Source organism: Rosa chinensis, chromosome 6, assembly GCF_002994745.2.
Source record: "Rosa chinensis cultivar Old Blush chromosome 6, RchiOBHm-V2, whole genome shotgun sequence".
Lineage (NCBI taxonomy): Eukaryota > Viridiplantae > Streptophyta > Magnoliopsida > Rosales > Rosaceae > Rosa > Rosa chinensis.
Genome location: NC_037093.1, coordinates 8,258,204 through 8,400,560, shown reverse-complemented (window position 1 = coordinate 8,400,560; position 142,357 = coordinate 8,258,204). Strand labels below are relative to the sequence as shown.

Below are 142,357 nucleotides of genomic sequence, written 5' to 3'. Positions count from 1 at the left end.
ACGGTTTATCTCTAACTCTGCCGGCAAAATTCAGCCTTTCTCTCGGCTGCTGAAGCTGCAAGGAAAAAATGAATTTATTTGGGAGCCTAAACACCAAGAGGCCTTTGATACGATCAACGCCTATCTCGCGAGCCTGCCAGTACTTGTCCCTCCCAGGCCTGGATTCCCATTAAAGCTTTATATCTTGGCGGCTGAGGCTTCCATTGGCAGCCTGCTCGCTCAGGAAGATGCAAACGGCGTTGAGCATGCTATCTTTTACCTCAGCAGAACACTCATGGATTGCGAAACGAGGTACACTCTAATGGAAAACCTATGCCTCATGCTATACTTCTCAGCGTGCAAGTTACAGCATTACATGTTATCATTTACTACTTGCATCATCGCTCAGACTAATCTAGTCAAATATATGCTCTCGCGGCCTATCCTAAGAGGTTGCATTGGCAAGTGGGTGCTCGCTTTGTCGAAATTTTCCCTACAGTACGTTCCACAGAAAGCAGTCAAAGGGCAAGCCATCGCGGACTTCTTGGCTCATCTCCCTCTGCTGGACGTACCAGCGGTGTGAGATTTAGAGTTGCCACTGAAACAATAGATCGACCATACTTAGCATGCTTACCTGAATACGTCGTGTTGTATCAAGCCACAATCTCACTCCAACCCTGGGTGCTATATTTTGACGGTTCGAGAACGGAAACACTGGCAGGGGCAGGGATAGTCTTGGAAAACCCAACCGGAGATCGCTTTTCTTATTCTTTCCAGTTAGACTTCCGGTGTACTAACAACCATGCTACATATGAGGCCTTCATTATAGGTCTAGAGGTATTACTGGAGCTAGGAGTCTGAGACATCCAGGTCCACGGAGACTCTTTACTCGTTATTAATCAGCTTCGCGAAAAGTTCAGGTGCAGGAGCTACTTGCTCGCCTCATATTTGGATCGCGCACTTGAGCTCCTCGTCCAATTTGATGTCGTGGACCTCGAGCATATTCCTCGCGAGCGTAATTTTGCCTATAACGAACTCGCCCAATTAGCTACTGGCATAACTTTAAAATATGGGGTTCGTGAGAGAATTTTAAAAGTTGAACGCCGCACGCTGCCTTTGTGGCTCGTGCGGTCTGACCTACTAGAGGAACCTGTAGTGGTAGCTTTGGACCCTATCGACGTGGACTGGCGGGTCCCCTTGATTGCATACCTCAAGCAGCCCAGATCACCATGCCGATAAGAAGATCCGTTTCCTCACGCTGAATTACTTTCTCAGGAACGATGAGTTGAGACGACGCGGAGAGGATGGCATAGATTTCAGGTGTGTGTATGGTCGGGAAGCGAAGCGCCTGATGCGAGAAGCACACACAGGGGTGTGTAGGGTCTATCAAGCGGGACTAAATATGCGTTGGCTAATCAGGAGACATGGTTATTAATTTATTATTGGCCTAGCATGCTAAAGGACTGCATTAAGTTCGCGAAGGGTTTCCAGGATTGCCAGGCACACGGACCAGTCCAGCAAGTTCCCAACATCCCTATGCAGCCTATTATTAAACCTTGGCCGGCACGCTGCTGGGCTTTGGATTTGATTGGCATGATTCATCCTCATTCTTCTCTTCAGCATAAGTTTATTCTCGTCGCCACCGACTTCTTTACTAAGTGGGTAGAGGCTGAGCCTTTAAAGGAGGCTTATGGTGCCATTATTTGGTAGTTTATCTTTAATCACATTATTTGCCGGTTTGGCATCCCCGAGGTGTTGGTGTTCGACAGGGGGGCAGCATTCATGGGATGTGAAGTGGAATAGCTCATTGCTAACTTGGACATACAGTTCATTCATAGCACTCCCTATTATGCTCAATCCAACGGCTAAGTAGAGGCCAGTGACAAGATTGTCATTACCTTGCTGAAGAAGATGTTGGCAGAAAACCTTCGCCAGTGGCATGAGACACTATATGAAACTCTCTAGGCCTATCGCACTTCCAAGCGTAGTCCTACCGCCATGACACCCTATGCTCTCATGTTCGGTCATGATGCGGTCTTACCTTTGGAGATTAACGTTCAGTCTCTACGGGTTCAGGACCAACACCATCTGATTGGCAAAGATTATGTCCAGGCCATGTGGCAGGAGCATGAGGATCTTAGCGAGAGGCGATTGGCGGCTTTAGACAGTTTAGTGATGGAGAAACAATGTGTCACTCACTCCTATGATAAGAGGACGCGCGGCTGCAGCTACAAGGAAGGGGAACTCGTTTGGAAGGCAGTTCTGCCGCTAGGTGAAAAGTTGGCCAGCCGTGGCAAATGGACCCCGCGATGGGAAGGACGCTTTGTCATTCACAAGATTTTGGAAAAAGGGGCCTTTCATCTCAAAGATTTGGACGGCGATGTTCACCGGAATCCTATCAATGGTCGGTTTCTAAAGAAATATTATCCAAGTATTTGGGAATTTGAAGATCCACCTAACACCCCGGCCGTTGGGACAGGGGGGCAACCATAGTCTTTCTCTGTTCGCGTCCTCATTATCGCCTGGGCCTACTTCGAGGCCCCACTTTAATGTACTCGCTCCACCTAGCAAGACTATGGGGGGAATACGTTATCAACACAAGGCTTTGTTTTTGCGGCCTTTGAAAGTTTTAAAGTTTTAAAGTTTTTCAATTTTTCTTTTTTCTTTTTTGACAATGCGTGTTAGAAGAATATGTAACAAGGCCTATACCAAAGACTTTATAATATATAGTAGAAGATTGAAAAGTGGCAAAATATTATTGTATTCATAAAGTGGTTTTGCGGCCAAAAGCAATACAGTACATTTGCAAGATTACAATTGCATAATTACAAGCTCTAAAAATGCAAACTTTCAAGTCTTCTGGATCTTCTTTCAAGAGGGGCTCAGCGATGGGCCTTTGTCTCTTCACCATTCCTTCTTGAACCTTGGCAGCTGCTATCATTTGTACTCGAAGGATGGGAAGGGAAGTGCCCGCGTTCATCCCAACCCTTCCAGTTGTCCATCCTTCAGGCCAAAAGCCTAATTACAGATGGACATCAGAGATTTGTGGAGCCAAGTTGCCCCATTTATCTCAGGGACAAAACAGAAGTTTGATCCGTTAAGCCCAGGAGGTAGGGAGCCGAAGAAGAGCTATTGACAGAAGGGGGTCTCCCACCATTCTCCTGCATGCTCCGCGCAAGGGAACCTTAAGAGGATGAATCCCCAGAAGGTGGTATCCCAAGCTAGGAGCTCCTCGTGTTCTTCAACCTATCCGAAGCCTTGGATGTTCCATCCGGGCTTTCAGAAACCAAAGACACGAGGTTGCCTGAGATTAAGCCATAAGGCCTACCCCGGGCTTGTGATTTCGCCATAAAGCCTAAGACCTAAAGGCTAGAGGTGACATCGTGGGGAGAAGATTTCTGAAAAAGAAGGAAGAGAAGCAAGGCTTGCAAGGCCATTTCTGGGTAAGCCATGGTTGTGATTGTTCTCATCCCCAAAGTATAGATATATATAGGGCCAATCTGAGTGGCCTCAGCCCTTGGATGGACAGTTGGAGTAGCGATCAACGCCATCAATGAAATTAAATGCGATGATCTCGGAAATGAAAGAGGATTAAAGTGCGTGGGAACAGAACGGTCTTCAAGGAGATAACCGCTCAATTTCGAGATTATCTGTTCTGAACTGTTTTAATTCGTAATTAAGGCGGGTTTAAAGATATTGATGGTTACGAGGACACAAACGCAACTTGGTCCAGTAAGTGGACTAAGCAAATAAATAATAATATTATTATATTAAATTATAAAAGATGGTTGGGCCTACTGCTAGAGGCCTAAAGCCCCTGGGCCGCGTAAGTTAAGAGAAGTAGATGATCGTCAAGGGTGAAAACCAGCTTGGATGGCATCGTGCTTGGCTTGTTGGGCCGCTCCGCGGGCCTGATCTAGATCCTGAGACAGTGCCTCAGAAGTGGCTAGGGGTTGCTACAGGTGGGCTTCTTCATGAGCAATTCTAGCCCTCACAGTGGCCAATTGGGCCTGAAGATCGCTGATCTGAGACTCGAGATGCTTTTTCTCGAGCTCCAAATATCTAAGAGAGACAGCCTGCTTACCTAAGGACTCTCACAGAGCGTCCATCTGTTGGGCAAGGGCTTGGTAATGGGCCTGGGCCTGTCTGGCTCGCGCTTCCGCGGCTGCTTTGCTCCTGCACCACTTAGGGAGGTCACCTAGCAGTTTGTCCGTGGCGCTGAATTGAGCTTCGGAGATGGCACGTTCGCGGTGAAGTACTCTGGGATATTCTAAAGCCTGCGCAGGCACGCCAGGCGCTAGTAAGTCATGACCCATTAGTTGGTGAAGGCCTTCCCTTGCATCCTCCACAATGCCAGGAGGGGCTACTTCAAGGACGCGAGCCAACCGCTCTGATCTAGAAGGCTCGCCAGGAGGCACTGGTAGCGGAATAGGACCAGCGATGACAGGGGCCTCATGAGGCTCCGCGACAGGAGCTACCACCTCAGGTACCGGTTGAGGACCCACATCATGAACCTGGGGGGTAGGGGAGGCGGGATTGCTATCAACTTCATCCACCGGGTCTATATCAGTATGACCCTCGCCAGTGTTCTCCTCAACAGTTATTGCTACCTCCTCGATTTGGGCAAGGCTCTGACCCTGAGGAAAGAATTTCAAAAAAAGTTAAGAAAGTCAAAGCTGGACAAATCAGGACGAGTGGTAAATTTAGGATAATAGGTACCTCATCTGCATGAGGCATTTGGGAAGCGTTGAGAGCATCTTGGGCTCCGACTGCGGGGACTGGCATGTCCATTACCGCCGGTTCTTGGTCACCCATAGCAACATAAGGTTCAGAGTCGGGCACTACTTGCTCAAGGGTGTCAGTCCTTGGTGATTCATCTTTGGGAGCGTCAGGAGGGGGCATCCTTTCCTCAGCTTCAGGCGAACTATCGTAGAATATCTGAGCTTGAGGTGGAGAAAGGTTTGGAATTATGGGCCTTTGGGCCTGTGAAGAGGCCCCTTCTTCCCCGACATTAGAGTGACCTTCTCCACTTTGCCATGAAGGGCCTGTAGTCCTGTGATGAACCTGTAAACATGGATTATTAGAAGGTAAGAAGAAAACAAGGCAATAACTTCATCACTCATTAAGTTTTCAATGTACCGGTCGATAGGCCATTGGTTCATCGTCTTCCCAGGGGTCGCTCCGAGGGTCAGAATGACTGCGTTTGCGGGCTAGAGCGGCAGCAACCTAGAAAGAATAGAAAGTCAGGTTTGATACCATGAAAGGGTGTCAGAACTGAAAGTAAAGGCAAATTGGATAAACATCTTACCTCTTCAAGATCTTCATCATCAGAAGAGTCTGCGACGTCAGGCTCCACCACTAAAGCTTTTTGCTTCGCTGACTGACCTGTGGCAGCAGAGGAAGTGTCGGCCTGTTGACCGCCAGTTAGTGGTGCACCCCTGATTCTCAGATCGGTCCGCTGAAACAAAGTATGGGTTAGGATAGTGAAGGCAAAGAGGTTGAGGCTTATTAAAATGGGAAAAAAGTTACCTCTTGTGTTGGCTCACGGATGATAATCCCGACTTGAGCAGGACACAAGGAGGCTAGCACGGGTCGCGGAGCTTGCTCAGGTCGCGGTGGTTGTGTTCAGTGGCCAGGGAAGCGAGCGAATATTTCAGAATTGGTCGCGTGGGGGTAGCCTATGTGGCGAAAGATTATCGCGAAAAGTTCATCATCCGGCAGGTCCCAACAGTTTACAGAACCCTGGGTCCACCAGCGGTTATATTCTTTGGCGACTCCATCGATAGGACGAAGTTCATCAGCCCAATTGGGGAGGTTGATCAAGGAAAGCATGCTTTGGGCTGGAGGAGGACCGGTTGCGGGGACAATTCGTAGCCATGAAGTAGAGGTGGCAAACGGGCCACTAAGCACGAGCACGGCACGGGCCCGGCACGTTTAAAAGCGGCCCGGCACGGCCCAAGCCCGTTAGTGACCCGGCACGACCCGAGCACGTTAGAATAATGGGTCGGGCTGGGCCTAAGAATATTGGCCCATTGGCCCGGCCCGGCCCGAGCCCGTAATGGGCCCGGCACGGCCCGAGCACGATATATTGTGGGCCGGCCCGTTACAAACACAAAATTTTATTTTGTTTTTAAAAATATTAAAAAACTACAATGATGAGATTTGAATATGAGACATTTTTATTTAAAATCTCATGACAATTTCACCAATGCTCTCTTTTATATTGTCAAATTAATGAAACAAAACATTATATCCTTGTTTTGACATAAGTAATTTTTTTCTAAATATTAAATATATGTTTATAAAGACTAATCTCATAATAATACAACTATAGAATGAAGGAAAGAATAATAGATACTAAATCTTCATTATATTAATAAAGATTAATCTCACAATAATATACTAAAAACAATATATTTTAAGTTTTTTTTTCCCTTTCTTATGGTGGAATATAAAAAATTATTAGAAATCTAATCTTAAAAAGCTAAGATTAAGAAAAACGTTAAAGAACTTAATTTATTTTAATTTTCTAAATATTTAAATAAAATTAATTTTTATTTGTTTAAATTAAGATTTTAAAATCGTGCTTTATAGTGGGTAGGCACGAGCACGGCCCGTTATTAACCCGGCACGAGCACGGCCCGGTACGATATGGGCTCGGGCCATGGGCCGGGCCGGGCTTAATGTTTATGTAAATGGGCCGGCACGAGCCCGGCACAATAATAAATGGGCCGGCCCAAGCACGGCACGAAGCACAACTTTACCACCTCTACCATGAAGTGTTGTAATTCCAGGCATCATATAGAGGAAAAGGCACCAATTGGGCCAACCCAAGTTGGCGGGCAAAGTGATTAGGGGCGTAGAGCTCGTAACTAATGTCGTCAGCCGCGAGCCTGATGTCTGAGCAGGAGATCACGCGGCGGAAAGCCAAACGCACGCGGTCACTATAACCCGCGTCCCCGGGTAGGAATCCATGTTCGAGAGGAGGCGGGAATCTTCTGTTGAGAACCAGATCCAACTCTGGCATCTCATCCAGGAGGTATAGATACAAAAAGCACTCAGAGTAGGGACGGGAGGTATACCTTTCCTCGTGGCAGAGCCACTGGCCCAGAAGCGAGTCAGCTTGTGGGAATTTCAGAATATCTGAGCGGCTGAAGTGAAGGAAGTAGACTTGAAGCCAGAAGTCTAGAATCCAAAAAGGGCCAGAAATGTTAACCTCGAAAGGATGCATGGTGACCTGGTAAAGAGCACGGTACATCGAGCCCAATACAGGTTGCCCAAGGCCGACGCGACGGCCGTTGTAAAGGGCAATAGCCAGAGAAGCCCAAGGGCCAGTGGGTTTGTTAGAGGAAGTGCAGAAAATGAACTTGATGAGCCAATACTCCAGAAAATCAATGCCACCAGTTGCATTGCGCTCCTTGCAGTATTGTGACGGCTATTGAGGATAGGATAAGCTGTGGAGACCACGGCCGGTTTGAACCATTCGCAAAGGGAATCGGACGGTGTCGAATTGGCCATGCACATAAGGTTCATCGTCGATTGGCAGCCTTGTGATAGTGAGGATGTCCAGCAATGTTATACCCATCTGCCCAAACCTGAAGTCGAAGGTGTAATTGGTGGCGGTGTTCCAGAAGCAAAAGATGGCAACCAGCAGCGAGCAATTGCGGTCGCTGGGGAATCGAAAGCATAAATCGATGGCGTGGGTGATGCCTGCCTCATCCCAGCAGGCCAGATCTCTCTCTCTAACCTCTTGATACCAGGCTACTTCTTCTGGGCTAATCGTAGGGCAAAACCCTATTTTGGCTTTGTATTGGTGCTGGCCCCAGCTGCTGAAATCTCTAGTAGTCTTTCGGAGGACTGGAATGGGGTGATGGATAGGCAGGCTGTACAGTGCCATGGCATCCTCTAGGATGGCTTCTCGTTGAGTAGGACCCAATCCGGCCTGAGAATTGGGGAAATGGAGTAACAGAGGTCTCTAGATGATGGTTCGAGCGAAGCATCGCGCGCAAATGCCAGTTCCCCAGGTATGGGCGGCTTCTTCGTTGATTTCTTCCTCCTGATCAATGACTATTTTCTTTTGTAGAGCCATTTCTGGGTTTTAGAGAAGGAAAAAGTGTGGAGAGAGATATTGTTCTGGGTTTAGCAAAGAGACTGAAAGAGTTTCTGATGTGACAGATTTTTGCGACAGGGTTTAAATAGAGGATTTTTTAAGGGAAACGATGCGACGAAAAGACATTTAGCAGATGGGCGGACACAAACCCGCATTTATGGCCTCGTTTCTATCACAAGTGGTGTCGCTTAAGTCCTCTTTGATCAGTTACATATTCGCGGGCCTGATCTCGAGGCCTGGGGAGCAATGTTTAAGCCCAAAAGAATTTTCGGCAAGATCCCTTAAGGGGGTTCAACGTACCGGGCCGATACCTGCGGCCCAAAATTAAGTCTATTTGGGTTTGGGTTACAGCTTCGCCCATACCGAATTCCATAAGGAAAACGAGCCCTTATAGGAATCAAGTAGCATAGACCAATTAGGAATCTTCAGTCGATAATCCTTCTATGGCAAGGAACAGTCGAAACCCTAAGGTATAAATACTGGGGTTTAGGACAGAAAGAACACACAACTCTCTAATCAATCTCAACGATTATCAAAGTCTCTCCAGAGCAAACCTACCTTCAACCTAGTTGAAAACCAGGGAAGCAAGGGTAACACCCTCGCAACCCAGCGAAGCTAAAGTCACGCTTTATCAAACCCGTACTTTCTCCTACTTCCCGGTGATTGCTCTGCTTAACCTACAACGTTAAGTATCGACTCGGTGACCCAAGAGATCACACCACAAGTCCTTATCCGTAAGGCAAGAAGTCCTTTTCCGAAAGGCATAGAAAAGAACCTGGTGACGAGGTTGGTGCTCTCCTCGTCCACAGCGTTTGATTCAAAAGTCAGGTCAAGGGACGCCCCGACGCATTCAAAAAGAGACTGTTTGCACGCCAGACTGGTTTTGGAGCCAAACAGAGTCTATATAAAATTATCAATTACACAAATTGATATTTATGGCTAAGTATGTCATACTTAAATTTCAATGCTAGGAATATTGTACAAATATAAATGTGTCAATTGTTGTTCCTTTATTAACATTTTGCTAATGTCTTTAATTATCTATAATTTGAGCATATGGAATTGGTTCTACTCTTGTTATGTGAGGTAATATTAATTTATTGAGTATATCATAGTTTTATTGGTATTATCCTAACCTTTGCAGGAATTGAAATTCATCTCTTTATGCAAAGCACACATGGTCTCATCTATGTGATCGACGCACCATATCTGATATACATGGTGCATGTAGATGAGGTGAATAAAGAGTTGGAAGCACAAATAAAAAGGTTGCATTGGAAGCTTGTTTAGCCACGGAAGAGTGCAACAGGGCAAACTTCAAAGTATGATGAGGTGAAGAAAAAAATGGTCGCCTCGGATGAGAAAGTTGCCAACTTCAAGACCATGACCAACGAGTTGGAAGCACAATTAAAAAGGTTAGATGCTTGTTTAGCCACGGAAGAGAGCAACAGGGCAAAGATTGCTGAGGCTATCGATTCCATCGAGACACAAGTCACCACCGAGAGAGATGGATTAGTCTCCGACTTGGCGCAAGTATCTTCGATGGAGGGAGCGACCCAAGCAACTAACCAGTTTGTAGCTCAAAAGCAGTCGAATTTGGATGACCTAAAGATTAGTTTTCAGAATAATTCCAACAACTTCCCTATAATTTTTGTATTATAGGGAAGCAAAAGTCAAAGGTTTAACCTATTTTTCTTCTCCAACTCCAACAGATTCTCTATTTTACAGCAATCTCTAAAATATTCATAATTATTCCTTAAAATTTTAGAGATTGCTGTAAATTTAGGGAATTTGGTTTTCTCTTTCCTCACTATTTCTAAAATGGGGATAGTTATAGAGAATCTGTTGGAGCAAAAGAGGCTTATATTTTCCTAAAATAGAGAAAAATCAAAATATGGAGAAATTGTTGGAGTTGCTCTAAAGTTTGCATGATGCAGTTGGCTTAGTACGTTAAGCTATTGTTACTATTTTGGTGAGATAACCAACAGTGTCTACATGAACTCCATTTACTAATTACTTTGGCTAGCCGGGGTTAGTGAAACTCCATTTATGTTGGTATGCGTTCCAACTTCCACCTCTTTCAAATTTCAATGCAATGAAAAAATAGCCTTTGGATTTAAGAAGTCACCTCACATGAGCAAAAGAAGCTTTTAATATTCCGATTCCCTCAAAAAAAAAAAAAAGCTTTTAATATAAGTAGTCAAACAGATGGTTGTGCTTCTAATTATTGACAAGCCTGAATATAAGAGCAAGTCCACCCGTTGAGGTTGACTGGTCAAGACTATTCACTGTTTTTGCCTTTCATTTCCACATTTTTTTCTTGACCAGTCAGATACTGTTCACAAAAAGTCACTCTGGGTCACTTTCTAGGTCAATTTCTTGACCTGCCAACTAACATTTGATGACTTTTTTGAACAGTATCTGACTGGTCAAGAAAAAGGGTGGAAATGAAAGGCAAAAAACAGTAAATAGTCTTGACTAGCCAACTTCAATGGGTGGACTTGCTCTAAGAAGACACTGCTTGCAAACAAAAAGTTTACCTTGTAACTTTTTTCACTATCAAACTCATGGAACTGTCTAAGGTAATTCTATCTACACTTTGTTTCTACAGAAACTACAACTTTTCTTTAATTCAAAAAACCTCAACAAGAAACGTTAAAGGATTGAAACACATATATGAATCCCTGAATATAGTAGTGTAGATAAAGTGCAGAAAAGAAAGGTAAACACAATCACACAGCAATCAAGAGACACCAGAATTGTTTGCGCAGTAAAAACCTCTAAATGAGGAAAACAACTGCGGGGCCTTAACTCTCTAAAGCCCTAGCGAAAACTGATTCACTTAATGGAAAGATACTAGTTCTCTTACAAACAACCAATAACACTGACCTCGGCTATACTTACTAGACTCATTCTAGAAGGTTATGCGATCACGTCTTCGTAAATCTTCTCCACTGATGAATTGCTCTCACTGGTAGGATTGACAGGTACTGACCTCGACCTTCAATCTTCTTTGCACATCAACAACTCCAACTGACCTTGAGAGTACTTGACATGTTGTATATGATTGATAAATGAAAAAGTGTTTGACTCAACAATCTACTTTAACATGGAACAAGTAGATTACTAATATGATTTGAAGCACATCGCTATTCAAAGATGAATGAAGCCTTTCTCTAAATCACGATGGATGCATACAATCTTTTTCCCGTCAAAGGCCAGCTAAAAGAACACATTTTATTGTTGTTTATAATATGCAGACTCCCCCTAAAACCTTGGACAATAAAGACACCAAAACCTAATTGACTCCTTATATAGAAGGGACATTTCCTAAAAAGAAATTCTACAAATAAACATGATTTTATCCCTAATAACAAAGATAGACTTAACTGATCAAATCATGTAGAATAAATATCCTCTTACAACTTAATGACTGACAGCAATAATGCACATAAGATCTCCGAACTAAAGAAATCGAACCCAGAACAACTCACACATTCTGACCTAACCAGGATTGCAACACATGCATCAATCCCAGTATGCATAAAGACACAAAACGTATGAGATGCATATGCAATTACCTGTGAAGTACCTTGAGGTGTCAGCTAAAGCATTGAGTGCATTGAGTTTTTCTTTTCATTCAACTAGGTCTTCACTCCAATGATTGGCACACTTCTAACTTAGACCTAAGAGGCTAAGACTCTAGGTTTTGTATTAGGAATGCCAATATACAAAAAAATCTATACTAACAGACTAAGATTTTCATAAAAATTTTCATTCCGGTGTTTGGAAACAATTTGAAAGTTGTTAGTAAAGTTGGGGTATGAAAGGATTCATTTTCCCCCACATTTTCTCTTGTTCCTATTTATTTGAATCAATTTTCACATCAACCTCTTCCTTAGGTATTCTATCATTGCGAGTTAACCATATTTCTTAGGTTGAAAATCTCTAACTTATTTCTATATGCATATACCTATCTATTAGGTAACAATTGAGAATGAACAACCATCAAATTAATATGACAATATACAAAAGAAAAAGTTCAAAGAAAAGAAAATTATCTTGTTTCTAGATCTAGGTATGACAATACATGTAGAACAAGTTTATCTAAGAAAATTCAGGGCTCAACGATGATAAAAGAAAAGATTTGAAAGACTAAATCTCATAAATAACGTACCTTATTAGTAGATATCATACTTTCGAAAGCCAACAATTAGAAAGAGAATGTGGAATATGATCACGAATTCATAGGTGATACACAAGTTCACAACAACACATTTGAACTTCTTTCTTATAGTCTATAGGAACTGAATTAGTATCTGTATAGCTTGAAATCTTGGTGTTATATATATAAAAGTTGTCCTCAATGAAAATTTGAAATCAATGCATGCACGAATTAAGCCATAAATCACATGGTTTCAAAATACTATAATTATACATCAACATTCTACAAGGAAGGTTGCCCGGCCAACCTCTCAAACAAAAAAGAAAAAAGAACAAAAAAGGAAGGTTACCCAATGGTAAATCAGGCATATAAGAAAACATGAAAAAATATTAATTACACATCAACGGTCTACAAGGAAGCTTGTCTACATAGATTGGGTGTAGATTGATAAAAAATATATATGAGTTTTTCCTAATACCTCTTTAGAAAATTGGGTTTATATATAATTTTCTAAAAAAAAATGATTTGGGAATGAAAAACTATATTTTATTTTTGCACTCCTAATTTTCATGAGTCGGGGTTTAACAAATAAGTCGAGTTTTAACAAGCTCGAGTTACTCATAAAAAATATGAGCTACTCACGAGCTTGACGAGCAGAACATATCCTAGTTCAATCGCGGCTCGTTTATGTGTCAGGTTTAATATTGAGTTCAAGTTCAGATCATTTATCTTATAAACACAAGACTAAAAATAAGCAAAAAAAACTATATTTTATTTTTGCACTCCTAATTTTCATGAGTCGGGGTTTAACAAACAAGTCGAGTTTTAAAAAGCTCGAGCTACTCATGAAAAATATGAGCTACTCAGGAGCTTGACGAGCGGAACATATCGTAGTTCAATCTCGGCTCGTTTATGTGTCAGGTTTAATATTGAGTTCAAATTCGGATCATTTATCTTATGAACACGAGACTAAAAATAAGCCGCATACAAGTCGAACACGAGTTGTATCAAGTACATTTACAAACTTAAAAACTTTCCCCGTAAATAAAGCCCAACACTCAATTTAACCTTTTTTTTTTTTCTTCTTCTTCTTAATTTTCTCAAGCAAGGTTTTCCGCGCACCTCCAGAACACAGTCAACCTTGCTGAGTCTACAACTCTACAAGAAAGTGAGGAAAAGGCTCCCTCACACCTCCAGAACAGGAGAGCAAGGTCAACAGCAACTTCGCCATGGTAATCAAAGCCCAACACTCTATAACTCTCCTTGCTCTTCTCTACAATTTATTCTATGCAGATTGTCGGATCCCATAAAAGTAACTCTTAACTCTACCTCTTCTTTGAACAAGCTTATAATTGCTTCTGTTTTGTTTGGTGACGATCGTCCAGACCCAGACACAGTGCGCTCACTCCTTGGCTTTCATTTCCTGTGACCCCACTGTCGTTCCCAACCCTGACACTCCCTGCAAAAGGTTCTTCTTCCTCTTTAATATTGCCATGCCAAGAGTTCTTTTCAATAAATCATCATCCTATGCTTTGCTAATGCTTGAGAAGTTGAGATTGAATGATTGTTTCTCACTTTTCTTTTACTTTTCTTCTATAAATACATGAATGAAGTTGCCCAACTATTGCTATTGCTCTGAGATTTTCGCTATCCTTATTCATGAAAATGTAGATTCCTTCTGGCAAGTATTTATGTTTGAAGCAACTAGCTAAGTCAACTCAGTCAAATTTAGCTTGTTCTTCAAATCCTTAGATCTAGGTGCATTTATTAGCTTTACACATCGTACCTGTACATTCCCAGAGCCAACAACCTCAATGAAAGATGGAATTCAGATTTTTTTCTCATTGAACAAAATCTTCAAATTAATTGTTAAGGTGAAAAGCTCTGCGAGGATTCTCTACTCATACATCATCAAAGTATGAGCACCTGAGTTTGACTCATACCTCGTGTTACTAATTTGTACAATGGTTTCATATAGTGTAGATGTCAGCATCCAGGACCAAAAGGGAATTGGTTTTGTTTGTCCTGTAAGGACATCTTCTGTTGTACTAGTGTGAATGGACATTTTAGGCAGCATTATGAGAAGACAAAGCATTGTCTTTGTGTCAACTGCAGGTAACCGTTGCAATATTTTCTACAAATTGCAGGCTCAAGTCTTTTCTTTTTCTTTAGTGATTTATTATAATTATGTCTTCTGGTTTTGCCCACCTTTTGAAACAGCACAAAATCAATTTACTGTTGCTCCTGTAGTAAAACTCTAGATGCGCAAGTGATCCAACAATTATGGATCAAGGTGAGCTTTTCCCTTCATTTTCGCTTTATGTATTGTCCACTTTCCAGTCACACTCTTACGTTTTGCATTTTTAGGGTCGATCCACTTCATCCAAGCTAGAGAGCATTGATGTAATGATTGTTGATGTTATTGATCTCTTGTCTAAACCGTTTCCTAGCATCAATGTTCATCCACAGTTGGATGCTCAGTCATTTGTAGGCCAGGATAAACTTGCATTGGCTAAGGAGGGACTGCAGAAGATCTTTGATAACGGGTTAATAGCTGTAGGTGATCCCAAAGTGCAAGAAAAGTTTCTCCTTTACTCAGCCACATTGCTATCAGCCGAGTCATGCCCCTCAGAATTGAAGGTTAACCTCTCATCATTCAGATGCAATCTTCCGGAGGAAACCTCTACTTTCATCAAAGCTCAAGATGAGTTGAAGGTGGCTTCAGACTTATCAGCCTCAATCACTCAGAAGAAGTTTGTAGTGCGGCAACAAACTTCAAAGTATGATGAGGTGAAGAAAGAAATTGTTGCCTCGGACGAGAAAGTTTCTAACTTCAAGGCCATGATCAAAGAATTGAAAGCACAAATCAAAAGGTTGGAAGCTTGTTTAGCCACGGAAAAGAGCAACAGAGCAAAGAATAATGAGGCTATTGATTCCATCGAGAAACAAGTCACCACCGCGAGAGATGGGTTGGTCTCGGACTTGGCACAAGTGTCTTCCATGGAAGGATCGACCCAAGCAGCTAAAGAGTTAGTAGCTCGAAAACAGTCGGACTGGGATAACTTAAAGCTTAGTTTTACCAAGTTTGCATGATGCACTTGGCCTAATTGAGCTGTCGTTTCTATTCTTGTGGGATAGCCACAAGTGTGTGCATGAACTCCATTTACTAATCACTTAGATTGTTTGGGTTTCGTGTAACTCCATTTATTATTGTGTGTTCCAACTTTCATCTCTTTCAAAGTTCAATGCAACAACAAAAAAGTCTACAGAATCTAAGTAGTCACCTTTCGTTATTAAGAGGCTTTTAATATAGGCAGTCAAAGCGTTAAACTGATGGTTGTGCACTTGTGCTTCTGAGTTCTGATTATTGACAAGCTTGAATATAAGACACTGCTTGCAAACAAAACTTTTTTCTCTATCAAACAAAGGTCAATTGTGATTCTCTATAATTTGGCCACTTATTTAAAGAGAGATTTCCCTCAAACCTCCAGAACAGCATGGTCATTGCAACTTGGCCATGGTAATCAAAGCCGACTCTTAACTCTGTTTCTTCTCTTAAGGTTACCTGTCTACAATTTACTTTCTGCAGATTGCAATAAGTAATTTGGGTTTTGTTTTGTACAGAGCAAGACACAGTGCGATCATCACCTGGCTTTAGTGTCCTGTGATCTCACTGGCGTTCCCAACCCTGACACTCCTTGCAAAAGGTTCATCTTCGTCCAGCTTTTATTATTGTCCTCTGAAATTTATATACTGCCATTCCATGAGTTATTTTCACTAATCTTCATCCTCTGCTTTTTTAATGCTCGAGCCTTGAGATTGAATAATTGTTTGGTATCTCCAAAAGCAAGATATCCAATTGATCGTAGGACTTCTATTTCGTAGAAATGATTGCTTTCCTATAAAATCCATCCTCTAAGAATATTGTCTGTTCAGAGTTTGTTTTTCATTTTGTTTTCCTCTCAAAACGCATGAATGAAGTTTCCCAACTGTTACTACTGCATGAGATTTTTGCCATCCCTTTCATGAAAAAGTAGATTCCTTCTTGGAAGTATTTATGCTTGCAAAGCAACTAGTTAGGTTTGCAAATCTTGTATGTATATTAGAGCCATCAATTTGAAAACAGTTTTGATGAAAGAAGGAATTTAGATTTTTCTCATTGAACATAATCTTTTGATTGTTTTAGTAAAAAGCTCTAGGACGATTCTCTACTTTTACATCATCAAAGTATGAGTACCTGAGTTTGAAGAATACCCCGTATTACTAATTTGCACAACAATTTTCCTATATTGTAGATGTCAGTATCCCAGGGCAAATTGGAATTGGTTTTGTTTGTCATGTAGGGACGTTATCTGTAGTTTTAACAATCATCATAGTGAGCATTATCAGCAGACAAAGCATTGTCTTTGTGTCAACTGCAGGTAACCATTACATTGTTTTCTACAAAATTACAGGCTCAAGTCTTTCTTTTTCTGCTGTGATTTATTACGAATATGTCTTCTGGTTTTGCTCACCTTTTAAAACAGTTCCCAAGCAATTTGGTGTTGCTCTTGCCGTGAATATCTAGATGCTCAAGTGATCCCTCAATCTTTTCATTAGTCTTAAAATGTTAGGCCTTTTCTGCTAATATATATAACATATATATGTGTGTGTGTGTGTGGCTTTTTGTGAAATTAGAAAGCATTTTGGGCAAATTCAATAGTTTTGATAAGTTTCTGTTGATAATTGCAGATGGCCAGGTATTTTGTCTTGTTTCATTTTCTTTTAATTATGCAAATAGAGTGCCAACTTGCACCGGCTCCCTCTCTTAGATTTTAAATTGTTTGCTACATTAGGTTCTTGGCATAGATGCTGGAATAATCTTTATGAATCAGTAGCCAAAAGGGTGTCCTATTAATAAAGAAGCTATACTAATCCTTGCTATCCTGAATTTTCTTGCCTTGATTGATTCACTAAATGGAATAGTACGTAAGATCAATTATTCTAGTTAATATGGCATTATCTGTTCTGTGAATGAAAGCTTTGAAGTGGCATTGATTTTATTATTTTTGTAAGTTTCTGCCATTATATCATCTCATTAAAGTGGTGATTTCCTCAGGTAACTATCAGTGTTGATACTGAGCGTGGCAAGCTAAGTCCACAGGAACAAAAGACAGTTGATGCAATTTTTGAAGCAAGGTTAGTGTAGTACTTTTGTTATTTCTGGTGATGTTAAGTTGTTGTTTATCTAACCATTTCTTCTTGTTTCATCACAGCAAGCTCCCTCTATCAATTTTACTTCTTGGTGTTGGAGATAGGCCCTGGTACATGTTGAAAGAGCTAGTGATGACAACATTCATACTCGGGCATTGATAATTTCCATGTTAAGTGTTTAGCAATTGAATAGGTTTTTGTTTCTGTTACTCATGAATAGGGATTTATCAATCACACAAATACTAAAGACAAGCATTTGCCTCACACAAACTCATCAGTGTTATTTTCCCTATAACTTCATTTATGGCTGACATTGAAGTTTCTTGTAGATCAATTTCTTGGCTGAGAGAGTTAGCAAAGGATCAACTTTCCGATCATGACATCAAAATATTTGTTGATATCTTCCTTGTTATTTGAATTGGCAGTTTTGTTGTACTCTGCTACTGCTGCCTAATGGAGGCTTTTGGTGATTCTTTTGGAAACTTATAATGTGGTTTTACTCCTGATTTTGTGTGGCTTTTGACTTTGCTATGTATTTAGGTATTATATCTTTCACTCTCTATCTGGATTTTGTCTGTCGACATGCAATATCTATCAAATACTAATTCTTCCTTTTTGATTACAGATGGAGTACGAAGATCAATCTTTCTGGTCAAATTGGGGTTGCATTTGCTGAGTCACCAAATAAGGCCCTTCATCTTAATTGCAGAGCTAATATTGTGCTGCATGGTTGACTAAAGGTAAATTCAAGGTAGTGTAGGAAATCTTTTAATTTACTTTTCACTTTTGGTTTGTATGTGTGTCCCCTCTCACAGAGAGTTCCCAATGAGAAGACTTATATATCCAAATGAAACAGATCATTCTTAGTATGAGAACGAAATGTGAGAGTTCTACACCTTTTAAAACCTTGGATGTACTATATACATTATCTTTTAACATTGTCATTTCCCAATCAAATAGCATTTTAGCATTGTCATATCTTTATCTATATAACTTGGAACTTTCATTGCTATTGATTAATTTTAGCTAGCTTGATAAGCTGCAGTACTAATCAGTAAGATTTACGAAAATGCAGATTAGAGCTATTAGGATGGATTTTCATTTCCATTTGTTTCAGTGAATGCTTGAATATTTCTGTTATAGAAGGCTTGCAACAACACTAGAGTAATTGGTACGTGCAGTAGATCAAGGAAAATCCCTGCAAAGTGGAGGGTGGTTCTATTGGAACCCAGCAAAAATCTTAGCACGCGCAGCACTAAAAAAGTTATAATATAATTTCAATTTTGCCCTTATTTACACCCAGCAAACATAATATAAGCCCAGCAAATTTTCACAATACAAACCCTAATGTTTTTCTTCTTGGATACAATCAAACAGGGGTACAACTGAAAAAATATAGGATAATTTTTTAGTGCCGGGTGCATTTAGATATTTGCAGGGTTTGAATAACAACACCTAAAGTTTATCTTGGAGTAGAGGAAGATAACTACCTTGTAACTTTACCTTGTATATCTTGTAAATATTCGTACAAGCTTCATTCTTTTTGTAACATTCATGAGACAAATAAAATGTAACATTCCTTTTTGTATAAGCCTCGTTCCTTTTTGTATAGCTTTTATCCACAAAAAAGTAATGCATGCCATAATTTTTTTATTCATAAATAATACATTTGCGACAGCATTTTTGCCATCACAATGCACCACCGCAGGAACCAATGGTGACATCACCAACAATATTGGCGTAATTTTCGTCACTTGGCTGTCACAATTAGTCTTTTCACTCTTTCACAACGGCAAATTGGCTTTCTGCGACGGCACAATGCCTTGGTCATCGGATTTTTTTTTTTCCTTTTTTTTTTTTTTTCTGTAGTGACTCTCTGTGTCTGGCTGAGAATAAACGGTGCAAAGCGGTGGATCGGCTAAACAACAGATAGGAGCAAAATTGGAAGTTCAAAAGTTTCCCAAATATGAACAGTAAATTCCTCCTTGCTTTATTGGATTCCTTGCTTTTTGATCTGAAAAGCTTGCTGATTGCTTGCGTATTTGGATTTTGATTTCTTTCTTGCTTTCTTCTTCTGATTTTTGTCTTCTCTCTCTCTCACTGAGAACAAAAGGGTGCAAAGCGGTGGATAGAAAAAACAGCAGATAGGGGTAAAACTGGAGGTTCAAAAATTTCCCAAAGATGAACAGTAAGTCGTCCTCGCTAAGTTTTCCAAAGATGAACAGTAAAGTCGTCGTCGCTAAGTTTCCCTAAGGTAAAGTCGTCCTCGCTTTATTAATAGAGAAGAGATAAGGCGCTGGTGCTTGGAAACACATACTTTGCAACCAGTCGACTCAGGCAGACCTTCCTCAATGGCAAGCAAAGCTGATCGCTCTTTCTCTTCCCCTATGGTACTTACTCGGCCTACGCTTAGTTGATCATGCATGTATATCTAATTTGGTTTTGTTCTCTGTTTCTAATTTGCTATTTTGTTTTTTGTTAGGTCAACTTTCAAACATGGTGCGATCACCTGGCTTGGCTATCCTCTGATATCACTGACATTCCCTACCCTAATACTCCCTGCAGGAGGTTACTTATTTCTTGTCTTGGCCTCTGAATTTATCATTTTTAATTGTCTCCTTCCATGAATGAGTTATTTTCTTGACTTGTTTGAGAGAGTAAGTAATTGTTTGGCAAGAAAAAAAAATCTGTGTTAAAGATGTCAAGCTCTCTCTCTCTCTCTGGGTTTGGCCACGGTCCGGCTTTGGATCTCCCACCGGCGGCTTCGACGGCTTGTGGGTGGTCAACAGCTGGGCACGGTGGCTCTACTCAACATGGCTGCATGTCATCACTAGTGGAGATCGGGCTGCTGGTCTGGGTGCCCCTGAGGATTCTTTCGGGGGTCCGGGCCTGGGCCTGGTTTCTGGGTTAAGTTCTGGGTGCCCTGAGGAATTCTTCAGGGTCTTGGAATTGGGCCTGTGCTGTATTGGTAAGACCCACTTATTTCTGGGCTCGTGTTTGGGATTAGGAGGCTATTGTAGAAAACTTGGGCTCCAGGTCCTTTTTGGATTGGGGACGAAGATGTATGGGTACTTTATATATTGGGGGGTTTGACTGCGTTCGGAGCCTCTTTGGTAGCGTCAGGATATTTAACCAAATATTCGCTCTAGGGTTGTATTATGTTAAATTGCTATATAGTCTTTTACGGTAGGGTTTTCTTTCATTGCTCATTTTTGTCCTAGGGTCTCCCAGTGGGTCATTTTGTAATGTTTCTCTCATTTACATTTAATGGATTGACGCTCCTTTTTTTTTGGCTCCAAAAGAAGTTAAATTTTATTAAATGAAAGAGAGATCAACGTCAAAAGAGGGGACATGAGACCAAAACCTTATAAGGAATAAAAATGCAGAGAACACTTTGGTTAAAAGAAAAAAGAAGTAATTGTTTGGCGGCGAACAGCAAAGATATGATGCAAAAAAGAAATGTAGTATTCCCACTTCTATTCATTTAAATACCTCCTTTTGTTTGCAGTCAATTAAGCATAGAAGATTTATCAAAGCTTCTTTCTTTGGAATTTCTACCATCTTGGACTCGGTCTGTGCATAAAATGGGAATCGTGTATGAAACTAGCTTGTGTTTCTAACGTGTGGAACAATTTTCATGCTAGATGCGGGCACCCAAATGAAAACTGGTTTTGTTTATGCTGTAAGACTGTCCTTTGTGGTCGTTATGACAACATGCACATGATTCAACATTACGAGGAGACAAATCATTCTCTTGTAATCAGCTGCAGGTACTACTTGCTGCTTCAAATCCTTCACAGCCTGTTTACATTTCTAGATTGACTTGTTATAAATTTATCTTATGGTTCTGTTTCCCCGTTTAAAACAGCAATCTATTAGTTTGGTGTTACTCCTGCCATTCTTTTATAGATCATAAAGTGATTCCACAACTGAAGGCTGCACTGTTATTGTCAAATGCCTCCAAGGTGATCGAGGATATTTTTTTTTTACGTTTACTTTTTATTTGTCATCATTATTACTGATCATGCACGTTCCAATCTTTCATTTCATCATCAAATTTAGGATCGTTCGTCATCAACCAAGCTAGAGAACCTCGATGGTCTAATTGCTGATGTAGATAATCTCATCTCTACATTTTCTGGCTTTGATCTTCATCAACTGGATACTCACTTCTGTGATGAACTTGCAATGGCCAAGGAGGGACTCCAAAAGATATTTGACTGTGACTTGGAAGCTTTAGCTGATCCCAAAGTCCAAGAGGAGTTCCTTACTCATTCAGCCACACTTATTTCTGATGATTCTTGCCCAATAGACTTGAAGGTTAAACTTTTATCTTTCCAATCTAATCTCTCAGAGGAAATGTCTGCTTTCGTGGAAGCTCAACATGAGTTGAATAAAGTGTCAGACCTATCAGCTTCACTTGCTGGGCAAAAGTTTGTGCTTGAATCGACCACTTCAAAGTATGCCGAAGTGAAAGCACTATTTCTTGCAGCAGACAAGAAACATGCCAAACTTACTGCCAAGATCAATGCTGCGCCGAAGGCTGGAATTGAATTGTTTGAAGATTTAGCCATTGTTCGGATGCGAAGGGCTGAGTTTGAAGAGAAATTGGGTACCATTGAGGGAGTAATTACCACTGCTAGAGATAGATTTGTCTCAGACTCTTCGAAGCTTTCTACAATAAAGGGATTGACCAATGCAGCTGCCCTTTTAGTCACTCGACGAAAGTCAGCCTGGAATAGCTTAAGGATTACTTACTCAAATTGTGCATCACTTGGTCTGCATGATGAGGAAACTTATTTGGTGGGTTTCTAGATGACCACCACGTTTTTCTTCTTTTATTACCTATTGTGGGCTATGCCTATAGCTAGCCATGTTGCAGATTTTGATTTTTCATTGCATATTTACTGCATTCTGGTATGAAGATTGCATTGGTCAAGAGACAAAGCATTCAATGCTTGTCTGATAGTTGTGTTGTAAGACTCCCTATATAAGGGATCAAGTAGTACGTTGTAATGTATCCCAATTAACTAATTGAAGGAGTTCATCACAGTGTTACCTGGATCGCGGATCGTTGCGGTACGGGTACGTGGTACGGGTACGCGGTACGCCAGTATCTATGGTACGCTGTACGCTAGGATATATTAACTAAAGTTTTAATTAAAAATAAATTATATATGATAAATATAATTCCTAATCATAATCCTAATAGTATATTTGAAAATATACTTTTTTACTTAAATAACCCTCATACATATACTATGAAAACCCTATTAGTTTGAAAGGGTAAACAAGTAAAATTAGATACTAAAGATAATTATTTTTTTCGTTTAATATTAGAGGTAATTAGACATTAGGAGAGAAATCTTGTAGATATTATCTTCCTCTTCTTTTATCAGAAATTAGCTATTGGTAATTTGCTTTTAACTTTAACAAACCTCTTCACAAAAATGAAAAGAGGATAAACAAAACAATAAAAAAAAAAAAGGAATATCAGCGTCATCCGAGCCGCAGAGTTGCAGAATGGAGCTCTGATCAAGAACACCGCCGATGTAGGTCTGATCATAATTCGATGCTTTCATAATTCTATGGTTTCCTTTGAAATCTTTTGGGGATTCTTTTCAGCAAATCATAATTCGATGCTTTCATAGTTTTATATTCTGAAATCTGAATTATGCTTTCGTAGATCTAGAATCTAGATCGCAAAGATGGAGGTTTGATCAAGATTCAAGAACACCGCCGATGAACTGACGAAGATGGAGGTCTTCAAGAATCAAACTTGACTGCGCAATCCGTCGCGACGGCGCAGTACTCCGCGCCTATGTGCGTTGGATTCTAGGCTTCGAGAGGATCGATTCAGTGACTGAAACACAGACCAGATGCGCTGAGACAATGGGATCGCTGGAGTTACCGATCTGGATAGCGATCGTACCGCGTTGCGGGTCGGGCGATCGGGATCGCGGGTCACCGCCAAACCGAGCGATCCCGGCATCTCTGGTTCATCAATAAGATGGCAGTAGCTAGTCTTCCATTTTCTCTCTTCCTTTGCTTTGTTTTTCTTTCTTATTTTCTTTAAGTGTGAGGGAGAGTGGTGTGATTTGTTTGTAAACCTATCACCCATTGTAGTTGGTGTTAGCTTGAAAGCTTAAATACCACAGGAACTTGCATGCCCAACCAGTAACTATTATTTTTGTTATTTTAGGCCACTTAGCCTAATCTTGCATTTACCTCTGTTTCCTTCATCTCCTTGTCTCTGATCCTTCTGTCATGAAATGGCATAGGAAGGCAAAGCCCTTGAACAGGGCTAGCTGACCCGTTGTTTCTCCAACAAAACTTCGTGGCATGCATGTGAATCTGAATATTTATGGTAATTCCAACATCCAAATGATAAAACAGTGAAAGCTGTCTCATCTTTGGGACATGGATTGGATCGGATCAATCTAGTTCTCTCAGTTGTTAGGTACCGTTTTCTGTGTGCTTGTTACCTCTCTGCATGGTTTACATAGAAGAACAGTATACGCACAAGGGAGAGAAGCTCCAAAACGAATAATTGAAAAAGATTAATATTCACATACAAATATCTCTAAACTTATAATTTGTTATATTAGAGTTTATTACAATCACTAATAGTGATAAAGCCTAAACTCTATTGTGTTTGTTTTTTTTTTTGAAAAGGGAAATTTCATTGAACCAGCGATAGAAATCGCTTATAGGGGCATCCCAACTGGAAAGTGTACTACACCAACCAGTTGTCCTTTTACAATAAGGCATTGCTCATGAACACTAATAGAAGAAGTAACAATAAAACTAGAAGAAAAACTAGCATGAACCGAAAGCAAATCCTCAGTCTCCTCAAGATAATTACCAACAATAAAACTATTGTCACGACCTTGAGATTTGTAGATCCAACCGTCAGAACCTGCTACTAGAGCATGAAAAGAATTGGCAGACCACCCAAAACTAGACTCATCCCAGCATAAGGAACACTGCTCGCCAAGGCACTCAATTGTGGTACTCACAGCGTGATTATACTGGGAATTCTCATAGAATGTAGAATTAAGTTGGCTACCTGATGTTAAAATCAACACACCCGAACAAGAGAAAGCATCAAAACTGAACAAAATATACAGAAGGCCTCTTGGATCCCACATCCAAGCCCTTAAGGAGATTTGGCCCAACAGGATAGTGGTTTGGATCCCACATAGGCCCAAACATCTAAAAGCCTGGCTTGTTGTGGACACCCAGAGTCGGGTGGACTGTCATCCTTCCTCCAACCCCAGCGTCATCTGCACCCAGCACCGCCACCAAAAAAAATTCCAGCAGCTCTCTTCAGGACAGAGCCAAATAGATCCCAACGGTAACAACCATGTCCAAGTGGATCTGGACACCCAGCCATAATCACCTGTCTTCATAGTCGTCGCCACCGCAACCTGCAGTTCAAGACCCGTCACAACCCAACGCAGCTCCCACAGCCACCATAGGAGGAGCCAAAGGCCGCCCAAACATCGATGCCGGAGACGGCCACGCCTAGGCCATGGCCAGAAGCCACCCAGCCCAATAATCACGATCAACCATCCCCACAAGGACTCCCCGCGTTGGAGCAATCTCGACTAAAAACCGGTAGGCGCGGTCGCAGGAGTCGCCTCTGTGCTCGGTCGATGATACAACCGCTGGTTGGAAGGCTTGGAAGGTTTCCATCGTTGTCGTCTGTCGTTGGCGGCGCTAGGGTAGCGAGAGCTTTCACTCTCAAGGGTTTTCATTCTTTTAGAGAGGTTTTTCTTTATCCAATTTTGATGCTTTGGGTCAAGAATAACTCTATTGTGTTTGTTATTCTTAAGGTTTGGAGTGCTATTATCACAAAAAGGAAGACATGTATTATTGAAGACATTTTCTATTGAAACCTTAAAGCACTTGTACTGTCATTCCCGATTTTTAAACATAATTAACAATTAAGATAAATCTCGCAATTATATCAGACGTGATAGTTCAGCCATCAATACGAAATACCCAAAAAAAATTTCCTTATAAACCAAGTGCTCAGTGATGCCCTGAACACACAATATCAATATAGACTCACTCTGTAGAATCATATACTATATTACACAAGTTTACAAATTAAATTTCAATAACAAAGTAATAAGTAAATTCTCCTCACTACATAGCGGAAATCTTAATAACAGCTAAGCCACAAAATTAGCTTCCTACATGTACAGCTGTAAATACAATATCTCAGCTTCAACCATGATTACCCTGACCTGCATGATTAACCCCTACACCATCAAATAGTGCACCGGATTGCAACAACAAACAGTAAGCTTTTGAAACTTGTATGAGTAAATTCAAATACATCAATCAAAACAACTCACACAAATCTCGAGAAAACCATCATTTCAACTTAAGGAAAACACATCACACCTCTATTCCTTTCAAACTCAACATCATTTCCTCAAAATGAAATACACATGTCACTCCGTGACAAAATCATTTTATTTGATAACTCAACAAGTTAAATATGAAACCCAAATCCCTCATGGACAATAGAAAAAATAATATTCGCGAGACTCTTTTTTAAAATACGTACTCATGAGTCTCAAGTAACTTCGTATCGTCACCCCCATGAAATGCAATAGCAGACATACTAGAGCTCTAATTGAATCGTAACCAATAACCCGGCCAAAGGCTTTATTCCCTATAACATGTCTTGGTCACCATCTATGACCTCCGGTACAAAGACCAAAACATTTAAAGAAGTCAAGCATGACTCAAAATGTTACTTAAATCTAATAAAAGAAATCCTCTTTCTTGATCACCATTTGTGACCGCTGGTATAAAGACCAATACTTTTCAAAACGGTATAAATCATAATTTCCACAATATATTGCTTTACCGAAAAGTTGCATCTCAAAACGAGAATATGAATAAAATCATGCATATTGCTTCATCATACATCAAATCCACCAAGATATATATTTCACAAAAAAAAACACACACACACACACATGTAGTTATTCACTCAGGAATGTCACTAATACCAACTATAGTCACAGTTAAATAAATAACTCCAATACGATAACGTAATAAAATTTGTTCGTAAATGAACACCGTGAAATTTACTCACTTTAATATGTCGTTGCGTCTTCACATAAAAACCGATATAAACACAAACCACCACAATCTGCTCAAAAACAACCTTGTCAAGTACCTAATTATCACATCAAGATTACAACTAAATACCGTGCAAGGTATAAAAGCGTCTAAGTTCGAAACAAATGAACTAAAACCCGAAGATTAGGTCAATCAAACAAAACTTCATCCAAGACTACCTAAAGTCTCCGAAACACTTCTAGGGTCGATTTGTCAAAACAAAATGACGATCCAATGGCCGGATCTTCATGGGTCGAAAACCGAACGAATCGAAACTATGTTAAACCTAACATGTCTCAAACGATCATAAAATGCTACAACCCATATATCAAAATACTTGTATCAATGAGTAGATGATAACAGAGCAAGAAACAGCTCCAACCATGCGTGGTCATATGAGCTACCACAAGCGGTTGCGCGTGAGCCCCATGTGCTGCCATATCAAACTTCAAACCAGCAAGATCCAATCATCCAGAATGTAAAGTACACCAAGAGAAGCAACTTTTGCAACTTTCATACCTATAGCTAAGGCCAATTTGACCTAGATCGTCGCTGAAAGTTAAAAAATTCAAATTGGGATTTCGATCACCACACTTTGAATCGAGCTTCCAGACTGGTATGGTTCGAATCAGCAAGAGGAGAGTGTCAAAACCCAGGTAATTTTAAGCCCTATCGTTGATGAAATCGGCTAGAGCTATGTCAGACTGCCGCCGTAGTGTTTCGAGCCTCAATCCACCATGTACGGTGCAAATCGACAGAAACCACACCAGTACGGAGGACGGCAAAACACAGCGAAGAGTTCTGGGCTGGTGGTGCGGCAGGAGGACACTGGAGGACGAAGTTGGCGTTGGGTCAGGTCAGGGGGTTCGGGCCTGGTCGGCAGCTTGCTAGGGAGGGTTAGGGTTTCCAATTTTTCCGAAAAAAAGTTTATAAAAACTGAAAATGGTAATTTCTGACAATTTTTACTATTTATAGAGAAATGATTTCTGAAAAAGAAAAAAACTTCCGCTTACCATAACGTACTTCTTCATACGATCTCCGATTTTTGCGTGCCGCATGTCTACGAACTTGTATCAATGAGCTATGACTTTCGTGAAGAAAGTTTTTGAAGAAACTCAACTAATAAAAATTCAACATTTGAGCTTCTGCAAATGACACGTTCCGAGTAATTATTCATCCAAAAATAATTCAATTTCACAAACAACATATGCATAACGCTAGGGGTCGTCAACGGGCCGGGCCTTATTACCTTTTCTAAAAATAGAGGGCCGGGCTTTATTATAAATGGCAAGATCCAAGCCCGGCCCTATAAGGCTGGCCTTGTGGGCTTTTTCGGGCTGGGCCGGGCCGGGCTTTATTAACAAAATAAGTTTTAAAGATATGATATTTTTTTTAAGGGGTTTGGAACCCAACCTAGTTGGGAGGCTCATCCCCACTTCCGATTTAATGTATTGAAATAAAAAGACGGAGAATACAAAGTATAGGAACATTCCCAATTACAACTTAGAACAAAAGCAAATTATGAATACAACTTATATGCAGCGAACTTGGACTTCAATGCTTCTCTAAATGCAATGAAAGCTTCTTTACTCTTCCCTTTTATCATATGCCTGCAGCCCTGCATAATTGGTACAGGAAGTTAAAAATTGTCCCTTGGTTATCAAACATGAATAGAGTAAGATACTCTCCAATCAAACATCTAATTTCCACCAAAAATGTATGTCAAAGCACATAAAAATCGTTAAAAAAAATACATGGGATTCAACATTTCAACTCAAGGCTGCCGCCTGCAGATTTGTTAAGAATGTATTATGTATGAGAGTTTCTGCTTCTCTACTGACCTTGAAAATTGAGGCTGTAGATTTGTTGATAACTCATGGGATTCAACTGATCTTGGTACCTACACATTTAAATAGAGATTTAAAGAACCAGCAAACATATTTTGGTAAACTGAAGCATAAAAAAATAGGAGCAATGAACCAAAAACAATGTACCTGTTCACCAGACTCATTTCCAGAATCATTATCAGATTCATTTCCAGCTTCATCTTCACTATTTCCCATCCAATCTGGTCGTGCTTCCCTAATGAGTCTCCTTTCTTCAGCTAGCTGCATTTCACGCTGAGCCTCTTGCATCCTTGATTTTGCTAAACCCCAATCTTTCAAGCAAATCAACACCTCTATTGTATTTGGACTCAAGCAAGCCCTTTTCTCAGATACAACTCTACCTCCTGCACTAAAACATGACTCCGAAGCTACAGTAGAAGCTGGAATTGTTAGCAAATCTCTAGCCATGCGAGAAACGATAGGGTATAATGGTTCATTTGATTTCCACCAAGCCAAGACACTAAATTGATTATCATCATCAACTTCAATAGTTGGTAAATCATAATACATTTGTAAATCATTAGAAGTCGCAGAGGAAGTATATGAAGATGATACCTTTGCCCTTTTCAAACTTTGCATTGAGGAATTACCAACAATAGGCAATGCTATAGAACCCGGAGCACTCGAGGTAGAAGAAGTTAAATTTTCAGATTGCCTAGGTGCTACATCTGACACAATATTCTTCTTATATGTTTCATAAAAAGCTTGCAATTCAGTTCTTAACTCTAACAATTTTCTATCAACATCAAGCTGATCAATACCCATGTATTTTAACCATTCTCCAACAGCAAATAACTTAAATCTAGGATCCATAATTGTAGCAAAGCAAAAAGCTTTGGGAAATGTACCCCAATACTTATCAAATTTTTCCTTCATTGCAGCCAATGCATCCCTAAATACATTAAAATCAGAATATGCCTCAAATGCAAAATGGATATCTATCAAGCAACTAATAACACGACATGATGTAGGGTAATATACACCAGAAAATATCTTGGTTGAGGATGCAAAAATCGATAAAAAGCCATTAACTAGTTGTGCAATTGACCAATCTTGTTCCGATGGAACATCTAAATTGCAAGACCGTGATTCATTCACTTTTAGAGCATACATATTCAAAGGCCCTTTATAACTTAAAGCTACTTCTAAAAGTTCATAAGTGGAATTCCACTCGTCATTTCCACCTATGAGGCACATCATTGTCAATATTTTTTTTTTGGCTTTTGCAAATCATTACAACAACGCACCCACAATTCATGTCTCTTATTAGAAGAATTCATGCTTCTAACAACATTGATTATTTTATCAATAGATGGACCTAAAATACGTAAATCATCTTGCATAATCAAATTCAAAATATGAGCACAACATCGTACATGAAACAACCTTTTAGGCGCTGCCTCAAGCATAAGATAAGTGGGAAGAACACATGCAACCACATCATTATTCGTAGCATTGTCTAAAGAGATGGAAAGTATTTTATTATGAATGCGCCAAGACAACAATTCTTCAAATATATGATTTGCAAGTGACTCTCCCGTGTGAGGGTACTCAATCATCTTAAAGCATATTATTCTTTTATTTAAAGACCAATTTTTATCAATAAAATGTGCAGTAAGTGACATGTAACCCATTTTTTGACGCGATGACCAAACATCCGAAGTCAAACAAATTTTGCCTTCAAACTTTTCAAAAAGACTCAAAAGCTCATTTTTGCCCTTAACAAATTTCTTCATCACATCTCTTTTACATGTTGAGGCTTAAATTCCTACATATTGAGGACAAAATCCTCGACGAATCATTCCTTTAAAATCATTTTTTTCAACAAAAGTAAAAGGCAATTCAGCTCTAATAACATAATCAATAAGTTCTCTACGTGCAACATCCTTATCGTAAGCAAAAGTAGTGATATTTCCAGAAATATCGGGACCTAATCTTTTTTGCCATTTCTCATGAATTTGTAAAGGATTAAATTCAGTTTACCCCCCTAAGGTTTGGGGGTAATTTCATGTTAGTCCCTGTCCTTTCAATTTAATCAGTTTACCCCCCAAGCTTTCCAATTTCAATCAGCCGTGTCCAATTTCTACTATTCCGTCCAATTTGGACTGTTAAGTCTGACTTTTGAGGGCTACAATGGTCATTTCAAGACAAAAAAAATAAAAAAAATAAAAGGAATTTTTTGTTTTTTTTTTTTTTTTTAATTTCTGTTTTTTATTTTTTTTTCATTAAATTTTTTTTTTTTATATATAAATTCTGTCTTCAACCAATACACCACAAGTTATGATAGGTTTATAAAAGAGAAAAATGCACCATCAGTGCCTCAACTCTTGTGCACCGGCCAAGTTGATACCCAAACTCTCAGTGCTACCAATGTGATACCTGAACCCATATTTCGCTATCGACGAGGTACTTCCGTTAGATTTTGCTAACAACTCCGTTTAAAAAGTCACGTGCCAAGCACATGGGCTAAAAAAAAGGGGCAAACACGTCTTTTGGGCTAAAATGCATCCTAATCGATCAAAACCTCCACTTATCCTCCATTCTCAGATTCATCCAAAGCAACCATTCCAAGGGCAGAGGCTCTCATGCCAAGACGATCATGATCTCGTACCACCACCATTCCAAGCAAACGGCCACGCAACTCGGCGCGGCCAGCCGGAGCAACGGCTTCCAGCCGGTCAAGCACTTCCGGAGCGGTGTCGTCCACGTGGGCACATGCAGCCCAGTCGCCCAGACTTATGCAACCAGGAACACCAACACCAAAAAATTCTACTCCGCGACGCCGATGACGCTGAGCTAAAGCTTCGTGACTACCAGAAGATTCATAGGGAAATGGAAGACGGCTCCGATGAGGGAGGCGAGAGTGAGCAGGTGGGTGATGCCCTGGGCGCGAAGGTAAATGCGGATTGGGTGGCTTTGATATTAGTGGTGGCGGTGATGTTTCAGGGGGCCATGATGTTGGTGGAGGCGGTGGTGATGTTTCAGGGGGATTTGCTGGTGGAGGTGGGGGAGATTTCTTAGGTGGCTCTGATGGTGGTCGAGGTGAAATTTTGATGAATCCCAAACCCAAACCCATTCTACTCACTCTCATTCTCCTCTCATCCGTCTCTGACTCCCCTAGACTATCCCTCATCTCATCAAGCCCATTCGACTTCTCCAAATACACCCTCCGATTCAGGTTGTGCGGTTAGTGTTGGTACTGCTCTTCCACGACGACATCGTCTTGGCCTTAATTCTCTTTGTCCAGATCGCCGTCGATAGTGTCGTCGTCATCTTCCGGCTAGTATCGATTAGGAGGTGGCCGGGAATACAGGTTGTTCCAGAGGTGGCCATCGTCTTTCAGAACCCTAATTTGGAAATTTGGGTAATTGGGTTGTGATTCCGGAGAATTTTCAGATGGTGGTAATTGGAATGAGTTTTAAGCTTGAGTCTCTGAGTTGTTTGTATGGGTCACTGTGGTTGTGGCCATTGGGTTATGCATGTGCAGTCAGGCTTATGAAAAAAAAAAAGGATGATTTGGATTGGATTCAAGGACTTGAACATGACATGAACAATTGCTGGTATTGAGGGATGAAGTTCATAAAAACTAAGTGTGAAGCAATCACGATGTGGTAGAAACTTTAGATAAGAATATTTGGAAGAAGATTGAGATTGCAGCAACCAGCAACAACTGAACAAAGGAGCAGGAAGAAGAAGAAGAAGAAGAAGAAGAAGAGGGGAGAAAAAATTGTAAAAAAGAATTCTGGGGTCATTAAGTCATTTCATGACATTTTTAGGGCCCACGTGCTTGCCACGTCACACATTTAACGGAGCCGTTAGCAAAATCTGACGGAAGTACCTCGTCGATAGCGAAATATGGGTTCAGGTATCACATTGGTAGCACTGAGAGTTTGGGTATCAACTTGGCCGGTGCACAAGAGTTGAGGCACTGATGGTGCATTTTTCTCTTTATAAAAATAAAAAGATACTCTAGGTGGTTGAAAGTCTCTCGCTAATTTACAATATTTATGATATATCTCCGATAAGGAGAAGAATTTTAGGATATATCCCCAATAAAGTGAAAAAATGTCTGTGTAAAATTATTTTTTACAGATATTTACAGATAAAGTGTAAAATCGTGAAGAAATATCTGTGTAAAATCATTTTTTACAGATATTTATAAATAAAGTGTAAAATCATTTTTTACAGATATTTCTTCACTTTATTGAGGATATCTCTTAAAATTCTTCACTTTATCAGAGATATATCACAAATATCGTAGATCAGCGAGCGGCTTTCAACCACCTAGAGTATCTTTTTGTTCTTATAAACCTATTATAACTTGTGGTATATAGGTTGAAGACAAAATAAAAAAAATAAAAAATAAAAAGACAGAAGAAAAAATAAATAAATAAATAAAAATATATAAAACAGAAGAAAAAATATTTTAAAAAAAAATAAAAAATAAAAAAATTCATTTTTTTAAAGTTTTTTTTTGTCTTGAAATGGCCATTTTAGCCCTAAAAAATCAGACTTAACGTCCAAATTGGATGGAATGGACACGGTTGAGGAGAATTGACAAGTTTGGGGGGTAAACTGATTAAATTGAAAGGACAGGGACTAACATGAAATTACCCCCAAACCTCAGGGGGGTAAACTGAATTTAATACATTTGTAAATGTCTTCTTAAATGACTAGTACCAGCAGTAACACCACCTCTAAGCAAAGTCTTACAAACCCCACATTTATTTTTTTGTACCATATTTCCATGCTCATTAACTTGAACCCTTTCAAAAAATTCCCAAACATTACTAGTGAACCTAGATTTCTTAGAAGATGCTGAAATAGATGAAGCTCTAGTTTCAGTCACATTATCAACATTAATATCATCCATTTCTAGCTGGAAATAAACAAGGTTCAAATATTACTTGAGAGTTTTGAATGAACAAGCTAAAACTGCTATGAGGCACAACTTATTCGCAGAGATGCTACTGTGAGTCGTCCTACAATATTAGAGATCACAATCAAAACAAGAAAAAAAATAGCATACAGCAACTAGATTGTTACTAAGAACTAGTACCAGTTATTCATTGTGACAATAAGAACTCAAAACATGCATAAAACAACATCTAATCATTCTGACCCCAACATCTAATCAAAGGAATAACTAGGTTCTTCAAAACGCATAAAAAAAATTAACTTTCAACTCCTGTCCAATAAATCAAAACACCAACTTCAAAAGAAAAATAAAAGAAACAAATAAGCCATAACCTTGATTCAAAAGCCATCGTTTCAGACTTTCAGTCCCTGCTAGATTGCAGATCTGGAGATGTGTTCAGGGTATCCTTGCAGAAAAGGGGAAGCCCCCGAATAGCACTCGAACCTGCACATTACAATGATCAAAAAGTCAAACATAGAAATGGGTTCTTAGTCTGAGATTCGAACCGATCTATTTCACACCGATCTATTTCAAGACAAATAGAAAATTGAAGAAACGGGTTCTTAGTCTGAGATTCGAACCTTGATCTGAGAGAAGAGGCCACGGTAGCCGCCGGATTTGAGGTGAACGACGGCGTCGTTGACTCGTTGGGATTGCCGCAGAATCGTAGATCTACCAAAGCAGCGGAAGAGGGATGGAGCAGACTGGACTACTGGAGGGATGGAGTAGACTGGACTACTGGAGGGATGGAGGATGAAGGCATGAAGCGACGAGTTACAGGGAAATCGCCAAGTCGGGGAACGGCGGAGAGAACGAGAGAGAAGAGTTGTTTTCGAAATGGAGAGAACAGGTCAATTGTGATTTGTGAGTCGAGTGAGAGTGTGAGAGACTGAGAGTGACTGACCTAGTGGGTAAGTGGGGCTGTGGGGACGTGGGGTTGTCAGTTGTGGTCTCCACTTTCCAAATCCAACGGTAAGAAACACTCATTTTAGCCTAGGATTCTCTTTATTTTGAAATAACGGTAGGATTCACCGTTTCTTGAAATTTTTATTATATATATATATATATATATAATTTTATATAATATATATTTATTTGCGGGCTTTTACGGGTCTGGCCTAGCGAGCTTTTAGAGGGCCGGGCCTATGGGCCAGGCCGGGTTTCTAACCCCTAAACCAAGCCCGGCCCTCTACCCACCGGGCCGGGCCTATGGCGGGCTTTTTGGCGGGCCGGGCGGGGCTTTTGGCCCTGCAGGCCTCCATCGGCCCATTAGGCCCACGAGCTAAATGATGACCCCTACATAACGCATAAGAACAATAATTTGTACAACTGACCCATTATTAATTGCAAAAATTAATTAACAAAAATTCAGGTCATCACAGTCTACCCTCCTTAAAGGAATTTCGTCCTGAAATTCAAATGCACTAATCAACGAAAAGTTGTGGTTACCTCGCTCTCATATCCGACTCTAGCTCCCGTGATCCATCACCCTCGTCATGGTGACTCCATAGCACCTTGACCAAATCAACCTCCTTCATTCAAAGTTGCTTTGTCGACCTATCCAAAATATGAACATGTTCAACAACAAAGGTAGTATCAGCATTCACCTCAATCGTACCATGATCAATCACATGAGACTCTTTCTAGATATACTTCCTCAGCATAGACACATGGAAAACATTGTGCACATCAGACATTCTAGGAGGTAAAGCAAGCATATAAGCCAAATCCCCAACTTTATGGTACACAACTACAGCTCTAAAACTTAGAAAGCTTTAAGCCCATTTCCTAAGATGGGCTCGCAGGCTTACGTTCCTCTACTTTTCTTCATTTTGTTCGGGCTTGTGTTTTCTGCTTCTTCTAGTTTTAGGGGTTTGCTGTTCCCAACCTCAAAAATGTTCACCTGGTCAGTTATTGACCAAGAAAATAATGCTCAACCACCCTTAGATTTACATCCAAGGGCAGAGAGAATTATTATTAAGTTGAGGTGTTTTGTTTTCCACCATTGGATGTAAATCTAAGGGTTGTTGAGCATAAATTATTTGGTCAGCAACTGACCAGGTGAACACCACTGTCCCAACCTTCTATTCCCTCCGTCTCTTTTTCCCGCCATATCTTCTCCAAACTGTGGACATGGCTATGGCGATTCGTTCTGCACTCGCAAAGCTGGCGACTAAATCTATTCACAAGAACAGAAGTGGAATTCTGATGCTTAGGGCTTTTGCGAGCTCAGCCATAGACAAAAACCCCAATCACCAAGACGACGCCGTTTCGGGGTTTCCTGCTGGTCATTACTTCCGTCACCGATTCGATTATGGAAGCCATGAAAGCAAAAAGAAAGAGCTTAAGGTAAATAACCAACTCTGGAATTGCTCTTCTGCTTATTGCCTTCACATTTTTGTTTAGGAGTCTAATTCTGCTTCTTCTTCTTCTTCTTTTTCTTTGGGTTTGATTTGAACAGGTATCTGATTATTATATGGATTTAGGAGGATTAGAGCCTGCCCGTTTCGCCATGGAAGAGTACAACAAGCGAAAGGTATCGCATTGATAGCATTATGAGATTAATGAAAGCTTTAGGTACTTTAGGCAAATGTTAGTTGTTTAAAGCTTAATACTTTTTCGGTAAAATGCAACTTATTAGATTAATGATACCTTTAGGTGAATGTTAGTTGTTTAAAGCTCAACGCTTTTTTTCAGTAAAGTGCAATTGTTTAGACTAATGATAGCTTTAGGCTAATGTTAGTTCTTTTATGATCTGTTAATAGGTTTTGTAATTGTTTAGTTTTATTTTTTATTTTATTTTGAAATAAAGTATTTTTGGTTCTCTTTTAGAATTTGCAACTGCAGTTTGTGAGAGTTGTGAAGGCACATAGGCTTCTGCTGTGCACAGGAATTAGCAGCCTATATGTTATAACATTGGAGGCAGTTGATGCCGGAGTGGCTAAACTTTACCAAGCAAAAGTTTCGGAAAATTTCACTGACGGCATGTTTTTGGAATGGTTCTGTCTTGTCATTGATGATGGGTGTCCTATAGCACTATTTGATCACCTAGGTAACTATTCTGGCACTTCAGTTTGATAAATTTAATGTCGATAAGGATATGATTAGATAACCTAATCTATGTGCATCTGAGGTAGTTGGTGTGTTTGTTGGTTACATCTCTAAGTTCAATTAACAAAGCAACAAATTTAAGGATATTGATGCTGGGTAATTTATTTACTTGAACCAGAAAACTTTTTTCCTCAAAACGACCATGAAGTCAAAGCGGAGAATCAAACTCCGATGTGTAAAAAGAAGGTATTTGCAAGCCATCGGTTTTACTTATTACCTTCATGTCCATGTATAACAGATGATGTTGGGTGAGGACCACCATCTGCCTTTTATTGTTCAATGTTAGCCTCTTGTTCAAGAGGACTGTCTCACACTCTCACTTTTCTGTCTTTGAACAGGGACTTAATTGTTCTAATAACTCATGTATCAAACTATGTCGTATTGAACCTGCATATGACTTATCAAATAATGACCAGATGCAAAGATTTGGACATTGGGCCGTGAAAATGTTCAACGAGGAAAAGGTTTGAATTGAAAACATCCTGAATTCGTAAAAGCAGCATCTATTATACCTCATGCTTTAGCTTCTCTGTTTGATTATTATGACTGATTTATAAAAATAATGTCTATAATCATCACAAACCTCATTCCTTTCTCGAATGTTTTAACAAATCTTATTCCTTTTTCAATTGCTGCATAAAACCCTTTTTTTTTTTCTTTTTTTTTTCTTCAAAGTGGTTAATTCTTCTTGTTTTGTTCCTCTTTCAGAATGCCCAGCTGCGATTCATTAGAGCAGTAAAGGGATTTCGCAGTTGTTTTGATTACTTTCTAACTTTGGAGGCAGTCGATGCTCATGCGGTTAGAACTTACCAAGCAGTAGTCAAAGAAAAGCGCATGGATCCCCATGAACCCTTTAAGGTCTTATTATTTGGTCTTGTTGCTGATAACGGCAATGGGAATTTGCTAAATCTAATTGATAACAGAAGGAGTGGACCGTATGGTGAATGTCTATATGATGATCGAGGAAACCAATCTATACCATGTTACTTTCAATATTTATCAATACCATATTTCTGATTTATTTTCTTATGGTAGTGTTTTTGGTACATTTTTGTCATGTTGTTATAAAATTACTAAAATAGCTATTATTTTACAAAATACTATAACATTTTGAAAATCTATTTTACTGATGAATCATCAAATTCAGATTCCAAATTTGAATTAAAAATTTGTCAGTCTGGTTCCTGATTTGAGTTGCACCAATCTAACAGTTTTGTTATTTGGTTAGTAGTGCATATTGTACCCATTAGTTTATAGTATAATTAAAAAAAGAAAGAAAAGGGGAATCATATTTTTTCAATCTAAAAAATTGAAAATCAAGGACCTATATCTAAAAGTCCCTTGATTATTTGTGGAGTGAACCATAGAAGAATGATGTAAAGAAGAACAGTTTTGATTCGTTAATCTGTTGTTTGGTCACTATGGTGAAGATAATTGCACTTTTTCTAAAGTAAGGTTAACCCTAGTAGAGAAGGTCTGTGTGTAAAAGACGAAATACGCAAGTAGCACTATTTTAAATCTACTTCTAATTGATTATTACATCTCATTTCTGTCTTTTTATCTTTTATGTGCTTCTTTCTGTTCAAATAAAAATGTCATTTGGTACTTACGAAGCATGCGTCAAACTGGTAGTTTTTACATAATGTACTCATAATGCATTAAGGGGTGGATTTCAAATCAATTCTCATCTCGTCATCTTTACTTGTATAGGTTTTACAACCACAGTTGAGGATTACAAGTTAGAGGCTCCAATGAAAGCAAAAAGATGTTCTCTTGAGGGTGAGATACTAAAGCTCCTTGCACATGTTGCAAGTCCAAAAAGGATCTGGGTAAGTTTTAAATTTTATTGTGTTCATTATATTTAGAAAATAATTCCTTTTTTGGATTTATTGTGTACTTAAAAATTGGAAGACTGCTGTACCTAGTCTTGTTTATCTGATTTTTTTTTTCTTCCTGTTTGTTTTAATGCTGTTTTTTTTTTCTTTTTTTTCTTTTCAGCTGTGAACTTTTTGTCCACAGCCCATGTACCTGTTTGTCCTTCAATGCAAGGTGTTTCTTTTCTATAAAAAAAAAAAGTAAAATAAAATAAGGTACTTAAATTTTCTGTTCTTACATAATCTTATAAAGAAGAAAATATGTTGCTTGATACAAGTGATAAACGGTAAATATTGGAGCATATATGTTATGTTCACTTAAACTGGTAGGGTTTAGTTAGATACAGGAGGTTAATTATTATTCTCATTTCAGAAAGTACCTAAAACATATCTCCATCAATGATCTTCAGGCTGATGATCTAATGGAAAATGTTGGCGACTTGGCTGTTTTGGCCTCCAGATGCCAAATTACCAGATGCACTGTTCTCAACTGCCTTTGCCCTCAGGGTATGGGATGTTATCATAAACCAAGAAAATATATTCATTGTTTCTTCCACTCCAGAAAGGAAGAAACCAGCAAAAAGACTGGTGGAATATGTTGCTTCTGTTACTACGCAGGCAAGACATATATAGATAAATGCATGCGCTTCTAGTTTTCCTGTCTTGGTAAGAACGGTGTGCTTTGCCCTCTTGTTTGTTGATATATCCATTTTATCAAGCACACGATTAAACAATGTACTTTTGCCTATGCGGTGTTGGAAAAGGCGGAATTCTTTCCAAAGTTGGGCCAAGGTACGTGAAATAATTTTATCAAGTTCTTGGAAGCTTGCATGCACAATGCATGGAGGGGCCTGAGCACGTAGATGAAAAAGGTGTATGGGGGAATTATGTTGTTTGGACTCCACCACCAACTGGTAGTGTGAAAATAATTAATTGTGATGCTTCAGTGAGTTCAAACGGTGAGCAGGTTGGAATTGGATAGTCTGTCGTCATAGTGAATGGTAGTCTTACTGCGGCGGCAGGGGAGCGAATCATGGGCAGGTTAAAGCCTTGTGCTGCTGAGTTGTTGTCGGTGTTGAGGGAGTGGAGGGGGCGTTGGAGCAAGGATGGAGGAGTATTATGGTAGAGACAGATTGTTTGGAAGCGGTACTTATGGTGAGTGGAAATGATGAGTGTCTTGCAACTGAAGACCTCTTAGTTGAGAGGGTTAGATTTTTATTGAAATCGTTGGATAATGGAGGCATGCATCATGTTTTGAGGGTGGCTAACAGGGTTGCTCATGTCGTTGCTGGTTTTGTAGCCCGAGAGGTTGGAGTGGCACTCTATTGGCCTAGCAGAAACGTAAGCAGCATGGACATGGCAAGTGTAGAAAGGATAGAAGAATTGCAAAAGTGACTTTAATTAAGTGGGAGATGTGTGGTGGTAAAGCCACTTTTACTTCTTGCTTAAGTTTTTAAAAGTAAAAAAAAAATGGTGGATTCGGTGGATTCCTTTCTAGCATATGATAGCTGCATTAATGCTGTAATTACAGCTCATTCCAGCCAACTATTCCTAGGCTGTAAGAATACTAGTTGTAACCGCCTCCATCTAGTAGGTCCTATGTTATTGAATCTTGATTTCATTTTGGTGAGTTTGAGTGCATTTCCTTCTGTTATAAGAGAGAGGCTATTGTTAATTGTGCTCTCCTTATTGTAGAGAGAGAAATTGTTGTATCCTTTTTGTTATAGTAAAATCCTTCTGCAATTTGTCTATCATTTTGTGCTCCAATATTTGTTTTGGTATTTTCTACTTCAGTTGTAATTGTGTGCCCCATACCACAACATCCTAACAGATTTGATTTCATCTTGGTTAAAGTATATCTCTTATTTTTAGGATAGAATATTATTGATAAGTCACATCTTATATTTCTAGAAAATATGTTTCCACTTTTACGTCTTGCTTAAGTTTTTGATCTAGGGGGATCGAGCTTGTTTGACGCATATATAGGTCGTGCAACTCAAGGCAAAGTATTGTCTAGATTTGATAATTCACTTATTCCATGTCAAAGTGAATTAGGGAGTCAAACTCACTTTGCAACCTTCAGACTCAAGCAGAGTTGCAGACATCGTCAATGGAGGTAATCTCCCTGCACTTAGTTTCTCAATATTTTATACGCGCAAAACACAATTCTTTTGAAAGCTTATAAAGGTTTGGCTGGTGAATGTCCAGACACAGTGCGGTCACATTGCTTCTTTGGTGTCCTCTGACCTAACTAACATTCCCAATCCAGATACTCCCTGCATGAGGTCTTATTTTTCCTTTCTCATCGACTGAATACATTTTTTCCTTTTTCACTCTTTAATTTGATTCCAGTGGTTATTATAGGTTCAAAATGCAATCTTGAATCATGTAATGATATATTGATGTATTTGTAAAACGTTGAAGAATTTTCATGTACTAGATGTCATCGCCTTCCCAACCCCTATCCGATTTGGCGTTGCTTGTACTGTAAGGTCGTCTTCTGTGGTTTGCGCGTGGGCAGCCATATGTATGAGCATTATAAGAAGTCAAATCATTCTCTTGCTATCAGTTGCAGGTACATACATTTAACCAAAGATTTGTAGTATCTACAAATTGATGCCTCCAATCTTTCATGCTCCACTTTTCTATAAATGCCTTCTGGTTTTGTACCTACAGTAAAAAAGATCCAGTTGTTTTTTGTTACTTCTGCAAGATAAATGCAAAAGCTCATCAAGTGATCCAACAATTGCAGGCTTTTTCCAAGGTGAGCTTTTTGTTTTGGCTTCTGAATTTTTGGTTTTATCTATCCTCCAAATTCCAATCACGCCTGTTTACTTGACATTTTTAGGATAAATCTTCTTCATCCAAGCTAGAGAAGCTCGATGCTATGATGGTTGATGTTTCTAATCTCATTTCTGAACCATTTCCTAGCTTTGATTTTCATCAACCAGAGGCTAAGTCATCTGTTGGCCAGGACGAGTATGCATTGGCCAAGGAAGGACTCCAGAAGATCTTTGATCGGGGGTTAGAAGCTTTAGCTGATGACCAAGTGCAAAAAGAGTTTCTCACTTATACAGCCATGCTTTTATCAGTTGATTGGTGCTCATCGCAGTTGAAGGCTAACCTTTCATCATTCACAGAAAACCTCCCAGAGGAAACCTCCACTTTTGTTCAAGCTAAAAAAAAGTTGAAGGTGGTCTCTGACCTATCAGCTTCAGTTACCCACAAGAAGTTTATGCTCCGGCAACAGAGTTCCAAGTATACTGAGATGAAGAAAGAAAGTATTGCCTCTGAGGAGAAAATTGCCAACCTTAAGGCCTGGATTCAAAAGTTGGAAGCTTCTCTAGCCACAGAAAAGAGAAACAAGGCAAAGATTGATGAGGTTTTGGATTCCATCGAGACACAAGTAATCACTGCCAGAGATGGATTGGTCTCAGACTTGGCACAAGTGTCTGCCATGGAGGGAACAACCCAAGCTGCTAACCTAGTAGCTCAACAACAGTCAGCGTGGAATAGCTTAAGGACTACTTTTACCAAGTTTGCATGATGTATATCGTAATATCGGTACATCCTAGTTAATCCTTAAATGCAAAATGAAGGAAGACAATGTTTAACAATCCTTTGTTGCTTGTAGTTAGACAAACTGAATTCTTCTTCTTCTCCTTTTTTTTCTTTCAAAAAAAAAAAAATTAATTTTAAACAATAGACAAACTGGTTTAATCCGCAATAGGGGGACAAAATCGTGAAATAAAGGAAGGATATTTCTTAGAATTCAATCATTGAATTTTATATATAACTCATATCTTATAAGAGTTGATTACACACGATTATGTTTACCATTATACTATCAAATCTAACCATCCAATTCTAGTGCAGAAAGTAGTCATTTCCAAAAACTTGTGGTACTTCCTAGTACATCGCAAGCACGCTGTTCGCACTCTAACTTGCCCCACCTTGCCTCCACTTTTGTTCAAGCTCGGAATGTGTTGAAGGTGGCCTCAGACCTATCAGCTTCAATTACTTGGAAGAAGTTTCTGCTCCAGCAACAAACTTCCAGGTATACCTCTTCTTTCCTCAGAGAAGAAAATTGCCGACCTTAAGGCCACAATTTGGAAGCTTCTGTAGCCACAGAAGAGAGCAAGAAGGCGAAGATTGATGAGGTTTTGGATTCCATTGAGACACAAGTAACTACTGCCAAAGATGGATTGGCCTCGGACTTGGCAAAAGTGTATACCATGGAGGGAAAGCCCCAAGCTGCTAACCAGTTAGTAGGTCGACGACAACATGGGATAGGCTAAGGACTACTTTTACCAAGTTTGAAAGAATTTATCAATCATTTAATTATATGCAAAACTATAATAAAAAATAATTTTTTTTTGTCAAACCCTTTGATGCTTTATTGCTTGTAACTACACAAGGTCGCAAACTGGATAATTGGGATTCATGAATGGATTAATCTAGTGCTTTCTCTGTTTCACAAGCAGAAAATGTGCTCTCTCACAGAAAGAAGGATTCTTATATATTTATAGATGACTCGTATATAACTTACACTGAAGTTGATTACAATCAATACGTGTATCACATTGCTATCGACTTTAATCATCCAATCCAACCCCAGAAAGTAGTTGATATGATCTATTTCCAAAAACTTGCGGTACTTCCTAGTACATCGCAAGCATGCTGTTCACACTCTAACTTGCCCCACCTTGCATCAACACGTTCACAAGGGAAAACCACTTTGTTAAAGCTGTATCAATAACCCACATATTAGAACCCAGAAGAATAAGTTTGCCAAAAATGTACATGCTCAGGTTTTTTGTCAAATCTCAGGTCAATTGAGCTTGTATACTGATCCTTTTTATACCGGGCAAATTGCAGTGACTATAAATCTGATCTTAGCAGTGTAAATGAACTCTAGTATCCAATCTCATAAAATTACAAGCGATGTGTAAGGATTCTGTAGAACTTACCTTCTGTTAACAGTATTATGCACATGACATAGCCTCTGGGAGAATTCAGCATGAGATCCAGCCTGTACAGGATTAGATCTGCCAAAAGTGTTGCCAAGTGGTTCAAAATAATAAAATGGCTATGACTATACCATTTGAACCAGACATTTATCATTTGATAACAGAAAACCCTAAAATGTAGTTGAAACTTAGAGACCACAGAAAATGACGAGATTTAATAAAGATGAGACTGCGTACCTTAGAATTTCTTGAAAAATGATCTGCACATTCCTTGCAAGGGTACATTTGTGATAATATTGACATCTGCATAAACAATGGATCCTGTTAGAATGAGTTTCTTCCACTACATAATCCAGTTCACCTTGCTCGTAAATTCAGTCTGATGACTAAACAATATATTATCACATTGGCTTCTTGTGAGATGAATTACCAACATAGGAGAAGGAAGAGGTGCTATGTATTGCAAAACATACTTTTTCATACAGAACCACTCCTTAAAATTTGGATGACCTCTGTCCAAACGAAACAAGGATTTAAGAAGGCCAACGCTATTGTTTCCCCCCTCATTACGAGGGCCCAAAAGAAAAAATAGAAACAAATAAAGAATCATAATACGTTCAGTTTGAAATGGCAGTGGCTAAATGATGAGGACTAAGTGTTACCCTTTAGGTAAATAAATTGCATTTATACTTTTACAAGACAAAGTTTGTGAATCTCATCTTAGATCTGTACATTTTTACTTTCATTTTCAGAAATGAACAACAATAACTATTGAAGTAATCTCATGGTCCACTAGTCCAATATTATTTACCAAAAAAAAAAATCAAAATACCATATAATTAATCTATTTGGACCAGGCGTGCAGCAGGTGCCTGAGCACCAAATTCAGATGTTTACTCATGCCCTCATTCTAATTTTGATGAATATAATTAAAGAAGAGATAAGTAGCATACCAATTCTTTTACGTCCTTCTGTTGCCTCGTTGGATTATCTGGATACTGAAAATGCAAAAAGTTTTAAAAAAAAATTCAATCTATAATTAAACGGCTGATTACTACATTTAATATAGTAAATGATGTGATTCATGCTAAGCTACGTTCTGAACTTGGATGGATTCATGTGGGGATTATAGAGCCAATTGCTTTATTGTACGACAATGGCTAATGGCTATTTCTGTGATGTAGATTGGCTAATGGCTATAGGCTATAGGACAACATTGTGCGGCAACTATACAGGGTAGTTGGTCCTAACCAGAAGAAAGTTCAAGACAGAAAATTCAAATTTAACAACTTTATAGGATACTAAACAGTATAAACTATTCCCTTTACCTGAGCAGCAAGAGTGTGAAGAAAAGTCCAAGTGGATCTTCCGAGCCCTTCTTTCGTCACAGGACCAGCCAATTTCCCCTGAATACAAAACACTAATATAATTATAGCAATGAAACAAATAACTTTACAGCTGACATAAGTCCCCGACACATTGCAATGCAATCACAACTTGATATCATGAAACCTCTACACCAGCATTATCTGCAAACACTTCTCACTGGATTAGCTACCCTGTAACTACTTTTTGTAACCACTCTTTTCGCATACAAACTGCGAAACACAGAGAGCAAAATCACCAATGCAAATCAATTCCTGTCATCTCTCTCAGGACTTTTATCAAACAGGTGATGTGCACAGCTTACTAACCCAGAAAAACCAACGAAAGCTACAAAACTCAAAGGAGTGCAGGGATTGTGAATGAGGGTGATTACCTTGTTGATGAGAATGATGAGATCTTGGGGTTGGAGATGGGTGGAATCATTCTGTGATGGGCTAACTTTGGAAAGGAAGAGGTGGAGACTGAGGGGGTTTTGGGTTTTGGATGTGGATGATGAGATTAGAGAGGTGGGTCTGAACTGAGTCTGAGAGTTTTGCGAAAGTTTGGAAGAGTGCCTGCAATGGGTGCTCAGACGTTTTCAGAGACAGGGAGAAAGAAGAAGCGAGAAAACCAGAGAGCGGGAAAAAGGTTTATATAGGGTTTTGGTCATAAGGGCCTGTTTGGGGTGTAGATTTCATGTATATGTAACTCCCACACTTGTACTTTCATAGATTAGTCTAGATTCATCTTATTTCAGTATATTCTAGAATAGTGTATTGTAATACCATAATCAACCCTATAAGAAGGGTCATGCTTTTGTACGTAATATACAAGACGAATACAAAATCTCAATTACCATTTCAACATGATGCATGTAATCTTTTAGATCTAAATAGAAAGCTACATGGTCTGCTCTCTGTTAAACTCATTATCTTTCTAAAGTTCTCATCTATATCTTTCTTCTTTACTTTCAATATATGTTTTGGAGAGTTATTATAGGTGTGAGAGAGATGAATTCCAACAAACTGTCCCCGGAAGCAGAATACAACTCAAGGTTAATGATCGAGGTGTGGCCGAATGAGCAAAACTTGTGAAATCCCAAACTTTAACAACCATCTTGGCTTGCTACCTCCGGTATACCAATCCAATTCCGACATATTGCCAGTACCAATAAGTGATTGAAGTAAGAACCGGAAAATTGTTAGCTTCCTCTTCATCTACGGAGCTGCAGACGCCATATTTTGTGATAGTTTGATACGACTGTAATCTCTATCTTCTTTGCATGACTGTTTTGGCTGTTTTGGATCTCCTCATCATGAACAATTAGTAGTTTTCTGAATCAGAGGATCCAAGATGTCGCCATAGTAATAAATATGGCAATTTGTATCTGCATATATATAGAGAGAGGCAAAAGTAATCGAAGTCGGCATGGACCCTGCAATCCACGAAGTTACCTGAACACATGAGAACTTTTCATTCCATTGGAAAAATTGAATCATTGTTAGGTGACAAATATTGCAGTTCAAACTCCAGTATATCAAATCTTTTTTTTTTTTTGTCAGACAATATCAGTAATTAAACATGAATCTGCAAGTTTCCGAAGAAGTATCATGAAATGGTGTGCGATAGCAATCCATTACATATGCATGACACAAAATATGGAATCCAAGTTAAGACCTCAGATGCCTTATATATGGTCATAGATGCAAATAACTCTGAGTACCATTGAGCTAGCAATCAAATAAATGGTGTCTTAGCTAAAAGCTTGAAAAGCTAGAAACTTTTACTTGCTGCCATATTACAAACAGTGAAAGCTATTTCAAAATCATACTCTAAATACAATCTACTAGCTTAAGTGCCTAGAAAGGGGAGAAACATTCATGTGTAATAGACCTGGTTAGAGAGAGAAATTAAATTGATCTCAAACTCAGGGCAATATGCATTTATAAGAACTGAGCAGGACATATATCGTTTGTAACCAAAATCATGCCAAAACAATTGGTAATCTGATTGGTCTCGATCTTCTCCAATAGTTCCAGCAGTAAATTTGTTGTTATAACTCTACGTTTCACAAAATAGGTTCCTGAATTCTTTCTAAAAACCTCATGTGAAATATGGTATGCATTAGCCTGTTAGGATTTGATCATCATTGTTAAAGATTCAAATTAATTAATTAAGATCACATACTCTGATATTCTAATAATTTTGCAATCATTGTTAACAGTTTATATGTTGTTCAGATATGAGCATAGGGGGTCAACTAGTCATTTTACAGGACTTGAAAACAGATCATGTCCATTGTTGCTTTTCACCTTTCTGTACGCACAGTTGTGCATTACTTCCAAGGTGTTTGAGAATAGAGTCTCTGATTTAGAGTACTTTCTTGTGCCGGGTTTGCCTGATATGATCATAGAGATCGATCAGGTTCTCAGGATCCGGAACTTTGAAAGGTTTCACCATTTCAGTTACCAAATGGGAGGAGCTGAAAGGGCCTCATATGATGAACTCGAAGCACCACGTCAATTAGTACTGTAAGGCAGCATAACACAACTAATTCTAGTTTATTCGCCCTACTTCACTATGCAACCAAGAAAGTCTAAGTTACATGAGAGCAAGCTCAGTAGACTTTGTTTTCCTTGGAAGATTGTGATCTAAGTGGTTCTGTAGCTAGGAATTCTGAAGGTAGATAAACTTGGTAGTCTTGGTTTGAAGTAGCTGCATGTGCATATTTTGAACTATATGTAGTTGTAAGATATGAAATTAAGCTCAATGGGATTCATATAAAATATGCATGTCTGAAGGATTTCCTAATTTCTTTGCCGCTATGATATCATATTTTGTTCTACTGGACTGCCTTTACAAATCCTTAAAACAACCAAGATTGAAGTGATAAACTAATACACTCTCTTAACATAACTAATAGAGCCATATGCAGGGGCGGACGGACATGGAAGGCTATATGGGCTCAAGCCTAGACAAGATTTTGGGATAAAAACCCTTAGGTATATATATATATATATCTCTACCAGCCCAAAGAAAGAAAAAAAAATTATCTGCAACCAGTTCCTCGGACCCACAGCGGCACGCCGACACATCGAGTCCCTCGAGTCGGGTTCTTCTTCCTGCAGTTCCTTTCATTATAGACTTGCAGTCATCTGCTCATCTTCTTCCTGCATCCAAGCTTGCTTTGTTTTCTGATTTGCTCCAAACGGGAGGTATTTCTCTTCTTTTCTGCTAAATCTCTTGATTGGTTTAATGGGTTTGTTGATTGAAATAGTGTTCCTGATCAATTCTCTCTTGATTTTTGTAATGGGTTTAATGGTTTTGTTGTTGATTTCTTTTCTTTTCTGATCAATTCTGTTTACCATAAGAAAAATTGAGGAGCCAAAGTCTGATTCTTGAAATCCAATGTTTATGTTTGATACAGCAATGCTTTAGCTGTTGTTGGTCAAATGTCTCCCAAATTTGGACAAAAATGCTATACAAGGCCATCTCCTGTACCATATTTGCTTCTCCCGTTTAAGATTCTCGATAGACTTAACCGTGCAAGCACTCAACTGAAACCAATAAACTGGTTCCATTTTCAGTTATGCAAACTTATTCAAGTGTGATTTCAATTTACTGTGATTAACCATAATCCAAAATTCTGTGCTGTGTGGATCATTAACTGAATGTTCATATATATAAGAAGTTCATTCAACAAATAAAGCTACAATTGGTGCTGATTTTGTCACAAAGGAACCTCATGTTGATGATAAATTGGTGACTTTGCAAGTGAATAATTAAAGCATTTACTAGAATATGTATTCTCTATATATACACCTGAAACATCAATTAATCTTAGTTCTGTTTGCCACATCTGTGCTATTGTATTTGACAGATTTGGGACACAGCAAGACAAGAAAGGTTTCAAAGTCTCAGGGGCAGCATTTTATGTGGAGCAGATTGTTGTGTTCTTGTTTATAATGTGAATGTTCTAAGATCATTTGAAACACTTCAGAACTGGCATGAAGAGTTTCTCATACAGGTATTTTAAATTTTTCCTCTTCTGCAGTTCTGCACTATCTAGCTTGTAAGGTTATCCTGATTATCTGAAGTTCTAATTATTGACATTATTTCACCATTGGTTAGCAGGTAGGTCCAGCTGACACTGAGGCATTTCCATTTATACTACTCGGCAACAAAATTGATATAGATGGCCGAAATAGCAGAGCGGTATGGACATACATAAAATATATAGAGGCTGAGGCATTTCATCATCGTTTTTATGCCCCCCCCCCCTGTTATATGTTTTGATTGGAAAAAATAATAAAGGCATGAGGATGAACCTCCCATTGGGTTCCAAACCTCAAAAAGAAAAAAGAAAAAAAAAAATATATATATATATATAGAGAAATTTTAAAAATTTTGTGCACTTGTAATTAGCCTAGACGGGTTTCGGATCCTGGATCCGCCCCTGGCCATATGTTGGGTTTTTCTGATCTAAAAGAAATAAACTCAAATGCAGTATTTTGAGACTTTCAACCAATTACACGAGACTAATAGGGAATGCCACATGAAAGCAGCTAGAGCTCTTCCCAACCAACTAGCAGTATCAAAGATAAACTATAGATAGCAAGAGCCAGAGAGTCATTTTGTCAAATACTTAACAGGCAAAATACTCGTGTATTTCTTCTCAAATAAAAAGATAATGGAGGACCAAGACAAACCATCCAGCCAATAAATGCTGCAAATGTACATAATTTATTTTTTTATTTTTTATTTTTTTCCTATTAGAACAACAAATCTGCTATCGCAATGCAAATATATCTTAAAAATTCATCAACTTTCAGTTACCACTGACCACCAAGAAGTTGTAGGTATCGACTTTACTATTTATATATTTTACCATCCTTCTGAGCATTACATCACTAGACAGAGTTTCTTTAGAACAAAGATATTACATGATGGTGATTCCATTTTCTTGCTTGAATGCAAGTAAATAACTTAATATATGATTTCAACATAATCTCCAACCCAACTAAAAGCCAATTGGAGTATATGCATTCTCCTTTATAACCAAGAAATGCAACCATTAAACTAGAACTGTTTTGCCATCCTTCACAACAAATTAGTGAAATGTACCCTCGACAAATATAGGTACCAAGGAGTAACCAAAAAAGGTTTTCTGCACAATGTCAAAATCAATACTTGATGCACTATCCCTAGATAAACTTCTCACCAAGTATAAATACTGGCAAGGTGCGGTATGGATTTCAAAAGCACATAACTGCCCTATTTATCATTGTCAGCAGAATGGCTCTTGGTCAGGTTTAAACTAGGGATGCCAACAGTTAAACATCCAAAAAACAAGCAGAAGAAGAGGCTCCAAGAAAGAATAAAGTTCTCTATCATCAGCATTGAATAAGAAGAATGCAAGATTTTTACTGGTCTCACAAAAAGATAAGATCTTTCTTTATTTTGATTGTTTTCTCCTGAAAACTAGTACTGTATCTTTTCTTGCTTAGTCTTCTGAACCGTCTGTTTCCTGATGACTAAGATTGAACAGAGAGATACTCTGCAGCCTCTCAACTTGCAGAGTACAAATCTACAATCAGCAGGCGCTCACATTAATACTTCTAACTTAATGAAACGACCTATTTTGTATCATCACTATCTGATAAGCAAGTAAAACATATCCTTCCTAATGACGCTATGTGGCAGATTGCTGCAATATTAGACTGTCAGACAGGAAATACTCTAATGCGTTGGTGCCCTTTCTTTCATCTGTCTAAAAGTAAGTTCTGGACTAAACACCATTAGATAACAGCTAATTTTCTCGTATATTGTTGTAACATCAACTTTATGTTGGTGAGCATTCTCAGCAGATATTCCGATATGCTAACATAATCAATGAATAGAGAGTCACTTTTTTGTTCCCCTTTAATCAGACCTGATGAAACCAACAGTTAAATTGCAAGTACTTTAGAACCACAAATCATGTCAAGCAAACGAACCCAAATTTTCAAAACAATATACTACCATTGAACACAAATCAAGTTTGGCTAGAATTAAGTTGTTTTCAATGTCAAATACATCAAATTCAGTAATTATAGACAGTATTTCAGCTCAAATTTTCATTAATCAAAATATGTAGACTTACCAATTTAATAGGATCAAGGAAAAGATGGATAGAGAAAGAAAGAGATATGTCAACATTAATACCTGGGCATCATACATCACAATGCCTGCATAAACAAGAGTCAAGCCAAATATTAATTCCTCCAGCCTGAAGGGTTGACTTGAAATCAAACTCTTTGCCATACAGAATTACATCAGTGAAAGGCTTGGAGAGCTGCCCAATTACCGCACAAACACCAGCTGCAACCAAAACCTTTACAAAAACAAACAGATGCCAAGATTTCTTTCAGTTACCATACCATCAATACAAGCCAACAACAATTGAAAATTGTGAATGAAAGCACAAAACTTTAGAGATACCCGGAATTAGTTTTGACCTTGTTATGGGCAAGTTGAGCCAATTCATCTACTAACTGAGCTTTCAGGCAAAAGCAATTACAGTGAGCATTTCCTCCATCATAGTTTTGAATTCTCAGGTGGCCAACAACACCACCATGAAATTCTTCCAACCTTCCCGCTTCTGTAGATAAAACCTTGAAGGACCAGTTGACCAAACACTTCTATCTAGCAGATGGTGTGACACAAGTGAGACAATTGCACGTACACTGACTCAACTACAGATAAGATCTATATAGTTAACTAGAAACATGACCATTCGAATCTGCTAAACATTATAGATTAAAGCTTGAAGGAGCTGAGATTGAAATGTAAAGCTTGAAGAAGCTGAGATTGAAATATAAAGCTTGAAGAAGCTGAGATTAACAATTTAAACTCAAGGTTCGAATACAACACATTACATTAACATCAAAATTCAAAATTTCATTCAGTTCTTCAACACAAGGCTACATCCAGGCAATCTTCTTTATTTCAGCCCCATATCCTATCCTCTCCAATTCTAAAACTCCAATTGGCTTTTCAGGCCAGTCAAGCCTGATCCTCTTCCTCTCCCAGTCATTTCAAACCTTCCATAACCATTCATCCCCCACTTTGGTCCCCAGTTGTTCCTAAACTCCCAATAGGGGATGTCCACAGTTAGATCTCTGTTATCTGTTATGTTTTAAAAGTTCGAGGCATAGCCAAGGCGTTGTTGGGAGTGCCTCAGCGAGGTGTTCGCCTTGAGGCGTAAGCCTTACGTGTAAATGAGCTGTATTTATGTAGTCATTAGTCTTATATATAGAATATGTATCGTAACCAAAATAACATTATAAATTGTCATCCATTCATTAGTCTAATAATGCTGGAGTAGTATCATGCATCACCAAGGTTTTAAATTTCGGATATTTCAAATTTAAAGAAATTTGGGAGAAAGTTACGATTTCGGTGGAAATTTCGGTTAAAAATAAAGAAATCACATTAATTGCATTTATAAAATGATATTTTTGAATTAAACTTTTACATAGACTAAACTAACCTATAATAAACCTATTTATAATGTAACCTCTCTAAAATTATACATAAATAATATAATTGTGATATTTAATATTTTAATATGGACGAGTAATTAACTAAAACTGTAGTAAGTTGCTAAACTAGTGTTTTTATCTATATGTAATTATAAATGTTCTGTATATTGATAATGTGAATGTGATTTACTTTTTTTTTTTTTTTAAATGGAACCGGTGGGAGGCTTGGCCATTACCCCTTTTTCACTAATAATTAGGAAAAAACAACAGGGGAGACGTAATACCAAAACTCCGTGAATGAAAATGAACAAGTACAACAAAAGCAATATAAAGTATTAGTAATAAGAGCTACTATGATGTGGTTCGATCGATCCGTGTCGTTGAACTGCTCTAATTTAGTATCATACAATACTGCTCTCAAGTACATGAATTTTGGAAATGATTTTGGTACTTCATCACATGGGTAATGTATGTGTGTTGATCTCTTCCCACATGCAATCTATATATCGGATATTGTGGAATTACCCAATATGGTGTTTCATTGCAGCATACGGCATTTAGGACGACGAATGATCAAAAAGGCCATATGTGCTTCCACCTTGTGAGCTTGATCCAATTCCATAAGTACATTCTGAGGTAGAACTCATTTCATGATGAGGATAATGAGAATGGAATGTGTTAGGGTTATTAGTATATTAAGTTCTTGTGTCCATTGAGCTAAGACTTGAAGAAAGTTATTAAACTCATTTAGAGACAAATGGCTATCATGTCTTCCTTGTGTATCCCTAGCTCTAAAATTGTATTTACAATTTGCACCAGGATAAGTAGTATGATCATCACTACTATATTGGTTGTAGTGCCATGATTTGCCACTCCCCCTTCCATAATTCGCCTCACGATTGGTAGCAGATAAAAGCAAAGAGGGTTTTGTTGTATTCAATTTCAACTTGATTGGGAAAAAAAAAATCAAAATTTCATATTTTGTCAATGACTAAGGAATTTCACAGGACAAAATTTCAGTGTGAATTTTTAAATATATTTTTTGTGTTAGATATTTCGGAAATTAAAATTTTTACGGAAATGTACGGAAAATTTTGGAAAATTTCAGAAACTCCTTACGGAAATGATATAGCATATGAATTTCGTTTCAGTACTTCAAATTTACGGAAATTTCGGCAATTTCAGAGAAAATTAAAACCTTGTGCATTACATATAATCTAGTTGATAACAACAGTCAGTCCATGATGTGATAAAGATACAGACGAAAGAAAATTGATCCAGCATGCTACATATCTACCAAGAAACCAATTTAATTGCCTCCCAATTTCATAGTTCATTATTGGAAGTTAACAAAGCTCACAACTAAAATAGAGTCCTAGACCTCCTCTACTCAAAGTCCAAAGCTCTCTTACTTACGTCTTTCTATTTTTCATGTAAAAGACCGAATTGTACGAATCCAATAGACGGTAGATTTGCAGGTGATAAATATCCAATTGACTCGAGCTAGATGGCAGATTTGGTCTTATAGTACTGGAAATGAATAAATCAAGATGCATACAGCTACAACTCATATAAATTAACAATCCAATTCACTTACCAGTTACACCCAAATAACTTCTCAAACATTGAAAACGAAAAAACACATTACGAAATATGAATCAAACATTGAGACGAAACCATCCAAAGAAAACATCGAAAGTTGAGAGAAAATTCATACCTTACACTCCTCTTCTTCAAATGAAAATACAACTCTCCAACTCCCTTCAAATCGAATTTCTTTCTTGCCCCAATTCTACAAGTAGCCTCCTTTAAAACCAAATTCTTGAGAAAACTTATGGGCTCTTCATCATTTGATCAAATTTTCGAGCAAGGTCTTGGGATTGTCGGCTTTGAGAGTGAAGGAGTCGGGGAGGAGGCTGGTTTGAGTAGTTTCTGCTTGGCTCCTCTACAAACACGACCTAAATGAATTTGGTTTCTAAAAACACCAAAACGACATCGTTTTGGTGTTTAAAAAATGTTTTGGTGTTTAAAAAAAAAATTCCCAGGCGTTCGCCCAGAACGCCTTATAATGCGCTTTCCACACTTTTGCCGCCTTCAGCAATGCCTTGAGCGCCTCTGCACCTCAGCTGCAAAACAAAGGCATTTTCCTTTGCGCCTCGCTCTTTCTAAGCCTCAGGCGCGCCTTTTAATACATTGGTTATATGTAGTGATGATTACACAGTGCCCCCGCTGTGAACCATAGAAGCTACAGTAATAGCAAAAACGCTCCATAGTTGGGACAAAACTTGTTCTCACAAACTCTAGGCCAATCGCCTCTCTCCATTGCGCTTTGTTTCTCCAGAAAATCATAGCATTCCACATCCTTCAGTGTCACAATCCTCCCAGTTATAGCAGGGTATTCCAAGACTTTATGAGGCTTCCAGGTGCCAATCAAAGACCCACATTGCATTCCCGCCACCAATTCTTCTCTCCCATGAAACGGTTCCCAATCCTTCACAAACACTCTTCTTCTACCACCATCCTTGAACCTGGGCTAGTCTTCATGAATTAAAACCCCTTCATATTGTGCAAAGTTGAGGACATTTTCCATGTAAGAACGCCCCCTTAAGCTAGTGATCACATAAGGAATAGACAATTCAACGTGTATTCCAATGATGAGTTTGATCTTGGCTTGGAGAAGCTCTATGATGCAGTAACTATAGCAGGTCCCTCTTCCTTTGGGTTGCCAGAGCATGCTATCTACGTTGTTCCCTACTTGTGTTGTTGTCATAACGTCTCTATAACACTTTGAGGTGGAAAAAGTGGAGCAGAATCTCAACCCAATAGGGAGAGGAGGAGAAGTCTGCATCAAATCCATTTTAAAAGCAAAAGTTAGTCCATAAGTTCTCCCAATAGAGCCCACAACTGACACAAAGTCTAATTATCAATTCAAAATACTCACAAGTAGCCCACAATTTAACAATGCAAATATGTTTAGTCATAAATTCCCCCAATTCTTAAATGCCATAGTGCCCACCCTCATATGTTTAGTCATAAATTCCCCAAATTCTGAAAGACTACCTATTCTAAAATGTCATAGAGCCCAACATGCTGACATAGTTTAATTATTGGGTTTTTGTCCATTTACCCTAATTCTAAAGTCAATCCTCCCACTTACCCCAGCAACTTTTTTAATTCCTCCTCACCCAAAACACTCTAACAACTTGTTTCCTTTTACCCAACATTTCAATTTTTATATATTTTGGTTTACCTTTTTGCCCTTTTCTCAATGACCTAGCCTCCCAGCCAATTATACTACCCGGTTTTCAAATTTCGAGGGAAGGAACAGAGAGAAGCTTTGCTTCTGGTTCTGCTTAGAGAGAGAACGAAGAGAAAGAAGCTTGCAATGGAGAGAGAAAGAAGCAATCTCGCTCTAGATTTCAACTCTTATGCATCTCAGTTTGAATTCTTTCTTCGATTTCAATTCCATCCCGTCGATTTTGTTTTTGGATCCGTTTTCTGTTCATCTTGATTGAATCTGACTTTTATTTTGAATCTAACTTTGTTTCCCTATACAGTTTGTTATTTCTGAATCATTGTGGTAAGTTTGGTCTATGTTTCATAATTTTGATCTTTGATTTGGTTCGATTTGGTATTTTCTCATGATTATAAGTTTGTTGTGCTACGTTTGATCTGTTTCATTGTTCTAAGTTTGTGTGGTTTTGTGTTTTTGAAACTGTTCAATTCAGATTGTTTGAATTTTTTTTCCAGTTTTTGATGAATTGTTTTGTCTTGATGAATTGTTTTCACTGATTTATTTTCTGCGTTTATAATGAAGTGATTTGGAACTTTTTGAAGTGATTTTGGTCTTCTTGTACAATTGCTGCTTTTCTTCTTTTTCTGATGAATTGTTGTTTATGTGGTTGATACTTAAGTGATTTGGTAGTTTCTGAAGTGATTTTGGTGTTTGTGAATTGTCTATTTTGGCTAAATGTGTCAAAAATGTCAATTTTTGTTAAAGGAAAAACATATTGTGTGCCTTCGTCAAAGTGATTGACGGAGAGGGAATCAAGCAATTACCGATTAACATCAATCAGCATAGATTACGAACCAATCAGTAGTTAATGTCATCATTGTAATTGTTCTTTCCATTGTAATTATCTCCCTATATAAAGGGGTTATGAAATGAAATGAGTAGACCATTCCAATCCATTTTTACTTTTACACGTTATCAGCACGCTCAGAGCAAATAGTCAATAGAAAAAATCTTAATTTTCTAGTTTTCTTTCTGACGAAAAGAAACAAACCCTAGAAGAAAAAATATTTTTCTTCTTTTTCTGCCGCCACCAACAATCAAAAAAAAAAAAATCCGTTCAGACCGAGCTCGAGCACTGAGCCCTGCCACCAGCCCACACGGGCCTCACCTTTGTGGAAACTGCCTTTGTGGCAAAAGACTACACTGCCACCATTACTGATCCCAAAGATGATGAACTATCTAATAAGGTGAAAGCAGATGCCTTAATTTTTCTGAGGCGACATATTGATCCTAGCCTACGCTGGGAGTACCTTCAGTTGAAGACACCCAAAGCACTGTGGGATGCCCTTAAAGGACGTTTTGGGAACATTCACGATACTTTGCTCCCAGGACTGGCTGTTCAGTGGAATGGAATCCGCTTGCTTAACTATAGAAAGGTCAATGACTTCAACAAAGACATGTTGCGCTTAAAGGCACGTCTCAATTTCTGTGGAAGGGAAATCACAGAAGATGATATGATCTACAAGACTCTTACCACCTTTCCTAATTCAGCTTTTATACTAGCGAACCAGTATCAGTTGGATTATGACAACAAAAGAATCACAACCTTCAATAAGTTGATAAGCCTACTGCAAGTGGCTGAGAGACAAAATAAGATTCTCTTGAATAACAATGCCAGGCCTACTGGGACAAAGAAAATTCCCAAGGCTAATTATGGAAAAATGAAAGGTGGAAATAACTCCAATGTAAGGGGGTTTAGACGTGCTGATCCCTACCCACGTGGCAACAATGCACCATGTGGAAAGGGACATGGGGATCATGGAAACAAGATGCCAAAGGAAAGAGTTGACAATGAACCATGCTATAGGTGTGGATTCATTGGGCATTGGTACAAGAACTGCCAAGCAAACAACAGAGTAGCAGCCAATTACAAGAGGTATAGAGAGTCTAAAGAACAAGTGGCTCACTATATGGAAGAAGGTCATGACCTAGACGTCAACCTTACAGTTGCAGACTCCAATGGCAAAGAGGAACTTGCTAAGTCAATGGATGCTCTCAATCTTGACTAATCTGCTTTATTCAAAGACAGTTGTGAAGGCATAATGCCTCATTTTTAATTAGACTATTATTTGGTCTTAAAGTTTATTTTCAATCATGGATTGATGAATAAGATTTCTGAACAAGACCTTGATTTGATTATCGTTGGCTTATTAATAAATTTCGAATTTTATTCTGAAGCACTGAATTTATTCAAATTTATTTTCTATACACACATTTACATGGTTCGACATAGCACTATAAAGATGTAAAGCAATACATCTAGAGAAAAATTATTAGAATGAAAAGAATACCATTCTACGCAAATAGAAATACTCTAAAGAATATGAGTTATATTTTCTAAATACCTCCCATCCATTTGTAGGAATGAATGGAGGAGAACTTGAGTGCTTAGATGATAGTGGGACTACCCACACAATATTAAGAAATAGGCAATTATTCATTGAACCAATAGCCTATAATTCCTTTGTGACTACGATGATTGGATTATCAAAACTAATAAAATGGCGAGGAACTGCCAAATCTTTGTTGCCTAATGGCGCAACATTTCAAGTCACAGACGCTCTATATGCACCAAGAGCTAATTGAACCTTGTTAATGTTTCAAATCTATTTGTGCCAACGATTATCTAGTAAAAACACACCGTGAGAATGAAACTGAATACCTTGATATTACATCTAATGACTGTGGAAGGAAACACATCTTAGAGAAACTTATGAGTCAATCTAGTGGACTGTACCTCACTACGATTCGGATCATTGAATCCTATATTGTCACCAACAATGAAATGTGGGACACTGACTCATACAGGCTTTTGCATGACCGCCTATGGCACCGAGGTAGTGACATGATGATCCGTATTTTTCAAGAACTCACACGGACTTCCCTTCTTTCGAGTGAAAAATGGGAGAAAAATCCGCCACACTGCAAGGTGTCGGTTCTAGTATTGCCCAAATGCAATCTGTACATACCTCCAACAATATGGAGTATTTACTACATCACCAAGCATAAGTAACACCCTCTTTGGGACACCCACAAGCCATGGTGAGGCCCAACCGAGACATGCATCTTGTAGCCTTATGTTCAAGCTACGCTACGGTATCCAGAAGTCGCAAATCCGTCGCCGGGAAACCACCTTCCCGGCCTTGCCAAGTTGCCTCCACAATATGCTTTTCTATACTAGAATTGTGTGGTTGCTTGTCCCACATCGAAAACCATGTAGAGGAAGAGCATTCCTTCACCTATAAAAGGAACTCTCCTCCCACTTAAACACGATTCATTCATTCCATCCAACTCCATTACACTCATGTAATCTTGTTAGGCCACAAGGCTCGACACACTAGTATAAGCTTTCAAGTGGACGTAGTCTCCCGCTAAGGCGGGAGGTGAACCACTATACTTCGCTTGTGTCACTCTCTCTCTCTCTCTCTCTCTCTAAAGCTAACTAGAGATCCCCACGGATCACTAACGTTAACATTGGCGCCGTCTGTGGGAAGCCAACACAAAGGCTTCGTCACCTACCACGAACTTTGACCCGAAAATGTCGAGTCGACGCTCATTCAACATCAAATTGGGGCCGGTCAACGCCCGACGGGGCAAGTCAACGCCCGGCGGAGTCGGTCAACGCCGGGCTAGCTTGGTCAACGCTGACCATGGTTAGTCAACGCTGAACTTCAAAAAAAAAAAAAAAAAAAAAAAGAACATTTTTTCTTTGGCAACCTATGCTCTGTCAACTTGGCATATTGCTCTAGTATCAACACTCTATCCTTAGCGGCAATACATACAAGTTCCATCATTGGCGGCAACTCACTCACCGATAATCCCATCCTTGGCGGACTTAGCGGCGGCAACAAAAAAAAAAAAAAAAAAATTTGGCGGCAAACTTCTCTGGACACCCAGAGATTTGCTCTGGGCACCCAGCCACTTCCGCCAGAACTCCATCTCCGCTAGGAACCATCTCCGCCAGTCCCTACCTCCGCCCCGCTGGCCCAAAACTCAACCACCGATGGCCAAGGCTCCAGAGCCGCCTTCCGCCATGCATAGCACCGCCATGCTTCCGCCGCTCAGCGATCAGCTCCATCAGCAGCATCTTCTTAAGCTTGCCAAGGCTCCGCCCCGTTGGCCCAAACCTCCACCGCCAAGTATCTCCGCTAGCTACACCACCGCTGGACAACTTGCCACACCCAGAAAACTTCTCTGGGCACCCATGGCCATTCTTCGATCATCAACACCGGCGGCACACCACCGCTAGCTATGCCCAGCGGTCAGCAACCTCCGCTCCGCTCCGCCAGCCCTCCTTCGCTGGTTTTCACCGACGAGATTCACCGCAGAACTCCTCCGTTGGGAGTCACCGCCGACTCCCCGCTGCATACCAAGTCCGTCGCTAGCCACAAGCACCGCTAGGAGACACCAGCGGTAAAACCTCCGCCCAGCAAGACACCGCCAGGCCTTGCACCTCCGCCAAGTCCGGCAGCTACTCCGCTCGTATCCATCAGCGGAATCTCCCTTCCGCCAGGCAAGCTTCTGAGCTTCAATCTCCGTCAGCGGCCAAGCTCCTTCAGCGGCATCTTCTTCCGCTAAATATCCGGTAGCGGTAACTCTGGTCCGCTAAGCATCATAGCTGGGAAATCTCTACCGCCAACTATGGCCAACTTACTGCCGAGCTCCTCCGTCGGCCAGGTTCCGTTGAGCAACTCCACTAAACAACTGTACACCGCCAAACTTCTTTAGCGGCACCGCCGATCTCGGTCAGCGGTAACACCGGCCATATTCCGCTGGTCTGCACCGCTGGAAGTTCACCGCGGAACTTCACTGCCGAGCTGCACCGCTGAAAGTCACCGCTAAGTTTCACCGCTGGACAAAGTCTCCGCCGGATAGGAGCCACCGCCGACCAAGCCATCCACTGCTGAGCAAAGTTCCGCCTCTGCCAGTCATCATCCGCTGGCCAAGGCCCCGCTAAACTAGCACGATGCTCATCTACATCACCTCTCCGGCATCCCAAAGTGATCAAGACACCCACCAACTCCAACCACACAGGCGCCCGCTCATATCTCGGCTGAACCTACACTAGTCCACCGGGATCTTATCCAAGCATCTTGCTCAAAAAGTCGATTCGAGCACCTGCCTGCAATAATGAATGGAGGTGCTGGTTTCTACGACGGTAGAGCGGACAACAAAGCTAAGTTTATCTCCCTTCATGCTTTATCTGCTCAGTAAACTCTATATGCTCACCACGTGCCCACAGCTTTGCAAAAGTGGGAAATGATAATTTATCTATATATAGAACTCGTTATCAACTGCCACAGCATGTTATACCTGTCTGCCTAGGCACACATATCACACATAGCGACATAATGACATAATTGCTTTGTTCGTGCTCTGCTACATACTGAAGCATCTAGTTGATATTCAGTACACGACATTTTGTCCTTTACTCATTACCTACAGCATGCAAGATAATAAAATATCATCACTTATTAAACATGCTAGCTAGGCCCATGCCTCTATGACAATTGACAAGTACATATTTAATTGTCTTTAGGTCGTATATATGTATCATCAGCAATGTCTATTACTTTTTAAAAATATATATATATATATATATATATATATATATATATATATATATATGCTCACAATTGGTACATAGCTGGGCGACCCAGGGGCATGTATATATATTGAGCACAACCACTGTCATGCATGTGCTACGCACTAAAACACATGACTATTAAACAAGGCTTGTCCCTCGCAGAGTGCCATTTCACTCAAAATGTCTCTAAAATATCATCACCAACTTGAAATTCATATGGCAGCCAACAAAAGCTCATGCTTCTACCTTATATTTTGTGGGCAGGGACCTATATACGTGTATAAGCTGCTGCATATGTATACCAAAAACATTATCTCACTACTGCCACATGATTAGTGCATTTACACATAATTGATGCCATCATTAATATGTTCCAATTATCATGGCACCGAATGCGTTCGGTTAAACACAAATTTGACATTCAAAATGGATATATATGCATGCTATTTGTCATCAACTACTACATATACACTTTGCCTAAAATCTCATCAAAGTACATATGCAACATGTATATACAAAATACTAGTGTTGATTTTACATACTCATGTACTAATCACCTATTTTGTTTCAAGGAGATATAATCACCGATCACATTTCCAATTAGCGAAATTATCATCCTTTGACTAAGGTGTTTCGCCGGAGCAATAGCGCGTCGTGTTCCTCTAGCCTCCAACTTGGCATAAGATAAGTAACTATATCTTCTCTTTTACGCTCTTTCAATGTGAGCTATTGCCATGCTTTCATAACTTTTGAGCATTCCTACAACATTTTGTAGATTTGGCAAACCCTTCTAGGCCTTACATGCTAGATATGCCATGCTTCACATACCGATCTCAATGATCCATTAGCATATCTACAAAAATGCAAAAATGATATTAGCATCCACATTACAAGTACATGCTATACACATATACCATGCTTCTATTTTAATTGCAAAATTAAATAAGTATGGGACACTCAAACAAAATTTTATTACTTGCTCTATGTGTTTATCATTTTTTCAAACAACCGCCAGGCGGTAAGGCAACGCCTCATAATGACAATGACCGCTACGCGGCATTGCAGTCAAGTTTCTCATTCGAGAAAACAGCTAGGGACTAGTTAACACAGCCCACGGCAGCCATTGATCCGGCAGTTAACCCCGACGCTTGGGTATCTAAGATTGGGCTCGCTACCCAACACCCTCTGCTCCGCGCAGCTCCCCTCATCAAACAATTTTCCGACCATCCGGAGGTCTATAGCCAGGAGTGGGGGACTCCTCGCAGGGCCTAGCAGGGGCCCACCCGAAAGGGCAAAAGCGTTCGCTCCAACCAATTCTAGATGGACAACGCACTCGCACTAATTATGCTTGATATACGGCACAAAGCTACGCTTTGGTATCAACCCGCAAGGACACCCTCCTTGACTGGGGACTTCGGAGACTTGTACATACAGCCCAGCATAATTAGCAACGGTCACGCTCATGCCTCAGGGCATCACCTTCGAGCTACCCGTTAATGCCTTCCCGGCACCCCCGAGCTTCCCGCTCATGCCTTCCCGGCACCCCGAGCTTCTGCTCATGCCTTCCCGGCAACCCTTGAGCTTCCGCTCACGAGGGCATCACCTTCGAGCTACCCGTTAATGCCTTCCCGGCACCCCCGAGCTTCCCGCTCATGCCTTCCCGGCACCCCGAGCTTCTGCTCATGCCTTCCCGGCAACCCTTGAGCTTCCGCTCACGAGCTTCCGCTCATGCCTTCCCGGCACCCCCGAGCTTCCGCTCATGCCTTCCCGGCACCCCCGAGCTTCCGCTCATGCCTTCCCGGCAACCCTTGAGCTTCCGCTCACGAGCTTTCCTCTCATGCCTTCCCAGCACCCACGAGCTTCCCGCTCATGCCTTCGCGGCACCCCGAGCTTCCGCTCATGCCTTCCCAGCAACCCTTGAGCTTCCGCTCACGAGCTTTACGCTCATGCCTTCCCGGCACCCACGAGCTTCCCGCTCATGCCTTCCCGGCAACCCACCAGCAACCCTTGAGCTTCCGCTCACGAGCTTTACGCTCATGCCTTCCCGGCACCCACGAGCTTCTCGCTCACGAGCAACCCACGAGCTTCTCGCTCACGCCTTCCCGGCAACCCACGAGCTTCCCGCTCACGCCTTCCCGGCAACCCAGAGCTTCCCGCTCATGCCTTCCCGGCAACCCACGAGCTTCCCGCTCACGCCTTCCCGGCAACCCACGAGCTTCCCGCTCACGCCTTCCCGGCAACCCACGAGCTTCTCGCTCACGCCTTCCCGGCAACCCACGAGCTTCCCGCTCACGCCTTCCCGGCAACCCAGAGCTTCCCGCTCATGCCTTCCCGGCAACCCACGAGCTTCCCGCTCACGCCTTCCCGGCAACCCAGAGCTTCCCGCTCATGCCTTCCCGGCAACCCACGAGCTTCCCGCTCATGCCTGCCCGGCAAACCACGAGCTTCCCGCTCATGCCTTCCCGGCAACCCACGAGCTTCCCGCTCATGCCTTCCCGGCAACCCAGAGCTTCCCGCTCATGCCTTCCCGACAACCCACGAGCTTCCGCTCATGCCTTCCCGGCACCCCCAATCTTCCGCTCATGCCTTCCCGGCAACCCACGAGCTTCCCGCTCATGCCTTCCCGGCAACCCACGAGCTTCCCGCTCATGCCTTCCCGGCAACCCAGAGCTTCCCGCTCATGCCTTCCCGACAACCCACGAGCTTCCGCTCATGCCTTCCCGGCACCCCCAATCTTCCGCTCATGCCTTCCCGGCAACCCACGAGCCTTCCCGGCAACCCCGAGTGTTTCGCTCATTCCTGCCCGACAATCCTCGAACTTTACACTCATGTCTACTCGACACACCACACGTTAATGGAACATTGAATTCTTCTACCATTTGTCGCTTGTGACAAATCGAATTCTTTTCACGTTCCATTAATACGAGCGACAACCAAACAAACACAAGCGTTCAAGCATTCAACACTCACGAATTACAAACGCTTACCTCCGCAGCGCTCATACAACTTACATTTATGCAATCCATATGCTCACACGACCATACGCGTTCTCGAGTTTGTACGTCATAAGCGATCGTACTCGGCGCCATTCGGGTGTATACATCAACATGTATCGTGCACCCCGTACGTTCGTATATGCCAACGCATATAAATTGCAACTCACATTTGTTGCCCAATGCAACGACAATCCTACATATGCCTGTTTTTTGTCTTTGTTGTGCAGGTTAACGAGTCCCTTCTTGCTTACGGAGTTCGGGGACTTGTAGGGGCTCCGTGCCACCCAGTTACTTATGCTTGATGACTTCGTGGTTATAACTCCCCAACCAAGAAGCTCCTCTTACTTGGGGACTTCGGGGACTTGTACATACCTCCAACAATATGGAGTATTTACTACATCACCAAGCATAAGTAACACCCTCTTTGGGACACCCACAAGCCATGGTGAGGCCCAACCGAGACATGCATCTTGTAGCCTTATGTTCAAGCTACGCTACGGTATCCGGAAGTCGCAAATCCGTCGCCGGGAAGCCACCTTCCCGGCCTTGCCAAGTTGCCTCCACAATATGCTTTTCTATACTAGAATTGTGTGGTTGCTTGTCCCACATCGAAAACCATGTAGAGGAAGAGCATTCCTTCACCTATAAAAGGAACTCTCCTCCCACTTAAACACGATTCATTCATTCCATCCAACTCCATTACACTCATGTAATCTTGTTAGGCCGCAAGGCTCGACACACTAGTATAAGCTTTCAAGTGGACGTAGTCTCCCGCTAAGGCGGGAGGTGAACCACTATACTTCGCTTGTGTCACTCTCTCTCTCTCTCTCTCTCTCTCTCTAAAGCTAACTAGAGATCCCCACGGATCACTAACGTTAACACAATCATTGCCTTCTGGAGTACCAGATGCACTATCTCCCTCCCATTATGCCTCATTGACTATTTCAAAGCCTGCTCTTTAGCAAAAACAGGATTGAGACCTTCCTATGCTAAAGATACAAAACAAAACATTCCATTCTTACAAAGGATACAAAGAGATATCTGTGGACCTATCCATCCAGAATGCGGACCATTCAAGTACTTTATGGTTCTGGTGGATACTTCAACAATCTGGTCACATGTCGTTTTATTGTTCACAAGAAATGCTGCAATACTCCTAGCACAGATTATACATTTAAGGGCTCACCACCCTGATCACCCTATCAAGTCTATACGGCTTGATAATGCTAGAGAGTTTACATCAAAAGCATTTGATGATTATTGCATATCTATTTGGATCGATGTAGAGCATCCTGTACCCCATGTGTATACACAAAATGGTCTCGCAGAAGCCACCATCAAAAGGCTACAGATGGTGGCTAGGGCATTGGTTATGCGCAACAATCTGCCTATATCTGCATGGGGTTATGCAATAGTGCACGCAGCTTTACTTATTCGTTTCAGACCCACAGCTAACCAACCATTATCTGCGTACCAGTTGGTAACTGCATATGAGCCTGACATTTCACACTTACGCATATTTGGTTGAGCAGTATATGTGCCTATTGCGCCTCCACTGCGCACCAAAATGGGTTCTCAGAGACGATTAAGTATTTATGTTGGATACGAATCCCCAACAATTATACGTTATTTGGAAACCTTGACAGGCGATCTCTCTACTGCTAGATTTGCAAATTATCACTTTGATGAGACAGTCTTCCCGTCGTTAGGGGGAGATAGGAAAAAGGATTTTCCAAGGGAACAACAGGAATTGTCGTGGTTTGTCCCCACTCTGTCTCATTTTGATCCCCGCACTTCACAAAGTGAAAGTGAAGTGAAAAGAATAATCGATCTTCAGAACGTAGCAGATTCGATGCCTGATGCGTTTACTGATATCGTAAAAGTGACTAGATCACATATACCAGCTGCAAATGTGCCTGCAAGGTTAGAAGTCCCCAACAAGGGGCACGGTGCCGCAGATAGAGGCACTGCAACCGCACTAAGTGGAGGTGTGGTTGAGGCCGTGGCTCCCCAAGGAAGAGGGGGAGGTCACTTGGTTCGATTGACACTCACCCAAGGAAGAAGAGGGTGAGTAAGGCACAAACCAATCATCAATGTATAGAATCCCTCTCATGAGATTATCTCTGATTATAGTTATGTCCATGAATCAATACTGGAGGATGCTCCGATGTTTGAAATGATTCCAGAGAACAAAGAAATCTCAAAGGATTACGAGAGTACGTATGAGTTGATAGAAAGATCTTCTATACACATTGATGATATATACTGTTGCTCAAGGAATCATAGAGCACGATGATATCGAACCACGCTCTGTTGAAAAATGTCAACAAAGAGCAGATTGGCCTAAATGGAAAGAATCAATCCAGGTAGAATTAGATTCTCTGACAAAGAGACAGGTATTTGGTCAGGTAGTGCTAACCCCACCAAGTGTAAAGCCTGTAGGACATAAATGAGTCTTTGTCAGAAAGCGTAATGAGAAGAATGAATTCCTGAGGTACAAGGCTCGCCTTGTGGCGCAAGGTTTCTCACAACGCCTTGGAATTGACTACAAGGAGACATACTCTCCAGTAATGGACGTTATAACGTTCCGCTACTTAGTTAGCTTAGTAATTTCTGAAGGACTGGAAATGCAGCTCATGAATATGGTTACTGCATATCTCTATGGGGATCTAGATTCAGAGATATATATGAAAAGTGCCTGATGGCCTTACATTACCCAAGTCAAGTGACTCTAAACCACAGAGTGCGTTTGCAATTAAGTTGAAACGCTCACTTTACGGATTGAAACAATCCAGACGGATGTGGTATACCCGTCTAAGTGACTACTTGATTGGGAAGGGATATAAGAACGATGAATTATGCCCCTGCGTATTCATAAAGAAAACAAGTTCCAGATTTGCAAATTGTAGTAGTATATGTCACAACTGGTACTCTTGATGAAATAAGAGAAACCGCGAGCTACTTGAAATCCGAATTTGAGATGAAGGATCTTGGGAAAACTCGATTCTATCTAGGTCTTGAACTAGAACACCGAGTTTGTGGAATATTAATCCACCAGTCTGCATATGTCCAAAAGTTAGGCCATATAACATGGACAAAGCACATCCTGCTAGCACTCCCATGATCGGTCGAAGTTTGGATACAAGGAAAGATCCATTTCGTCCAAAGGAAGATGACGAACAAGTGTTGGGAGCTGAAATTCCCTATCTAAGTGCAATAGGCTCATTATTGTACTTAGTCCAATTTACTCGACCAGACATTGCATTCTCAGTGAACTTGTTAGCTAGATTTAGCTCAGCGCCAACGCAGCGTCACTGGAATGGTATCAAGAACATTTTCGATACCTAAAAGGAACCATTGACTTGGGACTGTTCTTTCCCTATAGAGAGACAAGAGGGACCGCAGATGGAACTGCAATCCCTAAAGGAAATGTTGATGGTGAAAACGCCACTCACTACACTAAAACGCCAAATGACGTTTTGGTTGGTTTTGCTGATGCTGGATACATATCTGACCCACATATCGTTCCCAAACTGGTTATGTATTTACCAATGGGAACACGACTATATTTTGGAGATCAACCAAGCAAATCCTTGTGGCTACCTCCTCGAACCACTCAGAGATCATTGTTGTACATGAGGCGGTTCGTGAGTGTGTATGGTTAAGAACTATCATTGCACATATTCGAGGGATTAGTGGTTTGAGTTCTACCACTAAAGAGCCTACTTGCATTTATGAACACAATGCAGCTTGCATCGAACAAATGAAGCTAGGTTATATTAAGGGTGATAACACAAAACACATATCACCAAAATTGTCCTACAATCAGCAACAACAGACTCTCCTCAAGATTCAAATGAATCAAGTAAGGTCTGAGGAGAATGTGGCAGATTTGTTCACCAAATCATTGTCTAAGGACACATTTGAGAAACATGTGAAAAGCATAGGAATGCGAAGACTTTCCAAGCTCCCTAGATTAATGTAAGTATTAGGGGGAGGTGTAGACGTCAGGGGGAGTCTAACACACACATGTCATACTCAAATGTAAAAGGTGCGTTGTGCTCTTTTCCTTCGACCAAGGTGTATTTTTGTCCCACAGGGTTTTTATTGTTACTTGGCAAAGTTTTTAGTGAGGCAACAACTCATGCACCATTTAGTCTTTGACTTGGCACAAGGGGGAGTGTTAAAGGAAAAACATATTGTGTGCCTTCGTCAAAGTGATTGACGGAGAGGGAATCAAGCAATTACCGATTAACATCAATCAGCATAGATTACGAACCAATCAGTAGTTAATGTCATCATTGTAATTGTTCTTTCCATTGTAATTATCTCCCTATATAAAGGGGTTATGAAATGAAATGAGTAGACAATTCCAATCCATTTTTACTTTTACAATTTTGGCTAACAATGCCTCTTCTGTTAGTAATAGTATAGATGCATGGATAATCAGTATTATGGTAATGCCCAAGTTCCAACTTGCTTAGAACATCAATCTAATCATTCCCATTCCAAGTCATTAACTAACTCCACAATTATTCCATACAATCAGCATTAATTTGACAGAATTTCTATATACATTGGATTAACTAAAAATGGTTCTCGCATACATGCTGTTAAAAAAAAAAGTTATCAATAATAGAAACATATGATGAATCTTCCACACTCCTTTCCAAGTTTCATTATTTATTACCACATACATGTTCATGTGTAAAATAAGGAATATAGAAAACAAGTCAAGGTACTACATCAGTGATATCAAATGGAAATTAAAGCAACCCGACCAGTAGTCCTCCTGCTTCTGCTGGAGGTTGTGGGGTTGTCATTATTGAGTCTAAAAAGAGGATAGTTTGGCTGGAATGAATTCTTTCATTCATTATCCAAAGACATATGCAGAGGTTACAAAAGAGTATCAATTGTACTAGGAAACTATCTCTACAATTAAGGAATACATATGGCAGCAAATAACTAAGGATAATCGACATCCTTAATATACTGGATATACAAGATTTACTTTCTAACACTCCCCCTCAAGTTGGAGAGTGGATATCCCGAACTCCCAACTTGTGAATCATAGGAACGAAAACTTCCTTTCCCAAAGCTTTTGTAAGAACATCAACCAATTGATTTGAAAAACTTACAAATTTTGTAACAACGGAACCATTTTGAATTTTGTCTCTAATGAAGTGACAATCCATCTCAATGCACCTCGTTCTCTCAAGAAAGACAGGATTAGCAGCAATATGTAATGCTGCCTTGTTGTCGCCATATAACAATGCAATTTTCTGATGTAACACACCTAAATCTCTCACAAGAAATTGAAGCCATGTTAACTCACAATATGCTCCCGTCATCTATCTATATTCTACTTCTGCTGAAGAGAGTGATACAGTCTTTTGCCGCTTTGATCTCCATGAAACCAGTGAAGGTCCAAGAAAAACACAGTAGCCTGTAGTGGACCTTCTAGTAATGGGGCAACCAGCCCAGTTTGAGTCACAATAAGCCCGTAACCTGAAATCGCTATCTGAAGAAAAGAATATGCCCTGACCTGGTGCATTCTTAAGATAACACACAATACGAAGGGCAGCTTCCATATGAGATTTTCTAGGCTCATTTATGAACCTACTCAATACATACACTGGATACATGATATCAGGTCTAGAAACGGTGAGGTAGATTAATCTCCCAACCAACCTTCTATAACAAGATGGATCTTTTAACAAATCACCTTTATCAGACAACTCAACCCTTGCTCCATAGGAGTGTCAATCGGGCTGCACCTAATAAACCTGCATCCTTGATGATTTCCAAAGCATATTTTCGTTGGGAAATAAAAATCCCATGTTTAGAAGGAGATACTTCAATGCCAAGGAAATATTTCAGGTCCCCAAGATCCTTAGTACGAAAGTGACTATGCAAGAACTTTTTTTAAGCAGAGGAAACCCAGTTTGATCAATCTTAAATCTTCAAAGCAGGTACCTTTATATCTGATCATTTTGTTTATGGGTTTGAATGAGATTACTCTTTAGAATTAAATAGAGCTCAGCATCATAGACAAGAGTGGGAAATCCTTACTGGTTAGAGTTACTTAGACCGAGTTATAAAGTTGAATCTTTATGGTTTTTGAAGCGACTTACAGGTTAAGAGTTAGTTTGTGCTTAGCAACATTAAAAAGTTACAAAGATCAAACATTTGGGCATTACCCAATTCACTGAATCCATTAGAGTGCTGCTTTGAGTTTCGAGTTTTGAATATTTTGATCTGAAGTTTGTGGATGGGTGAACAGGGAATGGTCAGTGATGTCAAGGACACAGCTGCTTCCAAACCAAACCCAAAGTTGACACTTTTACCTCTTATAGCTTTAATTTTCTATGAGGTTTCGGGGGGTCCTTTTGGCGTTGAGGATTCAGTCAGGGCTGGAGGAGGCCCTCTTTTATCATTGCTTGGTTTCTTAGTGTTTCCCTTGTTTTGGAGCATTCCAGAAGCTTTGGTGACAGCTGAGCTTGCCACAAGCTTCCCTGAAAATGGTGGATATGTGCTTTGGATATCAGCGGCTTTCGGGCCATTTTGGGGATTCCAAGAGGGGTTTTGGAAATGGTTTAGTGGGGTTATGGACAATGCTCTTTACCCTGTCCTATTCTTGGATTACTTGAAGCGTTCATTTCCCATATTTAATCGGATGGTTGCTCGAATTCCAGCTCTTTTGGGAATAACATTCTCATTGACTTACTTGAATTACCGCGGACTGCATATTGTCGGGTTCTCTGCTGTTTCACTTGCTGTTTTCTCACTTTGCCCATTTATCGTGATGGCTATTCTTTCTATTCCTAGAATTAGGTTCAAGCAGTGGCTAGTTGTGGACTTTAAGAAGGTGGAGTGGAGGGGATATTCAATAGTATGTTTTGGAATCTGAATTACTGGGATAAGGCAAGTACCCTTGCAGGGGAGGTTGAAAATCCAAGCAAGACATTTCCAAAGGCGCTCCTTGGGGCTGTAGTTGTGGTGGTTTGTTCATATTTGATTCCACTTCTTGCTGGTACAGAAGCCTTAAACTCTCCATCTAGCGAGTGGACTGATGGGTACTTTGCAGAAGTTGGGATGTTAATAGGTGGCGTTTGGCTCAAGTGGTGGATTCAAGCAGCTTCTGCAATGTCTTAACTTGGGGTTGTTCGAAGCAGAAATGAGCAGTGATGCCTTTCAACTTCTTGGGATGAGCGAGATGGGAATGCTTCCGGCTGTATTTGCTTCAAGGTTAGCCATTCTATATTCTTTCACTTCCTTGCTGATTGTTTTTTGTTAGAATGTCTCAGCTATTTTCCTTTTACTCCCATTGGCCCTCAAGAAAGGACCTTCAAAATTGAGTTTCATATCTGGGAACTGAAATGTATTGTTGTTTGGACGTGCCTGATTGTTGTTTTTAAATGCATTCTTATAGGTCTAAGTATGGAACACCTACCATAAGCATACCGGAGTCATCTTCTTGTCGTGGATGAGTTTTCAGGAAATCTTGGAGTTTTTGAATTTCTTATACGCTATAGGAATGCTTCTTGAGTTTGCTGCTTTTATAAAATTGAGAATAAAGAAGCCAGACCTTCACAGACCTTACCGAGTTCCCTTCCAGACATCTGGGGCAATAATGATTTGCCTGCCTCCCGCATTGTTGCTTATTCTCGTTATGTGCTTGGCTTCTCTGAGGACAATCTTAGTAAGTGGTGTGGTGATTATAGTGGGTCTTTTGTTATACCCTCTTTTAGTTCATGCAAAGGACCATGGATGGGCACAGTTGGATGCAGAACTACCCACTGAGGCTCCCAAGAATTGTTCGGATGGCCACTCCGTGGTTTCACAGTTGCATCAAGAAGTTCAAGATGAATCTTCTGTTAGCCTTCTCTCAGACTTGCCATCTGTTAAAGCAGAACCAGAATATTCGACAATAAGGCCAGAAGAAGCCTTCAAATTAGAGTAGGTAGCCTTTATCATACTTCTGTACTACAAAGATATGCAACACTACAACTTTCACAGGTTGACCAGTTACAAAGGAATGTATTCTTTAGCTTGTAAAGAAAGCTGTAATCCTTGTACTTGTAACACTACATATTTGAATCTTTCGCTATGCCATGATTTGGTATGAAGTTATGTGATGCATTCTGGTCATTTAAGTTCACTTGAACATGCCACAATGTGAGGGAGCGTTATATTTTTTATGTGATTATCAAATTCGAAAGCATCATAGAAATTTAAAGCTCTGTTTGATGTATGAACAAATGGGTACTTTAGCAGTCAAACACTTCTTTAAGCATACCGAATGGTGAAAGCAAAGCAGAGAAATGCAGTCTGAGTATATGTGCTATCAAACAGAACATAATGACATCTGAATCAACCAGAGATGTTACATCAGAATAATCTCTCAGGTCTTTCGCTATCACTGACATTCCCTACCCTAATACTCCCTGCAGGAGGTTACTTATTTCTTGTCTTGGCCTCTGAATTTATCATTTTTAATTGTCTCCTTCCATGAATGAGTTATTTTCTTGACTTGCTTGAGAGAGTAAGTAACTGTTTGGCAAGAAAAAAAAAATCTGTGTTAAAGATGTCAAGCTCTCTCTCTCTCTCTCTCTCTCTTTGGGTTTGGCCACGGTCCGGCTTTGGATCTCCCACCGGCGGCTTCGACGGCTTGTGGGTGGTCAACAGCTGGGCACGGTGGCTCTACTCAACATGGCTGCATGTCATCACTAGTGGAGATCGGGCGGCTGGTCTGGGTGCCCCTGAGGATTCTTTCAGGGGTCTGGGCCTGGTTTCTGGGTTAAGTTCTAGGTGCCCTGAGGAATGCTTCAGGGGCTTGGAATTGGGCCTGTGCTGTGTTGGTAAGACCCACTTATTTCTGGACTCGTGTTTGGGATTAGGAGGCTATTGTAGAAAACTTGGGCTCCAGTTCGTTTTTGGATTGGGGACGAAGATGTATGGGTACTTTAAATATTAGGGGCTTTGTCTGCGTTTGGAGCCTCTTTGGTAGCGTTAGGATATTTGGTTATTTGAAGATTCGCTCTAGGGTTGCATTACGTTAGATTGTTATATAGTCTTTTACCGTAGGGTTTTCTCTCATAGCTCATTTTTGTCCCAGGGTCTCCCGGTGGGTCATTTTGTAATGTTTCTCTCATTTATATTTAATGGATTGACGCCCCTTTGATTAAAAGAAAAAAGAAGTAATTGTTTGGCAGCGAACAACAAAGATATGATGCAAAAAAGAAATGTAGTATTCCCACTTCTATTCATTTAAATACCTCCTTTTGCAGTCCATTAAGCATAGAAGATTTATCAAAGCTTTTTTCTTTGGAATTTCTATCATCTTGGACTCGGTCTGTGCATAAAATGGGAATCGTGTATGAAACTAGCTTGTGTTTCTAACGTGTGGAACAATTTTCATGCTAGATGCGGGCACCCAAATGAAAACTGGTTTTGTTTATGCTGTAAGACTGTCCTTTGTGGTCGTTATGACAACATGCACATGATTCAACATTACGAGCAGACAAATCATTCTCTTGTAATCAGCTGCAGGTACTACTTGCTGCTTCAAATCCTTCACAGCCTGTTTACATTTCTAGATTGACTTGTTCTAAATTTATCTTATGGTTCTGTTTCCCCGTTTAAAACAGCAATCTATTAGTTTGGTGTTACTCATGCCATTCTTTTATAGATCATAAAGTTTTTTTTTTTTTTTGGGTAAGCGAGTTAAGGGAAAATTTGCCACTTGACTCGAAATATTATTGAAAATGAATGAAAAAGTACAAAAGAGAAAGAGGGACGAGGCCAAAATCTTTCTCAGAAGAACAATACAAAGCAGAGAACTAAAGACTGTTAAAAACAACCCAAGTAAATTTACAGCTCAAAATAAAGGCATCTCCTATACTTCCCAGCAATAGAAAATAGAACAACCAATCTTGTGCCTCCAGACATCTCATATCCCCGCATGAATGCCCAACTAAGAAAGCTCCATTGCATGAATTTTTAATTGTAGTCCTGGAGCTGCAGACATGAAAATAGCGGCAGTAAATTCCAAACTGCATGAAGATGTCAGTGAACACATCAAGTTGCTCGAAAGTATGGAAGACGACTCAGATCCCTACGGAAAGAGATCTTAGCAAACTCAGGAAGTGCAGACCACCAGAAACGTTCTGCATGAGCTGCCCCATAATTCGCAAAGACATCAGCAACACAATTACCCTCCCTGAAGATATGTGAAGATATGAGAGTACTTCAAATTCATACGGCGAACTCGCCACAAGCAATTAGCCCAAGCAACTCCTAGGTACCATGGAACTTTCATAGAAAAGGAAGAGAGAATGTGAACTACATAAGTCGAGTCCGTCTCCAACCAAAGATGATGCCAGTTCCGAACCCATGCAATTTCAATAGCTTCGATTACTGCGAGAATTTCAGCATCAATAGAGCTGACAAAAGCTGAGGGGACGGCAAAAGCACCTAGAAAAAGACCCTTAGAATCTCGGAAAACAAACACCGCCACATCCCGCAGCAATATTAGCTTTGCAAGACCCATCTGTATTGACCTTTGTCCACCCTTGGGGAGGAGGACGCCAATAAACCGGAATAAAACCTGGAGTTGTAACAGATAAGGGCGAGATCTGGAGAAGAGGACATAGAGGAATAGAGCGGCATGTTGCTGATGAAGGAAAGAGCATGGATGCAGACTCCTTAAAATAGCGTAAGAGCTGATTTTGAGCAAGGCAGAAATCAAAGCAAGCACCCTCAAAGCAGATCAAATTCCTTGTATGCCAAATCCACCAAATTAATGTACACGCTACCACCACCCAAAGTTTACGGATAGAGCGAGTCAAAGATGATGGAAAGGGACCCAAAAAGACATCCTCCAAAGTAGACCACGGAGAGAAAGACCCAGAGAACAGAATAGTCACCCATTTCCACATGGAAACAACTTTGGGGCAGCCCAAGATTAAGTGATCTAACGTTTCACTAGCAACACCACAAAAATGACAGCGCGTAGCCAAGGAAAAACCACATCTCTGTAACAAGTCATCAGTCAGCAGCCTGCCATGAAGTGCTTTCCAAACTACCATGCTCCTAGTTGGAAGGATGGCCGTATTCCAAATAAGAACTCCCCACTCTTTAAATGGCACATGTTCAGAGAAGAAGGAGAAAGCATCACTTGCTGTAACTGAACCAGAACTAGACTCCTTCCAATTAGGAATGAGCAAACGGGGGTGGGGGGCGGGGTACCAGCGGGTTTTCCCCGCATTTGTCAAGCGGGGGCGGGGGCGGGGTTCCCCATCACATGTGCGGGGGCGGGGGTGGGGGCACTTATTTCCCCCGCGGGGGTGCAGGGGTGGGGGCGGGGTTTCCCATTACCCATGCGGGGTCCCCGTTTATTTTTTTTTCTTTTTTTCTTTTTTTAATTGAGAACTATTATTTTTCAACCAACATATGGGGCATTTTTATAATTTTCTTATTCTAAAAAAAAAAAAAACAGAAAACTTGTACGGGGTATTTATCTTTCCCATCCTGAATACACCTTCAAAGCGATTCGGGAGGATCCGACCGTTGGATTGTCATATAATTTTGTGAGGATGATTCTAAAGGCGATCCGGGACGATCCAACCGTTGGATCTTTGTATAATTTTGTGAGGATCATCCTAAGGGCGATCCGTGAGGATCTGACCGTTGGATCATAGTATAATTGTGAAAAGACGATCCTCTAGGTGATCCTTGAGGATCCAACCGTTGGATGGTCGTATAATTTTGTGAGGATGATTCTAAGGGTGATCCGTGACGATCCAACCGTTGGATCTTTGTATAATTTTGAGAGGATGGTCCTAAGGGCGATCCGTGAGGATCTGACCGTTAGATCATAGTATAATTGTGAAAAGACGATCCTTTAGGCGATCCTTGGGGATCCAACCGTTGGATCGTCGTATAAATTTGTGAGGATGATTCTAAGGGCGATCCGGGACGATCCAACCGTTGGATCTTCATATAGTTTTGAGAGGATGATCCTAAGGGCGATCCGTGAGGAACTGACCGTTGGATCATAGTATAATTGTGAAAAGACGATCCTCTAGGTGTTCCTTGAGGATCCAACCGTTGGATCGTCGTATAATTTTGTGAGGATGATTCTAAGGGCGATCCGGGACGATCCAACCGTTGGATCTTCATATAGTTTTGAGAGGATGATCCTAAGGGCGATCCGTGAGGATCGGACCGTTGGATCATGGTATAAATTGGTAAAGATGATCCTCTAGGCGATCCTTGAGGATCAGACCGTTGGATTGTCATATAATTGTGATTTTTGATTTTGGCTGTTAGAGAAGACGCAGCCGGATTTTTGCCAAAAAAAAAAAAAAAAAGAGAGAAGACGCAGCGGGATTTTATTACTTTACATTTAATCGCCAGGTTGTGAAAATTGTTTTATAGAAATAAATATTTGTTTTAAACGTATTGCTTCCTCGTGACTAAACAAACAATTTCTTTCTTAAACACTGTCTCAAGCATTTGAAATACTCAATCGACCAAAACAATGATGAAAATAAAAAGAATAAAAAAATTATTTTTGTCAAAAAAGAAAAGGAAAAAAAAACTGAAAAGATAGAAAATAGAAAAAAAAAAAAAAAAGACCAATGCAGGGGGCGGGGGCGGGGGCGGGGGTGGGAAACCCATTACCCGCGGGGGCGGGGCGGGGAATCCCCCATCTGATAATATCCCCAGACGGGGAACGGGGGCGCGGGGGAATTTGGGCGAGGGGCGGGAGCGGGGGGCGCGGGGGCGGGGGAATTCCCCGTTTGCTCATCCCTACTTCCAATAAAGAGTATCCTCAATATCATCAATGGGTAAAGCAACACGACTAATCTTCTGCGCCAAGTGGGGAAAGCTTGACATGAAAGCATCAGGAAGGGCCCATTGAGAATGAGAAATCACATCCTTAACTTTAGCTTGAGATGGAATTATGGAGTTTAAACCAATGAGGGACCCCAAAGGATCCCCAAGCCAATTATCATGCCAAAAAGAAATCTTGCTGCCATCCCCCACACTCCATTGAAGTGAGCTGAAAAAAGAATGCCACACTTTTTTGAGGCCCAACCACACCGAAGACTTTTTATAGGACCTCACCACTTTAAAATTCTCCTGCAAGAACCTACTTCTCAGTAAAAGAGCAGATGGTGAAGAACCCTTCCCAACAGCGTTTAATCAACAGATAGCGGTTTACTTCAAATAGGTCCCTTGTGCCCAAGCCACCCTCCTGCTTAGGCTTACAACAAAGTCGCCAAGAAACAAGAGGCATACCACGTTTCAAAGGGTTTCCTGTCCAAAAGAAGTTTCGAATCCAACTTTGAACCTCATGAAGCAGATTCGTTGGCCATGCATAAGTTTGGAAGCTATACACTAAGAGCCCGTGAATAACAGAATTAATCAATTGCAAGCGACCTGCCTGAGACAACATAGAGCCCTTCCACGCTGATAATTTGCATCTCACCTTATCCGCAAGGGCTTGGAAATATATCTGCTTAGGCCTTCCTTGAAAAATAGGGACCCCTAGATAAGTAAAAGGAAGCGAACCACTTAGAACACCAAGAATTTTACGAATGACATGAGCACGTGGATGAGCTAACTTTCCCAATAAGACAAGAGATTTAGCTTTGCTTACTCGCTGCCCTGAGTTTGCACCATATTCCTCAACAAAATTCATTAAATTGCGCAATGAACGCTTGGAGGCCCTCATGAATACCATTATATCATCAGCAAAGAGCACGTGAGAAGGCGGAACAATACCAAGAGGGGTGGATAAGAGGTCAATTAAACCATCAGCCACCATCGAGGAAATTCCACGACTAAAAACCTCTTCTGCTAGGCAAAAAAGAATGGGAGATAATGGATCACCTTGACGAACACCACGTGAACAAGTGAAATAACCATCCAACGATCCATTAATGAGAATAGAAAGGTGTGCTGAAGATAAAATTACACGGATCCAATCAACAAAACAAGGTGCAAAGCCGAAGGCTGTAAGGACCCGAAGTAAAAAACCTCAGTCAAGGGTATCAAAAGCCTTGCAGATGTCAAACTTGATAGCAATGTTCCCTCCTTGACAACTACGATCCAGAAGATTTATACACTCAGATGTTGTTATAATGGGATCTGCAATTGAGCGCCCCTTGATGAAAGCACTTTGAAGAGGGTATATGATCCGAGAGGCAATTGGACTTAGACGGTCAGCTAAAACCTTTGTAATGATCTTGAATACAAAATTAGCTAAGGCAATATGCCGCAACTGAGTAACAGAATCTGCCCCTTGAACTTTAGGGATCAAAACCATCAAGTTGGAATTAAAGTTTGGCAAAATATAGCTCTGAGAAAAAAAACTTTGAACAGCGGAAACAACATCTTGTCCCACAATTGACCAACAATGAGAATAAAATACCCCTCCAAAGCCATCAGGACCCGGGGCACTTGAGTGATCCATAGAACACATCACCTGGTAAATCTCATCAGAAGAAGGCATAGCGATCAACGCATTGTTCTCTAAATCTGAAACAAGGCAAGGGATGGTACGGTCAACCAGCCCAGTGTCCACCACAGAATAATCAGCAGTAAAAAGGGATCGAAAATAGTCAATAATATGACCACTTACTTCTTTAGGGTCCTCAAGTAATCTATTTCCATCTCTCATAACTGATAAGGATTGCTTGAGATTACGTACCTTCACCATAGCATGGAAAAAAGAAGTGTTTCTATCTCCATTAGAAAGCCAACTAATACGAGATTTATCACAATAAAATTTCTCCTGAGACTCAAGGGCAGCATTGACACGAACAGTAGCATCATCTTCAAGTAAGATTCTATCTTCAGAGGGTCCCAAATTCGAAATTTCAAGCTGAACTTCCTCCAAATCCGCAATAGCTGACTCAACATTAGCATTGACATCCCCAAATTCATTCTTATTCCATGCTCGGAGCTTGTGCTTTAGTAGATGAAGTTTACAGGCTAAAACAAACATTGGACAACCAAAGAACTGAGAAGACTTCCAAACATCATCGACCACAGAAATGAAGCCCGGATGATCGAGCCACATGCGTTGGAAACGAAATGGAGCCTTTGGAACATTTAAAATCATTGAAAAAGAAACTAGTAGCGGGCAGTGATCTGAAGATATTCTCGGCAAGGTGGAGCAGTCCAAAATAGGCCAAGCATCCATCCATGCAAGATTGGGAAGGCACCTATCAAGCCGCATTTCCACGCGAGCTCCAATACCCCTCTTGTTAGTCCATGTAAAAGGCATACCCTTTGTAGGGAGCTGAATAAGATCACAATTCGTCATCATTTCTTGGAATTCAGAACAAGAAGCTTGCTTGGGAAGAACTCCACCTCGTTTTTCATGAGAACCCAGCACACAGTAAAGTCTCCCAAAACCAACCAAGGCCCATGGACAAAAGATGTACTGACATGCTGCAAATCCAACCATAATTGACGGCGGCCAATGAATGTAGTTTTGGCATAAACCCAAGTGATAACACAATTCACTGAATCCAAAGTGCAAGAGATGGTAACTTGCTGTGCAGTAGCCAAAATAAGAGAAACATGAATATTAGCGAGATTAGCAAGAAGCCAAATATTTGCCGGTTGCTCACCGCGGTCATTAGCTACAATTGGGAAGAGACCAAGAGAACGCCAAAATGAGTGTTTAAGAGAATTTAATTCAACAAAAGGCTCAGAGCCGGCTTAGAAGGTGTGCAAACTGTGCGATGGAATAGGGCCCCCAAATTTTGGGGCCCTATATATACCTCTCTGTACATCTATATTATTCATTGAAAGGACTACTGAAAAGCTTTGTAGATCAGTTGGCAATCCACTATCTTTCCAACTTAGTAGTATAAGTTCGATTCTCAGTGAGGCTGATTTGCTTTTTGGGCCCCTTTTCCTACCCCCATTTTCTTGTTCTTTTGGCCCCTTTTCCTCATGCAAATCACCTGCATTTTTATTTCTTTCTTTTTTTGGGCCCCCTTTTCTTCCTCCATTTTCTTGTTGCGGTAGATATTACATTTATCCTTGATCCTTCGTTAATAATTCATAATTGAATTGTAATTTTGTTTGTAAATGAATTTTTATTAACAAGCTTTATTCCTCTGTCTCTCTAATTTTTTTTTTGTTTTTAAAGAAGTGGAATAATAATATAAGATAAGAGGGCCAAAAAAAAAAAGCCTAAAGTAATTAGTTATGTATTTATATTTGTTTGTATTATTGTATATAACAAAAATTTTCAATGATATATTCATGTATAATCGCATAGAGAATGCCATATTTTCTATCTCGCACAGGGCCTCCAAAACTTTTGAGACGGCTCTGAAAAGGCTCAGAGAGACCAATGAACATTGGTTTATGACGCAGCACAATTCGTTTGAGAACCCGACGAGTAGGAGCATTACCCAATCCCCAGGCATTCCAAAACATAATCTTCATAAATTCAAACGATTGATAGGTTGTCTAGAGCGAGCAGGACGCTCTTTCTCTGCCTCGGCACGTAGCATATCCTCCTTTTGTTTCTTCTTCAGCTTCTTAACTCGGGATTTGGAGAGAACCATCGTCATGCCATCATCCAGTAGATTAGTAATTCCATTGCCAAGAGGACTAGCCCCTTGATCATCTCGCTGTAAGGAAGAAATCACAGGAGAACTTGTGGCCGGCCCCTTGATAAGAACTTGACAAGTGCTGCACTGTTATTGTCAAATGCCTCCAAGGTGATCGAGGATTTTTTTTTTTTTTTCGTTTACTTTTTATTTGTCATCATTATTACTAATCATGCACGTTCCAATCTTTCATTTCATCATCAAATTTAGGATCGTTCCTCATCAACCAAGCTAGAGAACCTCGATGGTCTAATTGCTAATGTAGATGATCTCATCTCTACATTTTCTGGCTTTGATCTTCATCAACTGGATACTCACTTCTGTGATGAACTTGCATTGGCCAAGAAGGGACTCCCAAAGATATTTGACTGTGACTTGGAAGCTTTAGCTGATCCCAAAGTCCAAGAGGAGTTCCTTACTCATTCAGCCACACTTATTTCTGATGATTCTTGCCCAATAGACTTGAAGGTTAAACTTTTATCTTTCCAATCTAATATGTCAGAGGAAATGTCTGCTTTCGTGGAAGCTCAACGTGAGTTGAATAAAGTGTCAGACCTATCAGCTTCACTTGCTGGGCAAAAGTTTGTGCTTGAATCGACCACTTCAAAGTATGCCGAAGTGAAAGCACTGTTTCTTGCAGCAGACAAGAAACATCCTAAACTTACTGCCAAGATCAATGCTGCGTCGAAGGCTGGAAGTGAATTGTTTGAAGATTTGGAAAATTCTAGTATACGTTGATGTATGCCATACATCAACACTTTCAAATATTTTAGGCCGTTGGATATAATTAAAATATGAATATATCTAACGGTCTAGAATATTCAATAGTGGTGACCTGCTTACCAGGTAGCCTATTTATTTTTATTTTTTTCTTTTTCAAAATTCTGAATTACATATCTACAATGAAATTAAAAGAAAAAAACCCTAAATTGAAAAAGAGGAGAAGACGAGGAAAAAAGGAAGAAACTATCCAGTTTTGTTCTTGTACAAAGCAAGAAAACAAAACCCTTTCTGTTTCATATAAATTGGATGATGTGGTTCAGGGATTGTGTGATTTGAATTGGATGATTATGTGCAATATTAGGGCCTCAGCCGCAAGCTAAAGTGAAATATTCCATCTACTTCCACTTAGAGATCAAGGGTTTGGAAAAGTACGTATAACTTCAAGTATTGTTTCTTTGTTTCTTTCTTGCTTATATTTAATTAGGCAAGATGCAATCAGCTGGGTTTGAATCAAATTAAGGTACTATTTCTTTGTTTCTTTCTTGTTGTGTGTACTGATGAGATGTGTGTGTGTGTGTGTACACGGCTAGATACATGTCAAATATGAAAAGATCTATATATCCATCAAGAATCCAAGATTCAAGAACCTACATTAGTACTGTAACAAGATAATGACTATCTGCAGGAGATCGACTTTGTCCTCAGTGATAATTAAGCAAGTCATTTGTCAAATTCGATGTCCAATTAATATCCTGGGTTCGAATCAAATTAATATATCTAAGAGAATAGGACATCAAATGATCGAGAAAACAAAGAGGAAGAAACTATCCAGTTTTGTTCTTGTACAAAGCGAGAAAACAAAACCCTTTCTGTCATATAATTATTAACTGAAGGTACACATTACATCTCTACATCTGTTTTTCTGGTGCTTCCGATTTCTCGTAGTGCAGGCATTACAGAGTTCCTTTCTTCCCTGACTGAAAACTTGAGAACAATTTTGCTTACCACCTTCAATTTTGTCATCTCTTATCAATTAAAGTCAAGTTGTAATACTACACAGTCTACATCATGGTTAAAGGTGATGATCAAAAATTGGTCTCGAACTGTACTGTGGTTTCAGATGCTCGGTAAATTCGAAAAATGCGTTGTGTTTGACACTGCAATTGGACTCAGAGAGTGCTGTTTGCTATTTGTGCAGATGCTTGAAGTCTGCTCCTCCCATGTGCTTTGTTTCCTAACCCATTAACTCCAACATTCTGTGCTTTGAATCCTTTGATTAGTTTGGGGTATGTTTTTCCCCATGCCCTATTGTTATATCCCTATACCTCCTAGTAGTTATATTGACGTATCAGAGTTGCCTTGCAGCAATATCTTCTTGTTTCAATATATTTCAACCGTTCTGCAGATGATGGCGGAATCGAAAGTAACAAAAAGCAACAGTAAATTAAAGAATAAAACAGATGACAAAAAGGAACAGAAAGTAATTGTTGGGCAATTTGCTTTCAACCAATTCCTGTAAGTATATGGACCTGTATCATATCCATTGAATATTAATTGTAGCTAACTTTGTTTACGTTCTCATTTTCGTCAAAAAAATCCAAGCGGATGAGTTGATTGCTTGCGGTAAGAATGTGAAGAAAGATAATGAGGTAACTAGTTAAGTTTCTAAGAGATTGCTTTACGTTATTTATTTTCTATTTGCAACTTTTAATCTGCAAATATGTGGTTCCAATCTATTACAGTTTAAGAAATTGGTGGCTTCTAAGTGGCATACACTCACGCCTACTGAAAAAGCCAAGTACAGTATTCCAGGCCCTGATGTTTCATCTGGAATTATGAAGAAAAGTAGGAATACATCCAAATCCTCAGCTACCATATCCACTCGATGTAGCCCACACCAGTTTCAACAAGTTGTTTCTAAATTTTCTAGGGAACAGATTGCAGCAATAACTGAATTGGGCTTTGGTACATTAGTGCAATTGTCATGCACACGAGTACGCCGAGTTTTATGTCGATTTTTGATTGATAAGTTTGACACTGAGGAGTGTTTGATTGAGCTGCATGGTAAGAGTATGAAAGTGAAGAAGTGAACCACTGGTTCCTGATGGTAGTGAAAATAAGAAGCAAGGAGGTTGAGATATGGAATAGTTTACCTAGTCGCACATGCAAGACTACACGAGGGAATCTAGTTTATCATTTGGTAATAAATTATTTTTGCATTATTTTTATTATCTTAGATTATATATTATTTTTATTTTTTATCTCAAAATGTGGCTCAATGGTTATATAGGTAATACAAAACTCATTGTTTTTTGTTGATCATATTTAATATATATATATAGGATTTTTCTCAGGTGCGGACGTCCGTACCGAAATTTGGGTACGGATTTCCTGTTTTCGACCACTTTCCGGCCACATTTTTACATCTTAACCGTTCAGTTTTTAGGTCCTAATGTATAGATCAGCTCTGCAAAATTTCAGCCAATTTGGTGATCGTTAAGGCATCCAAACTGCAATTTACATGAACGGACCGAATCTGTCGAACCGGAACTGTTCGTATTTATAATGGTAAATTGCAGTTTTGGATGCCTTAACGATCACCAAATTGGCTGAAATTTTGCAGAGGTGATCTATACATTAGGACCTAAAAACTGAACGGTTAAGATGTGAAAATGTAATCGGAAAGTGGGGAAAAACGGAAAATCCGTACCGTCAGCATGGTACGGACGTCCGCGCAGTAGCCGGACTGTATATATATATATATATTGGAATTAACTTATAAGTTATAACATTTATAAATATTAATTAAGATGGTTATATTCAATTAACTATCTCTCTAAAAAAAGTCAATAAAGCGTCTCCAAGCTTCTCGGAGCGACTTTGGTTTCGAAACCTAGGTTTCGACTGGCAGCGACGTTCTTCCTTCAGGCAAGGCGGCGTCCGTGGAGCGGTGAGGTTAGGCGGCGGCGCGGAGCGGATCCTCAGCGTCGATCGTGGGTTGCGGCGAGAGGTTTCTGAATTAGAGGCCTCTCTGATCTTGTTTTTTCTGGGTTCGATCCAGCTCGTGAGCGTCCTACGGTGGCGGCGTGGAGACGGTGGCTTGTGGATGACTTCGATCTCCCTGGTTTCGGCTGTTTCAGGTGCTCGAAATTGGCCGAGCTACATCGTTGTGTCACCGGAGGCATCAACGAGTCGCCGGCTACTGTGCAGGTGCTCGGATTGCAGAGTGTGGATCTGTGATCTCTGCAGTGATTTGATTTGGCTGGTGGTTTTAGCTTTAGGTTGCACCGGTAGGCGAGGAAGGCCACCGAGGGTTCTGCTCGAAGTTCTGATGCAGCAGAGGATGGGCTGGCCGCCGGAGGGCCTTACGGCGGTGGAGGCTACACGGCTGCAGTGGCCTAGGGTTTCTGCCCTCTTGGCTCGGGTTTGGACTTGGGCCCTTGGGCCTGGGGTCAAGCTTGGGTGGTTGGGCTCAATTTTATGGGCTTAGGCTGATGGGGCAGGAAAACCTTCCTGTTGAACAAGATTCGATTTGGGCTGGGCCTTACGGGCTTGGACCCAGGTCGAGGCCAGCTGGGCCCTAATGTATTAGGGTATTGAGCCTGTGTGAGGTTGGATAAACTTCTATGAGTCTTCTATGACGTTTCTAGTTTTTTGCTTGTACCACAATTGCGTGATTGGCAAGTAAGGGCTAGTTGAATGATTTCTTTCCGTAGGAGGCGAGGTTTTTTCATTCTGGTATAGGCTCGCTTAAATGTGAGCGTCCCAGTGATCCTTAATAGTGTGCTTTAGCTTAGGTAGGTTCTCCGGATTTTCTTGTCGGATTTCTTATGTAAGTTTTGGTAGACTACAGCCTTTTTGCTGTTGATCTAATGATATCAACTTCTATTTCAAAAAAAATTAACTATCCCTCTAAGGCTTAGTTTGGCATTGCTTCCTAGGGTGCTTTTGGGGCTGCTTCTGCTTTTGGACCAAGAGCATGATGTTTGGTAAAATATCTGAAAGCTACTTTTGGTTGAAATGGCTTCTCCGTAAAGCCGAATTTGGGAAGCTACAATTTGTAGCTTTGAGAAGCTGCTTTGGGAAAACACGGAGCAACAGTGCAGTGTTTAATGAAATTTGACTTCATGCCAATTATGTCCTCCTCCTTTTCTGATAATTACATCGAAACAACATAACCCTATCTTTTCTCCATCTCTTTGCCATCATTTTCATTATCATTCTACATCTCCTCATCTCCTCCTTCCTCTTCTTCAATTCGTGGATTCTCGCTACAATTTGGGTATTTTGGGTTATGCTTCTTCTCTGAAGATAATCTATCAAACGGAACCCAATTCCTCTGATTCCTCCATATATAGCTGCACAAAAAGGAGTAAGGTATGTGAGCTTCACTCATTCAGATCTCCAGAACCCAAAGTTTGCTTGACTGCTTCTCTTTACTTTTTATTTCGAGAAATTGATTATATTTCATTGAATTGTTATATAGGAGAATTCTTGTACATCTCAACATTGGATAATTCGATCCTCATCGAACTTCTCCTCCTTCTCTCTCTGCTGTCACTAAAAGGTTCAATCTTGCTCTCTAAGCTCTTTCAGATTCAATCTTTTTTTTATTCGTACCCATGTAATTGGTATTCTTCTATGAGTTTGGTTTGTGCTTTTAAGATAGATTGAAGCTTGTGTCTTGCTTAATTTGGGATACAAAGCTGAAAGTTTTAATTTTTGTGAAATATAATTGTCCTGCTTAAGATAGAGATTGGAATGATGAGAAATTTAATTTTGGTGGATGAACTCTGTTATTCTTATTGTTGATTCTGCCTGAATTATCAGGTGGGTTTGATTTGGTTTACTTAACTATGAATAATGGCTATTGGGATGTGAAGCTTTGACAATTGAAGCTTTCTGGGTTTCTTAAAAAACAGTGGGGAAGATACTTTTCTACTTCTTGTTTGCCATGTGTGTATGTCATGATATCACATTAGTTAACGTTCTGATTGAAAATCTTCCTAGGTATACATCTATTACTTAGCTCCAGATGTGAGTAGACGAGGAGGTATACAACTCCTACAACATTTTGGTGGTTTTCAAGATGCTTTCTATTAGTGACAGTTTGAATAGGATTTCACCATGTTGATATTTTATTTTTATGCTAGTGATTAGTGAGTCTACTATTGTATTGGTTATGGTTTATACACAAGGGAAAAGAGTAAGGTGACTAATGGCAACTTCCGGCATTGCGTATTGCGAATTTGGGATCATTCACCCCTCGAGAGACAAGACTGGTTTATAGAACTGTATTTTTCTCTTGGTGAATGATAACTGGTTTTAGTGGGATGGTAATTTGATTAGAAAAAGGTTTGTTTCTTCGACTAGTCTGTTAAATATTTTGAGTGATGAAGTTTAGGTTTATATGGGAGGGGGTGACTGAAATAGTGGGTGTTCATAAGTTTCAATTTGCTACTGACCGATTTGTGCTAGTATACATATATGATTTCTATGTTAGGAAGAAACAATATATTTGTGGGGCTGGGATTTTTTACTCACCTATATGAAAAATAAAGATATGTTTGGCCCCTATGGAGATGTCTACCAAGTGCAACGTTCTATCTCAGTTCCTTGTATCATGTTTTTTTACCCCTATTTCAGAACAGTTTTACTTATGTATTCAGTTTATGTTACCAGGCGTGTGAGACTTTCTATTTTAATTGCTTATTTGCATAATGGTATCATATTTGTGATTTAGGTTATCTGTATCTGTTCTTTTTTTCTTTTTCCCTTTCAATCTTGTTGGTTGCTCCAAGAAGCATATAGGGAGTCATTGTTCGTTTATTGGTTATAATTTATATGTATGGGAAAAGAGTATGGTGCCTATTGAATTGATGATAATGCCCATTGCCTATTGGGATCATTGACCCCTCAAGAGACAAGACTGGCCTATAGAACTTTTTGTCTTTTCATGTAGAATAGTTACTAATATTGAGTGAGTGCTTGGTTGTGTGTTGTTATCAGTTGGTCTTGGCTTTTGAGAGAAAGGTGAACCTGCATAAAGAAATTTTTGTATTAGAGTATGAATGGAAATTTATTTAGGTTGTAACTACAACTTTTGAAATTTGTACATATATTGGCTATGAAAACTAGGCCTGCCACTCGGTCAGTTCGAATCGGTTATGGGCATTACCAACTTCAAAACCAAAGCTTCCGGTTTTGAAATTGACTTACCAATTACCAACCAAAACTTTCGGTTATTAATTATTTTTACCAAATTCGGTATTTCGGTTTTCGGTATTACCAAACTTTACAACAAATATATTTTCGAAATATAAATCAACAATACGACTTAACCGAAACTGAATAACACTCTTATATCTAGAGTCTCATAACTGACATATACAAAAGATATTGTCCTTAAATACACAGCTAGAGATCTTTGTGCAACTCTACTTTCCAAAATACAAAAGGATCAGCTTTTTTTCCCTACTTCTACTGCTGAAATGAGGATACTAAGTTCTTTCTAAATATGAGCATCCCTGGTTCTTTTTTATATAAACAAAAGCTACCTCCATGGTACAAAAATGCTAATTCAGTCTTCCAAAATAAGACCCAACTGAGTAGCAAAATTATCGATCTCCTGTAAATATAGAGTGCATATCAAATACTTCATACTAATTAATGTAACTAAATACGTGCTTCATATATGAAAAGCTATGGGTAGTAAACTAGAAAGTTGAGTATGTTGACATCAACCAATTAAACAGCATTATAATCAAATTACATACTTAATTGATTGGTCGACAACATATTAATATTAATTGGAATGAGACAAGTTTCAGGCTATAAGGTATTACATTGTCTAAAAATTAAATTGTCCTGGCAGATTTTTATTAAAAGACATATATCTAAAGCCACGAATGATAATTTGCAGCTACTTTCAATTCTGTACATGGCATAATAAGAGACGTAGAGAAGTAGAGATAACAACTTTTGGTTTTCTTTATATAAGAATTTGTTTAAGAAAGAAAATAAAAGTTTACAAAAGAAGTAAAAGTGATTCTGCCATTAAAATAGGTTTCACATTAAAACAGGTTTCCAATATTTACAAAAGAAATAAAGAGAAGAGTTGGCAAAACTAAGAAACTAAACTTACAGAGCTGTATATGATGACCTGAATTGACTAAATTGCTTAAGCTCCAATTGATAAAGCTTCCATATCTCAAACAACAACGGTTACATAGATGACTTCATTAGACTAGAAACTTTAATACAAAAAGACAATAAAAGAAAAATAATTGATACCTTGCTCAATTGCCTCAAGATCTTCAAGTCTTTCTTCAACAGTTATTGGTAATGCTGAACCGTTAATCCAATCTTGGGTTCACAACAAAGCCTCGGTGATAGATGGTGTCAAAGAGCTTCTAAATGGATCAAGCACCCTTTTAGCAGAACTAAAGGCGCATTTTGAAGCAACAGAGGTTATAGGAATTGATAGTACATCACATGCCATCAATGCAACTGAACGATAAGTTGAAACTTTTCCTTTCCACCAATCTAAGATATTAAAATTTGCAACATCATCTTGTAAGTATCTCTCTAGATCACTCATGTCTTCCGGATGGTCTTTCCTCTTTAAAAGGTTAGCAAATCCTTCTCTCCTCCCTGCACGATTGCTTGCATTTTTAGCAATTTTTGCCATATCCTGAACTAACACATTTGTGGGTGCTTCAACATCCATGGAAGAAATAAAATCTGCCTTGTATTTTTTATGAAGGCGTGACATGAAATCTGCAGCCTGTCCAACCAGAGTCTTCACTTTACCATCATCAAAATATTTCTCTAGCATCCACTGTACATAATGCAATTTATTTCTAGGATCCAACATTAGTGCAACTACTAAGATTTGGTTAACATCTTCAATCTTACAGTACTTCTCAAACTTCTCATTCATCAATTTAGCCATGGCCAGAAGATCAGCATCCTCACTATTCATATGCTTACCAAGAAGAGTATCCAAATGTACAACCAAGAGTATTAATTTAGGATTGATAACATATTAGCTGATTCAATTAGGGATGGCAATGGGGAGGGTAGGGTAAGGGGATTAAATTACCATCCACATACCCGACTTCATTCTCCATCCCCTTACCCTCCCCAATCCCCGTAATAAGATACTTGGGATTCCCCATCCTCGTCCCCATTGGGGATTAGGTCCCCGTACCCGCCCCAATCTCTGTTAACAATATTACTAATTTATTATATAAAAATTTATACAAATAATTATGGATTGTAAAATATGAAGATAAAATCAAACATCAAAATAAAATAAATTTCTTATTTCAATCAAGGAAAATTAACATGTTGATAAAGATCTTTTATTAAAAGAATCTTTTTTTTTTTTTGAACATATTTATTAACAGAATTTAAATATTGACAAAAAGATGAAGTTTACATAAATATTTATTTATAAATAATATCAAATATATATATATATATGTATTTCAGATAATTCTTATTGGGTGGGTATGGAGATGGGGATCAAAATACCATCCCCGACCCGTACCCGATTTTAGAATTCGAATACTGGGAATCTCCATCCACATTACCCGATTTCCCCCAAATTTCTCCCCGTTAGGGTTGAGTACCCTAAGAGTACCCTACCCAATGGGGATTTTTGCCATCCCTAGATTCAATACTTGTTGACTATCTAATTTATAATTTATTTATAATTGTTGAGATAGTATTAGTTTATTCAATACTTTTATTTATAATTTATTGTGTACTTGTCTAACTTTACCAGTGTAGCAGTGTCCCACAGTCCCACCTTAGTCCTTCATTCCATTGTATAAGTAGCATAATCTGGTGCAAATTAGAGCTATACGTTTGTAAACATGACCTTGATCAAATTATATTAATCCTCATCAATCGAAAGATGTATAGGTAGCATAATCTGGTCTTGCTTTTGTGAGAATCATGTTAGGTGTTGGACATGGTACGTTATATCAATTGTTTGTTTACTACTAAAGCATGTTTTATCTTTAGATGGGAAAGAAGAAATCCACCAATACCGAATCTGAGGGATCTGGAAAACAAAAGGCCACATGGCCTGTTGAGGTTGTAGCTATATTTTGTGATATAGCTGTTAAGGAAGTAGCCAAAGGAAACAGGCCCGGTACACATTTTGATAAAAAGGGATGGTCAAATGTTGTGTTAGCCTTTAAGGAGTTAACCGGAAGGGATTATGATAAAAAGCAATTGAAAAATAAATGGGATTCGCTTAAAAATGATTGGAAATTGTGGAGTTCGCTGTTGCATAAGGAAACTGGTATTGGATGGGATCCGGCTAGGAAGACTGTCGATGCACCAGCTGAATGGTGGGAAACCAAAATTCTGGTGTGTTTTTTCTTCTTTGCTTGTGGTTTAATTTTATTTTTTGTTTTTCTCTAGTATGAGTTCTGTTTTAAACTTTAGTTTTAAGTACTTGAAGCTGCAAGTATGCAGCATTTCCCAAGTTTTTTTTTCCGACTCCAGTTTCTGTTTTTAACTAAAGTACTTGAAGCTGCAAGTATGCAGCAGTTCTCCAGTTTATGTTTTTAACTAAAGTACTTGAAGCTGCAAATATATAGCAGTTCTGCACCTTTTTTTTCCGACTCCAGTTTCTGTTTTTAACTAAAGTACTTCAAGCTGCAAGTATGCAGCGGTTCTCCAGTTTATGTTTTAAACTAAAGTACTTAAAGCTGCAAATATGCAGCAGTTCTCCAGCTTATTTTTCCCATTCCAGTTTCTATTTTTAACTAAAGTACTTCAAGCTGCAAGTATGCAGCATTTCTCCAGTTTCTGTTCTTAACTAAAGTACTTGAAGCTGCAAATATGCAGCAGTTCGTAGTTTTTTAACTTTAGATTGCTGGAAACCTTTGTGATCTATATTTTGTGATAAGTAACTCCTTTATTATCTTCTTATTTTGTAGATCAATCCACAGTATCGCAAATTTCGCAAAGTGGGAGTTAGTCCTGACATGATGGCTGTCTATGATAACATGTTCAAGGGTAGCATAGCCCTAGGTCACAATGTCATGATTCCCTTAGAAACTATAGATATTGAAGAGGTTGTGGAGGATTATGAGCATAATATTATTTATGGAGATGATGAAGAGGATTATGAGCAAGGTAATGAATGTAGAGGGAAAAAGAGAACAAGTGGAGCGCCAAACAGAGGCTGATAAAGATAAAAAAGGAAAAGGAGTTATGTGAGGGCCAAAGGGGAAGAAAGAAAAGGTGGGAGGTGCGGCCAAATTGTCTAAACAAATCGATCGGCTTGTTGATGTAGTCGAGAGTAGGAGTACAGCCACCTTTGTTCGTGATAATGGTACCTCACATGGAACTAGTATTCAGGAGGTGATGAAAGTTATAGCAACATTACCAGGAGCAGAAACTGGTACCAAGTTATGGTGGTTTGCAACGGAGCTGTTCTGCTCTCAAGAGAAGCGAGAGATGTTTTCTATTATGACAGATGTTGATCTCAAGCTCCAGTTTCTGATTCTTAATTAGAAAAAAGCTGAAAATTAAGTAGGCTAATCCTACTTTGTAACAAGATGGGTGTTGCTTGTCGTTTAGACCTAAGCTGAGATGCTTTATGTTTTTGTGATTTTCCACCTTTGAAAGATTGCTTGTTGTTAATTGTTAATGCTACTTTATTTTACTAAACTTAAAGTGATATTGATGCATCTTGGAACTATTATTAGTGATGGCTGTTTGGTTATGTGAATTTGTGTTTGTTGTGAATCCGTGTTCTGTTTTTATCTTGTTGCTCTAGTACATATACATGCTAAAGACATACTTGCAAATAGCCATTTTATGTTGTGAAATTTGATGAACAAGTAAATATTGACAGGAGCAGTTGTGTGAAGTATGGATGCTTCTGGAGATGAGGAGGAGATAGATTAAATTATATGTCTATGTGCTCGTCTTATTCAAGTCTATCTCGAAAAGTACATTCAGAAAACTCCATGTATGACAAGCTCCCAAATAGGTTTACATTTGGTTAATGGAAGTGTTAGAAGGCAATGAAAGTAGGTGTTATAATTAATTTAGGATGGATAAGCAAGTCTTCCTCATGCTTTTAAATGATTTGGAAAAGATATTGAAGGTTTCAAGAAACATGAGTATTGTTGAAATGTTGGCTATGTTTCTCTATATTTTGGGACAAGGTCAAACAAATAGGAATACACAAGAACGTTTTCAACGTTCTGGTGAGACGGTTAGTATGTATTTTGATATAATGTTAGAGATTTTCTATAATATGGCAAAAGTGCTCATAAAGCCATTGGATCCAGAATTTAGGAGCATCCCACAAGAAATTCTAACTGATTCAAGATACATGCCTCATTTTAAGGTATGTATAATGTACTGCTCTTTGAATATGTTATCCTTAAATAAATTCTTGCCAATTTGCTATTTTCTAGAAAGCCATTTTTTTTATTCAAGTCCATTCGGTACTAATTTGTAGGATTGCATTGGCGCTATCGATGGTGTTCATGTCCAAGCTTCGATATCTCCATGTGATCAAGTGCCATACATTGGAAGAAAAGGGATACCCACCCAAAATGTATTGGCTATTTGTAACTTCAACATGCAATTCACATTTGTATGTGCAGGGTGGGAAGGCACTGCCCATGATAGTAGAGTATTCTTATCAGCTCTACGCAATCCCCGATCGAATTTTCCTAAACCCCCAAATGGTATTTTATTTTTCCGGAATTACACAAATAATAACTTATAATATTTTATTTTACTGAGATCAATCATTCCTTATAATTTTTAATTTCAGGAAAATACTATGTGGTGGATACAGAATATCCACAAATGAAGGGTTATTTAGGACCATATAAAGGTAAGCAGTCCCACCTTCCACATTTTCGTAGATGTGATGAACCGACCGGTCATAAAGAAATATTCAATCATGCACATTCTTCACTAAGGGGTGTTATTGAGCGCACTTTTGGGGTATGGAAAAAGAAATTGAGTATTTTACATGATATGCCACATTTTCCTTATGAAAAACAAGTGAAGATAGCTATTGCTACTATGGCTCTTCATAATTACATAAGAAGATATGCTCAACAAGATATTGATTTTGATGAAAGTGGAAATTACTCAAGTGAAGAAACTAGTGAAGAGATGGAGGATAATGACCATGATGGAGATGGTTCAGGAAGACAAGAAATGGAGGTGTTAAGAAATGCAATTGCACAAAGCCTAATGAATGCATCTATTTAGCATTTAGTTGCAAATTTCAAGTGACTTTAATATATTTTGTGTAATGGTTCTCGTTGAACTATGGTCGGAAAATTAATCCAAATATTCTAGATGATATTTTGTGTAATAGTAAAACATAATATGCATATTGAAGGGTTTAAAGTAAATCTTTTATTCGGTCCAACCAAGGGTACAAGAATAATACAAGAGAATATTTTTTAATTTGGTATGGTTACATAATCAAAAAACAAAATTAAGTATTTTAGTAGCATATCTTAGCATGTATGACCATTTTGGTAATTATACCCAACCAAAGCACTTTTGCTTTGTAACTTACCAAACACCTAGAAATTGCTTTTGGATCTCATAGCACTTTTAAAAACAGTTTACCAAACACCTCAGCTGCTTCTCCTCACAACAAGTTCGGAAGTGCTTCCTCTCACAGCAAGTTTGGAAGTGCTTCCCCTCACAGCACAGCAATCCCAAACTAAGCCTAAATCTCCCAAAATTAATTGTTGTTTAACAAAGGAAACAAAAATGAAAGAAAATAAAGCTTAGGAAATCAATTACAAAAAAGAGATAAGTTGTATGTTATAGACTAAAGATAAATATATTTAAAAAATAGAAAATTATTAAGACTTAATTGGGTAGGCTAAAAGGGCCGGGCCTGGCCGTAGGGTAGGGCCGGGCTTCATTTGCATGAACCTTACCCTACCCTAATAGGGTAGGGCCGGCCCGCCCTAATGCAAGGGCCAAGTCGGGCTTCGGCCCTACGGGCCAAGCGGGTTTAGGGTCGAAGGGCTAAATGATGAGGCCTATCCCCAACTTTATGGTACACCGTACACAAGTACAGCTCTAAAACTTAAAAACCAGCTTTAAGCCCATTTCCTAGGATGGGCTCGCAGCCTTACGTTCCTTTACTTTTCTTCATTGTGTTCGGGCTTGAACTTCTTCTTCTTCTAGTTTAGGGGTTTGCTGTTCCTAACCTTCTATTCCATCCGTCTCTTTTTACGCCATATCTTCTCCAAACTGTGGACATGGCTATGGCGATTCGTTCTGCACTCGCAAAGCTGGCGACTAAATCTATTCACAAGAACAGAAGTGGAATTCTGATGCTTAGGGCTTTTGCGAGCTCAGCCATAGACAAAAACCCCAATCACCAAGACGACGCCGTTTCGGGGTTTCCTGCTGGTCATTACTTCCGTCACCGATTCGATTATGGAAGCCATGAAAGCAAAAAGAAAGAGCTTAAGGTAAATAACCAACACTGGAATTGCTCTTCTGCTTTTGCCTTCACATTTTTGTTTAGGAGTATAATTCTGCTTCTTCTTTTTTTCTTTTTTCTTTTTTTTTCTTTTGGTTTGATTTGAACAGGTATCTGATTATTATATGGACTTAGGAGGATTAGAGCCTGCCCGTTTCGCCATGGAAGAGTTCAACAAGTGAAAGGTATCGCATTGATAGCATTATGAGATTAATGAAAGCTTTAGGTACTTTAGGCAAATGTTAGTTGTTTAAAGCTTAATACTTTTTCGGTAAAATGCAACTTATTAGATTAATGATACCTTTAGGTGAATGTTAGTTGTTTAAAAGCATTGTGCTTTTTTTCAGTAAAGTGCAATTGTTTAGACTAATGATAGCTTTAGGCTAATGTTAGTTCTTTTATGATCTGTTAATAGGTTTTGTAATTGTTTAGTTTATTTTATTTTATTTTGAAATAAAGTATTTTTGGTTCTCTTTTAGAATGCGCAACTGCAGTTTGTGAGAGTTATGACTGCACATAGGCTTCTGTGCACAGGAATTAGCAGCCTATATGTTATAACATTGGAGGCAGTTGATGCCGGAGTGGCTAAACTTTACCAAGCAAAAGTTTCGGTAAATTTCACTGACGGCATGTTTTTGGAATGGTTCTGTCTTGTCATTGATGATGGGTGTCCTATAGCACTATTTGATCACCTAGGTAACTATTCTGGCACTTCGGTTTGATAAATTTAATGTCGATAAGGATATGATTAGATAACCTAATCTATGTGTATCTGAGGTAGTTGGTGTGTTATGTTGGTTACATCTCTAAGTTCAATTAACAAAGCAACAAATTGAAGGATATTGATGCTGGGTAATTTATTTACTTGAACCAGAAAACTTTTTTCCTCAGAACGACCATGAAGTCAGAGCGGAGAATCAAACTCCGATGTGTAAAAAGAAGGTATTTGCAAGCCAATGGTTTTACTTATTACCTTCATGTCCATGTATAACATATGATGTTGGGCGAGGACCACCATCTGCCTTTTATTGTTCAATGTTAGCCTCTTGTTCAAGAGGACTGTCTCACACTCTCACTTTTCTGTCTTTGAACAGGGACTTAATTGTTCTAATAACTCATGTATCAAACTATGTCATATCGAACCTGCGTATGACTTATCAAATAATGACCAGATGCAAAGATTTGGACATTGGGCAGTGAAAATGTTCAACGAGGAAAAGGTTTGAATGGAAAACATCCTGAATTCGTAAAAGCAGCATGCTATTATACCTCATGCTTTAGCTTCTCTGTTTGATTATTATGACTGATTTATAAAAATAATGTCTATATGCAAGCATTCCATTTAACATTTTTGATCTGTTTCTAGAATAATTTAACCCTGCTGTGGAGAATGAGTTTCTTACTGTAGATTTTTCATATATCTACTAAATCTAAAGTTCTGGTTTCTCTTTTAGAATGCTGAACTGCAGTTTGTAAGAGTGGTGAGCGGAAGCAAGCTGCTGCGGGAGGATTTCTTTTATCTAACATTGCAGGCAGCTGAGGCTGGTGTGATGAAAATTTACCAAGCAGAACTGTTTTTGCCAGGTAAAAAGAAGATTACGCATCCCAATTCCCGGCTCAATTTGTTTGGCCATGTCGTTGATAGTGGGAGACTGTCAATACTAATTGATAAGAGGCATGAAGAATGCACAAAAGAGATTTTGGTATCTGAAGATATTATTACAGCAAACCAGCAAGGTAACTTCGTACAGCATGCTTTTATTCTTGTTGGTGATTCTTTTATGGCATTTGCTTTGATTATCATCATTACATACCTCATTCAGTAATGTGCATATTGCTTGTGTAAGTTGATTATTCATCTTAGTCTACTCAATTGATTCGTACTTAATATCTGAATTTCCATGTCTACTGTTATAGGTTACTGCCGTTACAAGGATGTTGATAATTTCATACCAGCCTTTTTGAGATATTGAAAACAAGAACAAGAGCTGATGAGATTATTCTGCCTACATTAAGTGAAGAGATTAGAACCGGCAAGTAAACGGTGGTGATAAATTATGCAATGCATCGATAGTGTGTGCAGTACTATATATATCTGAGATTCTGAGATATCAATCAGCTTAGGATCGTAGGCTTCCTTTGAATGTGCATTCATCGGCCTGTAATTATGCTACTGTTACAATTGGACCATGAGTTTTTTTTGGGCCGATTACTGTAATGAAGTACTTTTTCATGAGCAGTTGAGCACTTCATTGGGAATCTAAAGTCGGAAAATTGATGAAAAATACGCGCGTATGAAAACATCAAACACCTTGAAAGCATGCAGTAAATGTGTCATATGGACTTAATTTTGTCAAATTTGGTCACAAAATTTTCATCAAAAATGTCATTTTCAAACTTTTTTGAGACTATTAGCCAAAGAAAACAACTCGAACGTTGGTGGAAGCTACCAAATACAAACACATTGCTCAGGTGCCCAGCCCATATACAAAATTGCTCTCATCTAAGCTCGGTACATTTAAAAAAACACAAACACATTCACTCATTCAGCGAGCATATAATTCATTCTTGTTTACATTCTAAAGGGGATTATAAGCCTATGAAGCAATAGAAGACACTGAATTTAAGAAGGCAAACACACTACAATAAAGATGATGGAAAAAACGAGTACACCATTTTGAAGGAATATATGATAATGAATATGGTTTTGTTTTTCAAGCCATATGTATATCACTTCCAACTAGTTTACCGTTCCAACCCACTACTTTTGGGTTGATTAGTGGGTTGGACTTTGGAGCCCAAACTTACCTGCCCTATGTATGCCACCCCTATGTTAGGATAGAAAGCATAAATCATGTGGTAGGAAACAATAATCTTCGCCACATAATCAGTATTAGGAGGGAATTAACAGCCACACGATAATAATTCAAATTTGTTACATTGCTCCCTTGCATTAAGTAGTCAAGCTGCAACTTCACCTTTGCCAGGTATGATATGCTCGTCGTGTAATCCAGCATAAAAGTTGTCTGTTTCAAGCATATGAACTGATGAATATCAATCTAAACACGTAATAATCACATAGGGCAATGATGACAATAGTAAATTTCACACGTAATAATCACATCACTGAAACACTATGTAAAAATCACATGTGACAGTTATCAACCATATTGCTGAGCTCTCGTCAACGAGTTTAGTTAAAATCTGACAATTCCGTCTTAACTTCAGTTAGAAGGGACATAGGTAGGCAGAATAAATTTAAAGAATGTGCAAATTATGGATTTGGACTTGGTGACGGCGCTCACTTATGACAGGGACTCATGACCCCCATCACAGGGACTCATGACATTTAGTCTCTTATAATATACATAATCAAAGCAACATGCCTTATACGCCATGGATGTATAGTTACCTAGGTGATGATATAGTCGCATACGCTCGTCTCCATTATCAGAGAAAACCAAGAATTCTTCCAACCACAAGCCCTCAGTTAAGTCATGAAGCCTAACGCATGCTTGGTAGAATTTGACCACGCCGGCAGCATCAATTGCCTCCAATATTAGAGCATACAAACAATGACAAGAATTTAAATCCCAACGCTGCAGGTTCATTCTGCAGCTTCTATCCACTCTCAAAAACTTGACCACTCTCACAAACTGCAGTTGGGATTTCTGTACGAAAAATATTTAAAGCAAAAAACAAAGCAGATAGATTTAGCATTAGTATTTATGCTTAAATGTACATCCAGAACCACTCCACACTCCATTAGTCTGAATTTTGAAAGACGCAACAAAATATGCATTGCATTAATCTAGTCATATTGGGTATGGTAGAATCATGGCATGGGGTTTGAGCCCTGGGTATCTATCTAGCTATTTGCTAGAGTTTTTTGGCTCTATTTCTACATAATGGGCCAGTTCGGAGTGCAGCTCTGAGAAACAGGTTCAAAAATGTAAAAACTAAGAGCATTAATAAGAACACCAATAAATGAATAAATAAGAGATGTCTGCATTTTGACAGTATGAGAAGTCTCGAGGTTGCTTCTTTGTTCCGATCTTTTTAGTATTTCCAAATAATTGATGGATGTGAATGGAACATGGATACCTTTTGCTTGTTGAACTCTTCGACGGCAAAACGTGCAGGCCCCAGTCCTCCCAACTCCATGTGATAAATCAATCCCTATTCAAACATCAAAGAGAATGAATAGGATTCACATACAAAAAGCAAAAACAAAACAAAAAGTGAGAAAAGGGAGGGAGGCGGTACTGCAGCAAAATACTGATACAATCAATCTAGAACAAGATACTAATAACGATCAATCCAACTATATCTGATCGCCTACCTGTGTCTTAATCTGGTCTTTCACCGGCACGGGAACATGATTTTCATGGACCCGAAAAGGACAAAGAGCAGTAAGGGCTTTATTACGTTTGATACCTTCATATGTCCCAATCATAAGTCTTTCATATTCACAAATCTTGGGCAGCTTTCCGAGCACAGAACGAATAGCCATAAGATTACTTTGTCCCTGTAACATAAGTCGGGCAATCAGTACCTAATGTCAGGGGAAAACTTTTATAGAGTGAGGATAATTGAAACAAACGATTAAGAACACACCAAACTCCTATGGACTAAGCTTCATGCGACGGACAATTTCTGATCCAGGAGTATCGAATTCAACGGCAACAGCTACTAATTGTAATAGTTAAGGACACTGCCTGGACAGAAAGAAACTATAGGCCTGAGAACCCAATTCGCCAATAACCCGACCCGAACCAGACCCAAATAGATCCAAGCCCGGCCGGCAGTGAATTCACCGACTCCGGCGGATCTAACCTGCCGAGCCCCAAAAAGCATCACTCAAGTCAAGAGGAAGATTGAATTTATTTTTTTCTTACCTTTGGAACCTCACGGGGATGAAACACGCAAAAGGAGAACCGAACGAGTGAAGTTGGCCGTTTTCCGGGACCGGAACTAAAGTTCCAAAGTACATCTTCTCAAGAAAAAAACAAAGCTCCTGGCCTGGTACCTAAGTAGAGTGTTATCGATAAAGTACATAAGTAGAGTTTGTTGGGGACTCCAATGCGCTGGCACATATATTTAAATGTCATAAATGACCCCAATTTTCGCGATCAAAACCAAGTAACATATAACAACACCAAGTAATTGGTATGAGCAGTAGAGTACGCAGTTTTCCATTATTCAGTAGAGATTATAGTGTTTTGATGCAGAGCAGGATAGATGATGGGTCTTGTGCCTGTGCTTGGAAAGCTGAGGAATAACTTAATTGCGGTTAATAGAAGATCAATAGCAGACAACGTTATTAAAGCCTCAAACAATCTTAATTCTGGGCACCAAGAACACAAGCCCTGGTTGCACCCTGACCCTTGCATTCGAAGCCTCCTGCGGAAATTCTCATTACCCACCTGTAAAGAATTGTGGACTGACTGGACTCCCAACAAACAATTCACCTATGGTCAATTGTGGACTCAGCTGCTGTCTCCTCTTGTAACGTTTGACCCACCCGAATCAACCCATCGGAGACTGATGGATGATGATCCCCAGATTACAGCTACTGCTGCTTTTGCGGTGGCAGAATTCAACAAGCAAAAGGTTTGAACCATCAATTAAATTCTAGTGATAAAAGCTAGCTAGATGCACTAATGCTTGCTTCCTAGATGTATCACATGCTGGTTATCAAAATGCTCTTTTCAGTTCATAATAGCATCTACGAATCCTGATGATGCAGACTGTCACAGTAGGAAACAGAATTCTAGCAATGAAAAACACTTGCAGAATTAGAGATGAGACATAGATAAGTGAGTTCTAGATTAACAATCTGAAGACAACTTTTTTCTGTAATTTCTGAATAATACTATAACAACTTCTATGCAGACTCTTAACAAGCTATTATTTACTGGCTAGCTATTTTATACTAGCTCCAACATTCAACATATATATACTTGCCCTGCAATTCCTGGAATTTTTTTTAGTGATATCAAGAAAAACCTCAGAGGGAAGAGGATGGCATTCCCCAAATATGTACTTGCTCTCCAAATTCTTTAAAACGATTAGGACTCGGAGCATATTATTGTCTTCTGTGAAATTCATTTGAACAGGAAGAAAAGGAAAAAAGTAGAAACTAGAGGACAACCGTTTAGATGCTCATGCATCACAAACCTCATTCCTTTCTCAAATGTTTTAACAAATCTTGTTCCTTTTTCAATTGCTTTCTTCAAAGTGGCTAATTCTTCATGTTTTGTTCCTCTTTCAGAATGCCCAGCTGCGATTCATTAGAGCAGTAAAGGGATTTCGCAGTTGTTTTGATTACTTTCTAACTATGGAGGCAGTCGATGCTCATGCGGTTAGAACTTACCAAGCACTAGTCAAAGAAAAGCGCATGCATCCCTATGAACCCTTTAAGGTCCATGAACCCTTTAAGGTCCTACTATTTGGTCTTGTTGCTGATAACGGCAATGGGAATTTGTTAAATCTAATTGATAACAGAAGGAATGGACTGTATGGTGAATGTCTATATGATGATCGAGGTAACTAATCTATACCACGTTACTTTCAATATTTATCAATACCATATTTCTGATTTATTTTCTTATGGTAGTGTTTTTTGTACATTTTTGTCATGTTGTTATAAAATTACTAAAATAGTTATTATTTTCCAAAATACTAGAACATTTTGAAAATCCATTTTACTGATGAGTCATCAATTTCAGATTCCAAATTTGAATTAAAAATTTGTCAGTCTGGTTCCTGATCTGAGTTGCACCAATCTAACACTTTTTTTATTTGGTCAGTAGTGTATATCAATCTAAAAAATTGAAAATCAAGGACCTATATCTAAAGTCCGTTGATTATTTGTAGGGTGAACCATAGAAGAATGATGTAAAGAAGACCAGTTTTGATTCATTAATCTGTTCTCTGGTCACTATGGTGAAGATAATTGCACTTTTTCTAAAGTAAGGTCAACCCTAGTACAGAAGGTCTGTGTGTGTAAAAGATGAAATACGCAAGTGGCACTATTTTTTTTCTACTTCTAATTGATTATTACATCTCGTTTCTGTCTTTTTATCTTTTATGTGCTTCTTTCTGTTCAAATAAAAATGTCATTTGGTACATACGAAGCATGCGTCAAACTGGTAGTTTTTACATAATGTATATTTATACCGTCATACTACTCATAATGCATTAAGGGGTGGATTTCAAATCAATTCTCATCTAGTCATCTTTACTTGTATAGGTTTTACAACCACAGTTGGGGATTACAAGTTAGAGGCTCCAATGAAAGCAAAAAGATGTTCTCTTGAGGGTGAGATACTAAGCTCCTTGCACATGTTGCAAGTCCAAAAAGGATCTGGGTAAGTTTTAAATTTTATTGTGTTCATTATATTTGGAAAATAATTCCTTTTTTGGATTTATTGTGTACTTAAAAATTGGAAGACTACTGTAGCTAGTCTTGTTTATCTGATGTTTTTTTTTCTTCCTGTTCTTTGTTTTTATGCTGTTTTTTTTTTTTTACCTTCTTTTCAGCTGTGAACTTCTTGTCCACAGCCCATGTACCTGTTTGTCCTTCTATGCAAGGTATTTCTTTTCTCAAAAAGAAAAGGAAAAAAAAAGTAAAATAAAATAAGGTACTTAAATTTTCTGTTCTTACGTAATCTTATAAAGAAGAAAATATGTTGCTTGATATATATATATTTGGGTGTGGTATGTAACTAAATAACAAGTGCTTTTTTGCCCGAGGTTTTTGATCCATACATCTGGAACTTAGGCCATTACACAAAACTGGAGTGTGTCCCAAGAAACTAGAATTCTCTTTTTCTTATTTCAATCATAATGAACAATCACAGATATTTATTTTGGGTCCTGAACTTGGGACATTTGGTGACATTTATCCCTAAGGATTTCAATTTTTTTTTTTTTTTTTAGATTGATCACTATACCCTTTCCTGACCACATTCATACATAACCCAGCTAGGATTTGACACGATGTCTCTGTCTTCCTCGTCTCTTCCAACTGTAAATGATGAACCAACAAAGCTTTCTTGATCAGAATCAAGGGCACCCAAACCAAAATGCAAACTTACTTTCTGCCACAAACAGCAAACCATTTTCCTCCAATCCAATCGTACATGTATAAGCCAAATAAAATAGTTAACAACAAATCGATACCATTATATGTAAAAAATTATTGTTATGGCTAAATGGGAAATTTGCTGGCATGGTGTCCAAATTGAGGAATTTTCCTTTCTTTTTTATGTTGGAAAGTCTCTTTTTTTTTTCCCTGTTTCCTTTCCTGACTCTTTTGTTTCTTTCTTGTCTTTAGTGGTCTAGCTATTTCTCCTTCTTATTTCTACTTTTAATTTTATAGGTGTTGTCGCCGAAGTTGAGAAAATGAAGTTTGTGTTTCAATGCACGAAACTGGACTTAGTTAATGTAGGTGAAAGGGAGCATGAAACTGCAATTTGTAATCATTCAAAGACAAGGCCTGGATTTATGGGAGGAAATGCTTCTAGGAATCTGGTGTTTGAGGACATTTTCACACTCATGTGTCTCAAATACCATACTAACATATCAAGATTTTTGCCCTTCTAGTGTACTTGCACTAGTACAGAAGCAAGTAGCGCATTACTGGTTGCAAGGAATTTTATTTTGGGCTTATTAGCCGTCTCTAGTGAAGTTGAGGGACATTTCCATGAAGAACATCAGTACTCTATGGCTCTTGTCTACTCCATCCTTCAACAAATCACGACTTTAAATTATGAATTTGCTGCCAACTAAACAATCAAAAAAGTAACTGACCTTCAACCCCATGTGACTTCTGCAGAGGTAACCCAAATGACTAAATCCTAAGCAAAACTTGCGTCCAAATTGAACACAAAGCAATAATAACACAAATCATCTAACATACTTTTCAAAAACAGTGAACATTTCGATGTTACTGGAGTATAAGTGTATAACCACGAAATCGTCTGTAGGCTATACTTTCATAATAACCATCTTCATGGCTTCATTGATTTTCTATTTACATCATCCAATAAACTGAAGAGATAACATTAGGCATCTATTCATATTAATAATTTTCGTAAACTGATTAAGAGGGTGGGAGAGGAGAGGTCGGTGAAATTTATAGGCATTTTGTAAAATAGTGACTTTACCCTCTAGTCAAATTAATTATTGCAACCAATATCATTGACGGATTCGGCTGAACCGAATGAATGTCTCAAAAATCTTATCATAAGGAGCAATTTATAAATGAACAAGCCCAACAAAAATCCTTGTCCTTAAAAAGTAGCGAGTGTGTGTGTGTATTAATATTTATTAAAATAAAAAAATAAAAAATAAATAAAAACTAATTTTCGTAACAACAAAATATATGATTTTTATATAAATATTTATTTAGAAAAAAAAGGTTATCACAATCTATCTCCTAAATAAAATTTCACGTTTGAAATTTACGAAGCTCCTTCATGTGTATAAAGTATTATCACTTTTGATCTCATTTTTATGAGAATTCTAGCTTTATTGAAAGAGCTCGTTATTTCCATAGTCCTTCTCAAAATAGCTCTTTTTAAGTGCACACAGACAAATATCTGTTAGTTAAGTTATATTTCGATAACTTGACAAAAAAAAAAAAGTTATATTTCGATTAGCATAAAAATTATCAATCAATATGAGCTTAAATAAAGAAAAGTTTCCTTGCTATATAATCCATTAGGCATCTATTCATATTCATGGGTAAGATGTGAGAGAAAATACGAACATAAATTATATTGTGAAAGCATGCTTGTAGATATTCATAAATTCTACAACCAATATAAGGAACAATAATATAGCTAAGTCTAAACAAAACTTATAAATGTCATACAAATATATTCAATCCTTTTGCTATACTAAAACCCTTGGCAGCTAAATCAAGCTTCTGCCTTGGATTATAACTCATAATTTTCAACAAACCATACGTATAATTAAGGATTTTTAATTAAAATGCACTTCATTTCATCTGATATTTGGAAACAAAAGCCATTATACACCATTAAGGCATTATCCATAAGCATGCACAGAGGTATTTTCTCTTTATTTTTTGTAAAGGCCATATGCCCTGTTATGATTACAAAGGTTCAACAGTCCAACACCCAACAATATCAAGCACGCCGTATTCAAGTATACGTACAATTATCTATCAAAACCTGGGTGAGTTTGTGTCATCCACTTTACCAATTCCAATCCCAAGATAAGCAGGTTTCGTCTGAGAGACTATTTCTGTCTTTAAATAAACGACATTAGGATATTAAAACATGGATTAAATTCCCATGGTAGCTAACATGATACTACCCGCACTCAAAGCCAAACTTTAATGTTGCAAGTAATCATTTCAGCTTAGTAGTCCAAACCCAAGTTCAACTTACTACACATACTATGAGCTACTCCAACCAAAAGGACAATCAATCTCTACAAAATTCCAAGAACCAATTGTTAAAGTTCATTTCTTTATTAATGATATAACTTTCATCATGGCCAGAATATATACATCTATACACTATGACAGACATGCAATATACCTCAAGCAATGACAATGCAGTACTCAGATTTACACTGCACAGGCATATCATGGTGGCATTTCAGCAATCCTCGTGGTAGTAAGAGCAAGATAAGCCTGTAGTTAAACCAAAAATAAATTATGCCTAAAAGAAATTCTACTACAGCCACAAACATATATTATCTGAAATTTGTTCAATTAGTATCATACATATGATTTATGAGGAAGTTAATTACCTGTAAATTAGTTAATCATTGCAAGAACAGAAACTTTTGAGTTTAAAATATCAAGTTATCAACTCCACTAAAAGAGTTGATGTCTTGGTGATTTCTCTGTTCAAAAGTTTAAAGATGAGTCATGAGTAACAAGAATAATTACACGAGGGTCTCCATGAGCATCAAAGACAGAACAGAAATGCATAAGCTGTTCCAACTAGTCTTTATTCCTTTCAATCATATCCATAAACTAATCAAGGGTCATGACCTCCAGTTTGTCATCATAGCACCTACCAACCCTCTTTGCGAGATTAATAGCATGCATAGATAAATGCTCATACAACAGTATATCAGCGACATAAGAAAATTCTTTACTTGCAATTAACAGCAAATATTGACAACTAAAGCATAAGGCATAATGGACAATGATAAGGACACCCAATGAGCCAAGATCTGATTGTAAGATGCAATTTATTTCTGAACATTTAAATACTTGATCATATATAGCAACTCTGATATTTAAAGCAGCAAGAACATTTGAAAAACTGTTTATGCAACTTCTGCAGATATAACTAATAATGATTTATGATCAATTATGAATTTGCAAGTATATATAGATTTACATATACAATATAATGAACATGGCTATGTCAAATTTAGAATTGATATTCAAAGTAACTTAAACATGAAAACAGAACTTCATATAGCAACTCAGATAATTAAATCATCAAGAACAATAATGACAAAGTTTGCATATTCAATTTCTGGAGAAATTGTTCTATAGGATCAAAATGTATTCTGAGTTCATTAATATAAACAGATTCACATAAGTAAGATAATAACTATGTCAAATACAAGATTTTTACTAATCAGTAACATGAATCATAAACAAGAAACACAATCTGCAGCAAAGCAGGAATTTAACGTTAAAACAGAATCTAAAAGAACATGAAATACTAACACGATGATGATGGAGTGCCTGTGTCCATTGCTCTTCTCCAAGATCCACCCTTTAGTCTCAGTTTTGTGATGGGACAAAAGAATATGAGTTATGGTGTTCTTGCAGGGATCAATGTAGGCTGTATAATCCTCTTATATAGACAAGGCAAATGAGGCAGTTCCTTCCATCAAGGAACTGTCAAATTCAAACAGAACATTATCACCAAACCAATTTTCGATTACAGGCTTTATGTGTTTATATGTGTCACTATTTGAACTCGAAGCATCTCATATATACCAGCTTAAGTAATAATGCTGATATCTAGTTCTAATGAGTTTTACACTGATGTTCGGTACTCATAATACAGACACCTACCTGTTGAAATCATGTGTTGGGGACAGCTGCATCAATCAACAATAAAGAAGTAAAACAGCAACTTAGTTGTAACTTAGGACCCAGACATGATCCTGGTGGTACATTAAGAGTAACAATACTTGAAGCAGCTAAACCATACCAGCTTTGGCTATCACGTTAAATAACAATGACACTAACCAGCCAAAGAAAACCATCAATAGAACCTATAACAAGGCATATTGGCAAAATTCCTTGCTGGCGAAGCATATTAAAAAGTAGAACGAATATCCTACCAATGGAACTCAGCTCCATAGTTTGCTAACGGACATCAACTTGATTGTCTTCACGATATACACGTGAAACCGAAGAGCTCATAATTAAAAGACAACTGATGACACTAGTTGATCCAGACTTCTTTATATGAAACAAATCACTCCAAAAGAACATGAAACAAAAAAAATTATCACAATTGTATTTTGACCATCACACTATATATTAGTCCTCAAAGTCAAAGACTAGTACAGAAAACCAAATACTAAAAGTCTCAGATCAATCCATATGTTAGAGAGTAATGTAAATACCTAAACCTCAACCTCTGCCAAAGTGCCAGTGTTCTAATTTAATCTTGCAGACCAATACTTCATTGTCTGAAGGATATATAATAAGTCAGATGTGGAATGTTTTCATGGAATATCACACTAATTTCGTTCAAATAACATGAAATTAATCTCCTACTGTCACAGTACACAAACAATCTGTACTCAAACACACTTTAGCTCACAAAAGTACTCAAGAGATGTCATGAGATTATGTTATAACAGGTACTTGGATCGCTTCTTAAAAAAGATGGATCAAACCTGGGCATCTTACATCACAATGCCTGCATAAACAACAGTCAAGCCAACTATTGAATCCTCCAGCCTGAAGGGTCGACTTGAAATCAAACCCTTTGCCATACCTGAGCATTCAAATCTGCTAAACATTACAGAATAAAGCTTGAAGAAGCTGAGATTGAAATATAAAGCTTGAAGAAGCTGAGATTAAAAAATAAAGCCTGAAGAAGCTGAGATTAACAATTTAAACTCAAGGTTCGAATACAACACATTACATTAACATCAAAATTGTCAAAATTTCATTCAGTTCTTCAACACAAGGCTACATCCAGGTAATCTTCTTTATTTCAGCCCCATATCCTCTTCTCTCCAAATCTAAAACTCCAATTGGCTTTTCAAGCAAGTTAGGATCCTCTTCCTCTCCCACAGTCATTTCAAATCTTCCATAACCGTGCCTCCCCCACTTCGGTCCCCAGTTGTTTCTAAACTCCCAATAGGGGATGTCCACAGTTGGATCTGTGTTATATCCAGTTATGACTACACAGTGACCCCGGTTTGAACCATAAAAGCTGCAATAATAGCAAAACTCAGGAATCTCTTCTTCAAAGTTGGGACAAAACACGTGCTTACAAACTCCGGGCCAATAGCCTTTCTCTGTTGCTCCAGAATATCATACAATTCCACATCCTCCAGTGTCACAATCCTCTTTGCAATAGCAGGGTGGTATTCCAAGACCATATGCGGCTTCCAGATGCCGATCAAAGGCCCGCATTGCATTCCCGCCACCAATTGTTTTCGCCCATGAATCCTTCACAAAAACTCTCATTCCACCACCATCCTTGAACCTGGGCCAGTCATCATGGATTAAAACTCCTTCAAATTTTGCAAAGTCGAGCACATTTTCCATGGAGGTGCGCTGCCCCTTAAGCCGGTGATAACATGAGGAATAGACAGTTTAACCTCTATTCCAGTGATGACTTTGGCCTTGGCTTGAAGAAGCTCTGTTATGCAGTAACTGTAGCATGTCCCTCTTCCCTTGGGGTGCCAAACCATGCTATCTCCGTTGTTTCCCACAGGCGTTGTTGTCATAATGTGTCTGTAACACTTCGAGGTGGGAAAGGTAGAGCAAAATCTCAGCCCAATAGGGAGAGAAGGAGAAATCTGCAGCCAATTCAATTTTAAAAGCATAAGTTCTCCAATCGAGCCCAACATGCTATAGTTTAATTTTTACAAAGTTTAATTAAGCTCACAAATGGCAAGTAAATACGTTTAGTCATAATAATTTCCCCCAATTCTTCAAGCCCAACACCCTAACACAATTTAATTAAGCTCACATGGCCCATTAATGCTCAATTACACAAAACATTAGTTAAATGTGGGGCTTAATTAAACTGACAAATAGCCCATTAATGATTAATCACAGAGCTTTGCTAGAATCTAAAAGAAGCGAGGGAAACGAAAGAGGACCATACCCTGGAGCTGCGTAGCATAGCCATCATAGACCCCATCATGATGATATTTTTGACTGTGCGCCGCAGAGAACGTCAGAGAGATGTGAGAAAAGAATTTCTTATTCTGAAAAGGACTAGTCTAGTACTCTAGTACTGTACTCTAGTAGCTAGGTGTCAGTGTTAAAATTACACAAATACCCCTCCTGGGCTACGTATGTATGCACTATTCATTCTATCCGATGTGGGGACCTTCCAGAGTGGGACTATGATGGCAGTCTTTTCCTTCTTCATTTTTTGTTTTTTTCGGTGAAGGTCTTTTCCTTCTTTAGTAAAGTACCCACTGGAGCTTCGATCTTCTATTTTGTCATGAAATAAGATAGTCAAAGTACAAGGACCATGAAATTAAATAAAGCTCTTAATGCGGGGGTTCTCATGCCCTAGAATGGGACAAATACATCGATGTGTATAATGATGGCGATGTTCATACGCTTGCCACAAGCATTTGGACTTTTTCCGAGTTGAACAATACCTAATCTTAGACAAATGAAATTAAATTTAGTTCCGCTATTTGGTTTTTTGATAAACACACTAGCATTCATTGTTAACGTAGAGAATAAAAATTTAGGTGAATATTGTTTGTTTCTGTCTTATAGAAGACCAGAACTTTAAAAGTGTGTCTAAACTCTAAAGTTGAAAAAGTCAACTTTTCAAAGTTATATATAGTCCACTCGGACACATTTTTAAAGTTGCTCTATGCAACAGGCAATATATTTACATCTCTGCCTGCACTTTTGGAGAATTTTACTGCACATGAGATGATGAGGTAGCTTTGTGGTTAATGACGAGAGGTCGAGAGTAGCTAACCAGCTATCTGCTTGTAAGATATGGGAGGATAAATACTTGCTATAGATCATCATTGTTTTGTATGTTTGCTAATGATACAGAGAATTTAGTGACCAACCAGACCCATCAATTGCAGAAAGCTCGCGCACTAGCTAAGCTCTTATTGAGGAATAACACATGACGGTGGAAGTTTAATTCGATCTGATCGTATATAGCTAAGCTTAATTAGGTTGTATTTTTCATTTTTGTTTGATAGGACTAAGCTCTCGTAGTTGATCGAACTACTTGGGGCATGATCGAGTTGGTATTTTTTGTGAGAATATTATATACATCTTTTTCTTTTTTGGTGAATTATATTATATACGTCTTGCTGAAACTATAATGATTGAATTTACTGACCACAATTGTGTAGATTGTGACCAGCTTCTGCTTGGCGGACCCGCATAAAGTTTATACTTTCATGCACTTCCGATGCTAAAGGGCTTTTGATTTTAACTAAATTAGTCTTCCCTTGGAGGACACACACTTTGCTGGAAGTGCATCCTCTGATACTACTTGCTATTTTGCTAATACTCGGTACTCTCAGTTCATGCTCAACTGTGACACCTGACCCTCTTGAGGGGCCAATGGTCTTCCAACTTCATCAGCAGGATAATTGCCTACTTTTGGTAATGAAGTACACACATGCACACTCGTGTGTGTGGTGGACATGTATGTCATGTATGAATGAAAATTAGGTGTTATCTTCGCAAAGAGAATCTTGTATGTTGTCAAAATTGTCAAACAGAATTTGACTAATTGAGGATTAGGCAATCGTTCGGTTTGGGAGTGTTTTTTTTTTTTTTTAATAGAAGTCGATTGTTATTTAATAATCAACAGTCAATTAGCCATAGTTTACAAAACTTACTTAAAAAATCTGGTAAGAAAAATCTGTAAAACATATCCAAATTAAAACAAGCTAATTAACATCATTGGAACACTCACAATTAAACAAGTCTATCAAAGAATGACAAAGTTTCGTCTCCTAAGGAAATAAATCATTCAACTAGTCCTCATTTGTCAATCACGCAATTGTAATACAAAGAATAGACTAAAAAGATCATAGAAGACCCAATGGTTAGGTTTGAAGAGTGTTGATGAACGTAATTGTTTCTAATTAAGTTTATTAACCAACAAAGCAGTCAACATATATTCATTCTCGTCTATTTGTATTATTTTTCTTAAATGTGTAGTGACTTGGTAAATGTATTAATTAATAGATAATTGTTTCTAATTAAGTTTATTAACCAACAAAGAAGTCAACATATACTCATTCTCGTCTATTTTTATTATTTTTCTTAAATGTGTAGTGGTATGATAAATGTATTAATTAGTAGTTACTCAAGAAAAACTTAGGCATAGACATGAGGTGTCCAACGCTTGAGAGACTTACAGAGGCTAAAGCAAAGTACTTCGAATACTGACAAGAGTATCAGACAACCAAGCACAATGAGACTTCTTCATCTGGATTTCCTTTGCCTAGTGACCTAGTGTTGGGTTAGGTTTAGAAAAGATTTGAGAACTGCAAATGGATTTGGCAAACTCCCTCCATTGACCATGTGGACACATATCCACTCAACCAAATTAGTGAAAATAACTTAGACCTAGCTAATCCGAAGCCGTGACATTAGACCTAAATCACTTTATTAGAGTAATGATTTAAAGCGCGGGATTAGTTTAAGAGAGATGCTTCATTCCCAGCTTTAACCCTTTAAATATTCTCTATCCTATGACGACATCGTTTAATCGTGAAGCTGCACGAAGATTCTGCTATCCACCTAGGTGAGGGTCACCTGGTGACGTGGCAGAATGACAGCCGCATATTGGTATGGCTAGGCTAAAGGTCTGACCCAATCTGACCCAATCTGACTAACGTTCAACTCTCCGTTACCGTGCTCATACAAACGGGTTTGAAGAAACAAAAAAAGGTAACTCCCTATTGAGAGAGGTCCCGGGTAAAAAGTGGGTAATATGCCAACGCCAAGAAAGAATGGAATAGCTCTGGAGCCGCTGGTATTGTTCCCCTTCTTCACCGTCCCCGTGCTCGGATACAAGGTCCCCAAAGCCGAAAATTCAGCTCTATCATTCATTGAGGTAGAAACGAGGGGGTAAATGGCCTTAGTTCATTGAGGTAGAAAGGAGTAGAGGTACCTCCCTCTGGTATGCTCCCCAAAGCCATATCGCCGATCATGGGATCGCTTAATCCTACTCGCCTCCGCCCAAAAACCAAGATTGGATTCACAAAAAACAAGATTGGGAGGTCATCAACCAAGCCTGGAGCTGATTCCAAGCAGAAATCTGTTCACACTGTCACAAAAAACTGAGATACCCATCTTAAGTTTGATTGCTTTTTACCTTGAATTTGTGTTTTTTGATTGGTTTTCCAATTGGGTCAATTGGGTTTTTGAGTTGCAGTAGTAAATAAGATTAGTTGATGTAGGATTAGGGATATCTGGAAAAATTTGTTGTGATATATGGGGTATTTGAGTTGGGTTCTGGTTTTGGATGTGCTTTTTACCTTGAATTTATGTTCTTTGATTGGTTTTCCAATTGGGTCAATAGGGTTTTTGAGTTGCAGTAGTCAATTGGGTCAATCTTGGAGAGTAAATTTTCAAGAAACTTTGGGGAGTTCTTGCTAATATGCTATTTATCAGTGAAGCCGAAGCTTCGAGTACAATGCAGGTAATCGAAAAGGGCCTCCTGACCTTCATTTCTAGCAGTTCCAGAAACCCGGTTAGCAAAAGGAGAAGTGGTGACCACTTGAGTTGAATCAGAAGTGATGAACAGAATCGTGTGTAGGACGCGATCTTGGTGATGATTTCTCCGGGCTTCGATGTCAGCGACGGGAAAATCCATACAGGTTGACTGGGTGGAGATCTGGTATAATATGTTATACTGTTCGTGGGCAAGGTTTCGTGGCAGTAGGAGGTTAATATCCAGATACTTGCGATGAGGTGAAGCTCCGATCGTCAGTTTCGGTGGTTCTGCGTTCCTTGCAAAACTCGAAATGGGCTTGGACTTGGTGGTACTTGGGCCTGGCCGTTTGCCATGGGCTTGGGTTTTTTGTTTTTACTTATTTTGTACGCATTTTTATTTTTTATGAATGGTTTTGTGATAAATTATTTTTAATAAACTACACTTTGTTATCTCAAATTTGTCCATGACATAAAATTAAAATGGCAAAAAAAAAAATATAGAAAAATTATAAAATTAAGCTCTCTAAGTAACAGTAGGAATTATTTTTTATAGATTTTGTATATAAGTTACAAAGCTAGAGCTTATGCGTGATAGTCATGAACAAGGCCAGATGGATTGGAAACTTGTGTTTTATTGTTAGTTATATAAATTTTGGTTGATTGAGTGGATCGATTTTGAAATGAAGCCAAAAGCCGTTAATAGTTTTTACTATGAGTCAGCGCTTTGTACAAGCAAACTTCCCTAAAGGGAGGGGCACCATCCAAGGGCAAACGTCTCGGAATTTTTACAGAAATTGATAGATCCCTTACCCACGAGAGTGTGGGAGCTGAAAGATCGAAAAAAGTGAATTGTCAAGGACAAGTTAGAGCATATTTATTTTATGTTCTATTTAGGATATCAAGTTGACCGCGTAGATCGAGATCCAACCGAAAGCGGAAATCGCTGAAATTTCTACCACTACCATATATTCTTATGCGGACAACATCCAGCGGTGCATTTGAAAAAAATCTATTTCGTCCCCCATTTTGCTCATGGAGGGTAACAAGCGTTATACTACATTACTAGGCATATAAAGACTATTTGCTATTGAAAAATTCTGAAATGAAAATAGATCATTCTGAAAATTCCCATATGTTTATACAATAGTGATAGGTATTGTGTAAAAAAATTAGGCCGATCCGCTGTGAATAAGGCACCCGACGGAGTGGTCAACGCTTTGCACAAGCAAACTTCCCTAAGAGAAGCGGCACCATGTGCTGACAAACGTCCTGGAATTTTTACATTCGTAAGTAGACCCCCTACCCACGAGAGTGTGGGAGTTGAAAGATCGAAAAAAATGAATTGCCAAGGACCGGTTATGAGCATATTTATTTTATATTCTATTTAGGGTATCGAGTTGACCGGGTAGATCGAGGTCCAACCGAAAGCAGAAATCGTCGAAATTTCTACCACTACCATATATTTGGATGCGGAAAACATCCAGCGGTGCATTTGAAAAAATTCCATTTCCTCCCCCATTTTGGTCATGGAAGGTAACAAGCCTAATAAACAAGTTATACTACATCACTAGGCGTATAAGGATTATGTGCGATCCAAAAATTCTGAAATGGGAATTGATCAATCCAAAAATTCTCATATGTTTATACAATAATGATAGGTATTGTGTAAAAAAATTAGGCCAATTCACAGTGAATAAGGCACCCAACGGAGCGGTCAACTCTTTGCACAAGCAAATTTCCCTAAGGGAAGGGGCACCATGCGCGGACAAACGTCCAGAAATTTTGACATCGGTAAGTAGACCCCCTACCCACGAGAGTGTGGGAGCTGAAAGATCGAAAAAATTAAATTGCCAAGGATCGGTTACGAGCATATTTGTTTTATGTTCTATTTAGGGTATCGAGTTGACCCGGTAGATCGAGGTCCAACCGAAGACGAAAATCGCTTAAATTTCTACCACTAACATATATTTGTATGCGGACGACATCCAACGGTGAATTTTAAAAAAAATTCATTGTGTCCCCCATTTTGCTCATGGAGGGTAACAAGCCTATAAACAAGTTATATTATATTACTAGGCATATAAGGATTATGTGCGATCCAAAAATTCTGAAATGGAAATCGATCAATCCAAAAATTCCCATATGTTTATAAAACAGTGATAGGTATTGTGTAAAAAAATTAGGCCAATCCGCCGTGAATAAGGCACCCAACGGAGCGGTCAACGCTTTGCACAAGCAAATTTCCCTAAGGGGAGGGGCACCATGTGCGGACAAACGTTCTAAAATTTTGACATCCATAAGTAGACCCCCTACCCACGAGAGTGTGGGAGCTGAAAGATCGAAAAAAATAAATTGCCAAGGACCGGTTACGAGCATATTTGTTTTATGTTCTATTTAGGGTATCGAGTTGACCGGGTAGATCAAGGTCCAACCGAAGACGGAAATCGCTGAAATTTCTACCACTACCATATATTTGTATACGGACGACATCCAACGGTAAATTTTAAAAAAAATTCATTGTGTCCCCCATTTTGCTCATGGAGGGTAACAAGCCTATAAACAAGTTACATTATATTACTAGGCATATAAGGATTATGTGTGATCCAAAAATTATGAAATGGAAATCGATCAATCCAAAAATTCCCATATGTTTATAAAACAGTGATAGGTATTGTGTAAAAAATGAGGCCGATCCGCCATGAATAAGGCACCCAACGGAGCGGTCAACGCTTTGCACAAGCAAATTTCCCTAAGGGGAGGGGCACCATGCGCGGACAAACGTCCTAAAATTTTGACATCCGTAAGTAGACCCCCTACCCATGAGAGTGTGGGAGCTGAAAGATAGAAAAAATTGAATTTCCAAGGACCGGTTACGAGCATATTTGTTTTATGTTCTATTTAGGGTATCGAGTTGACCGGGTAGATCAAGGTCCAACCGAAGACGGAAATCGCTGAAATTTCTACCACTACCATATATTTGTATGCGGACGACATCCAACGGTGAATTTTAAAAAAAAATCATTGTGTCCCCATTTTGCTCATGGAGGGTAACAAGCCTATAAACAAGTTATATTACTAGGCATATAAGGATTATGTGCGATCCAAAAATTCTGAAATGGAAATCGATCAATCCGAAAATTCTCATATGTTTATAAAATAGTGATAGGTATTGTGTAAAAAAATGAGGCCGATCCGCCGTGAATAAGGCACCCAACGGAGCGGTCAACGCTTTGCACAAGCAAATTTCCCTAAGGGGAGGGACACCATGCGCGGACAAACGTCCTAAAATTTTGACATCTGTAAGTAGACCCCCTACCCATGAGAGTGTGGGAGCTGAAAGATCGAAAAAATTGAATTGCCAAGGACCGGTTACGAGCATATTTGTTTTATGTTCTATTTAGGGTATCGAGTTGACCGGGTAGATCGAGGTCCAACCGAAGACGGAAATCGCTGAAATTTCTACCACTACCATATATTTGTATGCGGACGACATCCAACGCTGAATTTAAAAAAAAATTCATTGTGTCCCCATTTTGCTCATGGAGGGTAACAAGCCTAATAAACAAGTAATACTACATTACTGGGCATATAAAGATTATGTGCAATCCAAGAATTCTGAAATGGAAATTGATCAATTTGAAAATTCCCATATGTTTATACAACAGTGATAGGTATTGTGTAGAAAAATTAGGCCAATCCACCGTAAATAAGGCACCAAACGGAGCGGTCAACGCTTTGCACAAGCATACTTCCCTAATGGCAGTGGCACCATGCGCAGACAACCGTTCCGGAATTTTGACATCCGTAAGTAGACCCCCTACCCACGAGAGTGTGGGAGCTGAAAGATCGAAAAAAGTGAATTGCTAAGGACCGGTTACGAGCATATTTATTTTATGTTTTATTTAGGGTATCCAGTTGACCGGGCAGATCGGGGCCCAATGGAAGGCGGAAATCACTGAAATTTCTACCACTACCATATATTTGTATAATGACAACATCTGACGGTGCATTTTAAAAAATTCTATTTCTTCCCCCATTTTGCTCATGGAGAGTAACAAGCCTAATAAACAAGTTATACTACATTACTAGGCATATAAGGATTATGTGCGATCTAAAAAATTTTGAAATGAAAATCGATCAATACGAAAATTTCCATATGTTTATACAAAAGTGATAGGTATTGTGTAAAAAAATTAGAGTGATTTGCCGTGAATAAGGCACCCAGCAGAGCGGTCAACGCTTTGCACAAGCAAACTTCCCTAAGGGGAGTGGCACCATGCGTGGGCAAACGTTCCGGAATTTTGACATCCGTAAGTAGACCCCCTACCCACGAGAGTGTGGGAGCTGAAAGATTGAAAAAAGTGAATTGCCAAGGACCGGTTACGAGCATATTTTTTTTATGTTCTATTTAGGGTATCGAGTTGACCCGGTAGATCGAGGTCTAACCGAAAGTGGAAATCGTTGAAATTTCTACCACTATCATATATTTGTATGCAGACAACATCCAACGGTGCATTTTAAAAAAATTCCATTTCATCCCCCATTTTGCTCATGGAGGGTAACAAGCCTAATAAACAAGTTATACTACATTACTAGGCATATAAAGATTATGTGCAATCAAAAAATTATGAAATAGAAATCGATCAATTTGAAAATTCCCATATGTTTATACAACAGTGATAGGTATTGTGTAAAAAAATTAGGCTGATCCGCCGTGAATAAGACACCCAACAAAGCGGTCAATGCTTTGCACAAGCAAACTTCCCTAAGGGTAGCGACACCATGCGCAGACAACCGTCCTGGAATTTTTACATCCGTAAGTAGACCCTCTACCTACGAGAATGTGGGAGCTCAAAGATCGAAAAAATTGATTTGCCAAGGACTAGTTACGAGCATATTTATTTTATGTTCTAATTAGGGTATCGAGTTGACCGTGTAGATCGATGCCTAACCGAAGGCGGAAATGGCCGGAATTCCTACCACTACCATATATTCGCATGCAGACAACATCCGACGGTGCATTTAAAAAAATTTCATTTCCTCCCCCATTTTGCTTTTGGTGGGTAACAAGCCTAATTAACAAATTATACTACATTACTAGGCATATAAGGATTATGTGCGATCCAAAAATTTTGAAATGGAAATCGATCAATCCGAAAATTCCCTTATCTTGATAAAACAGTGATAGGTATTGTGTTAAAAAATGAGGCCGATCCGCCATGAATAAGTCACCCAATGGAGCGGTCAACGCTTTGCACACACAAACTTCCCCAAGGGGAGGGGCACTGTCCGCGAACAGAAATCCCGGAATTTTTACATCCGCAGGTAGACCCCCTACCCACGAGAGTGTGGGAGCTGAGAAATAAAAAAAAATGAATTTGCAAGGACCGGTTGCGAGCATATTTGTTTTATGTTCTAATTAGGGTATCGAGTTGACCGTGTAGATCGATGCCCAACCGAAGGCGGAAATGGCCGAAATTCCTACCACTACCATATATTCGTATGCGGACAACATCCAGCGGGGCATTTTAAAAAATTCATTTTCCTCCCCCATTTTGCTCATGGAGGGTTTTATTTTTGAATAACCTTAATAAACAAGTTATACTTAAATTGCTGTAAATGTTTGAGATGTACCATGTTTTTATTTTTAGTTTTATTTATATCGTTAGTAGTAAATTGGTATGACATATTTCTATTCGATTGTGGACACAAATCGTGCACTATTTAGCAATGATTAATGACTTATAAAAAGTTTATATTAATTTCTTAAAAAAAAATTTTAATAAATAAAACGGCGGCGTTTTTCAATTTTCAATTTTCATTCTTTCCCTCCAGCGGCCAATTTTACCTTTTATGTCCACTGGGATTTATAGAAACCAACCCTAGAAACTCAACACAGTCTCTCTCTCTCTTCCTCGGCTGCACACCTAATTATCTCCTCTTTCCTTTCCACTTCTCTCTGCCATCATCGAAGACCTCCATTTCCGGCCACCAATTCACAACACCGCCACTGCCAATCGATTATGGACCCAATTCCGATCAAAACCGAAGAAGATCACTGCTATCCACCTCCGCCAGCCTCATCACGCAGACGAAGCCGGACATCAAAATCCAGAAGTCTCGCCGTCGGCCGTACCTCGAAGGACCCTGCACGTTCTATCGCCGGAATCCTAGACCTTGGGTTTCTCCGGTCTTCCTTCTCCAAATCGAATAGAGCTTCAATACCTCCAAGAATGGAGTCGGTGCCTCTCCTTTTATCAAAACCAAGGGCCCGACTTTTGATTTCAATCAGAGCCGCCGCGGACGCCGCCAGATTATCCTCTTCGTTCTGGTAACCCATTCTCCCAAGCCTCTCATTCGTTAATAGGCTGAGTTTCAATTTCACTCTAATGGAGTTATTAATTTTGATTGTTGTTCTTGAATTTCGTACAAATTGAAATGTAAAGGGGAGCTTCTGGTCTTGATTTCGATTGATTTTTAAAGGGATGACGAGGAACTAAGGAGGACTGCATGAAGCAGCAGGTCATTGAGACTATTGTCTCAGCAGAAATGATACAAGGTATGAATTCCAAGCCTTTGAGTTGTGATTGTGTTTCTGTTGGGATATTGAGATTAATTAGATCTGTAATTTTGTGGTGTAATGAATATATGGAATTGATGTATAAAAGCGTTAGATTGATTGAATTTGGGATGTCTATGAATTTTATTAATACAGAATTGAAATGCTTTTGCAATTTGTTTCGGGTTTACCGTAGTTGAACTAAAATTTGCAGTCTTTCTTTATGTTTAAATATCAGCAAAGGGAACTGACAGAAGAAAATGGGTATTCCTAATCCAGCAGCGATTAAGCAGTTTCAATCGACAATAAAGGAAGGTAGAGTTTGAATAACCCATTTCAAATATGTAAATGTATCATCCTTTTGTTTGATCGAAATTCTCTGTTTTTTGTTCGTCTTTTTTGGCTTTTTAACTTTACAGTTGATGAGCTGCTGAAGAACACACTTGAGGTTAGACCCTATTTCTCTTTCAAGCTTGCTCGATTGGGCTCTTAAAGTTTTGAACTTTTGTGATGTGCGGCACTAAATAATGAAAGTATGAAACCCTTTACTTATTACAGTTTAATCATTTAGCTTTGTTTTTCTTTTTGGAAATTACTTATTGCTGAATCTTAAATCAGTTTTATGGACTTGATCTGGGTCCCTGATGTATTGGATTTTGGGCTTTTCGTCATATTTTGGGTTGTTAGATTGATTAGCATGAAGTTCATCTTCTAGGTTTCGAAGAGACTTGCTGTATTTATTTATCAACACTCGATCAATTTTCTGGCACTCTTCTTTCTGAGCTTGGTTATCTGGTCAATTGCGGACCTTGAAAGCCATCAAATCCTCCTTTTTTCTGAGTCTATTCTGTGGATAAATACATGCTGCATGTTGCTAATGCAGAAACTTGTTCTATTTTCAGGCTTTATAGGAAGTGCAATGAAACATTCAGAAGACTGGAGGGGAAAGATTAGAAATGCTCAAGCTTCAATCAAATGTTATACGAGCACTTAAATGCAGCTCAAGACGTAATTTCTACTTTCTGAATTTATACAAAAACTATGAAAAATTAATAAGTGTGACGTTAACTTTGAAGCATGGATGGTTGAAATGAAAGGCATAACTTATCACAACAGTAAACATGGTAATCAGACTACAGTTAAAAACTGTATTTTGATTCATTTGTTGGTAGTGCGGTCACGTTTCCGAATTTGTTATGTGTTTGACTCTAAACAAAACCCCAAACTCCAAATTTCTGTTATGTTTTAGTTGTGTTATTGTTGTTCTACTCTGATTGTAAAGAATTGCTCTTGGGCTTCACATATGATAGTCGTCATAATTCTGTCTTAATCTTAATTCTAGGTTTGCCATGTTGTGGTGCACACTCATGTGATGTATATTCTGGGTTAAATATTGACAATTGGATGGTGCTACAGGACAACATAACAATGTATGTACAAGCTCTAGAGGAAGATTGAGAAATTCGTGTTTTTGTTTGTGTCATAAATCATAATTAACTTGGCAAACAATTGAGAGTTTTGGTATGATAATATCAGCTATGGTTCTCGGGGTTTCAGAAAAAGGTCTATTAAGGCAATTGGTTTAGGTATGAAGTATCCCAGTATCAATGCATAGGATGCTATCCTTAATTGGCCAAGGATTCATCAAAATGAAGAGGAACTTGGGGCACAAAGAGGAATACAAATTCAAGAATGTACCAATCTTGACCATCATTCCAGATATGAGTACATAATTTCAAAGGGAATCCAAAATTTTTACTACTCTGAATAAAGAATAACCCAAGGCGAATCAACATGCTACAAAAGAAATGTGTTTGATTATGTTGCAATAAGAACACCCTCCATTACACTATTAAATTAACAAATTTAAACCTATAAAGCTATACGACTGCCTTCTCTAGGCATAGTTTGTTGAAATCCCTTCTTTCCTATCTGCAGTGTACTATAATGGGAACAAAGCTACTTCACCTACGGGTAAGACGCTTAGAATAAATTCTCAATCACAGATATGGTTTTTCCTTGATCTTCATACTCTACATTGTGCAGGCTGCAAACATCTCATGGATATGAATCCAATGTCTTTTAAACCATCTCCCTGCATCTGGTTTTACTTTGATCCACCACCTCAAAGCAAATCAAATCATACACCAACACAAATGGCTCCTGTAACAAAAAAAACACCTAAAGAAGTAAATCAACTGAATCAGCACAGGCTGGCACAAAATTTTATATAGTAACTTGTGTATGTGTGTGAGGGAGAGAGACAGACCTGCTGTCCAAGAGGAGCAGCAAAACTTGGCGTCATTAAGATGTTTAACATCAAGCCCAATTAACCAAGATCCGACACAGACATCATCATGTGCATAGGTACGGAGAATATCTCTGCAGAACAACTCACAGAATTCAAGTTAGTGCTCTGCATAGTGATAAATGAAGGGACCAGTTTATTGAAAAGAATTCAGACCAAAAATATTCTAGCGGAAGGAAGACTCACCTATTTATTCGAACAAAATTGGCCAGACCTTGAGAAATGTCATACATCTCACATGAAGCATGGCGAAAATATCTGTTGGATGCAGAAACATAATTTCAGTAAACCATCTTTGATGTCAGCCGCATATAGACTTTTATGCGTATGCAAAACCCCATATACAACACTATCACTTAAATCTCATATAATCCAGCTTGCTGAAATTGCAGTTCTCCAGAAAAATCTTACCATCATTAATCTTAATCATGAATATACTTAGCAACTACATATGGATATGCACATATGCATATACACCATTAACAACATGTACAGTCACAAAAACCCCGTATCAAACTCACAATTCTACAGAAAAGTAACCATACCTTTGATGCCAGTCATGACCATAATATGCTCACACACAAACAGATTCCACCAAGACCCAAAATTAAGAACATGTAAGAAATATAAACAAAAGCTTCACCCCATGTAAGTTTGGTTAAGAAAACAGACTTTTCTGCATAACATCTTGAAATGAGAGTTCATATAGAAACCCAGATGCATATATACATACAGACATAGTACTCACCAATTACATCAATTCTTTTTTGTAGTGCTTGTTCCTTGATGAAACTAATGATGATAGGAGCTGTAGACAAATAAATGAACACAAGTTTTAGTGAACAGAAGAGAAAGAAAACAGAACTAAAAACAAATCTTTCTAACAAACACAAAATGGTTCAACTTATAAACATGCATTTCAAAAATACTATCAGCCATTGACAAAACATAAACCTGGTAAGAAAATATTGGCTAATAGGAACTCAGCATAACAACTCACCAGAATTCAAGTTAGTGCTCTGCACAGTGAAAAATGAAGGAACCAGTTTATCGGGAAGAATTCAGACTAAAAATAGTTTAGCAGAAGGAAGACTCACCAATTTATTCAAACAAATTTGGGCAGACCTTGAGAAATGACATACATCTCACCTGAAGCTTGGCGAAAATATCTGTTGGATGCAGAAACATAATTTCAGTATAACATCTTCAACATTAGGCATGAAATGCAAGGCTGTAAATCTGTGACTCATACCATTAGATTAGGCATATATTATGTCAAGATGTGATTATTATATGTAGTTGGCAGGATCTCCGAAGATTTAACAAACCCAGAGTGGTTCCTGAACTTGATAAAATTTTGTTGGTTGTTCTTGCTATGAGAATACAGAAAACAGATATGTATAAAACTGTCTAAAATGGGATGAATGTGCATGAACCTCCAAGAGCTTGCATATCTCATGAAGCTATGCAAAATGAAACCTATTACCAAGAAAATTTACAAAGACCATTTCTACGGAAACTGCATATCTTCCAACTAATACATCGGATGTTCTACTAATCTACTCAACAAGATGTAACTAATAATTTATAGCTTTTATGAATTTCAGAACAAGTGAATTGCTCCCATTTGTTAAACATTTGATTATAATTCTTTGATAAGAAGTTACAAGTAATCAGGATATAATCTACTTTCAATTAAATGATGAAATATGTTGAAGTACAACTTACAATTTTTTATCACCAACCTTCCACCGTTCTGGTTCATACCACTTTTGACTCCTGTCAAAACACCAGCAAGCAGTAATATGAGACATAAAAAGATCATGAAATTCTTATGATTGTTAACACTTGTTTCTGAAGTTCTAGACTATACTCACGGCTCAGAGAAAACTTTGCTTGACTTCATGCACCCAATATAAACACGAGGCATTTGTCTAAATGAGTTGCAAGTGTATCTCCCAGAACTTCTGTGCAAAACAAAAACTACAAAAAGAAGATCATAAGGAGCCATCTGCAGTGTAAATATATGCCAATGAGAAAGATTGAAGGGGGAAGGGGGCTCTTAACGCAATTCACTCAGAGAGATTGAAGGGGGCTGTAGTGTATTATCTCCTTTCAGTTTGATAAAGCCAAACTGGATTTGTTTGAGAAGTTTCTAGTTATTCAAAGAACAAATTAAGTACAGCCCCTTTTACAAGACCATTGTTCAGATTCACAAGCATTTGGTTAAGCAAGTGAAGCCAACCATTGGCATCCCCAGCAAGCAAGTCTTGAACAAATGCTACTGATGACTCACATCAACCAGGTCAAGGAGAATTCGGATACCATTTGATGTTCTAACTTTCCGGAGTCTGGTTGTTACTTCATGTACTTTTTGTTTCTTTAGAGCCTCTCTAGTATACCTCCATATTTACATATGTTGCACAACTTTTCAAATGAATATACTTGTCTCACAACATTTTAAAGTACAAAAACAATTCAAGAGAAATAGTTCCCCTTTACAGGCATTAAGCAGGGTATTGTGGGCTCAGAGTCTTTGCTGATAGAGCAGAACTGAATACAAGCAGATGTAGGAAATATGTGTCCCTCTAGCACATAACAAGCTTTAAATAATTCCAATTGCATTTTTCAACTGAAACTATAATTCGCAATTCTTAGAGGAATGTATTCATTTTGAAGATAATAATAGTATACGGCTTATACGATATCCAAATGAACGGAAGCTAATGCAAGAATGTTTTTTAATATCAAATAATATATCAGAGTATGCTTAATCAGAAATTCAAGTAACAAAACCAAGAAAAGCACTCTATAGCCAGAAAATCCACAATTCTGAGATATAAGGGATTGTATTAGAAAATAGGACAGGTATGCATGAGTTCCTATCACTGAGAAATTATTGGAATTCTATGACAGCATACAAAAGTGGCACTTATTATCTGCTTATAACATAATTCATTCTTTTAAGGGATACAAAGGTGGGGATTCTAGACAGACATTCATCAATTTAGAGAATTCTAAAATAGAAACAATCAATGTCTAAGCCACTCGTAAGAATAATGAGCTGTCAATTGACCTCCAGAATCTATGGAACTACAAATGGTTTGGCCTTTAGTTTTCTACGTGAAAAATGTCATGAACCACGTAATAATGAAAAGAAGAATGACATCCCCGGCCAATGGCAGTAAAGATTTCATTGAGAAATCTGTTCCAATATAAACCCACCAAGCAAGGAAAAGTTTTGCAACAACAGAAGGGAGAGAATTAACTTGCAATAAATCTGAGCTAAAAGGAAAAAAAAAGAAGTGAAAATATACTTTGCAAATCATAAGTTTAGCATCCATAATATATCTACTATAGGATCCAAGTTTTCACGTTCTTTTATAGATCCAGTAAAAATTTGCATTGAATTTAAATCGCATCTAATAACTAATTCACCAGATTCCAGTCATTTTGTTTCCTACCTATGAAAGCCTAATAACAATTTTCGGATGACTGCTGCTACATAACAAATAAATCCCCAGTACCATGAGATACATCTTTCAAAACCATATTCACAGTACTTTCTTCATAGCCTCAATAAATATGGCATCTATCACTGTGTGAAACACAAGTTTGCATTCATCTGGCATAACAAATCAAGAAATATGTTCACGTCTGGAACCCTACAAGACAATAACGCATGTGAGATGCACTAGTGCTTAGCAGTCATATGGTGTTCATGCTGATTTTGGAGACAGATGCTATAATTGTTCAATAATCCAATCAGATTGATCCTTTGTGACTAGGGTAGCCTATCAGTCACCGCTCCTCTCGTGAAGTCTCGATTGACAATACCTCTACACTTGTGGTAACCAATAAGAAAAAGAGCCTTAGATATAGTCTCCTAATAATACACCAACTATTATCTTGTTCAAGCCACCAAGAATGTCAGCTTCTTAGACACTCTTATTTCTCTTCACAAGTGTCATTACAGATAAATAAATTAGCCACTGATATCAATGTACCTGCACACGAGGGTTTTGAAAATCATCCATGGCAACAGCTAATGCCGGAAGCACCCGTTGATGATATTGAACTTGCAGGTCTGGGCCCAAATCAGTAGACAGCTGTCCAATCACATTAATAGCTGCCCACCTTACACGAGGATGAGGATCTTGAAACGAGTTCAAGACCATTGCCACCACTAGCTCCAAATTTTTTATCATTACCTGGAGCAAAATTAAATGGAATAAACTAAGAATAAGGTAACTTGAATCCATTTGACTATAGGAAGAGGTATAATGCACAAAAATACTTTGCAGGTGAACTTGTGTTGTTGTTGAGATAAAGTCGTAATCTGTCAGTTTGTGTGCGCACATTATACATACAGGACAATCAACTCACATTCAAATGAAAATGTTTCATATATGTCCAGCGTGTTACTACAAGTGGAGAAGTATATATAAAAAAAACACACTTAGATTACTGTTCCCATTATAATTCTACCTAGTTGTCATCATGTTGACAGAATAACATCATATGTGAAACACAATGGGGCTTTTATCACCAAGCCATATAATACAGAAAACAAGCATTGCTACAAGTAGTGAAATATGCAAACATCTAAAAGCTGATGAGGTAACAACTATTCCTATCTTGATCCACTAACAAGAAGCCATGGGGAGTGACAATTAGTTTCCAGACGGTGCAGGATTCAATAACAAAATAAGGGCAAAATTGATACCTTAGAACAACCCTCAGCAATCTATGCAAGGGCAATCAATGCTGCATGGTGTTTCTGCCACTCGGAGTCAGCCAAATAGGCAAGCAACTGCTCGGACGCGATGGGAACAATGGTATTCCCACCCAAGGAAATGGCAAGCCTATCCAAACACTCCTGCCCAACACTGTAATTACCACTCACCAGCATCCTCATCTTCAGTCTCCGCGGTATGCCATGAGGGATCATCCTCAATATCCAAAACCATCTTCATCAAAATGGCAAACAACCTACTAATAAACTGCGGCAACTTCCTCATCATCCCCGGGGCTCCATCGCTGGCCTCGGCTAGAGTGATTACAAACTCTATGGCCAAGTGTCTGGTCCCTTCTTCCAAGGACTCAGCTTCAGCAACATGCAGCATAGAACCAACCACCTCCAAAATCTGCCTCCTGAGGAACCTTGGCTCGGTCCCAGCCAATTCGATGAACAACTCGAGTGCCTCCTGTGCCGTGGCCTCGTTCCCGTTGTTCAAAGACTCCATGAATGTCCTCATCATCGCCGGAAATAGGTCCTGAAACCTATCCCTATCTCCGGAACATGAACGGGAGGAGCTCCGGCCAGCCGTTGTCCGGCAAGATTTCGGAGGCGAGCTCGGAGATGGTGTCGCAGAGCTTCTTGGAAATCGATTTGACTCGCGTTGAATACAGGACAGGAGAATCGATTTGAGGCTGGACTGCGTCGTCGGGGAGAGCCTGGGTCAGATATAGGAGTCGTCGCGGGTGAGCTGCCTGCGGAGGAGAATGGCGGACATGGCCCGGGCCTCCTGCGCCGGAGAGAATTGGAGGAGGTGAGCGAGTTTGAGTGAGAGCAAGTCAGGATCGGTCTGCTTGCAGAGACTGAAGAGGAGCTCGGCCTGGGATCGCTGCTCGTTGGCGGAGGCCATCGGTGGGAGATTAGGTTTTCTAAATTGAAAACTGAGAACAGTCCTTTCTGAAACTCATATATGTCAAAACAATGAGACTGGTAAAAAAAAAAAAAATTACCGAGTCAAACACGCGTTTTTTGGTTTGCCACTGTTCTGTCAGCGCTTGTACCCCACGCGCTGTTAACAGACAGCAGGTGACCCTCACCTAGGTGGATAGCAGAAGCTCCGGAAGCTGCAAGGTTGATAATTATTTACTAGGCTTATGCGGGACTTCACCCACTAGCTCACCAAGTTTGGGGACTTTAGGCCTGCATGAGCTTTGAGCCTTTGACTAGTCATAGTCACCATAGAAATCTTTAAAAAAAGCCAAATTCCCAAAGCCCGAGGAATGAATGACATCGAATGTTATAGAAAGTTTAATTTATAAAAATTAAATTAGTTCGTCCAAATGACTTTTTGAATAATTATAATTTCAAAATTCATTTAGTAAATATTCCAATTAATAATCTAATCAATATGCACGCGTTTGTATTTGCATATAGTGCATATAAAAGAAGATATACATAGCTAGGTCAATTCTTCGGTATCCTTGTATGCAAGGACTGCATAACTGAAGATCATATTTTTACACTGTTGGGCGGATGACGGTTTATTGTATATATGGATTAAATTTTGATGCTTTAAGTCTTTAACTAATCTATTTTTGTAGTTATTTGTAGCTATAACTTCCGAAAAGGGTAGCGATGCATGGTGGTACATGAAGGTGGAGGATCTTCTCCCTAGTATTTATCGTGATAAAGCATCCGAATATGAAAAGGGAACTGACACAATGGATGTATGGTGAGACTCGGGTATTTTAGTTATCAAATTTGTTTAAGCTTGCTAAACAAGAAGTCATCTTATATTCATCGTAGCTTGATGGTGATATGGTAATTTCATTATCGGTGATTATAGTTTCCCACATCAGGGAGTCTTCGATCCTTATTTCTAATGACTTAATATTTACCAGTTTGATTAGTCATAATTAATTGTTTTTTGATATTTGCTTCATATATAATTGCCTTAGAATTCAACACACAATCGACTAATATCACATGCCATATTACAATTTGAATCATTATGTCATTCTACTTTGATGCTTGTTCGTATATAACTGCATCTGGCTTTTTTGTTCTGTTACTGCTAATTGATTACACGGTTCAATGACGTCGTATGGGTTTACATGGATCTAAATGGTTATATCTATTTCAGGCTCTTCTTGGGCTGCAGTTTTGGGAAAAAGAAACAGCCTTGGTCTCCCTGCAGACTTGTACCCTGAATGTATGGATCAGCATCGTGGGTGGTTCCAGAATTCTTTGTTAACAAGTGTTGCTACGAAAGGTAATGAGCACCTACACATGTAACATGTTCATATCTATTATCTAGTATGCGATGCAGAATTCTTTGAATCGGTTTTGTAGTTCACAAAATTAAAGTAAATGGTGCTTTCACCGGTGGCGGATTCATGATTTAAAACTGGGGTGGGCTGAAACTTTTTCTCTTTAATTGAAGTGAAATAGAGAATTTTCAATGCAACGCCAAGAAACTGTGTTGATACTTGACATTATTTAACCAAAGTAAGAAACCAATCAAAATTAATATCAAATAGATTACCAAAAATAAATATCGCTTGGAATCATTTTTTTTATTGAATAGTTGAATAAAAAGAAAACAGAGACCGAGAGAAATATAATTGAAACTAATACAAATAGTTAGACTACGTACCAATCTTTTTCTTATTGACTACAAAGAGAAAAGAGGTTAGCAATAATAAGAAGCACTTTAAAAGTAGGGCTAATTTTGTTGCTTCTGGAAAGATATAAAACCGTAGAAAATAGAAAGTAAGAACAAAAGGAAAAGAACCAGACCCCCAATAGTTAAAAGGAAGAAGTAAAAACAGAAAGAGAAAGAATATAACAGCCCTTTAAGTCTCACACTCTCATTGTTATCAGGGTAGTTCAAAGGAAGAAGTAAAACTTGAAAGGAAAGAAAAAAAAAAAAAACAACAACATCAATCCCTTGGGTTAGCTAGATAAAAAGGACAAAACAAATACAACAATTCCTTGAAAGTTTTGAGGCCACCAGGTTTTGACCTTGGGTTAGTTAAATCACAAGGAAGCTCCATAGCCAACATTGCAAAACCTCACGAGTGAACCTATTTCCCTATAGCAAGATCTTTATGGGGAGAATTTGGGTTGGGGGGCTTGTGAGTAGACATGCCATTGGTCTTCACAAATTGACATTTGCGTGTGTCCTAATTAAAAGTACATGTGCCCCGACCTGCGGTTTATGACATGACAATACCCCCTTTCAATTACTACATGCCTGTCTTTATGACACCTACGCCTATATGACTTGGTGGACGCGGTTCGTTCTGCCATATAATGTAATGAATCTGAAGCTCAATTTTGGAGAGATTCTTAGGTGAGGAACCCATACCAGCTCATTTCTTCAACCAACCACTTAAAATTCGACACCTCTGTAATTTTTTTCCATGCTGGCATCTGCTTGGAAGACTCCAAAATTTCAGTCAAATTTTATCTTTCCCTCCTCCTAAATTCAGCTACTACTATTATGACCGTCAGATTAAAGCAACGGCTATAATTCATCTCTATCACTATATAGTTCATCTCTAACAAGATCATTTTTCCTTCTAGCCTGGGTTTCTTCTTCTTCGTCCCCCCTCTCTTCTGTTTCCTTCTTCTACAGAGATTAATTCGTATTTGTGAATCCTTTTTACTGGTCTTTATCCTCCTCTGAGGATATCTTTAATTATTACTTGTGCAATTTTTATTGGGTTTTCTTGTTAGGCTCTTCTCCTTCGTAGGTGTGTGTATGAATTGGTTAAGATTTTGGGTCAATTTTATATGTAAATTAACTGGGTGATTGGGTTTTGAGGGCAATTTTAAAAATCTTAGGTTTTTTTAGTCTGGAGTATGGATGTGAGTTGGCTTTATATGTTCTAGAGTTACATATCATGAATCAAACTCTATTTTCGGGTTATGTAGCTTAACATATGTTGTATACATGGAACACAGCATAATATGATGTGCAAGATCTCTATTTCTTTCTCCTTCTTGTACTAACTTGAAATGTTGTGGTATTATTTTGCATTAAATTGTTTGACAGCAGGGTCATTGCTCTTGGAAATTGAAAGGGGATGATCTCAATCTCATCCAAGAAGTACAGAAGCAATGACGTAATCTTAGTGAAATTGGAGCACTGGTAGAAGACATTGGGGGCTTTTTGTGCAGCGATTGCTTGAATCTTGGTTACGATCTTAGAGGCACAGCCTAATTGATGCAGACAGAGTTTTCTATAGGGATCATTGAGCTCAATGGCTAGTTATTTGATTTGTCTTTTGTCATTGGTTCAGCTTTTCAATTTTCATGCTAGTAACATATAATTGTATGCCAGCGGGTGTTTATTAAGCATTGGAGTACTTTTCTTAAACTGAATATTTGTTTAATGACTGCATGCTTGGCCACTTTTCCTTGATAGAGGAAAGGCTCCATATTCCAGTGTCATAACACATGGATTTGACATGTGTATCATACCAAACTGCACTCCAAGATAACTCCATGTCTTTAACATGTCCAGGCCTTTATAGGTGGCTTCTCATTGTCACAAATCTCCTTTGAGTTGCTTTTGCAAATGAGAGAGCTGGCCTTTAAAGCCAAGATTTTCTTTTCATTATGAGTCTGGAAAGTGGTAGAAAATTAGTTGACTTTAATCTCTTGTACAAGTCATGGTGTTAATACGAATCACAAATTCATTGCTAAAAAGCCTTCCACATTCAACCCCGGTAGCAGCTCCTTTGCAATTGTGAAACATTGGTTTCCCACATCGGTCGTGTCAAAGAAGCACGGAAGAGAATGACGATATAAAAGGCGAAGCAAGAGACTTGAAGTAGCATATATTTTTTGGCCTTTTGGCTGGAATCAAGTGCTAATATCTGGTACGTGTAGTGATTTGGAAGAACACAAGTTGGATATAGTGAACTTTGAAGCACATCATATCTTCTACAATCTACGAGAGATACTGTGCTTTGAGGATTATGATATCTGGTTTGTGTTCTAATTTTAAAATTTATTAAGCACGTTTTACTTGAACTCCAATTCGCAGGTCCAACAGCTAGCCATTACTAGGCTTGAAGTTGGTCAACTGTGATGCTTTCGTCAACTTAGACATGTGGTATATCTGCAATCCAGTCATCTTCTAGGGATGCAAGAACCTCTGCCCGCACAATTGTAAACCAATAAATTAAAAATAGCATCAATATATACCATCTACACCGATGCTTCTTCTCTAAGAGGATGATTTGAATTCAACTTTTCCTAACAATTATGTAAGCAAATATTAAAGAAGCCGTGTCAAACTTTGACTATTACAATCCTGAAATGAATCAATGTCACACTCTTGAGAAGGTAAAATGCCAGACTCCACCGATATTCACCATTAGAAAAATCAGCCCACCACCCATGTCTCTTCTCCCACCAGTTAAAGAGTTAAGACACGGATGTAAACAGCATAAATGAATCCTGAAATATACTAATAGATTAATAAAACCATTTGATCAGGGAAAAAATATGTTTATTTTCTTGACCACAAGGAGATAAAGCAATCCACTTTAGGCCTTAAATGCAGATACTCATATGGCTTACTTATTAACTGGTGACGCTTATGTACTTACCTGGGAAGTTATGAATATCCGATTCAATGTATCTGCATCAATGCTGGCTGCAGACATTTCAACCAATCCTGAGGCCAGACCAGAATCAGATGTATGGAGGTAGACCTTGGCATGTAAGCAAGAGCCAATTAACTATGTTGTACGAGTGACCTCCAACACTTATTCACCTCGATTCTCAGCTGCTCAAATGCAAGTAAATATTGGAAACAAGTAAAATACCTTGAGACATCAGTCTGACAATTTGTTTTTCAATATCTAAAGTGCCTTCATTTCCAAGATTAATTACAAACAACTCCTAGCACAAGAAATATCTGCATGGTTTCACAGGTATATTTGAAATTTCACACTATAGTTTTGGACTAAAATGAAAAAGAATGGCAGTGATATTCAAGAGCATAAAGTTTATAATATCAATTTTGCTTTCGGCAACAAAACGATATTTTTAGGTCCAGATTTTGTAGTTTCATATTTTCAAGAAGATCTCCCCTCACAGTACCATTACTAAAATAGGTCTAAATATGCATTTGAACTGCAGAAATCAGTTTCCACTAAAGGGAAACTATTAGATGGAATGGCTATTACCTCAAGAATTTTAGTCCAGAAATCAGTTTCCTCTTTAGAAAGAGATCGAGAGCCATGTTTCGTTCGAAGCTGGACATCTTGATTCAAAAAAAAAAATTTCAATGACATGATAGAAAGTTTCCATAGCATTCAAAATTAGTAAAAATCATAAAATCCCACAAACAAAGTCTACTGGTAGCATCTTGATCAGAGCCGAGTCTTCTAGCCGTCCCGGTCAGGCATAATTTTAGGTACAGATCATAAAATCCTAAGAACAAAGTAGACTGGTAGCATCTTGTTGGATAATCAAAGCCGAGTCGTACACTGAACAAAGCACACTAACATCATATTATCAGTAGACCGAAAAAATGACATAGTTGAAAGTTTCTTGTTTTACATGTCAAACCTCTTCAATAGTGTCCATGTGCTCGTTCAAAAGCTCCTCTTCAATAATAGGCTCCAAGTGCTTGCTCAAAAGCTGGCTGAGAAAAGACAACAGATTAAACACACAACTCCTAAAAATTGGGTGAACGAATAGTATTTTATTGGATAGAAAATCAAGATGAAGGGATTACCTGGGATGGCTAGAAGACTCAGCTCTGATCACCGTCCAATAGGATAAGGAGGCCAAAGCCTTATTTGACAAATTTATGCAAGTTCAGTCCGTCTTTAAACATGTCATATGTCAATCTCTTGCCTATCAGCATCTCAAATAGCAGGATTTCGTAGCTATAGATGTCACCACTTGTTGACACCTCCATTCCTATGCCATTCTCTGAAATTCATTTCCAAATGTACAAAAGAATAAGCATATAGCCTATATATATATATATATATATATATATATCATGTTTGTGTGCATCCCCACCTAGAGTCCTCGGCTCTTAATGATTAGACTGGGCCAAATCTAGGACCTAGATGCATTCTTTGACAACCCAAAGATCACATTCCATATCAGTAGATCACCTAATTCTAGCATATTTATGTATGCAACAAGAAAAAGAGAAAAAAAGAACAGCAAGCTTTAATAGTTCTAGCAAGCTTTGACAACAGAACAACAGTATAGTTGGATGTCAAATAAGGACATTCATAAACACATTGGGCTTCTCCCAACCTACTATAAAATCCCTCTATAATATCTTATACTCTTCAAATAGCTTCTATCATAATCAGACCCTCAAAATCCATAGTCACAATTGCAATACACCATTTCAGGTTATTAGAAGAAAAAGTAGCTCAAACCTTACTCTTTGATACTTCCAGCTACACTCTTGGCAAGTGCAATGACTACTTTCTAAGAGATAACTTCAGTTTTCCACGGCCTTAGATCACAAAAAGAAAAACGAAATAAAGTATAAATTAGTAAAAAGAACTATAAATCTAAAACCACCCACCTAGATTTTTTTTTTTTCTGGGAATGAAAACTACCCACCTAGATTGAACAAGACCAATTATACAAAGAGTGGTTCTAGTTGGACCTCCAAATTTGCTATTTGGACCTCCCATACTTAATACACCTCTAATTTACTTTTTAGAATACTTGAAAAGCTAAGTAGACCTCCTTATTTTTACCAAAATGCCCTTGAACATGAGATACAACAATCTGTTATTCTACTTTTTATCTCTATCTTCAACCACGAGAAGAAAAATGAATCAAAATCACATGACATTGCTCTATTATTATTTATTAGTAGGTCTCTCCTCTATCAAAATTAATCAGACGGTTGGTTCTCGATCTTGATATGTTATTGGAACTCCTTTGAATTTGCTAAAAGAATGTTGTTGTACTTATTTGTCTTTTCATATAAGTTGACAAAGTCAATTAATAACCTAAAAAAATTGGAGTTCCAAATATCAAATTTGGAGGTCCAACTAGAACCACCCTTATACAAAACAGCAAAAAAAAAAAAACAGCAAATTCAATTCAAGTTCAACAAAAACTGATAATCAAATTGAAAACCGAAAATCCTTGAACATTTACAGGTATCAAATCGAGCACAAGAAGAGGAAATTTATGGTGCGTGCAGCAATCGAGAGCCATTGCGTATAAGAAAATAAGAGAAAGAAGAATATGCAAAGTGACCAGCAGTAGCACATCAAATAGAATAAATTAACCCACTTAAAGTCCAGATTTTTAGGTCATATTAATTCGATCTTCCAGCACATAATGTGATCTATTTACACATTCTGCTTGATTACGTGCGCAAGTGTAGGTGGACAAGTGTGATTATATATATTTGTCTTCTTTATTAACAACACTTTTCTCAGTAATCATTTGTCATTGACAAATTTAAAGCTTACTTCAGAATAGTTGACATCAAGCTTAGGATCGCTATTGTAAACCAAACAAGTTTGGGCAATGCAGTACCAGTGGGAGTGCGCTGTGATGTTTTGGACCTCCTATAAATATCTCAAATATAGACATGCAAAAAAACATTGATATGAGAATTCATTGATCGCTTGATATAAGGGATAGCATTGAAATATTAAAAATCAAATGCAAAATGTTCAAGAAATCATTATAACCATTCATCTCTTTATATAACCAAACTTGTACCAAATTATACAAAAAATCTATATTTCCAATTGAATAACAAAAAGTAAGGCAAGAGAAAACCTGCTTCTGGGAAGCGAAGTTCGAAATCCGCCTGCACAAATTCTTCAAACTGGTATTCCTCTCCTGTCAATTCCTAAACTCATTAGCACAGCAGTCTAAAATTCCTATAGCACTACCAACTCAATAAACAAACTAATAATTTTCAAGCAACATAAGAAATAACAGTAAAACCAATAGACTTGCATAATAAACTTCATGCTTAAGTTCTTGATAAGCATGATGTTCCTGATTAATAAAAAATGGTGGCTTTCTTCATGCTTAAGTTCTTGATAAGCATGATGTTCTTGATAAGTTAAAAATGGTAGCTTACTTTCCAACATATGATAGTTGTAAAGATTGCATTTACAGCTCATCTATAGCTAAGTTTCTTAGGCTTTAAGAAGCTAGTTGTAACCTCCTCTATCTAGTATAAATAGAAGTCTTGTGTTATAGAGTTGTAATCCAATGTTGGTGAGTGAAAACATAGAGAAAGAGAGGGAGGAGTTTAGAGAGAAAAGAGAGATTTCTCCTAAAACTCAACTGTCTTTCCTTTGTTAGTGTATTTTCTCCTGTTATAAGAGAGAGAGTATTGTCAATTGTGCTCTCCTTATTAGAGAAGAGAAATTGTTGTATCATTTTGTTATGGTAAACTCCTTCTACAATTTTCCTATCATCTTGTACTTCACTCGTTTTCATAGTTTCAACTTCAGTTGTAATTAGGTGCCCCATACCACAACATCCTTACAAAATCTAAACATTTCAGTTTCCTTAATTAAGGTGCACTACTCGGTTAAATTGTATCACTTCATCTCTCTGGCTAGTTCTTTTAATTTTTTTCAAGTTGAATCATTCCTCAGCTGCTATCCTTCCCCCTATATAGAACACGAAAGAACAAAGGTATGTAATTAAACTATGCATAAGGGAGACCAAATAAATTCATGAACCAACAGATAACTTACCCGTTAACTAGGTGCAAATGGGCATCTGTACAGAGCCGACTATGAACATGTGCAACAAGGGCGACAGCACAGGGCCCCAATTTTTTTTTAATGTTTTGTGTTTACATAAATAAATGTTAAAACCTAGGGCCCCAGAGGACTAACATATACTACAATTCCATCCGACCAAAACTTACTCTCCTTTTTGTTTTTTTTGCGTTCTGTCTCTCTCCCCTCCTCAATTGAGTCAATTCCATCCGATTCTCATCGACCTCAGTACCTCACTACTCAGCCGCTCACTCTTAGGTCTGATTCTTTGATTTGTTATTTACAAATAAATTAATGTTTGCTTTAGTATTCCTAATGGTTTGATTTGGTTTTCAAATTGTAAAGGTCGTGGCTGTCTAGCAATTTTCTGGGATTCTGGGAATTGAGAAAATTGGAGGAGGAGCTGTGAGCAAACTTAGAGTCTCATCTCAGTTTGTGTGGTTTTGTGTTGAAACAGTTCGATTCAGATTGTTTGAATTTTTTTTTCCAGTTTTTGATGAATTGTTCTATCTTGATGAATTGTTTTCACTGATTTATTTTCTGCGTGTTTAGTGAAGTGATTTGGAACTTTTTGAAGTTATTTTGGTCTTCGTCAATTATCTATTGCCCCCCAATAGACCCCTATTGCGGGTCAGTAAAGGTACACAGAGCTGCTTTTCTTCTTTTTCTGATGAATTGTTGTTTACGTGGTTGATACTGAAGTCATTTGGTAGTTTCTAAAGTGATTTTGGTGTTTGTGAATCGTCTATTTTGGCTAAATGTGTTAAAAATTTCAATTTTGTCTAACAAAGCCTCTTCTGTTAATAATAGTATAGATGCATGCAGTGACAGGCGCAAAAATAAATATCTATGGGGGCAAAAAAAAAAATAATGAACAAAAAATAAACTATGATAGATGAACACAAATTATAATTATATTTCTATTTAAATACATATCCGAGAAAGCAAAAACATTCACTCAAATCAATATAATTGCAGTCATACAATTCGCAGCTTAAAAATTTCATTAGAACAGAGTACTTACACAACAAAACATACACAATACTACTCAGTACATCTATAATTATCTTTGTATTAATCCATAAATTTGGGACTAAACTGCACAAGCCTGAATGCAGAGTTTAATAAGAGTTTGGTTAAGAGAGATACTAAGATAGTAGAATACTGAGTAAAAACGAACATGAAAATTCTCGTTCTTTGTTTAATAATTGTGGGGCCAAATTGGCATCAACCTGTATACATATATTATTACTACACATAGCCAGAGTCCTAGAGACTAGACTATTGTCATTCTTATCAATTATTATTATAAATAATTATATATGTGTGTGTGTGTGTGCGCGCACGCGCGCGTGTAAGATATGAAGACAAGGGCTCAGCCCCAAAGAAGAAGAAGAACGTATAAAGTTACGGGGGCAAACCTGAAAACTAGTGAATTGCAGGTGATAAAAATCAAAATTTAACTGGGGGCCACTGCCCCCACTCATCCCTTGCTACGTCCGCCGGTGGATGCATGATAATCTATATTATGGTAATGCCCGAGTTCCAACTTGTTTAGAACATCAATCTAATCATTCCCATTCCCAGTCATTAACTAACTCCACAATTATTCCATACAGTCAGCATTTGACAGAATTTCTATATGCGTTGGATTAACTAAAAATGGTTCTCGCATACATGCTGTTAAAAAAAAAAAAAGTTATCAATAATAGAAACATATGATGAATCTTCCACACTCCTTTCCAAGTTTCATTATTTATTTACCACATACATGTTCATGTGTAAAATAAGGAATATAGAAAACAAGTCAAGGTACTACATCAGTGATATCAAATGGAAATTAAAGCAACCCAGCCAGTAGTCCTCCTGCTTTTGCTGGAGGTTGTGGGGTGGTCATTATTGAGTCTGAAAAGAGGATAGTTTGGCTGGAACGAATTCTTTCATTCATTATCCGAAGATATATACATAGGATACAAAAGAGTATCATTTGTACAAGGAACCTATCTCTATAATTAAGGAATACATATGGCAGCAAATAACTAAGGATAATCGACATCCCTAATATACAGGATATACAAGGATATACAAGATTTACTTTCTAACACTCCCCCTCAAGTTGGAGAGTGGATATCCCGAACTCCCAACTTGCGAATCATAGGAACGAAAACTTCCTTTCCCAAAGCTTTTGTAAGAACATCAGCCAATTGATTTGAAGAACTTACAAATTTTGTAACAACGGAACCATCTTGAATTTTGTCTCTAATGAAGTGACAATCCATCTCAATGTGCCTCGTTCTCTCATGAAAGACGGGATTAGCAGCAATATGTAATGCTGCATTGTTGTTGCAATATAACAATGCAAGTTTCTAATGTAACACACCTAAAACTCTCAGAAGAAATTGAAGCCATGTTAACTCACAACATGCTCCCGTCATCGCTCTATATTCTGCTTCTATTGAAGAGAGTGATATGGTCTTTTGCAGCTTTGATCTCCATGAAACCAGTGAAGGTCCAAGAAAAACACAATAACATATAGTGGACCTTCTAATAATGGGGCAGCCAGCCCAATCTGAGTCACAATAAGCCCGGAACCTGAAATCACTGTATAAAGAAAAGAATATGCCCTGACCTGGTGCATTCTTAAGATAACGCACAATACGATGGGCAGCTTCCATATGAGATTTTCTAGGCTCATGCATGAACCTGCTCAATACATGCATTGAATACGTGATATCAGGTCTAGAAACGGTGAGGTAGATTAGTCTCTCAACCAGCCTTCTATAACGAGATAGATCTTTTAACAAATCACCTTTATCAGACAATCTCAACCGTCGCTCCATAGGAGTGTCAATTGGGGCTGCACCTAGTACTAAACATGCATCCTTGATGATTTCCAAAGCATATTTTCGTTGGGAAATAAAAATCCCATGTTTAGAAGGAGATACTTCAATGCCAAGGAAATATTTCAGGTCCCTAAAATCCTTAATACGAAAGTGACTATGCAAGAACTTTTTTAAAGCAGAGATGCTCTCAGAATCATTACCAGTGATTAGGATGTCATCAACATATATCAAAAGGGCAGTAAAAGACTTTGCCTTGTTTCCTTGTGAATAGAGAATAATCGGCTTTGGACTGAACATAGCCGGCTAATTGGATGGCATCGGAAAACTTTGCGAACCACTAGCGGGATGCTTGCTTTAAACCGTACAGAGACTTGTGAAGGCTGAGCATGAAAAGAGGATAGTTTGGCTGGAATGAATTCTTTCATTCATTATCTAAAGATATATACAGAGGTTACAAAACAGTATCAATTGTACAAGGAAACTATCTCTACAATTAAGGAATACATATGGCAGGAAATAGCTAAGGATAATCGACATCCATAATATACAGGATATACAAGATTTACTTTCTAACAGAGTCCTTGTATGGTACGTTGTCTGTGTGTCTTGTCTTTCAAAGGAAATCAATATTGAGTGTTTATATCCTTGGTTAAGTCCTTGATTTGAATTGGTTAAAGTATATCTCTTATTTTTAGGCTAGAATATTATTGGTAAGTCATGTTATCTTTCCAGAAAATATGTTTCCTACTAGGTGTTAAATTGTTCAATGAAATTAATATTACCCTAATGACACGTTTACTTACTTGGAATGGAAAATAATCATGAATCGGAGACAAGTGGAATAGGAGAAGAAAGGAATCGGTATTGATTCCGGAGGAATGATTCCTAAACCCATCTCCCCCCTTCGTAATCGAATTCCTGAGTATTCAGGAATCGATTCCTGATAAATAGGTGGGACCTACACCAATTCCGATTCCTTCATGTGTTAGTAAACACATGAATTCTTTTACCTAGAATCATTCCGATTCCTTTATGTGTTAGTAAACACATGAGTGTTTTTACTCCGTAATCATTCCATTACATTTCATTCCATTCCAAGTAAGTAAACATGTCATTGTTTTAGGGGGAGTCTTGTTTGACGCATATATAGGTCGTGTAAATAGTTTTCATTTGGCCACGCTTTGCACAATAGCGCTGTTCTCTCAAGGCAAAGTAGTGTCATGATTTGATAAATCACTTGTTCCATGTCAAAGTGAATTAGGGAGTCAAAATTCCTTCACTATTCATATCATTCTGCGTATGTGAATGTCCCAAGCATGTTTCAGAATTCAAGATTGAAGAATTCGAGATAGTGGAAGCCCATCTAGAAGCTGCGAACAAATTGTAAAAGGTAGTTCAACCGGCTAGAAAGGGTTTAGCTAGAGGTGGTTGTGTCAAGAGGTATCCGAGAGGTTGTAAGTTTACCTTGTGAATTGTTTGCTATCTTATAGTGTGTGCTTGAGCACTTGGCCTTCAACAGTTAAGGTCTGCAGTTGTTTACCTCATGCTGAGGGTTTTACTGTGTAAACCAGTGGATGTGATTTTGCTCATTTTGTTTAATGCTCCTGTACGTGTGTTCGCTGATCGCTTTAAATTCTGATTTGATCTGTTTTTGTTCATTAGGGATAGCAAGCTTCTTTCAATCCCTCAGTAACGTCCAGAAAATTATTTGTTCTTAGGAGTAACTTGCATATCCCATCCCCCGACCCCAAAGGCCATGCTAGTATTTCAGTTTCTCCATCCGTGGGATCGCTAGCCACAAGTTAATGCTGCATGGACTGCAATAAGCCAATAACTATCTAATTTGGGTTTAGTGCAACTCCATTTATTAGTGTACGTTTCAACTTCCATCTCTTTCAAATTTCAATGCAACAAAGAAAGCTTCAGAAATAGTGAAGAGACTCCATCCAATATATTCATTAACAAAGAAGCACTTGATATAGGGGCATTCAAAGCGTCAAACAGATGGTTCCGCTTCTGACTGTTGATATATAAAGACACCAGTTAGAAACATAAACATTTGCAACTTTCAGACTCATGCAGACATCGTCAATGGAGGTAATCTCTCTGCACTTAGTTTCTCTATATTTTATACACGCAAAACACAATTCTTTCGAAAGCTTATAAAGGTTTGGCTGGTGAATTTCCAGACACGGTGCGGTCACATTGCTTCTTTGGTGTCCTCTGATCTAACTAACATTCCCAATCCAGATACTCCCTGCATGAGGTCTTATTTTTCTTTTCTCATCGACTGAATACATTTTTTCCTTTTTCACTCTTTAATTTGATTCCAGTGGTTATTATAGGTTCAAAATGCAATCTTGAATCATATAATGATATATTGATGTATTTGTAAAACGTTGAAGAATTTTCATGTAATAGATGTCATCCTAGCCTTCCCAACCCCTATCCGATTTGGCGTTGCTTGTACTGTAAGGTCGTCTTCTGTGGTTTGCGCGTGGGCAGCCCTATGTACGAGCATTATAAGAAGTCAAATCATTCTCTTGCTATCAGTTGCAGGTACATACATTTAACCAAAGATTTGTAGTTTCTACAAATTGATGCCTCGAATCTTTCATGCTCCACTTTTCTATAAATGCCTTCTGGTTTTGTACCTACAGTAAAAAAGATCCAGTTGTTTTTTGTTACTTCTGCAAGATAAATGCAAAGCTCATCATGTGATCCAACAATTGCAGGCTTTCTCCAAGGTGAGCTTTTTGTTTCGGCTTCTTAATTTTTGGTTTTATCTATCCTCCAAATTCCAATCACGCCTGTTTACTTGACATTTTTAGGATAAATCTTGTTCATCCAAGCTAGAGAAGCTCGATGTTATGATGGTTGATGTTTCTAATCTCATTTCTGAACCATTTCCTAGCTTTGATTTTCATCAACCAGAGGCTAAGTCATCTGTTGGCCAGGACGAGTATGCATTGGCCAAGGAAGGACTCCAGAAGATCTTTGATCGGGGGTTAGAAGCTTTAGCTGATGACCAAGTGCAAAAAGAGTTTCTCACTTATACAGCCATGCTTTTATCAGTTGATTCGTGCCCATCGCAGTTGAAGTCTAACCTTTCATCATTCACAGAAAACCTCCCAGAGGAAACCTCCACTTTTGTTCAAGCTAAAAAAAAGTTGAAGGTGGTCTCTGACCTATCAGCTTCACTTACCCACAAGAAGTTTATG

The 142,357-nt window shown here is 38.8% G+C and overlaps 9 protein-coding genes, 5 long non-coding RNA genes and 2 pseudogenes across 25 annotated transcripts; 11 read left to right on the top strand and 5 right to left on the bottom strand.

The window, feature by feature from the left end:
* The first annotated feature begins 13,344 nt into the window (after positions 1–13,344).
* On the top strand, positions 13,345–15,525 carry LOC112172611 (RING finger protein ETP1 homolog). Of its 2 annotated transcripts, none has more exons than XM_040507755.1 (5): positions 13,345–13,486; positions 13,640–13,722; positions 14,238–14,369; positions 14,475–14,547; positions 14,736–15,525. In XM_040507755.1, exons 1-5 carry the CDS (start codon positions 13,484–13,486, stop codon positions 15,345–15,347), a joined length of 903 nt encoding a protein of 300 aa, XP_040363689.1. In that variant the 5' UTR covers positions 13,345–13,483; the 3' UTR covers positions 15,348–15,525. The 2 variants fall into 2 exon arrangements, with proteins under 2 accessions (XP_040363689.1, XP_024165779.1); XM_024310011.2 differs by having other exon boundaries at positions 14,622–15,525.
* An 80-nt stretch (positions 15,526–15,605) lies between these two features.
* LOC121049734 lies at positions 15,606–17,981 on the top strand. 2 transcript variants are annotated; one of them, XR_005801185.1, is made up of 4 exons: positions 15,606–15,961; positions 16,550–16,675; positions 17,353–17,432; positions 17,510–17,981. It is a non-coding gene; the product is annotated as an uncharacterized LOC121049734 (long non-coding RNA). The 2 variants fall into 2 exon arrangements; XR_005801184.1 differs by having other exon boundaries at positions 17,353–17,981.
* Positions 17,982–19,357: 1,376 nt separating this feature from the next.
* LOC112172609 lies at positions 19,358–22,499 on the top strand. Of its 2 annotated transcripts, none has more exons than XM_040507899.1 (6): positions 19,358–19,420; positions 19,561–19,837; positions 19,930–20,015; positions 21,092–21,217; positions 21,316–21,412; positions 21,510–22,499. In XM_040507899.1, exons 2-6 carry the CDS (start codon positions 19,799–19,801, stop codon positions 22,260–22,262), a joined length of 1,101 nt encoding a protein of 366 aa, XP_040363833.1. In that variant the 5' UTR covers positions 19,358–19,420; positions 19,561–19,798; the 3' UTR covers positions 22,263–22,499. The 2 variants fall into 2 exon arrangements, with proteins under 2 accessions (XP_040363833.1, XP_024165777.1); XM_024310009.2 differs by lacking the exon at positions 19,358–19,420 and having other exon boundaries at positions 19,556–19,635; positions 19,729–19,837.
* Positions 22,500–35,504: 13,005 nt separating this feature from the next.
* Positions 35,505–36,976, top strand: LOC121049933. Its single transcript, XM_040508413.1, has 5 exons — positions 35,505–35,744; positions 35,857–35,931; positions 36,228–36,447; positions 36,625–36,692; positions 36,845–36,976. Exons 1-5 carry the CDS (start codon positions 35,529–35,531, stop codon positions 36,974–36,976), a joined length of 711 nt encoding a protein of 236 aa, XP_040364347.1. The 5' UTR covers positions 35,505–35,528.
* Positions 36,977–40,062: 3,086 nt separating this feature from the next.
* Positions 40,063–42,490, top strand: LOC112174062. Of its 4 annotated transcripts, XM_024311761.2 has the most exons (6): positions 40,063–40,496; positions 40,589–40,665; positions 40,821–40,955; positions 41,057–41,144; positions 41,229–41,273; positions 41,355–42,490. In XM_024311761.2, exons 1-6 carry the CDS (start codon positions 40,491–40,493, stop codon positions 41,925–41,927), a joined length of 924 nt encoding a protein of 307 aa, XP_024167529.1. In that variant the 5' UTR covers positions 40,063–40,490; the 3' UTR covers positions 41,928–42,490. The 4 variants fall into 4 exon arrangements, with proteins under 4 accessions (XP_024167529.1, XP_024167528.1, XP_040365259.1 ...); XM_024311760.2 differs by having other exon boundaries at positions 41,229–42,490; XM_040509325.1 differs by having other exon boundaries at positions 40,805–40,955; positions 41,229–42,490.
* Positions 42,488–47,175, bottom strand: LOC112170748 (annotated as a pseudogene).
* Positions 47,176–47,700: 525 nt separating this feature from the next.
* Positions 47,701–49,216, top strand: LOC112170747. The gene is made up of 3 exons (XR_005802120.1): positions 47,701–47,930; positions 48,596–48,742; positions 48,850–49,216. It is a non-coding gene; the product is annotated as an uncharacterized LOC112170747 (long non-coding RNA).
* A 21,110-nt stretch (positions 49,217–70,326) lies between these two features.
* LOC112174061 lies at positions 70,327–72,267 on the top strand (annotated as a pseudogene).
* A 266-nt stretch (positions 72,268–72,533) lies between these two features.
* LOC112174063 lies at positions 72,534–73,799 on the top strand. Its single transcript, XR_002925829.2, has 3 exons — positions 72,534–72,572; positions 73,543–73,668; positions 73,767–73,799. It is a non-coding gene; the product is annotated as an uncharacterized LOC112174063 (long non-coding RNA).
* Positions 73,800–78,166: 4,367 nt separating this feature from the next.
* LOC112170746 lies at positions 78,167–79,600 on the bottom strand. The gene has a single exon (XM_024308054.1). It carries the CDS (start codon positions 79,598–79,600, stop codon positions 78,167–78,169), a length of 1,434 nt encoding a protein of 477 aa, XP_024163822.1.
* Positions 79,601–85,736: 6,136 nt separating this feature from the next.
* LOC112170745 (L10-interacting MYB domain-containing protein) lies at positions 85,737–92,181 on the top strand. The gene is made up of 4 exons (XM_040507498.1): positions 85,737–85,862; positions 85,972–86,052; positions 90,519–90,869; positions 91,445–92,181. Exons 3-4 carry the CDS (start codon positions 90,519–90,521, stop codon positions 91,694–91,696), a joined length of 603 nt encoding a protein of 200 aa, XP_040363432.1. The 5' UTR covers positions 85,737–85,862; positions 85,972–86,052; the 3' UTR covers positions 91,697–92,181.
* Positions 92,182–94,637: 2,456 nt separating this feature from the next.
* On the top strand, positions 94,638–97,231 carry LOC112173029. 2 transcript variants are annotated; one of them, XM_040509012.1, is made up of 7 exons: positions 94,638–94,984; positions 95,106–95,180; positions 95,530–95,691; positions 95,870–95,937; positions 96,090–96,215; positions 96,450–96,732; positions 96,913–97,231. In XM_040509012.1, the coding sequence occupies exons 3-7, from the start codon at positions 95,625–95,627 to the stop codon at positions 96,966–96,968; spliced, it is 600 nt and encodes a 199-aa protein (XP_040364946.1). In that variant the 5' UTR covers positions 94,638–94,984; positions 95,106–95,180; positions 95,530–95,624; the 3' UTR covers positions 96,969–97,231. The 2 variants fall into 2 exon arrangements, with proteins under 2 accessions (XP_040364946.1, XP_024166342.1); XM_024310574.2 differs by having other exon boundaries at positions 95,475–95,691.
* Positions 97,232–97,617: 386 nt separating this feature from the next.
* LOC112173168 lies at positions 97,618–100,047 on the bottom strand. Of its 3 annotated transcripts, none has more exons than XM_024310742.2 (6): positions 99,894–100,047; positions 99,613–99,713; positions 99,338–99,523; positions 99,100–99,174; positions 98,408–98,666; positions 97,618–98,021 (listed from the first exon to the last, which is right to left on the bottom strand). In XM_024310742.2, exons 3-6 carry the CDS (start codon positions 99,506–99,508, stop codon positions 97,957–97,959), a joined length of 570 nt encoding a protein of 189 aa, XP_024166510.1. In that variant the 5' UTR covers positions 99,509–99,523; positions 99,613–99,713; positions 99,894–100,047; the 3' UTR covers positions 97,618–97,956. The 3 variants fall into 3 exon arrangements, with proteins under 3 accessions (XP_024166510.1, XP_024166511.1, XP_024166512.1); XM_024310743.2 differs by having other exon boundaries at positions 99,613–99,709; positions 99,894–100,020; XM_024310744.2 differs by lacking the exon at positions 99,613–99,713 and having other exon boundaries at positions 99,894–100,032.
* Positions 100,048–100,188: 141 nt separating this feature from the next.
* LOC112173167 lies at positions 100,189–103,640 on the top strand. The gene is made up of 4 exons (XM_024310741.2): positions 100,189–100,608; positions 101,270–101,543; positions 102,251–102,368; positions 103,382–103,640. The coding sequence occupies exons 1-4, from the start codon at positions 100,237–100,239 to the stop codon at positions 103,398–103,400; spliced, it is 783 nt and encodes a 260-aa protein (XP_024166509.1). The 5' UTR covers positions 100,189–100,236; the 3' UTR covers positions 103,401–103,640.
* Positions 103,641–121,213: 17,573 nt separating this feature from the next.
* Positions 121,214–127,455, bottom strand: LOC112168773. Of its 3 annotated transcripts, none has more exons than XR_002924411.2 (9): positions 126,515–127,455; positions 125,796–125,999; positions 123,666–123,799; positions 123,517–123,567; positions 122,886–122,957; positions 122,537–122,596; positions 121,975–122,046; positions 121,750–121,862; positions 121,214–121,643 (listed from the first exon to the last, which is right to left on the bottom strand). It is a non-coding gene; the product is annotated as an uncharacterized LOC112168773 (long non-coding RNA). The 3 variants fall into 3 exon arrangements; XR_002924412.2 differs by having other exon boundaries at positions 123,666–123,771; XR_002924410.2 differs by having other exon boundaries at positions 123,666–125,999.
* A 5,339-nt stretch (positions 127,456–132,794) lies between these two features.
* Positions 132,795–133,472, bottom strand: LOC112169711. The gene is made up of 3 exons (XR_005801035.1): positions 133,287–133,472; positions 133,118–133,193; positions 132,795–133,035 (listed from the first exon to the last, which is right to left on the bottom strand). It is a non-coding gene; the product is annotated as an uncharacterized LOC112169711 (long non-coding RNA).
* Between the last annotated feature and the right edge of the window lie 8,885 nt (positions 133,473–142,357).

What these genes read in the sequence shown, in the direction of transcription:
- LOC112172611 (XM_024310011.2), top strand. An exon ending in CCTGACACTCCCTGCAAAAG is followed by an intron (nt 13,723 to 14,237) that starts GTTCTTCTTCCT and finishes CATATAGTGTAG; the next exon opens with ATGTCAGCATCCAGGACCAA. An exon ending in TCCAACAATTATGGATCAAG is followed by an intron (nt 14,548 to 14,621) that starts GTGAGCTTTTCC and finishes TTGCATTTTTAG; the next exon opens with GGTCGATCCACTTCATCCAA.
- LOC112172609 (XM_040507899.1), top strand. Translation starts at nt 19,799, where the DNA reads ATGGCAAGCAAAGCTGATCGCTCTTTCTCTTCCCCTATG. An exon ending in GCTCTTTCTCTTCCCCTATG is followed by an intron (nt 19,838 to 19,929) that starts GTACTTACTCGG and finishes GTTTTTTGTTAG; the next exon opens with GTCAACTTTCAAACATGGTG. An exon ending in CCTAATACTCCCTGCAGGAG is followed by an intron (nt 20,016 to 21,091) that starts GTTACTTATTTC and finishes TTTTCATGCTAG; the next exon opens with ATGCGGGCACCCAAATGAAA.
- LOC121049933 (XM_040508413.1), top strand. Translation starts at nt 35,529, where the DNA reads ATGGCTATGGCGATTCGTTCTGCACTCGCAAAGCTGGCGACTAAATCT. An exon ending in GCAAAAAGAAAGAGCTTAAG is followed by an intron (nt 35,745 to 35,856) that starts GTAAATAACCAA and finishes TGATTTGAACAG; the next exon opens with GTATCTGATTATTATATGGA. An exon ending in AAGAGTACAACAAGCGAAAG is followed by an intron (nt 35,932 to 36,227) that starts GTATCGCATTGA and finishes GTTCTCTTTTAG; the next exon opens with AATTTGCAACTGCAGTTTGT.
- LOC112174062 (XM_024311760.2), top strand. An exon ending in CCAGATACTCCCTGCATGAG is followed by an intron (nt 40,666 to 40,820) that starts GTCTTATTTTTC and finishes TTCATGTACTAG; the next exon opens with ATGTCATCGCCTTCCCAACC. An exon ending in AATTGCAGGCTTTTTCCAAG is followed by an intron (nt 41,145 to 41,228) that starts GTGAGCTTTTTG and finishes TGACATTTTTAG; the next exon opens with GATAAATCTTCTTCATCCAA.
- LOC112170746 (XM_024308054.1), bottom strand. Translation starts at nt 79,600, where the DNA reads ATGGTTGGATTTGCAGCATGTCAGTACATCTTTTGTCCATGGGCCTTG.
- LOC112170745 (XM_040507498.1), top strand. Translation starts at nt 90,519, where the DNA reads ATGGGAAAGAAGAAATCCACCAATACCGAATCTGAGGGATCTGGAAAA. An exon ending in GGTGGGAAACCAAAATTCTG is followed by an intron (nt 90,870 to 91,444) that starts GTGTGTTTTTTC and finishes CTTATTTTGTAG; the next exon opens with ATCAATCCACAGTATCGCAA.
- LOC112173029 (XM_024310574.2), top strand. Translation starts at nt 95,502, where the DNA reads ATGACTGCACATAGGCTTCTGTGCACAGGAATTAGCAGCCTATATGTT. An exon ending in AGCACTATTTGATCACCTAG is followed by an intron (nt 95,692 to 95,869) that starts GTAACTATTCTG and finishes TACTTGAACCAG; the next exon opens with AAAACTTTTTTCCTCAGAAC. An exon ending in CTCCGATGTGTAAAAAGAAG is followed by an intron (nt 95,938 to 96,089) that starts GTATTTGCAAGC and finishes GTCTTTGAACAG; the next exon opens with GGACTTAATTGTTCTAATAA.
- LOC112173168 (XM_024310742.2), bottom strand. Translation starts at nt 99,508, where the DNA reads ATGGCTATTCGTTCTGTGCTCGGAAAGCTGCCCAAGATTTGTGAATAT. An exon ending in AAGACCAGATTAAGACACAG is followed by an intron (nt 99,175 to 99,337) that starts GTAGGCGATCAG and finishes ATGTTTGAATAG; the next exon opens with GGATTGATTTATCACATGGA. An exon ending in AAGAGTTCAACAAGCAAAAG is followed by an intron (nt 98,667 to 99,099) that starts GTATCCATGTTC and finishes TTTTTCGTACAG; the next exon opens with AAATCCCAACTGCAGTTTGT.
- LOC112173167 (XM_024310741.2), top strand. Translation starts at nt 100,237, where the DNA reads ATGATGGGTCTTGTGCCTGTGCTTGGAAAGCTGAGGAATAACTTAATT. An exon ending in CAGAATTCAACAAGCAAAAG is followed by an intron (nt 100,609 to 101,269) that starts GTTTGAACCATC and finishes TTCCTCTTTCAG; the next exon opens with AATGCCCAGCTGCGATTCAT. An exon ending in ATGTCTATATGATGATCGAG is followed by an intron (nt 101,544 to 102,250) that starts GTAACTAATCTA and finishes TTACTTGTATAG; the next exon opens with GTTTTACAACCACAGTTGGG.